We start from the raw sequence: 144,179 nt of genomic DNA on the forward strand, positions 1-144,179 counted from the left end.
GCTATAGACGCCAACACAGCATACAGGAGACTCGCTATAGACGCCAACACAACATACAGGAGACTCGCTATAGACGCCAACACAACATACAGGAGACTCGCTATAGACGCCATCACAACATACAGGAGACTCGCTATAGACGCCAACACAACATACAGGAGACTCGCTATAGACGCCAACACAATATACAGGAGACTCGCTATAGACGCCATCACAACATACAGGAGACTCGCTATAGACGCCATCACAACATACAGGAGACTCGCTATAGACGCCATCACAACATACAGGAGACTCGCTATAGACGCCATCACAACACATATGCAACTTGTGAGCGACTTCTTGGTGATTTGACCTTTGTTATTTTTTTTTCTCCCCATATTCACAGCTCTACATCAGTCGGTGACAGGCGAGCGGCACAGATGCGTTCAGCCTTGTGACACGAGAGGTCGCAGACTAATAATGTGCACGGTCGGCAAATAAAACCTCTCTGATCTGGATCCCCCTCTGCTCATAATGAGGCCCCCAAGCTCTGGATCACTGTCTGTCCGGTGCTGTGGAGGGTTAATGAGCGCCCCCGGAGCAGCGCGCACACAGCACACACCCGTGCACGCTCGCAGGTGGACGCGCCGGGACTCGCTGACTTCACCGTTCTGCAGCTGGGGGGAAACAATGGGCGGAGCTTTAGTCACCGGGAGAAAGCAGGAGGGGTGGGGCCTGTGAGGGGGCGTGGTTTGTTCCACCGGACTCCTCTCGTTCTCTTCATATCAGTCTTAGGCCCGCCCCTTTGATCGGCCTTTCTCCCCGCCCATGTCTCCGCCCACCTCCGACTCGCCAGCGCCACCAGCAGCCCGCAGAGGCGCAGTACAGGCGGCTCCCCATTCCCTCCTCCCCCTCCGCCTCCTCCTTCTTCTTTCTTCCGACTCTCAATGTTCGGCAGCCGGCCGGAGCCTGCTCGTTTTCCCCCCCCGGGCTCGGTGTCTCCAGGATTCCCCCCCCTTCCCCGGCACGGCATCCAGCGGGCGTGAGAGCAGGGAAGGGCAGATCTGTTGAGGTAAACGAGAAGCGGGGGAGGGATCCGGGGCAGAGCCGGAGCTTTGTTCTTGTTTTCAGCCCCGGAGAAGGCGACGAGGAGGAGGAGGAGGAGGGGGGGCTGGGACCGACTTCACGCATCACTTGGCACAGACACCGCGGAGTGCGCCTCTCAGCACCCCCGGCCGTACCTGCCGAACCCCCCTCCCCGCCAGTCAGAATGGTTCCCCCCAGCTCTGTCCTTACAGCGCCCCCCCCTGTCCTCGGTGGGCGCCCCCACTCTGCTCCTTACAGGGGGGGGGATCCCTTGTGGTCAGCAGCGCGTCCTGGGACTGGGACGCCTGATTGCGGCTCCCAGCAATGTCAGGAACCCCACTCCGGTTATCTCTGCTCCGTGGATCCCCACTCTCCCCCACCATCCACGGCCGGGAAGGGGTTAAACCGTCATCCTACATTCCTCCGCTGTGTAAATATTTACATCTGGGACTTGTCTTATTTACACACATGTCAGAAGTTCTTCACGTAGCCTGGAGTTCCCCCCCATACTTTACACTGCCAGTATTATTATTTTTGCAGCACATGTGATTGTTGTGGTTTTTTTTTTTTTTAATTTATTTAATAATTTTTCTAGGTATAAATCCTCATTATTTGTTCGGCGCAGTTCACACACATTCCGTTTGTGATCAGTTTTCAACGGATCCAGTAGGAAAAGAGAAATAGACATGTAAAGAAGATGCCAAAGTCTCCGGTTTTGGAAGCTTTGTTTTTCCTTTTTGATTTTTTTTTTTTTTTTTTCCTTACCTATGTCTCTAATGGTCGAGGCATGATCGGTTGTTATGATCAGTTTCCCATAGACAGTGATGCTAAAAAAATAAATAAGTAATTTTGGCGATGGATAAAAAAGAAAAAAATTCTGCAGGAGACGTAAAAGTCCATGAATGTGTCCCGTAATGCTGCGGTTCACAGGAACACGGCCTTAAAGCGTCGGCCCCTTGTAGCCATAGGGTCCCCATGGTCGGCCTGTGAGCCAGAATTTGCCACATAATAGCCAATTGTCTTTTAATGTGTGTATAACTATAAATGACTATTTCCCCCCCCCAAAAAAAAAAAGGTAAATATTGATAGAGGAGTGGGTAATTTTGGCACAGGATTTTATCTCTGTACTTATCCCCAGAGTATTCATTGTCACCAGGATCAAGGGTTTTGATATCACAATCTTGGAAAGTTACAAGAAACTTTTCTCACTAGTTCCATCTGGAATTTCCAAGAGTTCTGGAACTTTTTTTTTTTTTTGTTACTTTTTTAAAAATGAACTCATGTTCTCTACATCGCTGTCGGTTTCATCTATAAAATAATCCGAATTTTATGTCCACAGGATATCAATAAGGAATAAAGTCAATCTACCAAGATGTCCAGTGATCGGCAGAGGTCAGATGATGAGAGTCCTAGTACCAGCAGTGGAAGTTCAGACGCGGATCAAAGGGATCCCCCGGCCCCTGAACCCGAGGAGCAAGAGGAGAGGAAACCTTCAGCTGTCCAACAGAAGAAAAATACCAAGTTATCCAGTAAAACCACTGCAAAGCTGTCTACTAGTGCTAAGAGGTAAAATCACGGCCTGGACATAGAGTAAATAATATTACCATATTAAACAGTAGGAGTCCCGATTTATAAACAAAAAAAAAAGTCAGTTGTAATGGGATTTGATTTATTTGCTTGGCAATGAGATTTTGAATTTCTTTAATTTGCATTAAAGGGGTTGTCACCCAACTTTCCTGAACTTCGGACCGGCTTGTTATATTTGTAGCTATATAAGAGAAAGTTATTCTACTACGTAACTAGCCAGACAGATGTCATTCCAGAGCCTAGAGAAGGGTCTTTAATGGTGGCCATATTGGTAGTCATTCAGTTTTTACCAAGCAATATTTGACTAGGATTCTTAATGATTCTACAAAATACCGCTTTTAAGTATTTTTGGTGGAAACCATTAAAGGGGTTGTCCACGACTTTAACATTGATGGCTCATCCTTAGGATAGGTCGTCAATGTTTGATCGGTGGGGGTGCGACACCCAGCATCCTCGCTGATCAGCTGTTCCTTTCCCTGGCAGAAGCAACTGCTCAGTTATGGAGCTGCACAGCTCCGTCGTATAGTGGCCTGGTGCTGCACATCCATCCTCTATTGATTTGATTAGGGGCAGATGTACAGTTCCACCTGCGGCCACTATAGTCGATGTGGAGCTGTGCAGCTCCGTAACTGAGCAGTTTTGGATGACATCGGGAACAGCTGTATGGCGGGGTGTCCCCCCCCCCCCCCCCCCCCCGCAACCAGACATTGTCGACCTATTCTAAGGATAGGCCATCAGTGTTAAAGTCCCGAACAACCCCTTTAATTATGTGTTTAGATATTTGAATTGTTACCCACTTTTTCCAACTACGGACCCCATCTATGGAGCTTATATATGCATAAACATTGTATATTAAGCTTTTAACCTCCGGGATATTATTGCGTGCGATACCTTAGAGCCTTTGGGCTTTAGATGTACAGATAAAGGGGGTTGTCTTGCATTAAAGAAATACATCTCTCCCCCCCCCCCCCCCCCACAGAAACAGCACCACTCTTTTTCTATAGGCTCTTTCTGGTATTGCAACTGATCCTTATTAACCTGAATAGGGATGAGCTGCAGTACATGGACAAGAGTGGCACTGCTCCTGGGGGAGGGGGAAAAACACTTTAAAAATAAATAAACCTCCGCTTTAAGGGTACCGTTACATTTAGCGATGCACCAGCGCTCCTGACCACGATACGACCCGGTCAGGAGCGCTGGTGTATCGCTGAATGGTTGCTAGTGAGCTGCCACACAGGCAGATCTCACAGCGACGCAGCAGCGGTCGTTACTTACCTTTCAGACGCGGCGATCCTGACATCCTCCCGCCTGCGTCCACGTGTCGCTCGTCGGCGCCAGCAGGAAGCGCCCGACGCGGAATGGAGCTGCACAATCTCGCGCAATCAGTGACAGACAGCGGGGGAGCCGGTCGGAGGTAAGTATCACACATAGCGATATCGCTAGCAATATCGCTGCTGCGTCACCAAATCGATGATGCTTTAGCGATATCGCTGTGTAACGGGGGTTTAACATTCCACCTTCAGGATGACTGTAGTTGTAAGTTGTGTCACACATGAGATTTACCAGATTGCCAGCTTCATGCTTGATTCCAGAACTATTTTACAAAGACAAGTTTCTGACACAGACTCCATATTGTATCGGAGGGTTGTTAGTAGGGAGTTTTTATTTCTAATATTTCTGCTGATGTGTTATTACCTCTTGTGGATAGATATCCACTGAAAGTCTATTTACAAGCTAATCCATGTAGGATGAATCTACTAGAAACCCTTCCTCTTTCTATTGATTGGTCTGGGGATATTGATTGTGATAAGTAAGCAATACTTCACTATGGGGCTCTTGTTTGCACACTGTCACTTGCCTTATTGGCAGATTATGAGGTGGATGGCCCATGGGAAAGTTTGGGGCTTTTTATACCCAGGCTAGAATCCCTATCTATACCAGGGACTTTCTGATGTGTAGATGATTAGTTTACATTTGAGTCTTAAATGTAACATTAGCCGATGAGAAAGTCATTCATGTCTCTCTAGGAAATTCTGAAAATGGCACAGATAATAAAATAATGAAAATAATTAATTGCCCATTATAGTCTTGTGCTTTTTCTTCTGTGACTGTAGTCTGAATTGTCCATTGAAGTGCTGGTGTCAAATATAAGCACTTGAGGTTTAGGAGAGTAATTCTACACTGGTGGCAAAACCCATACCGTAAGTTTCTGTGCGGGCTGATCTTATAAGGGTCACTTTTAGATCTGACTGTAAAATTTGGCAATGTGAAATTTTCTGATACTGACTTAGTTTTGGAATAATGCCACAACTGGAACATGATATGACTTAATTAATTTTGGAAATCCACGTTCCATAGTTTAATCTATTCTCCTTCACATTGGAGATGTATGGACTGGAGAAGAATTGGGCATGCGGCTTGATCAGGAAGACCTCTTTTGAGGTTAGGCTTTCACAAAAGCTTGTATTGCCAATGTTTTTTGCGTCTTTAATGTTTTGAGTGAGACTCATTATCGTCTGCACATCAGTGTGAATGCATTAATCCATTTTTGCAGGCTGTAAGTGTAAACCAGGGAGACATCTTCAGCTCTGATCATGCATCATTTTAAGTTTTAATGCCATTTTCTGAACATGACGTATTCAACAGGGGATATGCAGCTAATATATGGGGAGGCTTGCTAAAAAAAAAAAAAAAAAAATTACATTTAGCCCGATAGAGAGAATATTGGGAAGTCTTATTAAAGGGAATCTGTCACCTCATTTTTGGCCTATGAGCTGTGGCCACCTCCATCAGGGGCTTATCTACAGCATTCTGTAATACTGTAGATAAGCCCCTGCTGTAACCTAAAAGAGAAGATAAACGAGTTAGGTTATACTCACCCGGGGGTCCGGTCCAGTCCGATGGGTGTCGCGGTCCGGTCCGGCGCCTCCCATCTTCTAGTGATGACGTCCTCCTTCTTACTTCTGCTGCAGCTCCTGCGCAAGCGTACTATATCTGCCCTGTTGAGGGCAGAGTAAAGTACTGCAGTGTGCGGGCGCCGGACCTTTCCTGCGCACTGCTGCTCTCTGGTCTGCCCTCAATAGGTCAGATATAGTACACCTGCACAGGAGCCGCAGCAGAAGTAAGAAGGAGGACGTCATCGCTAGAAGATGGGAGGCGCCGGACTGGACCGCGACACCCATCGGACCGGACCGACCTCCCCGGTGAGTATAATCTAATTTGTTTTTCTTATCTTTCAGGTTACATCAGGGGCTTATATACAGCATTACAGAATGCTGTAGATAAGCCCCTGATGGTGGTGGCCGCATCTCATAGGTCAAAAATGAGATGACAGATTCCCTTTAATACGGTATAGCTGCCCGTAGTAACTTATCAGTTTCTAGCTCTCCTCTTTCTTTCTGGATACCCTTTAAAAAATTGCATGTAGATGTCATGTAGTTTATCAGCAGAATTAAAATTTAGTTTCAAGAACGAGAATATATATCTAGGGACGCAACATTCATGTGTCTTTCATGTCCAAAAAGCAAATTGTACGTACATCTCTTTTCTTCTAAAATCATCAATTATAGACTGGATTATATATTGTTTTTTATTCTTCTGCGGTGTTATTAGAAAGTTACAGATTCTTGTTAATGTGCAGAGATATGTTGCATTATTATTCAATGTTTGTACTCCAATAAGATCTTATCTGTCAATAGTTCGCAAACTTTTTAATCAGACCTGTGGCTACTGGTATTGGCCGTGTCGTAGCTAGAAGTTTTCTTTTCTTTATGTTTATGGCTGAATAATGTGTAAAAATGATCATAGGCTGCAGCCTGTGCACCGTGTACATGGAGCCTCAGTCACAGCAATTGGTTTAAAGTCGTTGTCAAAAAAAATCGCTGGGGTTCACCCTTCCCTTCTCTGCCTCATTTGCATATTAGCTAGAAAGGGAATTCTCCCTGATAAAAAGTGTCTGGCACCAAAACATTTTCACTTTTCCAAGGACGTGGTGGGCGCTTCTGGCTTCCTGCAGGGTCTACATCCCGCATTTCTGTTTGGTTGCCCCTGGAATTGAGCTGCTAAGTTCCTGTGTTTCTAGGATTTGGGTTATGCCTCTGAGAACAAAGAGGAAGCAGCCATGTTAGCGTTACTGAAGGCAAAGCCAATGTTGCATTTAACAACATGATGGTAGAGGGCAGTGTATCCCCCTATTCATTCTGCAGAGTGTCTGAAACCTTCTCATTTCACTTACAGAATTCAGAAGGAGTTAGCAGAAATAACCCTTGATCCTCCTCCAAACTGCAGGTAGGTAACCATTCCTGTTTTGTAATTGCTTTGTTTCCACAAGAAATTAGCAATTTAATGGCCTCTTAGCTTAGCAGTAAAGGAGATGTTTGGGCTCCAAAACTGCTTTGATGTGCAAGGAGAATCATTGATAAAGGAGACGGTGCAGCAGTAATTCACACCTTGCATTCTTCATCTCCTGACTCCACTGAAGTTTTGTTTTTTGTTTCTTTTTGTTAAGTTTGAATTCGGTAGCGATGAGATCATTATTTTATGTTTATTTTTTTAATACGTGCAGTTAATTTGTACTGAACACCTGCGTCAGTGTACTCGTATCAAATGAAGCTTTATACGCTTTGTGTATCGTCTGCTTGCAAGGTCGAGTTCTGCTTGTTGCAAAAAGAGGATTTTCATTGCTAAAAAGTTCTTGAATACATGTAATAGAATGTAACGTCTTCAGGGTTACATGGTGAATAAGGGAAAGTTTTATTATTACTTTGGTTTCCTGTGTGTATCATGTTTACAAATAATATAAATAACCAGCAACTTGATACTGTGTTTCAGTAAATGTGTATTTTTTTTTATGATTGATCCTCTAAAATCTATCCATACTATTTATTTACTTTCTTTTCTTTGCAAGATTCTGCCACCTTCAACAACACAAAGGGAAGAATTCATTTCTATTTTCCTTTGCCAGAATCAATTTGCCATCGACATCTTAATAGCCAGTCAACGCAAAAGTTAATATGCAACACAAATGTGGCTTTCCTTTTCTTTTTCAATATATACACAGAAAAAAAAAAAATAAGCCCCAGCCAAATTTTCAAAACTTATTGATTACCTGTAAATACATATATGCACACGTGTGTGTGTATGTGTATGTGTATATATATATATATATATATATATATATATATATATAATCTATGCACACTTTTGGTCAGTCTCTAATAAAATAAATTGCGCACCCTAAATGAAATGTAGGAAATTACTACAAGTCTAGTGAGACAAAAGTTTTGATCACACAATTATCGGTATCTTGTCTCTGAGTTCAGTGGTCTTCAACCTATGGTTATCCAAGTGTTTTGAAACTACAACTTCCAGCATATACTAACCAGCTGCTGGGTGTTGAGGCTTGCTTGAGGTCATTTTTCAATTTAGATTATTTTTACTTTATCACAGTTCTTCTAAATTCTATTTTTGTGTGTCTTTTATGACAATATAATCACTGTCAGTTGTTAACTTTTCATTAGACGTGATTGGTATGTGTTGTGTATGTGGTGTTTCAGCTGCGTAGTGTAAGGCTAAGTGAATGATTTAAGATGTGAATTTGCTATGTACTATAATTTTGTTTTCACATGAGCAAGATTTTAGGGACTATAGTTTTGTATGTGTGTGTATGTATGTGTATATATATATATATATATATATATATATATATATATATATATATATATATATATATATATATATATATATATATACAGTGCCTACAAGTAGTATTCAACCCCCTGCAGATTTAGCAGGTTTGATAAGATGCAAATAAGTTAGAGCCTTCAAACTTCACACAAGAGCAGGATTTATTAACAGATGCATAAATCTTACAAACCAAAAAGTTATGTTGCTCAGTTAAATGTTAAAAAATTTTAAACATAAAAGTGTGGGTCAATTATTATTCAACCCCTAGGTTTAATATTTTGTGGAATAACCCTTGTTTGCAATTACAGCTAATAATCGCCTTTTATAAGACCTGATTAGGCCGGCACAGGTCTCTGGAGTTATCTTGGCCCACTCCTCCATGCAGATCTTCTCCAAGTTATCTAGGTTCTTTGGGTGTCTCATGTGGACTTTAATCTTGAGCTCCTTCCACAAGTTTTCAATTGGGTTAAGGTCAGGAGATTGACTAGGCCACTCCAACACCTTGATTTTTTGCCTCTTGAACCAGGCCTTGGTTTTCTTGGCTGTGTGCTTTGGGTCGTTGTCTTGTTGGAAGATGAAATGACGACCCATCTTAAGATCCTTGATGGAGGAGCGGAGGTTCTTAGCCAAAATCTCCAGGTAGGCCGTGCTATCCATCTTCCCATGGATGCGGACCAGATGGCCAGGCCCCTTGGCTGAGAAACAGCCCCACAGCATGATGCTGCCACCACCATGCTTGACTGTAGGGATGGTATTCTTGGGGTCGTATGCAGTGCCATCCAGTCTCCAAACGTCACGTGTGTGGTTGGCACCAAAGATCTCGATCTTGGTCTCATCAGACCAGAGAACCTTGAACCAGTCTGTCTCAGAGTCCTCCAAGTGATCATGAGCAAACTGTAGACGAGCCTTGACATGACGCTTTGAAAGTAAAGGTACCTTATGGGCTCATCTGGAACGGAGACCATTGCGGTGGAGTACGTTACTTATGGTATTGACTGAAACCAATGTCCCCACTGCCATGAGATCTTCCCGGAGCTCCTTTCTTGTTGTCCTTGGGTTAGCCTTGACTCTTCGGACAAGCCTGGCCTCGGCACGGGAGGAAACTTTCAAAGGCTGTCCAGGCCGTGGAAGGCTAACAGTAGTTCCATAAGCCTTCCACTTCCGGATGATGCTCCCAACAGTGGAGACAGGTAGGCCCAACTCCTTGGAAAGGGTTTTGTACCCCTTGCCAGCCTTGTGACCCTCCACGATCTTGTCTCTGATGGCCTTGGAATGCTCCTTTGTCTTTCCCATGTTGACCATGTATGAGTGCTGTTCACAAGTTTGGGGAGAGTCTTAAATAGTCAGAAAAGGCTGGAAAAAGAGATAATTAATCCAAACATGTGAAGCTCATTGTTCTTTGTGCCTGAAATACTTCTTAATACTTTAGGGGAACCAAACAGAATTCTGGTGGTTTGAGGGGTTGAATAATAAATGACCCTCTGAATAAACTTTTCACAATTTAAAAAAAAATTAAACAAAGAAATAACATTCTTTTTTGCTGCAGTGCATTTCACACTTCCAGGCTGATCTACAGTCCAAATGTCACAATGCCAAGTTAATTCCGAATGTGTAAACCTGCTAAATCTGCAGGGGGTTGAATACTACTTGTAGGCACTTGTAGGCAGGATGAAATGATGGTACATTATATTCTGCTGTCTTGAAGGTGGGATTTCATGGTGCGGATTAAAAAAATAAAAAAATAATTATATATATATATATATATATATATATATATATATATATATATATATATATATATATATAATTATTTTTTTATTTTTTTAATCCGCACCATGAAATCCCACCTTCAAGACAGCAGAATATAATGTACCATCATTTCATCCTGCCCTCTGCTGAGCCCGTGCTTTTTATTAATCATGATTTGTTGCATGATTTACCATATCAATTGTAAGGTGTGTTAAAGGAATTAATTCAAGTGAAACATGCTCGTTATTGGACATGACTAGGAAATTATTATTTTTTTTTTTCCAGTAGCATTGATGGCACCTCTGCTACTTTTTGGAAGGCCTGTGCATACTCTCGCAGTCCTGCTACTTCCATGGTTTCACAATACATTTACATTTCTCAGGGTTTAATGTTTTTGACTTTGAAAAGGTAAAAAGACAACCAAGCATGGAAAACAAAAAATTCAGTGCAAAATGCATCGTTTACATTTTTTGTAGATGTTTACGTCCACGTGCAAACTTTTGAATGGGGGTTTTCACTAATTGGAAAACGCCTTCAAAGTGGTTGGCTTGTCTCATAATTTTTTGCCCTGTAGAAATGAATCTACAAAATGTCATAATTTTTATTTCTAGAGGAGAACAGGGCTGTAGAGCTTGCATGTAATACACTACACTTCAGGCTGCTCAATCCCTCCCTGATGGCATTATCGACAGCCACTCTCTGACCCTCCCTAAAATTTAATCTTTTCAGAATCAAATCTAAACATGTTATATGCTTGTAACACAAATAGAGTTTGTGTTTAGATTTTAATAGAAGGGGCTGCTGAATATAATAGCACTACAAAAGCAAAGCATAATTTTGTAAAGGTCAGAGACTGGTTGTAGCCATTCTAGGAGAACCACTGAACTGGATCTAGCAGCTTGCCGCGTGGTATATAACAGGCAAGATTTACAAGCCACCTTCTATATGGCTTGCTCAGTACTTTGCCATTGATCACTACTAGTATATACTCTGATATTGTACACTAAGCGGTGTACTGAGCTGATAAAGGCTGGGTGGCTGGATACCTGCTAATCTAATATTGATGACTTATCTAAGGGCTGGTCATCCTGTAGAAGTGGAGATAGCTGTACACTTGTGTGGCCACCTCTATTCAATCCGTGGCTCAATATGGCTGCTGCCAACAACCACCTTACCCGTAGAGTCGCAATCAAACTTTTGAAATGGGGAACCCCTATCTTCGATGTCCTAGAATGTCCTCATGATACATCAGCTCTTCACTTTTTGCGGAATGGACCTCTAGCCCAGTAATTGTCGGATTCACAATTGAAACCATCAGCCATACGGTTAAATTCACAATAGTGGAATTAAAGAAGCTGACCGGTTTAAGAAAAAGAAAAAAAATAAGGGTCTTGGCTACTGCCCATAGGTTTTATGTACAGGGCAGCAGCAGGGCGGTCATCCTGGGAGTCACTGCTGACCTCTTTAAGTATCACTTACCTTACATTTATTACATTGTTTTCTTATCAGCAGAACATGTCAGATAAGGTTTTTTTTTTTTGTCTTTCTTCCCTCTTTCAGCACAAGTTATAATTGTAGTGAACACACACTCTGCCTGTTTACACTGCAGCCCTAATAATAATAGACGTGGGACATAGTGCAAATACTTACAGTGTATTATGGGTTTGGCAATGTGTCACCTGACTGAACTTGTAAAGAGATCAGAAATTGTGTCTGGGCTGGATTCTCACGTTGCTGCATGTGGAATATTGGGATTTATTTATTAATTTTATTGGGGAAGGGGGGGAATGTGCAGCAATGTTCCAAAAATTGAAACTTTTGGGCAGTAAATTTTAGAAAAATGAAACAAAACCTGCCCCTTGGCAATTACTGACATAACTGAATAGTTAATCTGCCCTTCTACAGCCTGAGAGACCCTTTTATGGGAGCCCTATTACAACTCCATGCAGTATGTATGAGCCAGTGGCCAATTTATGGGCTGGAAATGTAAGGATAAATCTATAAATTATCTTTGTGAATATATACTTTGTGTTTTATTAAAATAGATCACATCCTTTTATGTCTTTGCTCAGCTTGATAATACAGGCTTTGACAAGTCGTAAATGGAGCTGAGCGGCGATGCCAGATGCATCATATGGACGACAGTGGGGATGTTTCTTGGGAAGAGAAAAAGTGTTTTTTGTTTTTTTTCCTTATGTTTCTATGAAATAGATTTCCAGGCTTGGCTGCTTATTTAAAGAAAGCTTATTTTTTTTTTTTTTTTTTTTGCTTCTGTTTATGTGTAAATTACCATGTCTAAGGTTGTTTAAGTGGATTGATACAAAATTAAAAGAAATGCGTTTCCAGGTTTATTGCCATCTGAGAGCAGCATGATGCAGGGGATGAAACCCTTATTCCAATTATGTCACTTTTACTGAGCTGCTTGCTGTAGTTTTGAAAGAATCTATATTACGAGCTCTGTCAGCCATGCTCCCCCTTCCCTCCACCATTGATTAGATAATTTCTATGTATGCTGTGCATAGGCAGAAAGCTTTCAATAAATGTTGTTATACAGAACTCAGCATTCAAAGAACTGCTAGATCGGCAGAAGAAAAAATGTTTTTTTTATCACAACTACAGAAGGCAGTCAAGTGAGTGATACCGGAATCAGGGTCTCTGCCCCTTCATCATTCTGCTGATGCTTCATGATAAGGTAGCAAAATATTGTTTGTTTGTTTTTTGTACAGATTAACGATCTGCTGCTTTGTTCCATTCAGTAGAAAAAATGGTAACACCAATGTCTGTGCACTATAAACTTGGCTTTCGATGAAAGATGGTGGCGGTGTTGTGTCCCTCTTCACATGACCGCTTCCTTCTTTGCGACACTTGGGTAACATTGCTGCCTGCACAGCACTTGTAGTACTGGCTTCAGCCAAGGAAACGTGGATACGGCGTGTGCCTGCCGCCATCTGTTTAGCTGTGGTTGCCTTCAAAGCAGTTTATTTCCTCTGTGAAGGGCAGTGCCGAGCCATCGCTGTCGGATAGGCATTTTCAGAATCCGATTTAAATCCTTCATGCAGCAATAACAATTAGAAAAGGTATAGAGGGCTGGCACTAGCGCTGGCGGCTGGTCATGGGATAAATCCACTTGTCTCTGGCGCTTGTTTCTTATCTGTATATCTGATTTTCATGAGTTCAACCGCCAGAATGAAAAGCGTTTACCTAACGGGGTGGTGATCGCGCCCTTGTCGCATACAGTTTTTTGTAAGTGCAGTCCAACAGAAATATTATAATATGATTAATGACTTTTGTTCCACATTTCAATAACTTGGTTATAACTAATGCAGATGCTGTTGAGAGACTGCGTCAAGTACCCCGGAACTTAAAAATAAAAAAAATCCATCATTTATGGGATACAGACGGCTATCGTAAAAACCATAGTTTTTCATTCTTTACTGACTGCTTGGGTTTTTTATGTGTAACGAGTGAGTGTGGAGATCTACAACTCTGCGTGCATCCAAATCCTTCAGATTACATATACCGTACATCTTTTTCCATCTAATCTGAATTCTTAAAATGTTTGCCAATTCTCCTCTGACATTAAGCAGCGACTAGCTTTCCATCTTGCTACTTCCTAACATAGAATATCACATTTATAGATAAGTGTGGTCACCGGTGGAGGAAGCCATTGGAGAGAAGAAGGCATTAGACCCTACGCAAGAGAGGGGATTCGTGAAGCCCTTGCTGTAGCCTTTCACCGTGTCTTGATCATTCATTTGAGAAGATTGTCTACTGGAATGCATGGCTGTGGAGTCTGAGTTGGAATAGAGTCTGTATAAAATGGGCCAAACTCTTCTCCTAACATATATAATAAATTGGGTACAGTAGCACAATGCAGGATGTGCTGTAAATGTTTTCGTAAGAGTTTGGGAAAGTTATGAAATGTCCTATAAATGTCTGTTCTGTTCCTGATCTAAGGATCTTGGCTTTTAGTTGAGATGAATCTGTGCTGCACTTTATGTACATGCTCAGTAGTGACCGGTGCTGTGGGGTCGTAGTGGAGATGAATCTGTGCTGCACTTTATGTACATGCTCAGTAGTGACCAGTGCTGTGGAGTCGTAGAGGAGGTGAATCTCTGCTGCTCTTTATGTACATTCTCTGTAGTGACCGATGCTGTGGAGTCGTAGAGGAGATGAATCTGTGCTGCTCTTTATGTACATGCTCAGTAGTGATCAGTGCTGCGGAGTCGTAGAGGAGGTGAATCTCTGCTGCTCTTTATGTACATGCTCAGTAGTGACAAGTGCTGTGGAGTCGTAGTGGAGATGAATCTGTGCTGCACTTTATGTACATGCTCAGTAGTGACCGGTGCTGTGGAGTCGTAGTGGAGATGAATCTCTGCTGCTCTTTATGTACATGCTCAGTAGTGACCGGTGCTGTGGAGTCGTAGATGAGATGAGTCTGTGCTGCGCTTTATGTACATGCTCAGTAGTGACCGGTGCTGTGGAGTCGTAGTGGAGATGAATCTCTGCTGCTCTTTATGTACATGCTCAGTAGTGACCGGTGCTGTGGAGTCGTAGTGGAGATGAATCTCTGCTGCACTTTATGTACATGCTCAGTAGTGACCGGTGCTGTGGAGTCGTAGAAGAGATGAATCTGTGCTGCACTTTATGTACATGCTCAGTAGTGACCGGTGCTGTGGAGTCGTAGTGGAGATGAATCTGTGCTGCACTTTATGTACATGCTCAGTAGTGACCGGTGCTGTGGAGTCGTAGATGAGATGAGTCTGTGCTGCACTTTATGTACATGCTCAGTAGTGACCGGTGCTGTGGAGTCGTAGAGGAGATGAATCTGTGCTGCTCTTTATGTACATGCTCAGTAGTGACCGGTGCTGTGGAGTCGTAGATTAGATGAATCTGTGCTGCACTTTATGTACATGCTCAGTAGTGACCAGTGCTGTGGGGTCGTAGTGGAGATGAATCTGTGCTGCACTTTATGTACATGCTCAGTAGTGACCGGTGCTGTGGGGTCGTAGTTGAGATGAATCTGTGCTGCACTTTATGTACATGCTCAGTAGTGACCAGTGCTGTGGGGTCGTAGTGGAGATGAATCTGTGCTGCACTTTATGTACATGCTCAGTAGTGACCGGTGCTGTGGAGTCGTAGAGGAGATGAATCTGTGCTGCACTTTATGTACATGCTCAGTAGTGACCGATGCTGTGGGGTCGTAGTGGAGATGAATCTGTGCTGCTCTTTATGTACATGCTCAGTAGTGACCGGTGCTGTGGAGTCTGAGTCAGGGAAATTGAGGAGTCGGAGGTTTGGCTTACTGACTCTGCCGCCATGCTTGAATTTTCACAGAATAGGCGATAACTTGCTAACATGAGAATAACCCTCTCAAAGTTTGACCCTTTTTTTTCCCCCAATTTTGTTAAAGGGGTGGTTGTTTGTGCTTACTTTCAGATTAGTGGGGTTCCAACACCCTGCAGCCCCAACCAAATAGGTTTGTCAGCTCCAGCAGTGGTCGGATGTAGCAATGAGCAGAACCAGGACATCACAGTTCCTTCTACTGTGCAGTCACCGCTGCCAAAATCTGTTTTTCATCTTCGATAGAAATGAGTAGCAGCTGAGCCCTTCTTAAAACAGCTGATCAGTGTGGTGAGCTACGTGTTTGATTGCCTGTGAGCTGATATTGATTACCTATTCTAGCGTTGGGTCATCAATATCATCCACACTGTTACCAGATAGCAAAAATAGTGCCCAAAATTTGTTCTCAATTTATTCCTGCTGCTCCCCTGAGTATTGTTTTTTTAAAAAAAAAAAAATCGGCCACACTGTTTCAGAGATTTATGGGCCTTTATGGTGTTTACCAGGGATGGCGTTGCTCACAGGGTATTAATAGAGCCATGTAAAGACACGCCCAGGAGGATCCTGTAAGCTCCTCCCTATTGGAGACCATGAAAAGACGCGCTAAATAAATAGGTCCATAACTGGGGGAAAAAAGGAAAACTCAGGAGAACAGGAAGCATAAAATAAGAATAAAATCTGGCCACTTTTGACCTGGTGGGGCAGGGGCCCTTAAGGTGTGTTCCCTTGGCTTTTGGATATCGTTTTAGGAGGATCCCCAGCTCAGGACTGCTCCAGGGGTAATAAGAAGCCTGCAGGTCTGGAAATTTTTCCTGTGTCAAAGAGGTTGTCTATGCTGAGACCACTCTTTATTAATGTAACCAATTCTGTATAGGTACCGTATAAGTTGTGCCAAGCCTTGTGATGGGCAGCTCATCCCGAAGCCTTTACCTTGACTGTAAGTTCAGTCATTTCATTTATCGTTTGCTGCTGTGCCCCGTTCTCAGGCCATTGGTTATATGTTGTCCCATCCCATGCCGGCAGCTTGTGCGTATGCAGCTCACACGCTTTTACATTGTCTCACAGTGCACCAGTTGGCTCATAGACTTTGGCATTGGCTCCTAACTTTTATACGGCTGAATATTGGGTAAAATTAAATTTTCTCCTAATAGCTGGAGCAGACGATACGCTCTCTGCTTGGCTGGAAAGTAAGGAACTAATGACAGGCCAGCGATAGCGGAGCAAATTGAACGTTAACCTCAAGTGAATGCTCTCACCTAGTCCTTTCATCCTTTTGTCATTGTCACTGATAATGGATATTACTGAACGCTCTTCTCGCTAACAGTGAATGGCTGTGGGTTAACCTGAGAGAAATCACTGAATTGACATCAAATGGGTATTAATCTCAATTGTAAGTCCAGTCAATGGAGATTCAGAGGAATATATTTAATTAGAGCTGAAGATCCACAAATATTTCATAAGAAATGTGAAGATTAGGGAAAGCCGAGGTTTAGGGTGTTCACCATTGATACAGTAAATATTGGAATGTGAATAGTGTGGCTCTGCGGGTCAGATGGGGACATTGGTCATATCATGGTATAACCATAAACCATCCAGCGTCCTGAAAAATATTTGTCTCTGTTTTAACCTTTTTTTGATTGTGCAGCAATCTTTGTTTTGACCATTGGGGTGATTTTACACCTATTCTATAACAAGGTGACATGCATGTGCAAACCAGAAAAAAAATATGGATGAAACCCGGATGATTTATTATTTTTTTTACACTTGCTTGATCTTGGCCTTAGGGAGGATTTCAGACTCGCCAATAAATCATAAGTTAATGCTCTTTCCTTGCCAAGCACGAACTTAATTTATTTTGCTTGTTACCTAACGAGATACTGCTGCTAGGTAATATTATTGGTGCAGCCACACAGGGGCCCCAGGGGTAAGGGGGCCACATCCACCTCCAAAGCAATAGGGATTGTGCACAATGGTGAGCTTTTGCACTGTGAAGGGTCCATGTATTGTTCTTGCATCGGGGCCTCTTCTGTCTCTGGCCGCCATCGTGCTAGTGGGTGACTGCGCTGCCGCTCTGGGTTCTTGTGGCTATCGGTGTCGTCTACTTCTGGTTTGTTGGACGCTGTTTGCCAACTAGGTATCTATGATTATATCGTCCATAAAATAAATAAATGGCAAGAGTTGTATGCTATTACAGTAGACATGGGTTAGCTAGTAGGTCTGACTTTTTTTTTTTTTTTTTTGAGCTTCCACATGGTGAAGGGGTTGGGTGTTGGAAAGATGGAATCCTCATTTAACTTTTTAAAAAGGTCTGGTCACTGTTTTCTTCCAGATTTTTACTGTAATGTTGGAGGGGTTCTACATGTAGGCTATTAGTGCACACAAATGTCCTAAAGGAGGATCCTGAGGCGAAAAACAAGTTGGTTAATTTCCAGTGGACTTGAACCATTTTTGCATTACATGCTGGCCATTTTTCTTTTTGAATGGCTGACATAGGAAGTACGACATGCAGCAGCTCAGTGCTGCCCCGATGTGTGCGCGTCCTCCGATTATACGCTGCCCTGCCCTTCCCCACCGCCGCTGATTGACAGCTTGCTACTTATATCATGGATGGCAAAAAATAATTGTCAATCCAGAGCGGTTGAGCCTCATTGTAGGAAACAAGGAAATATTATGAAAAGGACCGAAATATAGCAAGGAACGTAACTCGGCACAATGATCATAGTCTTTGTCACTACTAACGCCGCCGTCAGGACATCATTAGCCCAGCGGCAGATTCCTGTTATGTAGACAGTGAAAATATAAAGACATAGGATGACAATTTGTTGGAGGACTGTGGCCAAGTTTTGAAGAGGCCCCTTGGAAGTCTAATGTCTAGTACTTATAAACCCTATTCTAAGCTCTCGTGCCCGGATTTAATAATGAATATGGGGTTATCCGACAGTCCCTCGACCACAGAGTAAACGTGAATGGTGAACATTACTGTAGATGTAATGGTAGCCAAGTATTCTTTCTAAATAGTTTTTATTAAAGGGTTTTTTTTTACGTAAAGGGGGATAATAAAGGAAGACAAAATGAAACAGTTGCTAAAGAATCAAGTAAAGACAATGTTTGTATTACAACAAGTCTTCCAGACTATCTAAAGGGGTTGTCCACTACTAGGACAACCCTTCCTTGATCAAAATGTTTGGACCCCATAAAATAATAAAGCCTATACTCGCCTCCTGTGCCGACGCTGTTCCAGCTGCGTCGACACTCACAATCCTGGGGCTCTCGTGTGGTGTTGTGACATGCGACGTCGGCGCCCAATCAGCGCTGGGGTCACTGTCCCCGTCTTCGGACAAATCGAACATGAAGAGTAAGTCTGGGCTGCAGCTGATTCTGAACTTCCTCTTCATGTTCGATTTGTCCGAAGACAGGGACAGTGACCCCAGCGCTGATTGAGTATCGGGGGTCACGCGTCACAACAGCACGAGAGCCCCGGGGAGAGCGACTGTCGACACCACGGGAATGGCACCGGTACGGAAGGTGGGTATAGACTTTATCCTTTATCTGGGCCAAGCGAGGGGTATGACAAGAGGTTGTGGACAACATCTTTAAGTTCACTGCTTGCCTACAGTTAAATGTGTGATTCCCAGATACCCACTCAGATCTGTGTAGTAAATGTCTCCTCTTCTTTTATCCAGATTCCAGTCTATGCATAGGACTAATAAAGTATGAAAAGAAAAAGTGCAAAGTACACCTAGACACTGCCTGCACAGCACTCTGCTCTGTTCACACTTTCATCCCTTGTACAAGTAGCAGTTTAATTGTATTCCCGTCCATATGAATGAGCGAGAATGGCCTAATGGCTTATTTGAAAGTGTTACATGGAAGGGCTGGAGCTCCGCGCAGACTGAATTCCATTAGGAATTGCATCATTTGCTCAGCGCGTAAACAATACTAATTCCATTTATAGTCTGGACATCTCCGAGAACACATTTTCTGTGTTGTACTTTAGGCCACAGTTTATAGATCTACTGTGCGTACAGATCTGGTTTTAATTTTTCTCTAATGTGAAAAAAAACATCAACATCTGGAAAAAATGTGAATTTACTCTGTGACAACATCTTTCTGTAAGGGGGGTAAAAAAAATGGATTGCCGGAGACCTGTGGCGTGTGTGGGGGCTGCCCGATGATCTTTTTCTCACTGGTACATATTATTTCTGGTCCTTGGTGTACTTGGAAAGCATCACTTTATGGAGAGGCTTTCTAGTAAGCTTTGAGCTCCCTACCAAGTCTGAGTAGTCATAGCTGCAGTGTAAAGTAAAGCGGACAGAGTAGAATGTATGTAGCAAAACATCCAAAGCAGTTACATGGGAACATGAAATTTCTTAACTATTAAAAAAATAAATGATTAAAAAAAGACTTCTTGCTTACTACTGTAATATCCTCTTCAATTTTTTCCTGAACCATGAATGGAATAACAGTCACCCTGTGAAATTCTGACGCTCGCTCTGCGTTTTGTTTTGGTCCATCATCACACGGCTTTGTGGATTTTCAGTATGCCGTCAATTACGAAAAAAAAAAGAAAGCTACACCCCCCCCCCCCCAGCCTTTTAAGCTGAGAAAAAGGAAATGGCTCAATTTGGTTATACTTATTGTGTGCACCCTTACTCACTTTTTGACCAGCTGTGGTCATTGGTAGCAATACCACTAATGTTTAGTTCTTGCAAACTGAAGAGGTTTATTAGATTTTCTTATTCATGCGTCCGAGGCTCATGAAGATGTTAGTTTCCGTATACCGTCTGTCATCTTTATGTAAAGGCTTTCTTTCCTTCATTCATTGTCTGGCGCTTATTCCCAATATTATTGGCTAGTAAATAGAAGATTGGCATTTTCATTCATCATTTATACGAGTGTTATCGAACTTGTGTCCTTTCTACCTTTTAAGGGGGTTTTACACATAGCGATATCGCTAACAATATCGATAAAGCATCACCGATTTGGTGACGCATCAGCGATATCGCTATGTGTGATACTTACCTCCGACCGGCTCCCCCGCTGTCTGTCGCTGATCGCGCAGCTCCATTTCTCGTCGGCTGCTGCGCCGACGAGCGATGCGCGGATGTGAGCGGGAGGACGTCAGGATTGCCGCGTCTGAGGCAGAGTTCACACGTGGTGTTTTTTTCACGTTTCCACGGCGGTTTTAACCGCGCGGTTTTGCCACGAAAACGCGAAAAATAAGCATCCCATGCATTCCTATGGGATTCCGCAATGCTGTGCTAATGCTGCGGTTTTTACCGTGGCAGAATCGCTTCGCGGTAAAAGCCGCAGCATGCTCATTAATTTTGCGGAATCGCGGCGATCCCGCACCCATAGGAATGCATTGTTCCGCTTACTTCCCGCATGTGGCTGTGCACACCATGCGGAAAGTAAGCAGAACAATTGCGGATGGTACCCACGGTCCGGAGGAGAGGAGGAGGCTGTCCTCCGGGCTCTGGGTACCATATCCCTGTAAAAAATAGAATTTTTAAAATAAAAAATATTGTTATTCTCACCTTCCGGCGTCCCACGCAGCCTTCCCACCTCTCCACGCTCCCGGTCCCAGTAAGCCTTTGCGTAAATGCCCGCGATGGCGTCCGTTCTCGCGGGATCACGAAGTCTTGCAGTCATTCGCGCGACGTCATCGCGAATCACCGCGAGACATCACAATCCCGCGAGAACGGACGTCATCGTGGGCATTTTCGCAAAGGCTTACTGGGAACGGCTGCGCGGGAAGTCGGAAGGTAAGAATAACACCATTTTTTATTTTTTTTTTTTACGTTCTTTTACTACTGATGCTGCATAGGCAGCCTCATGATGTAGTAAAAAGTTGGTCACACTTGTCAAACACTATGTTTGACGAGTGTGACCAACCTGTCAATCAGTTCTCCAAGCGATGCTACAGATCGCTTGGAAAACGCTAGCATTTTGCAAGCTAAATACGCTTGCTGCAAAATGCTAGTTTTTCCGCGGGAAAATTGCGGGAATTTAAAATGCGATTTTCCCGCGGAATGGAATTCCGGAATTCTCGCGGTAATTTCCGCGAGAGTTCCGGTAAGTGTGCACTTAGCCTGACAGGTTAGTAACGACCACTGTATCGCTGGTGCATCGCTGTGAGATCTGCCTGTGTGGCAGCTCACTAGCGACCATTTAGCGATGCACCAGCGATCCTGACCGGGTCGTATCTTGGTCGGGATCGCTGGTGCATCGCTAAATGTAAAGGGGCCTTTAGTCATACTTATACTGTCATTAGGCATTGTAATGATCTATGAGGACAGTGACGATTAGGCTGGATTCACAAGCAGTGGTTTTGCTGTGTTTTGTTTTTTTTTTTTGCCTGCAGCCAAAACCTGCTTTCTTAGCAGTAAAAGGCATGCTTTCAAAACACAGATTTTACAACTTTTTTTAGCTGCATTTTTTTGTGCAGATTATATTTTATTTATCTAATTTACGGTATTTAGTGCAATTAATTCCACAGCGCTTTACAGACATTATCATCACTGTCCCCGATGGGGCTCACAATCTAGATTCCCTATCCGCATGTCTTTGGAATGTGGGAGGAAACCGGAGAACCCAGAGGAAACCCACACAAACATGGGGAGAACATACTTGCAAAAGTTGTCCTTGGCGGGATTTGAAGCCAGGACCCCAGTGCTGCAAGGCCGCAGTGCTAACCACTGATTATATGTGTGACTTGTCTACACCACATGTTTAAAGTGATCCCCCCCCAAAAAAAAAAGCGCAAAAAAACGCACAAAACTACATTTGCAGCTTTTTTGCACGTTCTATGGTTGAAAATTGATTATGAATTAATACGCTGTCGATTTTTTTTTTTTAAAAAAAAAAAATTTACAGTTCTTCAGTTCAGTCAGGAAAAAAAGAAAACCTGCTTGTGCATGAGATTTCCGAAATCTCACAGCTCTTCTGATAGCGTAAAACGCAGCTTATTTGTATGAAAGACCCACTGGAGATGTGACCATAGCCTAATGGAGCTATTGGACGTTATGATCCATGGGAGGAAATATGCTAATCTAAATTAGGTCTTACCATTCGAATTAGCTCTTGGACAAGCTGAGAAAACGAAGGCTCATCTCTAACGGACCCTATTACAGAACTTGCCAAGAAAAAGGATGGGGGCTAAGAGTCCTCTATATATCCAGATACCCCATCTGATGAGTCTTTAGGCCGTAATCTTTGTACAAATCAATAGTCCGATGGGCGCGTTCTGGTGCTGTGCTGTACTTCTGTATCATACCCATCAGGTTGTTTTTTGCAAAGAAGGTTTATAGCTGTGATCTTATCTCGCTGTGACCCTGGAACTTCACCCAAGATATTTGGGAAAGGTAAAGACTTCACTGCCAAATTTAATTTAGTTGTAGCCTGTTTGTTATATTAATCATTTGGGAATTTAATTAAAGTATAACCCACGCTTAAAAAAAATCCTTCTGCTTAATTCAAGACATTTATTTTCTGGGAGCTGAAAAAAAATGATTCTATTAAGCAGCCTCTCTGACAGATCCCGGCTCTTGCATTTTTCATGGGAAGCCTCCTCTGGTCAGGGCCGCGTTGGTTATTTCTTGCTTGCATTACTTCCCCGAGGCAGGTGCTGCACAATCAATATCATGGCTCATTTTCCCACTAGACTGTTATTTTAGAGGCCGTATTCATTGATAAATGTGTATGCTATATATATATATGTGTGTGTGTGTGTGTGTGTATATATATACAGTGCCTACAAGTAGTATTCAACCCCCTGCAGATTTAGCAGGTTTACACATTCGGAATTAACTTGGCATTGTGACATTTGGACTGTAGATCAGCCTGGAAGTGTGAAATGCACTGCAGCAAAAAAGAATGTTATTTCTTTGTTTAATTTTTTTTTAAATTGTGAAAAGTTTATTCAGAGGGTCATTTATTATTCAACCCCTCAAACCACCAGAATTCTGTTTGGTTCCCCTAAAGTATTAAGAAGTATTTCAGGCACAAAGAACAATGAGCTTCACATGTTTGGATTAATTATCTCTTTTTCCAGCCTTTTCTGACTATTTAAGACCCTCCCCAAACTTGTGAACAGCACTCATACATGGTCAACATGGGAAAGACAAAGGAGCATTCCAAGGCCATCAGAGACAAGATCGTGGAGGGTCACAAGGCTGGCAAGGGGTACAAAACCCTTTCCAAGGAGTTGGGCCTACCTGTCTCCACTGTTGGGAGCATCATCCGGAAGTGGAAGGCTTATGGAACTACTGTTAGCCTTCCACGGCCTGGACAGCCTTTGAAAGTTTCCTCCCGTGCCGAGGCCAGGCTTGTCCGAAGAGTCAAGGCTAACTCAAGGACAACAAGGAAGGAGCTCCAGGAAGATCTCATGGCAGTGGGGACATTGGTTTCAGTCAATACCATAAGTAACGTACTCCACCACAATGGTCTCCGTTCCAGACGAGCCCATAATGTACCTTTTACTTTCAAAGCGTCATGTCAAGGCTCATCTACAGTTTGATCATGATCACTTGGAGGACTCTGAGACAGACTGGTTCAAGGTTCTCTGGTCTGATGAGACCAAGATCGAGATCTTTTGTGCCAACCACACACGTGACGTTTGGAGACTGGATGGCACTGCATACGACCCCAAGAATACCTTCCCTACAGTCAAGCATGGTGGTGGCAGCATCATGCTGTGGGGCTGTTTCTCAGCCAAGGGGCCTGGCCATCTGGTCCGCATCCATGGGAAGATGGATAGCACGGCCTACCTGGAGATTTTGGCCAAGAACCTCCGCTCCTCCATCAAGGATCTTAAGATGGGTCGTCATTTCATCTTCCAACAAGACAACGACCCAAAGCACACAGCCAAGAAAACCAAAGCCTGGTTCAAGAGGGAAAAAATCAAGGTGTTGCAGTGGCCTAGTCAGTCTCCTGACCTTAACCCAATTGAAAACTTGTGGAAGGAGCTCAAGATTAAAGTCCACATGAGACACCCAAAGAACCTAGATAACTTGGAGAAGATCTGCATGGAGGAGTGGGCCAAGATAACTCCAGAGACCTGTGCCGGCCTGATCAGGTCTTATAAAAGACGATTATTAGCTGTAATTGCAAACAAGAGTTATTCCACAAAATATTAAACCTAGGGGTTGAATAATAATTGATCCACACTTTTATGTTTAAAATTTATTAAAATTTAACTGAGCAACATAACTTTTTGGTTTGTAAGATTTATGCATCTGTTAATAAATCCTGCTCTTGTGTGAAGTTTGAAGGCTCTAACTTATTTGCATCTTATCAAACCTGCTAAATCTGCAGGGGGTTGAATACTACTTGTAGGCACTGTATGTATGTATGTATATATATATATATATATATATATATATATATATATATATATATATATATATATATATATATATATATATATATATATATATATATATATATATATATATACTTTTTTTTCCATTGTTGCTAGTTCAGAGTTCTTTGTGTTTTATTTTATATTTTTATTTTATAGAAAAATTATGTGCTAGGATTACCGAGCAGCTGTCAGCGAGACATAGTGACTGTCCGCAGCCTACCTGACAGCAATGGCTAAGTGCTAGGGATTTTGGCAGCTGGAGATGTGGCTTGCTTCAGGGAAGTGGTTGTCCTCTGTAAAGATGATCCATCCGTTCTAATATCAAGTCCATTTTAGAAAACTCTTGTATTTCCCACCAGATAACCATTCTGGAGCATCTTTTATTATTTTTCTCATAAGCCAAAGCATAGGAAGAAGTTGTCACTTCCTTGAGGAGTAACCCTTTTTGGCTGGTCTAAAAAGTTTTATACTAAATTGTTTTCTCCTCTTGTCAGCTTAATTTTTGACAACATTCCCAGAGCTCTGCTCCAAATTTTATGGACCCGAGATACTGTGTCTTCTCCCATACACTATGAAAAGAAGCGATCCCACTTCCCGGTCTTCCTGATGATAAATAAGAGAACACAGGTTACACGTAGCCTCCTCATATGTGCTGGAATTATATTGTGTCCTGGATAAAATGGAAATTATATATACCTGTAATCCAACTTCATGGCACCTTCTGATCACATCCCATCATGAATGATGGATTATAGGACCAGAAAGAACCAAAGCCTTCTCTACCTTCCTGGGAGGACACTGAATGAGTTCATAAGTAAAGAAGAAACAAGGCCGAGCTCCTTCATTATTACTGTTTATCACAAATTTGTGTATCCATCAGTAATAAGTGCCGGAGTCGACGTCTCCCCCTTGTAGAGAAGCCGTGTGGGCCGTATACGTGATTGCATTATTGAGGACGTTCTGGATCTGGTGTGACTGGCTCATATTCATCCAAATGTATTAATGGAGAGAAGACATCTCACTAGAGTTGGTGCTAGTCGATTTGCAGGATCCAGGTCGATCGGCCAGCTCAGTAATCTATAGCTGGCACACGGGAGCCCTGATTAGCCGATTTGGCACGACCTCATTGTTGCAGTGTGACTCGCAAGTGACGGTGCCGTAGGCAGGCTAATCAAACGAAAAGCCACGGATGCCGAAAGGTTAGAGGTGATTCTCAGGTTTCCCATTCAGTGGCCCCCAAAAAATGCCTTTTACCTGATGGAACATGTGCCATTGCACTAGGAGGCTAATCATAAAAGAGAGGTGTGGAGATTGAGAGGCGAATGGGTAGTACGGTGGCTCAGTGGTTAACGCTACAGCCTTGTAGCCCTGGGGTCCTGGGTTCAAATCCCACCAACATCTGCAAGGAGTTTGTATGTTCTCCCTGTGTTTGCGTGGTGCTATGTGCCTGCATTGTCTGTCTACCCCCTGACCGATGTAAGCCATTGTTGATGTACTGGATTGTGGCAGAATGCCTGCCTTGGTTTAGTGGCCGGGCAGTCTCTGGAGTATTTAGCTTTGATATCCAGTAAATTAGTGTCATTGGGGGGGCCCGTACCTGTACATGTATGTGGCGATAATCTGGTGTTCTGCAGTAATCGTGTAAAAAGCCGTGAAATAAAAAACAGAGCTGGCATTTCCGTAATGCATTTTGATAAGTGACTTGTCAGTATAATATGACGGCTTTTAATCTTTTGCCTTTTGCATGGTAAAGGCTGTAGCTTATTAGATTCTAAAACTGATTTTATGTATGCCAGGTTCTCTTTAAATTAACATCACTCCATTATCGAGTTCAGACTTGGCTGCCAAAATAGCCGTGTGCGCTGTCTAGCAGTGTGACATGGAAGGCCTGTCCCCCTCCTCTACCCTACTGGCACTTTACCAGCTCTTTTAATTGAAGTAATGTTTTCCGCATGTCACTCAAGCAGAGAAAAGACTTCAGCAGTTTACAGAAGTGAATTTCAATATGCTACCATTTTTAATAAGGGTAGATTGGGATTGTAAAAACACTACTGTGTTGTTAGTCCCCAGAAATGAGACATAGTCTATCCCGTGTGGACTCAAATTGGTGATGACGCTTTTTATTATAGTCTACTTTTTTTTTAGAAAGATCCCCTATCTGTTTTGCGGCTTTTACGTTAAAAATCAATTGGTGCCACACAGGGCACGTAATTGCACACTACAAGGCTATATACAGTATGTCGGACGAATTTCTTAGCGTATAGACGTAATGTAGTGAACTTATCTCGTGTAACGACTTTTCTGCATGTAAAATTACATTTGGGGTAAGTTCACACTAGTTTTTTTTTTTTTTCCGGCATTTCTTTGTTCAGCAAAACCTCATCTTTTGGCAGGAAAGAATCTGCAGAAAAAAAGCATGATTTCCTTGTTTTTTCTTCTGTTTTTTTTTTGCTGCCGTTTTGGCATGCTAGATTTGTCTGCTGTGCATGGTGATAACGTTTAGTGTTGGAAGAAAAAAAACAAGGTCCCATTCTATAGAATCAGGTTTTGGCACAAAAACGCAACGAAGTTTTTGGGTTTTTTTTTTTTTTGGTTTTTTATTTGTTTTCCCACCGGTCTTTCACCACCCATTTATTTCAATGGGTAAAAAACATTCCAAAAAATGGGTAAACTACTCCATTGTACAAAAAACCGCAAAATCCTGATGGCAAAAAAAACAATGAGTACAGGAGAGTTCTGAAATTTCATAGACTTTGCTGATTCTGTAAAACGCACCTGAAAAATTGCTTAAACAAAAGCTGCAAAAACGCCTAGTGTGAACTTGGCTTTAAAGTGTAGTTCCTTACCATTTTTTCAGTTTTCAGAGCTGAAATCTCGCAGTTATCCCTGCTGTGTTCTCTATTTATAACTCTGGATCGCTACAAGAAGGACATCATATGTATTTACAGTATTGAACATATGGCGTGAGGCAGCGCTCCGTCCCGTAGTGCCTTCCTCTCACTGGTTCCGGTACAGTTGACCTCAAGATCTGACGCGTTTCTCAAACATTGGTTTCTTTCTTCAGGGCTTGGAGGTAGAGCAGTACAATATCTGGAAACAAGGTGGCAATATCTTCCATTTGTTATACATTACAGCATAAGCCGTAAAGGCCCGTATACAGAGAGACCATCTCCATAGCAGATAAAGCTCCCTAATGGATCAGTCTGCTATAACCATATAGGTGGTTTTTTTTTTTTGGGTTTTTTTTTATAAGCGTATATAAACTTTTATTACAGGTTAAATTAAAGTTATAAAATGGATTAAGACATATATGTATGCGAAAAAGACAAACAGAACACCCAGTGTATAATAACCTGAATTTTAAAAAAGTTTTTATATTCCTATTGATATTCCAATTATCCACTGGCACATGCCATCAGGGCGATGAGGATAAACAAGGATATAAATTCTCCCTTATGGAAAAGAAAATAATTAAGTTCAAGCTATTTTGGGTCAAGTGTATCTAGGTTAAAAATCCACTTTTTAATCAAATCCAGGCTTTAATTTTTTTAATGAAATTCCCTAATAATTAATAATTATAATAATCTTTATATAGTTCTAACATATTCCGCAGCGCTTTACAGTTTTGCACAACTTATCGTCACTGTCCCCAATGGGGCTGACAATCTAAATTCCCTATCAGTATGTCTTTGGAATGTGGAAAGAAACCGGAGAACACTCACGCAAACACGGGGAGAACATACAAACTCCTTGCAGATTTTGTCCTTGGTGGGATTTGAACCCAGGACCCCAGCGCTGCAAGGCTGCAGTGCTAACCACTGAGTCCATTTTGCAGACAGGGATTTTTTCCAAATCAAAAACAGATTTGCCTTTTTAACCCCCCCACCTTGTGTTTTAAATATAATGAAACCAAGGAACTTTTTCACAACATTATTAAAATGTTCTTTAAATTGAATCTGTCAGTTGGATCAATCCTCTTAAGCTGTCTATATGGGCATGTAGGTCATAGACAGGTAAATACATTGATACCTTCATATCTGTAATCCGATGTCTTATTCCAGAGAAATCTAAGTTTTTCTTTTACATCTCCCTTAGAATCTGCCTCTAGAGATTATCATAATTGAAAGGGGGAATTGCCTGTGTGAGACATGTAATGACTGACAGTCTGCTCTCCTGATATACATGGCTCACACTGGGAATGCCTCCTTTCATTTAAAATAATCCCTCCGTGCACATTCTCAGGGAGAGCTATGTCCAGCCCATAGATACTAACAGCTCATTTACGTATTAAGAAAATGTGGATTTCTCTAGAATAAATCAAAGAATCAGATATGAAGGTATCATTATGTTCAACTTCCCATGATCTGCATGCCCATATACATGGCGAAGGGAGCAGTCAGAAGGCCGCATGAACTCAGGCAGAGATCGCAAAGCAATGATCATACTGGCTGGCGCCGGCGGGTCTCCTGAGCTTTTTTCTTTTTTGGGTACTTCTACAAAAATTTGGATAAGGGCAACAAATGGCATAGATGACCACCTTTTGTGTAAAGTGTAATGGTATCTTTTGATGGTGAAATAATACTTACAATCTATGGTATGTCCCTTGTAAAGACAATGTGATTTCTGAAAATGGTGTTAAATTTTGTGCTGATTTATAATATTTTCTTTTTTTCCCCAATTAACTAGTTTCTCTCGTAAAGTTGGTGCAATTAGCTTATCCACACTTTTAGCCTTTTTCAAAGCACAATTTGGTTTGTCAGTTTGTCTAATAATTATATTCTGCTTTAAAAAAAAGTACAATATTTGTTCCCTTTTTTTAGCATAAAATCTTCTGTACATTGTGAAATAAGAGGGATTATGAGCTGTTCACGCTCTCCATTGTCACCTTTTATGTGTTATATTACATATTACTTCCATAACCTTTTACAGTTCACTGTTATAACCTATATTTTGATAATAAATCTTATTCCTGCTGTTTCCTTCATATGTTACGCAATATTTTTAAAGTTGCGACTGGCTCCAATAAATAGCCCCTTTACAACATTAAGGAGCCAATTCGGGGGTGAAGACTGGATGCAAAAATACAGCTGCTCCCATCTCCTTTTCTCCTTTCTAGATGCTTAGTTAACATCTAGTAATGAGCGAGTATACTCCTTGCTCGGGTGTCTTCCGAGTATTTTGGCGTGCTTGGAGATTTAGTTATGATCGTCTCAGCTGCATGATTTGCGGCTGCTTTGACAGCCTGAATACATGTGAGGAAAGCCTGTTTGTTAGGGAATTCCCACATTTATTCAGGTTGTCCAGCAGCCATAAATCATGCAGCTACTTCGACAAAAACTAAATCTCCGAGCACGCCAAAATACTCGAAGATCACCAGAGCAGCGAGTATACTCGCTCATCACTAGTTCTCAGATATATAAATTATCAAGTCTAAAATATTCCCTGATGTCAAACTATATGATGGGTTGAAGGTCAACAAGAAATAATTTCTTGTTGACCCTTTGAATACCGGTAATTTCCCCAAGGAAGGACTCGAATAATTTCTGTCCTTTGCCAAATAAATATCACATCATCAAAAAAACCTTCTTCAGAACTGCTCCAAGGACGCCCCTAGGGAAGATGCCATCATGTTCCCAGTACCCCATATATAAATTTGTGTAACTTGATGTTAATCTGATCCCCATAGCAGTTCCTCTTGTCTACAGATAAAATTTGTCTCAATACAATGAACAATAATGTCTGCCTGTTTCGGGTAATAATTCTCATACTCTAGAAAAAAAATTCACTGCCTCAGAGCCTTTTATCCGTTCATATAGAGGGTGGTAACGTCTACGGTCATCATTCACTCTGAACTCCAATCTCTAAAATGTGTGATCTGTCCTTGAAGGCTGGCAAACCACTGATACATTTTTGTAGATGTAAGTCAATATATTTGGAGATATTTTCTCTTAGTTGCTCACTCTTTCTACCAATGTTAATAATGTTAGCTGATGACTTTAAAAATCTATCAGTGGGGTCACTACCCAGCTCTGGGTTTGTTTCTTGGTTTATCACTCGGAATCCGTATGGATTAATCATAACCTTTCTTGTATGAAATTACTATCACATCACCTTTGACAGCAATTCAGATTTTAATGTTATTTTTCTGTAAAACGATAATAGCATCTTGTTATGAGAAAATAAGATTATATTTTAGGGTATGTGCACACTAATTTGTTTTTGCTCAGTTTTTAGAGCAGGAACTGAACAGAATCTCCCATGTTTTTGAGGAGGATTTCGAAAGTTTCGACTTAGTTTTTGCCTCCAAAACTCAGCAAAAAGACTTGATGTTCACATAACCTTAAACTTAAAAACCTCGATGTTACTGATTTTTTTCATATATCAGCAATGACTAATTTCTAGAAGGTCTTAAATGCCCCGGAATATTCGTTCTGATGATTAAAGTTTGTTTTTTTTGTTGTTGTTGTTGCTAGAAATGCTTGAATATATTTATTTTGTTTTTTGTATTTTTTTTTTTTTTCAAATTTTCCATTTTTCTTTTGAAAGTATTTTTGCAAGGGTTCATACTCGCTTGTGAGAAACAGTCTCACTCGTCAATACCGGCACTGTCGCCGGCACTCGGGACCGGAGCATTCAGCTGCATAGAAATACATGCAGCTGAACGCTCCAATCCGAGTGCCGGCAGCAGTGCCGGCTATTGACGTGCGAGACTCGTGCGAGTTTCTCGCATGTGAGTATGAGCTCTAAGGCCGGGGTCACACTGGCGAGGAATACGGCCGAGTGAGAGGCGCTAAAAGCACGCATTAGACACGGACCAATGATTCTCTATGGGGTCCCTCGCACCAGCCGTATATTTCTCATCCGTATTCTACGGTCCGTGCCAATCGCAGCATGCTGCGATTGTCAGCGTACTACGCCCGTAGTACGCCAATGCAAGTCTATGGGTGCGCAAAAAATACGATTACATACGGACCACACATGTGACTTGCGAGAAATACGCACCCGGTGTCTTTTAGCAAAGCCAGCAATTCAGTGCCTATACATTAAACTCACACTGACAGGTTTAATAAAGAAACGAAAGAATAGATATATACACATAGAATAATAATATATATATATATATATACATACATACATACATACATACATACATACATACTAAAAAAAAAAAAATATATATATATAATACATTCTATGTGTCTATATCTAATCTTTGGTTTCTGTTAGAAACCCTGTCATAGGGCTCCATTATATGTCCATTTTGCAAGCCTGCGAGAAAATCTCGCCATACGGATGCTCACATGCGCAAAATACGCAACCACACCTTGCTTACGGATGACATATGGAGCACTATTTAGGGGTCATTCATCCGTATTTCGCCTGTAAACTACGGACCGTATTTTGCGCAGGTTAGTGTGACCCCGGCCTAAGGCTAAATTACGCATACATTTCTATATGTCCACAAACGGGTCAAATTCATTAAACCCTTAGGGACCTGGGTTTTTTCATATTTTGCAGGACGAGTTGTACTTTTGAATGACACCATCCTTTTTATTTGTGTGATGTACTGGTAAGTGGGAAAAAAATTCCTGTCGCCGCAAAAAAAGTGAAATTCCGCAGTTATTATTTTTTATTTCCAGCTTTAATTTTATTGTAAAAAAAAAAAAAAAATGACCCAAGCAATACGATTCTCAGGTCAGTACGACTGCGCAGACACCAAACATACAAATTTCTTGTTTTATTACTGTGATGGAAAAAATTCTGAAACATTAAAAAAAAGAAAAAAATCTCTTGTAATGCCATTTTTTGAGAGCCATAACATTTTAAATTTGGGGGATAGAAAGCTAATGAGGGCTTTTTTTTCTCCCAGAGACAATGTTTTACTAATATCATTTTTGCAAACATATGATATTTTGATCGCCTGTTGTTACATTTTTTTTCTGCTTTTACGACTGTCAAAAAACCCCAGTTCTTGGAAGGAGATACAGCATCCCAGTACTAAAGCGCCCAGGTTTAAACTTCAAAATATAGTGCCTCTTGTTAAGTCTAGTTGATATGAAATTTGTTGTTCCAGGTCTTCCATTTTTTTGAGTATTTGTGAATGTGATTGTTAATCGCAAATCTGCGTTCTAAATCGCTGTGTTGACCTATCTTGTCAAGTATGTCTGAAAACTTGGGAACCTCTGCTTTCTTCCACCATTGTGCTAACATGGTCTTGGTCACTAAGAGGATGTGTATGATAATGTGTCTTACCGAATCATCAAATTGTTCCATGTCTAAAGAAAGAAGTGCTCTTTCGGGTGTAATTATGAAGTCCTTAGCAATGAGGTTAATGTGCTGTGTGACTTGAAGCCAGAGGTTTTTGATTTTTGAACAACCCCAGAAAATATGGTAGAGGTTCCCTTGGTGTCCACAATCTCTCCAGCACAAGGAAGATAGCTCTGTGTTAAAATGCGATAACCTCGTCGGGGTATAGTACCATCTATTTAACAATTTGAAATAACTCTCATGAAGACCCATTGATATGTTGGAATTGTAAGTGTTTTTGATGGCATCGTTCCAGTTCTCGAGACGGATGTCAGCACCAAAATCGGACTCCCATCTCTTCATGTATATGTTTTTGTGGCTCGTTAGGTCTTTGACAACAGATCTATACAAATTACGCAGACTCCAGAGGTTCTTATTTTTAAGGTTGCACAGTAGTGAAGATAGCATTTCATAATTCAAAGTCTTCCCTTTTATGAATTTCCAAATTCTGTCTTTCAACATGGTGTAAAAGACTAGCTCAGATGACGGTAAATTATATTTAACCCTGATCTCACCGAATTTCAGGAACTCCACTAAAAACTTCCCCCACCCTTTTAATTCCAGATTTCCCCCAAACCTCTGGTATCAGGAGATCATCCATCAGTGCCAATGAAGATAGAGGCAACTTTAAGATTTGCTCTGCTTTTTTGATATTTTTAGTCGGCTTAATGAGATCCCTCCAGGCTGAGATTATCGGCCGGAATATAGGATGAGATGAGTTTGCACTGGGCTTTTGCAGAAGGAAGTGAAAGAAAAGTTTTTGAATGGAACCTCTATCACTAGCATCTCTCTCCAAGCCATACCATGCTGGATGCGTCATGTTTTCAGTAAACCAGTGCCAGCTCTGTTTAATGAGCGAGGCCTGATAATAAGCGTATATGTTGGGCAGTCCTGCGCCCCCATGTTTTTTATTTTTGTACATCAAGTCTGCAGATATTCTTGCTTTTTTACCTTTCCAAATAAATAGTCAGATGAGCTCTTGAGCTTTATCAATGGTTTGGCGCGGAAAGCTAACTGGTAAAGTCCTAAATATGTATAAAATTTTGGGAAGGATAAAAGTTTTGACTGCCAGAATCTTCCCAAAGATGGAAGTCTCTAGCTGAGCCAAAAAGGATAGATCGCCTGTAATAGTCTTTATAATGCTGTCTAAATTGGCCCTAACTGTGGCTTGGATTGATCCAGCTATTCTAATCCCTAGATAGACAATCTTTCTCCTCCCAAATGAACTGGGTTTTGTCTTTTTTATTTTTTTTTTTTTATGTTGTCATTCGATATGTTATTCTATGCCTGTTTGTGGGTTCTCTAGTTTTTAAATTTTTTTTCTGTACCTGTACAAGGTTGTTTATTCCCCACTCCCCTCCCTTCCTACCTTCCTCTTCCCTTCCCTACCCTGTTTATTTAAAAAAAAAACAATAAAATTATTTGAAAACATAAAACCCCAGTTCTGACGTATTGATTTTTTTTCTCTCATTATGCAGTTTACCAATCAGAATTTTATATTTTTTGTAGATGGTACGTTTTTACTTTTTATTTGGTGGCAATTTTTATGGTCTTTTACAAGGGGGCTTTTTTACGGGCCCATAGATTTGCATTGCCGATTTTTGATCTGACCCTTGGATCAATATCGGGCATGCCTCTGTGATTTACGCGGACTGGACAAAATCAAAGACTTGATCGTCCACATTCACTTATCATATGCCTGATTGCTGTCCATGAAAAACATGGGTAGCGCTTGTTCGTCAAAAAAACTGGTGTGAACAAGCCCTAACAATGCAGAGCAATCTAAAGGTACTGTCACACTTAGCTATGTACCAGCGATCCTAACCAGCGATATGACGCGGTCAGGATCGCTGGTACATCGCTAAGTGGTCGCTAGTGAGATGCCACACAGGCAGATCTCACCAGCGACATCGCTGGGGACGGGGGTCGCTACTTACCTGTCACACTAGGCGATCCTGACGTCCTCCCGCCCGGCTCCACGCTCGTCTCTCCACAGGAAGCTGACGACGAGAAGCGGTCCAGGACGTTCTCGCGCGATCAGCGATAACCAGCAGGCGAGCGGGTCGTAAGTAAGTATCACACACAGCGATGTCGCTAGCAATATCGCTATAACGTCACAAGTTATAGCGATATGGCTAGCGATATCGCTTAGTATGACAGTACCTTAAAGCTAGGTCTACAGAGACTCCTGTGAGCACCAACCGCTAGGTGTAAAGATTTTTAAAATCTGCACAAAATTAAAAGGCCCAGATCTCTGGAACAAAAGCTTGCCACTTTTGACCTTATGGCACGTCCTCTAAGATTCTCCTTCCTCTTTAGATCATCAATTCTGTCAAGTTTCTTGCTTTTTTTTTTTTGTTGTGTTGGCCTCCTCTTTCCTCATTCTTTGATTTTTTTTTTTTGGTTTTTTTTGTTTTTTTTTGTTTTCATGAAAATATCCTTATTCAGTCTGTTCTGCTTGGATCTAAGTTTCAGATTAGTGTTCGCTTTATTTCTAATAACCGTAGTTGCTCTCTTCTTTTGACCCTTCTGATCCCATCTATTTGCAGATTATCAGGTCCTGCTTGGTCCCTCATTTCAAAATTGTTGCTTCTTTTTTTTATGATCTAATATCTGTAATTGATCTCTAGAGGTTCAGATCTATGAATTGTCAGGAAACCTGGAGTCTGTGTTTGTCGGTATTCTCTATATTTATTCCTAATGTCTGTGTCTGCATGAGAGCCTCTATCATTATTCTTGCATCTAATCATACCCTCAGGAGTTAATGGGATGGCACGGGTTTTAGGTGAAAAGCTTTCAGGGGATTTTAAAATCTCCAATGTGATTGTATTTTCATGAGTTAAAATAAACAACTACGGTAATATCTCCACTTTTCTGGTGAGCGTCATCCACACACACAATATTTGTTGACATGACTAAATGTGTACGGGGCTTCATCCCATAAAAAGTTTATATTTCCTGTGATTTCACCCTCTTTGTTTTTTAGGCTACTCTGTAACAAAAATAAAATCAATACTGAGCCAACGGCGCTAAGCGCAAAAAATACGGTACAAAGCAGCAAGTATTAGGACTAAAACCACTTAGTTCGTCCAGTAAAGAAATAAAAAGCAAAACTGTGAAAACTCATGCTAATAAATATACCCAAAAGATAGAAGCTGCAAAACAGCAAGCAAAGAGCAGGGCTAGTAAAAAAAGCATCCCAATACAATACAGGACTAGGCAAGGAGAGAATTACCTTTCTGTAGTCAAAAGTAACATGAAAGGGTGGTAATCCCAAAGATGATTCCTTGTGAGCAAGATGGATGAAGGTCCTTCTCATTAGTAGTCCATGACCAAACAGTCCCTGGTGTCCAGGATAGAGGTAAGCAGGATTTCAATAAAAGACCTTGTCCCGGCCGGTTACAAACGTCTATCTGTAGCTCTCCAGCGGCTGCCGTGTGTGGTACAGACGCCGCATCAAGAGGAAAGCCTGCAAGGTGCAGAGACGCTGCAGGACCTTGTGTGACGTCACAGTCACGTGATGAGGGCAACTAATGGTGGAAATAGGTTCCAAAGAAATACTAAATATGAAAAGGACACTAGTGCCACAATTCCTAATTGATGCGAAGTGAAAAAAGAAATATAGGTGCAGCCTTGCTAACCTGCTAAACCGCACTGAAACGCCAGAAAACATCATTAAAAATGAGCTGCTGCAGTGTTAGAAATTCCACTGTCATCATAAAGGCTAGAAATGGGAGATAATGTAACAGCAATGTATTCCCAGTCTGATATGTATTTTAACAATAAAAACATATACACAGAGGCGCAAAGCGGTAAATCCCGATACCTACAGCTGCAAATATGGACAAAACCACCTCCTTTGTCCTATAATAAAGATCAGTTAATATGTAATAACTATTTGCGCTAGCAGGGTAAACCAGGGAAAAAAACTGCACATAAGAGTGTGTTTATATACTAAGTACACCCTCCCCTTCATATAAGAAGAAAAGTGCCATCCAGCAGTAGTTGGAAAAAGCAACAGTAAAATTAATCTTATATACCCACGGTGTCCTGCCTCTATATTCATACATTAAAAGCAAACAACTCAATCTCACTATTTAAGCCGTCGGGGACCAGTGTATTCATTTGAAATATCAATCTACTTTCTTCCCTCGACATTTGTTGAATAAAGTTCCCTTTCCTCTAATTTTTTTTAACCACTCTAATGCCGGTTATTTTAATGTTCTTAATAGAGCCACCATGATAATTAATGAAATGATGTGAAAGTGGGTGACCAGTAAATCTAGAAAATTAGGAAGGGGAAAGGGAAATTTGTGCTCACCAAAATAGTCCTATAAGCCGGTCGTGCCTAGGGATCAAATGGCTGACCACCATGTGTTACAAACATGAAGAGAGAAGGATGATCCGGCACTGGAGACTTGATAAAATCCACGATAAGTTTTATTCACATAATTTCATGATAAAACCGTAAGGGGGAAACAGACCCCCACGCCTGACGCGTTTCGAACCTTACACCAGGTTCTTCCTCTGAGGAAGAACCTGGTGTAAGGTTCGAAACGCGTCAGGCGTGGGGGTCTGTTTCCCCCTTACGGTTTTATCATGAAATTATGTGAATAAAACTTATCGTGGATTTTATCAAGTCTCCAGTGCCGGATCTTCCTTCTCTCTTCATGACCAGTAAATCTATTTCCAATGTTACGCAAATGTTCAGCTATCCGAACATGCATCGGGCGTATAGTGCGCCCAATACACAGTTTCCCACAGGGACATGTAATACCAGGTGGACGTCTGTCACCGGCCGGGACAGCGTCCAGTACTCACGGTTCTAACCTGCGCCTCCAGGACTTGAAAGTCGGCACTTTCATCATTTTTCCTCCGTCTGAACTGTTGCCTATACAAGGGGAACTGTGTTCCGAGGATTTGGAATCCGGCTTTTCTTCAACTGTTGCTGTCTGAACTGTTGCCTCTGCATTAGGACACTATTGGAATGCAGGTACCGCTATGTATGTTTTGAGATTAATTTTACTGTTGCTTTTTCCAACTACTGCTGGATGGCACTTTTCTTCTTATAAGAAGGGGAGGGTGTACTTTGTATATAAACATACTCTTGTGTGTAGTTTTTTCCCTGGTTTACCCTGCTAGCGCAAATAGTTATTACATATTAATTGATATGTATTTTATTTATATTTTTTAGCAGCAAAATGTGTCCTATAGTAAATAAACACTGGATGGCTGTAGAAAAAAGTAGCAAACAAACTTATCTAAACCTGATAAAGTATGCCTAAATCCATTCCTATGTTAATGTAGAAGCCCTCAATACCTGCATTCATATCCAGTGATGGCAGTTCTTGGTTCTTTGTGGATAATTACACAAGCTGATGTGGATCTTTCACTGCATGTGATTTACAGGTGCTTTTCACAAAATGAGAATATCAAAAAGTTAATTTATTTCAGTTCTTCAATACAAAAAGTGAAACTCATATATTGTATAGTCATTACACACAGAGTGATCGATTTCAAGTGTTTATTTCTGTTAATGTTGATGATTATGGCTTACAGCCAATGAAAACCCAAAAGTCATTATCTCAGTAAATTAGAATAATTAACAAAAAATACCTGCAAAGGCTTCCTAAGCATTTAAAAAGGTCCCTGAGTCTGTTTCAGTAGGCGCCACAATTATGGGGAAGACTGCTGACTTGACCAATGTCTAGAAGGCAGTCACTGACACACTCCACAAGGAGAGTAAGCCACAAAAGGTCATTGCTAAGGGCAGCATGGTGGCTCAGTGGTTAGCACTGCAGCTTTGCAGCGCTGGAGGCCTGGCTTCAAATCCCACCAAGGACAACATCTGCAAGGAGTTTGTATAGAATCATAGAATCGTAGAGTTGGAAGGGACCTCCTGGGCCTTCTGGTCCAACCCCCTGCTCAAAGCAGGATTCGCTAAATCATCCCAGTCAGATGTCTGTCCAGCCTCTGTTTGAAGACTTCCATTGAAGGAGAACTCACCACTTCTCGTGGCAGCTTGTTCCACTCATTGATCACTCTGTCAAAAAGTTTTTTCTAATATCTAATCTGTGTCTCCTCCCATTCAGTTTCATCCCATTGCTTCTAGTCTTTCCTTTTGCAAATGAGAATAAAGTTGATCCTTCTACAATGTGACAGCCCTTAAGATATTTGTAGACAGCTATTAAGTCTCCTCTCAGTCTTCTCTTTTGCAAACTAAACATTCCCAAATCCTGCAACCTTTCCTCATAAGACAGGGTTTGCAGACCGGTCACCATTCTGGTCGCTCTGTTGTGAGTTCATTTTCCCCTTCGTCACTGAGGTCTGGTGAACTCCCTATTCTGGTAAAGGAAGGTAATGAGCCTGATTATCAGGCACCTGAGCCTAATGATGATGACTGGCTGAGTGGAGTCACGGACTGGATATAAGGCTGCCGACGCCCTTCTGCCCTGCGGGTGATTTCTCTGTGGACTTCTAGGAGACCAGTCTGATTCCTGCTCCTCTAAAGCGAAGTTTTCTGCTTTGCCTTTTAGCATTTGTGTTTTGTTTTTGTTTGCCTTGCTTTTCTGGATTCTGCCATTCCCTGCTGGGGTGAGCTGATTCTCCTTTTGCCGGTTGCTGTCTTCAGAATATTCCTGAGTACTGACATAGTCTTTTTGAAGCCTAGCGTCTTCAGGGCCTTTTTCACTGTCAGTCTGTTGGCTCTTATTTTCATAGGGTTTTTCACGGATTGCAGACAGCAGCCTTCCTGTCCTTTCCTATCTAGTTAGCTTGGGCCCCGTCTTTGCTCAGTCTATCTTTCTGTCTGTGTTGTGTTCTTTCTTCTTCACCGTCATTATATGTGGGGGGCTGCCTTTTGCTTTGGGGTCTGCTCTGGGGCAGTTTAGATTTCCCTTTCTGTCTTTAGGCTATTTAGGCCTCTGGCTGTGATCGAGGGGTCTAGGGCATCGTAGGAACCCCCCACGGCTACTGCTAGTTGTGTTGATAGGTTCAGGGGTCTGAAATCTGATAGCTGCCAACCACTCTGGTTTTCTGGACTTAGCTAGCATTTCTGTTTTTGCCTCCTACGGTGACTCAATCATAACATCGCTCTTTTCTGAACTTGCTCCAGTTTGTTGATGTCTTTTTTAAAATGTGGTGCCCAAAACTGGACACAATATTCCAGATGAGGTCTGACCGAAGAGGAGTAGAGGGAAATAATGACTTCACGTGATCTAGACTGTATGCTTCTGTTAATACATCCTAGAATTGCATTTGCCTTTTTTGCTGCTGCATCACACTGTTGACTCATATTCAGTCTGTGATCTATTAGTATACCCAAGTCTTTTTCACATGTGCTGTTGCTTAGCCCTATTCCTCCCATTCTGTATATGCTTTTTTAATTTTTATTGCCCAGATGTAGTACTTTGCATTTTTCCCTGTTGAAAACCATTCTGTTAGTTGCTGCCCACTTCTCCAGTTTATTTATATCTTTTTGAATCCTCTCTCTCTCTTCTCTAGTATTAGCTATCCCTCCTAGCTTTGTGTCATCAGCAAATTTAATCAGTTTACCCTCAATTCCTTCATCTAAATCATTGATAAAGATGTTGAACAATGCAGGGCCCAGGACAGCCCTGTGGTACCCCACTTGAGACATTCTTCCAACTGGATGTGCAGCCATTTACGACCACTCTTTGGGTCCGATCACTAAGCCAGTTATGAATCCACCTAACAGTTGCCTTGTCCATTCCATACTTAGTCATTTTTTCAATAAGGATTGTATGAGATACTTTGTCAAAAGCTTTGCTGAAGTCAAGATATACTATATCTACAGCATTTCCTTGATCCACCCAATCAGTGATTCCATCATAGAAGGAAATTAAGTTAGTCTGACATGACTTATTAGTTACAAACCCATGCTGACTCTGTTTAATCACTTCATTCTTATCCAGGTACTGACATACATGTTGTTTAATAATTTGTTCAAAGATCTTTCCTGGTATAGAAGTCAGACTCACCGGCCTATAGTTGCCTGGGTCCACCTTCTTCCCCTTTTTGAAGATAGGAACAACATTTGCTCTTCTCCAGTCTTTGGGACTTCTCCTGTTCTCCAAGAATTTTCAAAGATTATGGAGAGGGGTTCAGAAATTTCTTCTGCTATCTCCTTCAGTACTCTGGGGTTTAATTCATCTGGACCTGGAGACTTGAATTAATTTAGGTTAGCTAAGTGTTTCCTCACTATCTTTCTGTTTATGGATATCCTGGATTCTTCTATTCCCTTAATAGGAATAGGACAAACATGTTCTCCCCATGTTTGCGTGGGTTTCCTCCCACATTCCAAAGCCATACTGATGGGGAATTTAGATTGTGAGCCTCAATGGGGACAGCGTTGATAATGAAACTGTAAAGCGTTGCAGAATGTTAGCGCTATATAAAATAAAGATTACTATTATTGCTAAAGAAGATGGCTGTTCAGAGTGCTGCATTCAAGCATATCAATGGAAAGTTGAGTATAAGGAAAAAGTGTGGTGGAAAAAGAAGCACAAGCAACCGGGATAACCACAGCCATGAAAGGATTGTTAAGAAAAGGCCATTCAAAAACCTGGGGGAGATTCACAAGGAGTGGACTGCTCCTGGAGTCATTGCTTCAAGACCCACCACACACACAGGAAATTTCAGAGCACTTCATGCTTCCCTCTGCCGACAAGCTTTTTGGAGATGGAAATTTAATTCTCCAGCAGGACTTGGCACCTGTCCACACTACCAAAAGTACCAATACCTGGTTTGAAAACAGTATCACTGTGCTTGATTGGCCAGCAAACTCGCCTGACCTTAACCCCATAGAGAATCTATGGGGTATTGTCAAGAGGAAGATGAGAAACGCCAGACCCAACAATGCAGACAAGCTGAAGGCTGCTATCAAAGCAACCTGGGCTTCCATAACACCTCAGCAGTGCCAAAGCCTGATCGCCTCCATGCCACGCTGCATTGATGCAGTAATTGATGCAAAAGGAGCCCCGACCAAGTATTGAGTGCATTTACTGAACATACATTTCATTAGGCCAACATTTCAGATTTTAAAATCATTTTTCAAGCTGGTGTTATAACGTTTTGTAATTTACTGAGATAATGACTTTTGGGTTTTCATTGGCTGTAAGCCATAATTATCAACATTAACAAACACTGGAAATAGATCACTCTGTCTGTAATGACTCTATACAGTTAGGTCCATATATATTTGGACAGAGACAACATTTTTCTAATTTTCGTTCTAGACATTACCACAATGAATTTTAAACAAAACAATTCAGATGCAGTTGAAGTTCAGACTTTCAGCTTTCATTTGAGGGTATCCACATTAAAATTGGATGAAGGGTTTAGGAGTTTCAGCTCCTTAACATGTGCCACACTGTTTTTAAAGGGACCAAAAGTAATTGGACAGATTAATTGTAAATCAAATGTTCATTTCTAGTACTTGATTGAAAACCCTTTGTTGGCAATGACTGCCAAATATATATGGACCTAACTGTATAAGGAGTTTCACTTTTTGTATCGAAGAACTTAAATTAACTTTTTGATATTCTAATTTTGTGACAAGCACCTGTAGATGAGATCACACCCCTGTCCCACCTCAGTTTCACTCACTTTTGGCAGCACTTGGAGCAACTGAAGTGAAAACGCCAAAAGTCGCTAAATTTTTCCGCAACTCCATGTTGTGCCAGTGTTTTGCAACTTTTCAAAGCAATTTACACCAGAATTCTGGTAAAATTGCTTTAATGAATCAGGGCCTGACTTTTCTGTTAAGAGAACAGTCTAAAAAAAGCCAAACCATCAGAAACCAACCAAGATTGGTTTGCCCCATTAGTAAACCACTAATCTATAGCTTTCTGATATAAAACACATATTTATGTCAGGGAATCTTATCTCTGGTGGTGCTCTTGCTTCACGATAATCCCATTTAGTCTTGCTGTTGAAATTGCTATTGATGTAATTTTTGTCTATTTTTAATATTCATGATGCATAGCTCCAAGAATAGTGATGTTTAGTAAGGTAAATGTTTTTGCATTATAAATTTGGTTGATGTACATCTGCCACTTGGAAGACACTGCTGCAGATTTCTTCCATGCACGTTTTTTTTTTAGATACCCAGTTCCCCAAAAATGTCCACCTCGGTTAGTTATTTTACTTCCATCATGCCTACTTCATACTTGACCAGCTTCACTTAGCTGTCCAATACTGATCCATATGATATGGCAATCAATCATTGAGATGGTAACAGACACACTAAAACTCAATCTTTCTGTAGCCATCTTTTGGACTGTTTTTTTTTTTTTTTTTTTTTTTTTTTTTTTTTTTTACCAATTGACCACCACCTCTCTTTTCTATGTTTTCTTGCGTTTTAGGAACTAGCTTTATAAGGCTGTGACACAAAGTACAAAAGCTACCAAACCAGCTGGTCTTTTTGAGACCTGGAGGTTGCAACAAGATTACATTTTACTTTTTCATTAATGTGTGTTGATAGCTTCATAAAGCCTCACTTGTGGGTTAATAAACAGAAAAAAAAATAAAATCTAAAAAATATATCCGCTTAAATAGTGCCATTAATTGCCTTAATGAAGCAGTATTGTGAATCTTTTTATCTTCTCTAAACATGTGTATGTAGTGTGAGTATTCTACTTGCCCACCACTGCTCTCTCCGGTGTTAAGCGCTGTTCTGCTCCTCTTCTCAGTGATGTCACCACTCTTTAGACTGTATGGCTCACACTACACATGAGCCGTAAGTCTCGTTGACATAAGTCTATGGTGCCTCGTTCTGACGTTCCATAGACTAAAGCCCCTGTTACACACTGCGATATCGCTGCAAAGTCACCGATTTTGTGACGTTGCAGCGATATTGCTAGCGATATCGCTGCATGTGATACTTACCTCCGACCGGCTCCCCCGCTGGTTATCGCTGATCGCGCGAGAAGCTCCTGGATCATTTCTCGTCGGTCACTTCCTGCTGGGCTTCCTGCTGTGACGACGAGCGACGCGTGGAGCCGGGCGGGAGGACGTCAGGATCGCCTCATGTGACAGGTAAGTAGCGATCCCCGTCCCCAGCGATGTCGCTGGTGAGATCTGCCTGAGTGGCAGCTCACTAGCGACCACCTAGCGATGCACCAGCGATCCTGACTGCGTCATATCGCTAGTCGGGATCGCTGGTGCATCGCTAGGTGTAACGGTACCCTTAAAGTGTAAAAACCACTTCTAGGTCACACAGAGAGCAGTGTGATTCTGAGAGTCTGAAGGTCGCTGACGTTTTAGAAAAGAAGCAGAACTGCACTGGATACCGGAGAGGCGGTAGGTGATTATATTAATACTCTGATACTACAGTATATACACAAGTTGAGGGGAAAAAAAAAGTTAATGAGAGGGCTTCTTTAGTTATTGGTCACGAAAATTAAATATTTCGCGCAAACATGGTGAAAGAATACAAACTCTTTGCAGATGTTATCCCAGGTGGTATTTGGCCCCAGAAGCCCAGTGCTAACCAATGAACCACCATGCTACCCTATATATTGAAGGTATACATCTTCTATATAAAGCTTTAATTCCAGGTACAGAACAGTATAATACCCAACATCCATTTTATTTTTTGACCATTTGGAAGTGGTTGTCGGACAATACGCGCCTTCTATAGGAGGTCAGGCCAATTTGTCGCCATTGGTAGAAGCCATTATCATGTTCGCTTGCTATAACATGTGCATTACATCAAAAGTGCAGATCGTTCAAAGCAACTGCCTGGTTAATTTTAATTAGAGGATTTCTCAAGATAGAAGCTTTGTCATAATAATGGGGATTAACTTTGAGTGTTTCAGATAGGAAGGCTATAAAACTCTCAGTGAATAGCAGGGGAATGATTGATACATTTTATTTTGGAGAAATTGCTTAAAGTAGGCAGCGAAGCATTAACATCACTAATCCTTTGTGATTTTTAGCGTAATAGAAACACATAGTTTCGTCTTGCTTTAAATAACTCAAAAGGAAAACTTGCTTTATCTGGAATGGTTTGCGGATTATTCCATCATAGGAATGAGCCCATATTTTACGTGGTAATGTGGTGCTCAGTAATATCCATAATGTCTGTATCATTCATCTTAATGAGTTACTTAATCACTTCGCACAAGCACTATGTCAAGGTCATTAGGAATCCCTTTCTCTCGGTGGTGGTGGTGGTATTATCTCTGATTAACAGAATACTAATAGTAAAATGTAAATGCCCTACAGAAATTGATGACTTTTTTTTTTTTTACTAACTGTACTCTCTTATTCCTCTGAGTGGTTTGATGCCCCAAGAGTCTTTTATTATTTTCAAGAGAAGTCCTGCTGCGATATGGCAACTTTCCCTGTATTTGGAAAATCAAATAAAAGAACAAATAATACCGCCTAATTAGAGGAAAGCCGTGCAAATAGACAGTTCAATAAGCACAGTTTCAATACAGGGAGTACATTTTATAAGTACTATGTTACGGGAGTCAAGTTACGTTTTTTTTCCCCCCAGTTTTAACGTTTTTAGTGGATAACAATTTGCTTGAGACATCTAGGCTGTTATTGTAATTTATATTTTAAAATTGTTGTAGTATTAATATATTAAAGATAATCTTCCAATTTTTTTTTTTTTTATTCAAGGAGAGGTTATGATTAGCAACTAGTGTAGGTACTTTCTATCTAGCCGGACTATTAAATGGATGCCTTCAGTGGATGCTACAGTGTGTGTGTGTGTGTGTGTGTGTGTGTGTATATGTATATGTGTATATGTGTGTGTGTGTATATATATATATATATATATATATATATATATATATATCTCTATATATCCGTATTTTTCGCTTTGTAAGACGCACTTTTTTCCCCCAAACCGCTGAAGCTGCTACTGTCTGGGGTGTCTGCCACTGCAGGGGGCTCTGTCGACAATTCATGAAAGGTCAGAGCCCCCCGACTCTTCCGTGGTTTCCTCCTGTGTGGTGGATCCGGGAATATGGCCGCCGGGGGGGCTGCACATGCGCAGATAGAGATCTCTGCATCAAGATCTCGGGAGATGAGATTTCAGCGCTAAGCTTTCATCTCCCGAGATCTTGGTGCCGAAATCTCCATCTGTGCATGCGCTGCCCCCGGTGGCCATATTCCCGGAATCCACCGTACAAACCATGGATCTGCGGGGGGCTCTGGCCCTTCACAAAATGTCGGCAGAGTCCCTCCGCCTGGCACCAGAGGACCCCTGCAACGGCACACTGCACATCGGCGCACACCCTCATCCCAGCCTGCGGCCTTCAGCATCACCACGCTCTTGCCTCCTCCTGCAGCGACCACGCTTCACCGTGGCCACCATACCCGGTAAGCAATAAGACGCATGGATTATAAGAAGCGCCACCATTTTATTAAAAAAAAAAAGTGTTTTTCTCCACAAAATTTGGGGTGCGTCTTATAATCCAGAGCGTCTGATAAAGCGAAAAATACGGTATGTGTATGTATGTAAAATATATATAACCGTTTTTTTCAAAGTTGTGCCTTTATTAAGCCATGTGGTTACGTTAATGTTTCAGTTCCTCTTGGAATCTTTTTCAAACCTATGTATCAAGCTTCCTCATTTACAAGGTTCTGTCTAAAGAAACACATGTATATGTATATGTGTAAAGGGAATCTGTCAGTAGGATCACCCCCTCCTAAGCCATCTATATGGGCATGTAGGTTATAGTAAGCTGAATAAAATAATACCTTGATATCTGCAATCTGATGTCTCATTTCAGAGAAATCCACGTTTTTTTTATATGTAAATGTGCTGTTAAGATCTATGGGCCAGACATAGATCTCACTGAGAATCTGCCTCCAGAGCTTTGTTTAAATTAATGTCTCTGTCTTGCTTCTATGCACGATGCAGTTTTTTTCTCTCTATAAACGCCTCCCGCCGATGTCAGGTTTGTGGGCATGGCATTTATTTTGTGGGCTGAACAGATGGTCATTTGCTATTTCCTTGTGGTAAATATTAATTGAAACTGGTGAGCACCAATCACTAGACTCAAGGACCCTGTATGTTAAAGAACTAGGTGCATACAACAGTACATAACTGATGTGATATTTCGCTTCGTTCTTCAACAAGCTGAGAATATTTTTGGATGACGAGCACTTTTTAAATCGTGACATGCGCCATGTAAGAAATCTGCTGGCAGTGCAGAGAACTAGAGGCTCATTATTTGTGTATTGTATAGTTATAAGGGTACGTTCCTACGAAAAAGCGCAGCTAAATCCACAGCCTTAAATTGTAAAGAGTGAAATTCTTGGTGATCTCATGTTTTTTATTCTAAAATTTACTTTTACAGTGTGTGATTGAGATTTTCTGAATTCTGTAGTATGCATCAGATTTTCTGCTCTCAATTGTTTTGGAGAAAATCCATTGGATATTTAACCCCTGGGAATGTACACTTAAAATCTAGGCTGCAGCTCACAAAAGTCACGGGTAGTTCAACACTCTGTATCTGTCCCCCCAAAAAATTATATATAATCTCCCTGTTTTGGGTTATCATTATGATTTAAAAAGAAAAAACACAGTTTGACAATAAATGGCTTCACCCAACCACTAACCATGAGTGGAGAAAACGTTTTGGTGTCATCATTCATATTCTGTGAAAAAAGGCCAAGAAAGCAAAAATTCTGCTGGGGTATGTAAACATTTGAGCACAACTGTATACAGAGCACATACATACACACCCACGCTTGCATGCACGGAGCACACATACAGAGACTTAGTATAACTGGCCTCCACATAGCCCTCCATATAATATAAAGACTCACTTAGCTCTCCATATAGTATAGTGGCCTCCATTTATCCCTCCATATAGTATAATGGCCTCCACTTAGCCCTCCATATAGTATAATGGCCCCCACTTAGCCCTCCATATAGTATAATGGCCCCCACTTAGCCCTCCATATAGTATAATGGCCCCCACTTAGCCCTCCATATAGTATAATGGCCCCCACTTAGCCCTCCATATAGTATAATGCACTCCTCATAGTCCTGGATGTCAATACAGTTGAATGTGCAATGCGGTGCCCGGAGCTGACACTATACCCTGTCAACTCGCTTGCCCCATAGCGGCTGTGTGGTCTGCAGCTTTTAGCGGCACGCCACTGGCTGGGGAATGGGGTCCCTGAGCAATAACTAATTCTTTCCCCTAATGCCGTCCCTGAACATAAGTCCAGAACAGAAGAAGTGCTTCTTTTATCATGGCTCCAAGGACCTCAACAGCCAGAATTAATCTGATATCCTGATGATCCTTGAGATCATGGCATATAATGGTGCGGCTTCACCTGTACGATTGACGTGAAGCTTTGTCATGTCGTTTTTGTTGCAATTGTGGCGAGATACAATAAATAATAAACCACATTCAACCCTCACACAAATCTGTAGTGGAAACTCCAGTCATTGAAATGTTGAATTTTAACTCCGGACCTTCCATTGCAAAATGTGATTTGGCAAATAAAATGATTTTGTATTACTTTGCGGTAATAAAATGATCTGGTCGGTGAACATGAATTTAGTTTTCTATTATTACCACATTTTGAATCACTGTGTTTGCCAGAGCATATTACTGGCTGGAACGCGGTTTTACAACATATTTACAAAAACAATAAAATGAGTTTAATGTGGATTTGTAGTCTGTGGAGACAAAAGTCCCCTGCACAAATGCATTATAAATTGGGTACATTTACGGCTAAATATATCATGCCTTGTTTTCTAAACAGTGAGGGATTTTCAGTCTTAATTTGCCTCTATTTCACTTTTCGATAACTAACTGTTTTTCAAATGGCTTAAGGTTGTAATCGAGCAACAATGTAAACCTCTTTATTTTTACAAGTAAACTGATGAGTTTTTCATCGGAGCTGGATCCCTTTTGACTGAGTGCTGTCCTTTTTTTTTTTTTTTTTTTTTTTCAATGACCCTTTGACTTTGAGTGGGGAAGAGTCGGCCAAGAATTGGGCCAAAGCAGTTCATGTTGCAGTTTTCTCAGATATTTATTTATTATGCTTAGCTTATCTACCGCCATCAGATTCCACAGCTCTTTACAGAGATTGGGAGTCCCAATGAGCTCAGTGATGACCTAAACTCCCTATCAGTATATCTTTGAAATGTGTGAGGAACCCGGAGGAAATCCACGCAAACATGGGGAGAAGATACAAACTCCTTGCAGATGTTGTCCTTGGTGGGATTTGACCTCAGGACCCCAGAGCTGCAGTGCTAACCACTGAGCCACCCTGCTGCCCACACACCTGATTTGGTCCATTTCCTAATAGGTTTTTGAAAATTTGTCGAACACAGATGAACGTCATTAGCGTCAGTGGGAGTAGAAATTACTGAATGTGTTCGGAACCGATCATAAGACAAACATTCAGCACGAATTGTGTTAGACTATGGCCCGAATATGTCAAAATCAGATTCGGGCACAAAAAACGAACAAATTCTCTCCAATGGTAGGTAGTTGTCTCTGGTTTCATACAGCCGGTGATGAAACTTACACCTTTTAATGACTGATCTTTGTGCACCTTGTGTTTGTCACCTTTTAGCTGAGCCGTAATACATATTTCTTTTCGTATTTTTATCATTTTGAAAGAGATGTCATTACTGATATTGCTTATTAAAGCAAAACTTGGCTCTCAACTCAAGAGAAATCCTTGTGGAAATTTTTATTCCAGTCTGTGTAACATGCAAAGACATTTCGGTCACACATAGACCTTCGTCAGTCTTCCGACTGCTTAAGAAGGTCTGCCTGCTTGAGCACCTTCACACTAGTGCCACGCTATATAATATTACTGATATTGCTGTCTGAATCTAATTCTAGAGCACTTCTAGGGATTTTCTGGCATGCCAGAATGTTTTATCCAAATTTGTAGTTTTGCTGGGAACCCAATAGGCATCCTGCATAGGGGTACTGGATGATTCCAGATCTGCTCAATCCAATGTATGGTAAATTGTTTTAGGGAAGTCTATAATTTAAATCTAAACCTGTCCAGCCGTTTACCCACCATTTATTCCTAAATAGTTGGAAATGGTGGTGCTTCATTCACTTTGCATTTTAATCATTTGTTTTTCATGTTTCTTTCCTGCAGCTTTTCTTCTGCACATCTTTATAATGTCGCATGAAAGTGAATGAGAACGAAAAATTGCTAAATTATAACATGAAATGAACATGGCTGTCTTCTTGCTGCATGATGGCTGTGTCATCAGTTGGTTAAAGTGATTGTTTTTGTCGATGAATTTTAAATCATTCATCCTAAGCCACTTTAGGCTAATGCATACAGCCACAGTGAGGGGTCTCATACACAAAGATAGTTGTCAGCTGAACGTTGGTTCACCCTATCGATCGGGCTGAAGCTGTCTCTCTCCAGCTCTCCATGCAGTGGAGCGCTCCTATGTTCTCTGCTAGAGAGTAGCAGCTAGACTCCTCTGATTAGTAGTGACTTATCTTGTGATAGCAAAATAATTAGCATTATGAAATCAGACATGCCGGATCCTTATTTCATCTGTCTGGTGAGAGTTGGGAATCCCTTATACACATGGTCAGGTAGACAGTCCAAAAACAGACCTTTTTTCAGTAGATTAAAAAAAAAAATAATAATTTCATGTAGGTAAATCCTCAAGATGAGGACCCTTGATGTGGGTTGCAAGCTTGTGTATTTTACCCAAAATATTAACCAATACCTCATGTATTATTTGCCTCCTTTTTGCATGTTTTCTTCTGCAGGGTGCAGGCTGGGTCCCTCCAGGTTGTGTCTGGGTAATATGGGGTGTCTGACCTGTGGCCTCACATAAGGTATTGGCAGCCCGCCTGATGTAATAGGAGGGGCGTTGGTAATAGGCTTTTTATATGGCTAGAGATGCATCTCGCGTAATTGTGTGAATGACACCCTATGCCACCTGTATGCAGTTAGAATACTAAGCAGCCTCCACATGGATATTTAGTGGGTTAGTAATGGTTTTTTCAGTATTTTGCACTTGTGATACCCCTACCTTTATCTTGGGGGTCCTGCTGAATACTGTTTGTGCATTTATGTCTGGACATGGTATTGCAAGTATGGCTGCTTTTTCTCTCTTTCAGTGATTTTGTTACATTATTCACACCAGTTTGATTCAGCTCCACCAAAATTGGTGGATCTGTGATGAATCCAGGATAGGGCACGGCCCCAGCCATCCAACTCAGAAGTTCTGGCCTGGAATTTTGTACTGCACAGATGCTACTCTAGTCCTAGACTGAAGTGTCATTTCTATCACAGAGGTGCATACCATTCTTTTATAATGTATTTTGCCAGTCAATATCAATACTGAGCAAATGGGAGAAATAAGTCCTGATTCACCAAGACCAACAATTTTTTTTTCTCTACAGTCTTGATGAAGAAGTGTACTAATCAGATGCTGCAGATTCATTAATGACGCACAACTCCCATCAAAACTTATATCCTTTTAATATATTGCAGTCATATACAGCACTGTGTGCTTACAATTGCTCCTTTTTCATTTCTACCCAATTAATTCTTCTAATTCTTCTTTTTTCCATTAGGTCTATGACATCATGTGATTAAAAACTGACTAGCTGAATCCTTCTAAGCTCTATGTAGAAATAGGATGTCAATTTTCCCTAAGGAGTCATAAGTCCTGGCAGGAGGAGGAGGAGGAGGGAGCTGCTGGGTCAGAAGTTGAAGAGGGGAATGATATATGCAGGGAAAAGAGACTTCCTGTTTCTACATAGAGCAGAGAAATGAAGCATGAGCTGCATAGAAAAGCAAATTGAGCAATTATAAGTTCACAGTGCTATATAATATGATGATTGCAATATATTACGAGGAATAAAAACTTTGATGGGAGGGCTTGCTTTAGGAGGTTCTTAATGAATCGGGAATGTCTGACGAGTGGCATATACCTATGTGCACCACGCCAGAAATCTTACACCATTCCATGACTGGCGTAAGAAATGCCACAGTTTGGTGTGAATTAGACCAGTGTGGCGTGACGCTCCAGTCCATACCTAGCTCTACCCAATTTGGTAGAGCTGCATAAAACTGGTGAGAAAACACCAAAAGTAGCCACATTTTTTTACACAACTTTGAGCTGCTCGAAAATTTTGCGAAATTCCAAGCAATTTTATACCGGAAATTGCTTTGAATAATCTGCAAACTCAGGAGACTAAGAGTAAAAACCTTTTTATCTGCCTTCAATTGTGGATCATAATAAATTCCTAAATATTTAGACTCTTCTCTCTAGCAGTTTGGATTGGATTATGCTTTTTTTAGGCAGAGTTTTGTTTTGATAATGGATCTGTTAGTCAATTTTTGTATTGGATGGATTGCTAATAACTGCATTATACTTTTGTACATGTAATAATGACTCTCTAAGTTGACTCCCAATCTGAGCGTGGTTCACGCGTGACCTTAATGTATCAGTAAGCTCCCGTAAATGTCATCTGTGCAACCTGCGCTAGAAATCCTTAGCTTGATTTATTAGACATAATGCACCTCCAGCCGTAAAAATAAGCACTTTACAGAAATAATCTCCCACTTATGAGGTTTTCCAGAGCAGATCTTCTCCAGTTGAGGGAGACAGTAAGGCTAAGTGCACACGTACCGGAACTCTCGCGGAAATTACCGCGAGAATTCCGGAATTCCAGTCCGCAAGAAAATCGCATTTTAAATTCCCGCGATTTTCCCGCGGAAAAACCTAGCATTTTGCAAGCGTATTTAGCTTGCAAAATGCTAGCGTTCTCCAAGCAATCTGTAGCATCGCTTGGAGAACTGATTGACAGGTTGGTCACACTCGTCATACATAGTGTTTGACAAGTGTGACCAACTTTTTTACTACTGAGGCTGCCTATGCGGCATCAGTAGTAAAAGATAGAATGTAAAAAAAAAATAAAAAATACTGTTATTCTTACCTTCCAACGTCCCGCGCAGCCGTTCCCAGTAATCCTTTGCGAAAATGCCCGCGATGACGTCAGTTCTCGCGGGATCACGACGTCTCGCGGTTATTCGCGATGACGTCGCGCGAATGACACTGGTCTGTCCTGTTGTATGCAAAGCTGTGGAGTCGGTAAGCCAAACCTGCGACTCCGACTCCTGAATTTCCCTTCCACCAACTCCGACTCCAACATATATTGCTTATATTTAAGTGAAAAATGTATTGTAGTACAATGTGAACATCAGACATTTAATCATTTTTATGATACAATAATCAAGACATTTAGATAGAACATAATATATATTTATTGGACTACAACTTTAGAACACAAAAAACTGTAATAAATTGTAAATATGTAATACACTGTATAATATCGTTTTTTTTTTTTATATATATAAAACACTATTTAATAAACTATTAAACTATGTAAGTGGTAAAAAACAGTTTTCAACAAAAACATACTAAATAACATTTGTGCAGTCTATGAATTTGTTCTAAGAAATAGAATTGCCTCCATCAGATCCTCCTTCATAGATGACCTCAAATCTGACCTAATAATTTTAAGGCTAGAGAACAACCTCTCTACACTAACTTGGGTTGGAGGCAAAGCCGTAACCACATGGGCAACATCTCTAACAATTTCCAAGTATAAAGGAATTGCCTCATGCACAGTCAGTTTTGATGAACGGTTGAATTTTTCTTTTTCTTTGAGAGCAAGTGAAACATTTTGCTGACATATGGTCAATCTGCTTGCTATAGGAGACGGAGTGAAATCTTTTTCCTTGCAGCAACGCTTTGCCTGCTCCATGTCATCCAAATACTTGTCAAAGTCAAACTCATCTGATGAGGATGAAGATATGGCAGCAGTAGCACTGTCAGGACCCAAGTCCTCTTGCGCCTGGCAGTCCTCCTGTAGGCCACTCATCCTAACTGCTACCTCAGTCAGAGCTTCTTTTCCTTTAGTAAGCTGTTGATCATCAAGCAATATACGATGACTTGGGTCCACATAAATAGCTGCCAGAAAAATTTTATTTTCCAATAACTGTCTCTCTCTCCGTTTCATTGAAGCAGAAATGCCATCTGCGATTAAATCTCCTCTTTGGGACAGGTAAAATAGCAAGTTCTTCCACTCCCTTATGAAAATGCCAGGAGTTAAATCAGCTTGCAATTTTTTAGTCACAGTAAATAGGTGATTAAGCAATTCCTTCAATTCAGCAACCTGTGTCCATTGACCTCATTTAGGGTTACCTGAGGGTTCGCCATATCTATAAGAAACGGTTTTAGCCAGGATCAAAACTGGGGGGGGGGGGCAGAACCTCATACTGTTCCGCAGAATCTCATACTGCACACCTCAGCTGCTGCAGAACTTTATACTGCACACCCCTACACTTGGAAATAAAGCCTGCACCTTAAGATGTGGTGAATGCAGTCTATTTATTCCAACTATCAATTGATGTTGATGTGTTACTGAAGACGAGCAATGCCTGTCCTGGGCGTCCTTTTGGGCAGCTATGAGTTGTACCTGAATGGTGCTAAAAAAAAAGGAGTGTTAGTCTGTGTACTTCCCGGTTTTCATTCTTTTTGGTACAGATACGATATGGATAGACAGATATGGATAAATGGATGGATAGAGCAGATTTCTAGTCTGCTTTTGCTATTGAAAACATTATCTATGAGCTCAAAAACCTTTCAGGTGATGCGGTTTTTCAAAAAGCTGATCTGCTTTTGCAGCTGAAAAACGTATCCTCAAAAAACGCAGCAAAAACGCTGTGTGTGAATGTAGCCTTAGATCAGGAATAGAACAGCCATTTATAGGACATTTCATAACTTTCCCAACTTCCTATGAAAAAATATTCAGCACATTCTGCATTGAACTACTGTACCCAATTTATTATATATTTTAGGAGTCGGACCATTTTATTCCGACTCCACCAAAATGAGCTCCGACTCCACGACTCCGACTCCACAGCCCTGGTTGTATGTATTGAGTAATTGTCAAAGTTTGTAATCTATTACCGTATTTTCCGCTTTGTAAGACGCACTTTTTTTCCCCAAAAATTGAGGGGGAAAAGGGGGTGCGTCTTACAAAGAGGATATACCATTGCGCTGCCGCTGAGGGTACTTGCCGTGGCACTCTTTGCCCTGATGCTGCTGCTGCGCTGTCTGCCGGTTCTTACCGCCACCGCCGCGCTCCTGTCCCCCCGTAGTTTCTTCCGCCGCCGCGCTGTGTCCCGTTCAGTGTGGGGGATCTCTGCCGCTCCATGCCTGCTTTCCTGTGTCTTTCTTCATGGAAAATGGCCGCCGAGCATGCGCTGATGGACATCTCGGCACTGAAATCTCGGGAGATGAGATTTCAGCGCTGAAATCTCATCTCCCGAGATTTCAGTGCCAATATGTCCATTTGCGCATGCGCGGGGGGTCATTTTCCAGAAAGAAAGACACAGGAAAGCAGGCATGGAGCGGCAGAGACCCCCCCCCACACGCTGAACGGGACAGAGTGCGGCGATGGCGGCAAACAACGGGGGACAGGAGCGTGGCGGTAAGAACCGAGGGACAGAGCGCGGCGGTGGCGGTAAGAACCGGGGGACAGAGCGCGGCAGTGGTGGCAAGCACTGGGGGACAGAGTGCGGCGGTGGTGGCAAGCAGGCACCGGGGGACAGAGAATGGCAGTGGTGGCAAGCATCGGGACAGAGGGCGGCGGCAGTATTAGACACCGGCAGCGGCACGCTGCACATCAAAACACCCCCTTATCCCAGCAGCAATGTTCCACTCCAGCCTCCTCCATCACCACCCCTAGTAAGCAATAAGACGCATGGATTATAGGATGCACCACCATTTTATTAAAAAAAAGTTTTTTTCCTATTTTTCTCCTCAAAATTTGGGGTGCGTCTTATAATCCGGAGCGTCTTATAAAGCGAAAAATGCGGTATATAAAGCTCAAGTGTGTGCGTGTGTGTGTGTGTGTATGTATGTCCGAGATTGGCATCCGCACCATCACAGCTACAGCCACAAAATTTGGCACAGTCACACGTCTGGACCCCGAGAGCGTCCTAGGCTATGTTGTGAAGCGAAATTTTAACCCCGCGTGTTCCAATTCACCAAGCAATTTTGCCCCTATCTACATAATGGGGAAAAAGTGTGTATCAAGCCCCGCCCCTCATTATGATGTCATAATGGTTGACTATGGGATGAAGGTTGTGTGATGGGTATATGGGCACTGGACTATGGGATGGAGGATAATTATAATGTGCTATAACTAACCACTGTTAGTTACTATGCCCGGGCAGCGGCGGGCTCTTCAGCTAGTGTTGATATATATTTTTTTAATGTCTGATTTCTTAATTTGCAGTTGGTTCTACTTCACTTACATTGCATTTTTAGTTTCCTGTATTTGATGGGAGATGCCTGCTTCTGCCATTATCATCATCTATATATTTATTACTAATCTCAAAATGTACTCTAATGATGAGATATGGCCAAATTACTGTATTGCTTTCTCAAAACTAAAGAAATGAGCCGCAACAATTGTTGGTATAAGTGCAGTGTGTAAGGTGCACATTCACACTGAGGTTCTGTCTGTTAAATGGCCAAAAATATAAACAAAACGAGCAAATACCCTGCACTAAGTTAAACGATGAATAGTAATAGTACATGTAAATAACATGGAGCACTTGGCTAACACCATTTTGATCAAAAAAGTGTAAAAGCCATCCCAACGTGACAAGGTGTACGTACGCAACTGGGACTGTCCCTAACTCTTGTGGTTCATCTCACTTTGTGTCAGCCGTAGTGATGAGCGAATAGCATCGTTGCTCGGATGTCCTCGAGGATGCTCGTGTGGTCTCCCGAGTATTTTGGCATGCTCGGAGATTTAGATTTTGTTGTCTCAGCTGCATGATTTGCGACTTGTAGACAGGCTGAACACATGTGGGAAGTCCCTAACAGGCATTCCACACATGTATTCAAGCTGTCTAGCAGTCACAAATCATAGAATACCAAAAAACACAGAGTGTACATCCTAAGTATATAAAAATATAATATTTTATTTATGAAATACAATATCACATGATGTCATAAATACATAATCATAAAGTTCATGAACAGAGGGGAAAGACCCCCCCAAGGAAGCCAACGCAAAACGCGCGTTGGGGCTGCGTGTTCCGGGACCCTGTGAAGGGGGACTATGGGTAAGAGTGGCTTTGCCATTATTTTTTATTACTTTGCACTTTTTTGGATATTTTTGCTCTCAGCGGCTCTATGTAGCCATTAGGGAACCCTTATAATTACCTAGCATTGGTCTTTTTTGACCTGGGTATTTAATCAAACGTTACTCTATTTGCACTTTATTACCTTCTTGTTTGAAACATCCATTGAGTGTACTTATGCATTTTCTTGCACTGTTTGGCGGTTACTATGATTCATTTTATAATTACAAGTTGCTACTCTCCCACCTCTATATATTTATAATGCCAGGCCTGGTGTAACATACCTATTTGTCTGTCTTTCAAACCTCTGTTCATGAACTTTATGATTATGTATTTATGACATCATGTGATATTGTATTGTATTTCATAAATAAAATATTGTATTTTTATATATTTAGGATGTACACTCTGTGTTTTTTGGTATTCTAGTACTTAATGAGTGTTCCTATCATAAGAAATTTTTTTCCTGGTCCTAGTGTATTTAACTCTGAGGATCTTATATGATGCAGACATAATGTATCTCGTTCTAATTTGTTTCACTCACAAATCATGCAGCTGAGACGACGAAAACTAAATCTCCGAGCATGCCAAAATACTCGGAGACCACCCGAGCATGCTCAGGGAAACCCAAGCAACGAGTATACTCGCTCATCACTAGTCAGCAGACCTCAATATAGATGGAGGCAGAGTAGGACCCAGACATGACTGTTCAGACACCTGCCCCTTGCAAGCTTCTGTATATTGACAAAATGCCCAGTCCAAAAAAAGTGAGTCATGCCCCTGTTTGTACAAAGTACTAAAAAACTAAAGCAAAACCAAACAAATAAGCCGCAACATAAGTTGGTATAGGTGCACATTCACACCATGGCCATTTAACAGACCGAAGCTAAGATAAAACCAAAATACCTATGCAAATACCATGCAGTAGGTAAATAAATAGTAATAGTACATGTAAATAACATGGAGTGCTTAGTTGACACTATTCTGTTCAAAAAAGCATAAAACCCATCCCACCGTGACAATGTGTACCCAATCAGGACAGACCCTTATCTCTGTTTAAGAGATAAGGTCCTATGTTATTTATATGTACTATTGTTATTATTCATTTATTTACTTTGCTGCAGGGTATTTGTTCATTGTGTTTTTATCTCGAGTTTCTTTGTCTCCAACAGCTCTGCCTTCAGGTGGACTTTACATTGTTTTATTCATTTTTTTTTTCTAACAGTTTCACAATTCTGTACTTGTAATTTAATATCAATTTATGGCTTCATGCTATATTTTTCTAATTTTTAATTTTTTTCTTTATGGTAATGCTCTATATAGGGCCTGAACAAGAATTGTACTTATAGAATACTATGGTATTGCAGTGTCGGGTTTGATCAGTAATTATAGGTTCAAGTCTCTCATGAGTTGCCCGAGGAATTGAAGAAAAAGACATAAAAATTTAAATCTGATCCATTAAAATATCCTAGTCTAAACAAAATACCTTTATTACTATTTTTCGGTCACAATGCAGCGAAATGTCATCAAAACATCGTATTTGTACCATAATAGTACTGATAAAAACAGCTCATTGTGCAAAAAGCCGCTCCACCAAAAAAGTTACTGGTCTCAGATAATGACTACTCAAAATTTGGTTGCACAAACAAAAATGTCACTGAAAGAGGAAAAGCACCCGTACTTGCAATACCATGTCCAGACACAAATACACAAATAGGATGTAGCAGGTCCCCCATGGTAAAGTTGAGGGCAGCACAGGTGTAAAATACTGAAAACAACCACTTACTAACTCACCAAACATCCATGGGGTGTCAGCCTAGTATTCGAATTGCACACAGGTGGCATAGGGTGTCATTCACACCACTACGCGAGATTCACCTCTATCTGTATAACAGCCTATTACCAACGCCCCTCCTATTACATGGCTGCCAATACCATATGTTCCACCCACAGGTCAGACACCCCACATTACTCAGCCACCACTAGAGGGACGCTACCTGCACCCTGCAGAAAAAATGCTCAAAAATATGTAAATAATCCATGAGATATTGGTTGATATTTTGGCAAAAAAACGCACAAGCTTGCAACCCACGTCAAGGGTCCTCATCTTTCGAGTACCTGCACTAAATTCAAAAACGATTCACTGAAAAAGGGAAAAACACAAATGGCTACACAAAAAAAAATAGTTTAGCATCACCATAATCATACTTGCATGGAAAATCATGTTGCAAGGTCATAACCCTATTATAGCATCAGATGGTATATATTATATCATGCATATTGCAGATGTGTAGTATGTACAGCTGAAAAATGGTTAAAGGCAGAATTACTCTTTAATATAGAACAGGCTAAAAAACATGTGGATGCTCTTTGATTTCCTGGAACTCTTGTCTGAAACGTTATTACTATATTTGACAACCGGAGAAGAAAATAATGATTTCTGTGGATGTTCTGTGCATGCATTTCATGAAACATTTCATCCGTTCTTCAGAGGGCAGCAGGAGGACTTATTAATGGTGAATGCCACTTATGTGGGTTACTTTCCCTAGAAGAGGAGCTGTGTTCCTGCCGGCACTCTGCCTATTACTGAGCGTATAGCACTGGTTCAGATTACTTGTTTATAGCAGTTCTTATCTATTACGTTTTTGAGTGATCGAGTTACGTCTTATAAAACTCCGGAATGTTGTCATCTGATTTTATTGCGGTTGTTAATTTTATTGAGCCGATTGGTGTTACTACTTGCTGCTGGTGTGGATAAAAAAAAGGCAAAAATCTCATTAATACATCAGTGGCCTGTGGCGTGACCAATCTGTAGCTGAATTTTCTCTCTTCTCGCCCAGAGCAATGCCGTATGGCGATGAGCTGAATGCGGACATGTTGGTTGTTGGGCTATGTTTCCCTATTAGGATGTCAGTCTTTACAATGGGATTAAAAATGGTAATATTGTGTACAGTTATTAAAGGGAATTTTCAGGAGAAAAAAAATGCTTTTGCTCAAGAGAAAACTACTTGCCTTGTTTTGATATAGCTGAGACCGTCTTCTGCTCCTCCGTCAGTGTGTTAAGAGGGCTTACTTACTGGTGTGTATTGGTAGAGACGTCAGCCACCTTCATGGTAGACTCCAAGAGAGGGTCAGTTTATTCAGTGAAGCAAGATTATCTGTTTGTTTTGTTTTTCAGTAGGCAGACTTATCAGTTAGTCTTTAATTATATAATTAATTTGATTGTAATGTAATTAAGTTCCATTTATACCGGCCTATTCAGGAATGGGCATATATAAAAAATGTGCTTTTCCCAATTCTCGACCTGTCCAAACAGACCGGCAACCACTTGACGTATGCCAAAACAATTGTTTGGAAGGTAAATTTTCATTCTTGAGACATTGCCGATGTGTAAACAAGGCGTACTGAGAATACGACCGTTCTGCGTGCGTAGATCATGTTAACGTTCCGTCTGTGCACAAGGATGTGCGGTTAGTCTAATAGGCCATTATACCATTTTTCATTGGCTCGCTTGGTGCCGATCAACTTTTGTTCAATGGTAGTTGTCTGCCAGTCTAAATGGACTCTAATTCCCTGGGCTTACAGTCTTTTTGGGCTACTTTAAAGTGGAATGAAATGGGTCTCTTAAAAGGGCCAGAGAGTGGGAGAATATGGAATTTGTCATGTTTATACAGAAGAACAAGTTTAGTTGTAGACGTGGACACAAGACATTTGATGACTTCAAGTCCAAAGGTGTCAGAGCACGTTAGAACAAAGTCTAGTAAACATACTGATTTTTTTTTTTTTGCAGGGCCAAATACATTTCTATTGTGTTCAGGGACATACTGACTTTACCCTAACAGATTGTGCCAGGGGTAAAAAGGACATGTTATGTTACATATAAAAATGTCCATAAAATTTGTTGTGCAATTTCCCCTGAGTATGCAGATTCCACATATGTGATGAAAACTACTGTTTTGGTGCACGAGCGTCATTTTGGTTGGAATAGATTGCGGATTCCATGGCACATTTGAAGAGCCCCTGACATGGCAAAACATCAGAAACCCCCCCACAAGTGACACCATTTTGGAAAGTACACTTCATGTGGAATTCATCTATGGGTGTAGTGAGCATTTTTTTAACCCCCAGACAGTTCTCAGAATTGTATAACATTAAGGGGAATAAATTACGAATTAAAATTTTTTTTTTTTTCCACAAAAATGTTGATTTGGCCCCAAGTTTTTAATTTTCAAAAGGGATAATAGAAGAAATTTATTTTGCGTGCCAATACCCTGTAAGTGGTTGAAAACTACTTTTGAGGCACAGTGCAAAGCTCAGAAGGGATGAAATAATAATAATAATCTTTAATAAGTGCCTTTAGTAATAAGATGAAGTGCCATATTTAACTGCAGATTTTACTGTTATGGTTTGTGCCAATGTGACCTTGCTCCCAGAACAGCAGGGCTCCCCATTTTACAAACTACACCTTTCAATTCATTAATCAAGGGGTGCAGTGATCATATTGACACCACAGATGTGTCATAGAATGTTATACCATTGGGTGGTGAAGAAAAAATAATTACATTTTTACAAAAAAAATTGTTTTAGCCCTAATTTTTACATTTTCTCAAGGGGAATTGGCTAAAAATGGCACAAAAATGTGTAGCATAATTTCTGCTGAACATGGCAATAACCCCATATGTGGCTGCGCAATACTGCTTAGCCATACGGCGAGACTCGGAGGGAAGGAGTGCTATTTGTCTCTCATAGTATACATTTTTGTATGGTAGTTTGTGCTCTCCATATACAGAGCTCCTATTGGCAAAAAGAGCAGAATCCCCCATCCCCCCAAGTGACCCCATTTTTTTAAATTACACCCCTCCGGAAATTCATTTACAGGTGTAGTGACTATAAACAATCAGTAGTGGATGTTGCGAAGTAAAAATTGCAAATCTGCCATTGTAGTGACCAGACCAGCTTGTGCTTCTGTAGCAATGAGAATGTGCTCTCATCGCTACAGAGATGCCAAACATGCGGGCGCAAAATGGGGTTTAGGCAGACACAGAGGCTCAGAAGAAAGGGGAACATTTGGATTTGGGAGTGCACATTTTGCAGGATTTTTTTTTTTTTTGTTCCATTTATCCAGTACTCTACACTGAGCACTTACATCTGGGTTTCCATTTAACTCTCTGAATGATGGGATTCAGGTAATACTGATCCATTTACTATAATAAGGCAGCAGAGTTGCTCTGGACTGTGGGTCAGGGCTGTGGGAGTGTTCTTCATGTGGTGCTCTTATTAGGTATTCATAATGGAACACTCAGCGCAGAGCGCAGGATAAATGTGAGCCGTGATATACTGCGACCTTTGGAAGGTTGAATGAACAAATCATCAGCAGGTCAGGAATTGGTTGTATTTTTTTTTTTTTTTTTACACCGTTCTTCGTGCAGTAGAAGTGATTAGATGACTTTATTCTTCAGATCAGTGAAATTACAATGATGTCAGATTTATATATTTTTTTCATGTTTGGCTACTGCCACACACTAAAACTGCTTTTTTTTTTTTTTTGCAAAAACTTTCATCATATTTTGAAAGCTATAATATAACATTTCTATATTTCTGCTGACTGTCATGTGACAGCTTGTTATTTGGGGATGACTTTTGTTTTAATTGTTACCATTTTTGGGCACATGACATTTTTTGATTGCTTTCTATTTCGATTTTTGTAGGGCTGAAAGAACTAAAAACAGCAATTCAGGATTTTCTTTTTGGGGGGAGGGCGGGGGGGTAGGGGAGTTATGCAGTTCAGTTTGGCAAAAGTGATAAGACAGCTTTATTCTTCAGGTCAGTACGTTAAGTGATACCACATTTTGTTTTTGTTTTTTTGTTTTGGTGCTTTTCCACAATAAAAACTATTTTATAAAAAGAGATGTTTTTGCATCACTTTATTGTGAGAGCTATGGGGTTTTTTTCTCAGCTGTTGAAGCTGTATGGCAGCTTTTTGTTGTGGGATAAGATGATTTCAGCAATAGCAGTTTTATTTACATTCAACTTTTTGATCGCGTTTTATTCCACTATTTTGAGCGGTATGATGAAAAAGCCTTTTTATTTAATTTTTTTTTTGCACGTTTTTAACTTTTTTTACGGAGTTTACTGGGTGGGTTAATTAATGTGACCGTTTTCTAGAACAGGTTGTTCTGGACTCGGTGAAATATGGAAATACGTATACTTTTTTTGTTTGCACAAAATTAGGTATTTACTGGCAACCCTCTGCTTTCCCTTAATCAACTCACAAGGTTGCACAGGGGTGAGAGAAGGAGCCCACTCTCACAATCCTCTAAATGCCACAAACGTTATTGATCGTGGCATCAAGAAGATAAAACAGGGCTAACCTTATCTGTATCTCAGCCAATCAGGTCTCGATGATGTCGCCAGTGAAGAGCTAGCATTCTACATCGGAATCCCAGTGCTTGGAGGTGTGTAAGGGTCCTGAGCGCTGCAAGATCGCCAACCGTAATCAATTGTTGGCACTGCACTAAGCTAAGCAAGCTTCAGTGTTTATTTCAGAGCTTCGGAGTTGTGGGGTCCAGTGTCCATTTTAGTGGAGTTGGTATAAAATGGAGCGACTAATAAAATTTATATAATAAATTGGGTACAGTAATACAATGCAGGATGTGCTGTAAATGGTTTCATAATAATTTGGGAAAGTTATGAAAAGTCCTATAAATGTCTGTCCTGTCCCTGATCTACGGATCTCAGCTTTTAGCTGAGATGAATCTGTGCTGCACTTTATGCACATGCTCAGTAGTGACCGGTGCTGTGGAGTTGTAGATGAGATGAATCTGTGCTGCACTTTATGTACATGCTCAGTAGTGACCGGTGCTGTGGAGTCGTAGATGAGATGAATCTGTGCTGCACTTTATGCACATGCTCAGTAGTGACCGGTGCTGTGGAGTCGTAGATGAGATGAATCTGTGCTGCACTTTATGCACATGCTCAGTAGTGACCGGTGCTGTGGAGTCGTAGTTGAGATGAATCTGTGCTGCACTTTATATACATGCTCAGTAGTGACCGGTGCTGTGGAGTCGCAGTGATTATGTACATGCTCATTAGTGACCAGTGCTGTGGAGTCACAGTGGAGATGAATCTGTGCTGCACTTTGTCCATGCTCAGTAGTGACCACTGCTGTGGAGTCGTAGATGAGATGAATCTGTGCTGCACTTTATGCACATGCTCAGTAGTGACCAGTGCTGTGGAGTCATAGTCATAGTGGAGATGAATCTGTGCTGCACTTTATGTACATGCTGAGTAGTGACCGGTGCTGTGGAGTCGCAGTGGAGATGAATCTGTGCTGCACATTATGTACATGCTCAGTAGTGACCAGTGCTGTGGAGTCGTAGATGAGATGAATCTGTGCTGCACTTTATGTACATGCTCTGTAGTGACCGGTGCTGTGGAGTCATAGTGGAGATGAATCTGTGCTGCACTTTATGTACATGCTCAGTAGTGACCGGTGCTGTGGAGTCGTAGATGAGATGAATCTGTGCTGCACTTTATGTACATGCTCAGTAGTGACCAGTGCTGTGGAGTCGTAGTGGAGATGAATCTGTGCTACACGTTATGTACATGCTTAGTAGTGACCGGTGCTGTGGAGATGAATCTAAGGCAAATTATGCACATGCTCAGTAGTAACCACGGCTCTGGAGTCAGAGTCTGGGAAATTGAGTTGGAGGTTTGGCTTACCGATACCAACTCCACAGCCCTGGTTTATTTACAGTCAGTGGCCGGGAAGCAGTTAACCTAAACAACTTTTGCGGTTTATTGACATGGTCCTTATGATTTCTAGCGACTTTAATTATTTTGCTGAACTTTTTTAACATATCAGGAAATATAACAATTGGTCAGGTATTCTTTTACTGGTCCACTTAAATTACATTTTAACATATCCAGTTTTTATCATTGTTTGTGGTGTTTATTAAATACCTTTATTTTCCTGTTTCTTAGTGCTGGCCCAAAGGGAGACAACATATATGAGTGGAGGTCGACTATTCTGGGACCACCTGGATCAGTTTATGAAGGAGGAGTATTTTTTTTGGATATCACTTTTTCATCCGATTATCCATTCAAGCCACCAAAGGTAAATCGAGCCCTTCAGAGAAACTCTGTCCATAATTTCTATAAAATCGAATTGCTCTAGTATTTCTGGAGACTGGTGTCATCTCTTGGAGCTTATGCTGTGCAGTGACACCGTTTTGGATGCCACCTCCTTTAATTAAAGCATGAGGCCATCTATCGCTGCGTTGCTTGTATTTGAGACGCTCATTTCAGTGACTTGGCCAGAAGTTTGACTAGCGTAGACTTCTGCACGTCCCAGCAGATCAGTATCGTGGAGGCGTGAGACTGTAACCGGACTATTGACTGCAATGCTAAATCTGACTCTGAGGAGACAAATATAAAATTGCAAGATACGAGCAGACGTTTTACATCTAGGACAGCCAGAAATAAAATACTCTACTTCTCTGTTTTTAAAGAAATGACTGCCATATGTGAGCTCAGACACATTCTATTAAGTCGTGCTCTCTTTTGGAAGGCTCACAAAAAGTATTATTATTTTATAAGGAGAAACCAGGGTTTAGGTCATGTTAATACTGAATTCTTATCCAATAGATATTTTGCCAGTATCTGCTCATAAAGCTTTAAATTGTGGTGTCCAAAATATCATCTAACAAGTGTTATAGACACATTACAGTATGTGGAGCCAAGGGACCTTTTTATTTTCCTTTCCAAAATATATGTTGGCTGAAATTATTCTTTTCCAGAAGTTAAATCAGAGAAATAGTATTACATGTTAACATTTTAATAGATGTGTTTCTGTTATATGCATACACAGCAATCGTTGGGTAAGGCTCATGTGGTTGGGGTCCATTTATAATGATTCTGTTTTGTTTTTAGTCTTGGGTCCAGCTTTTGAAAACCTAAGTGATCAGTTTTAGTCAGGGGAAATGTAGTATTGTATGGAAAATGTTCAGATAAGTAGACCTCCATGTAATGCTTGGACAGGCCCAATCTGGCTGAGGGAACTTAACCGGCGCTAAACTTTTAACTACTTAGTTACTGAGCCAATTTGGTGCTTCTTGACCAAGCCAATTTTTACAGTTCTGACCACTGTCAATTTATGAGGTTATAGCTCTGGAACACTTCAACGTATCCCACCGATTCTGAGATTGTTTTTTCATGACATATTGTACTTCATGTTAGTGGTAAAATTTCTTCGCTATAACTTGCGTTTATTTATGAAAAAAATGGAAATTTGGCAAAAATTTAGAAAATTTTGCAATTTTCAAACTTTTAATTTTCGTACCCTTAAATCAGAGAGTTGTGTCACACAAAATAGTTAATAACATTTCCCACATGTCTAATTTGCATCAGCACAATTTTGGAAACATAATTTTTTTCGTTGGGACATTTATAAGAGTTAAAAGTTGACCAGCGATTTCTCATTTTTCCAACAAAACTTACAAAAACCATTTTTTTGTTAGGGACCGCCTCACGTTTTGAAGTGAGTGTGGGGGTCAGTATAACAGAAAATATCCCAAAGTGACACCACTCTAAAAACTGCGGCATCAATAGTAAAAGATAGAATGTTAAAATGCTAAAAAAAAAATAAAAAAAAAAATCGGGGTATATTTACCTTCCGGCGTCCTGCGCTGTCATCCCGGGCCTCAGCGTTCCCAGTAATGCCTTGCGAGACCTGTGATGACGTTGGTCTCGCGTTACTATAGCGATCTTGCGAGACCGCTAGAGTAACGCGAGACTACGTCATCACAGGGCCTTGCCGCAAGGCATTACTGGGAACGCTTAGGCCGGGAATGCAGCGCGGGACGCCGGAAGGTAAATATACCCTGATTTTTTTTATTTTTTATTCTTTTTTTTACAGGGGTATGGTACCCAGGGCCTGGAGGACAGTCTCCTCTCCTCCACACCGTGGGTACCAACCGCACATGAGACGCTTAACTTCCCGCATGGTGGGCATAGCCACATGCGGGAAGTAAGTGATTCTCATGCATTCCTGTGGGTGCGGAATCGCGGCAATTCTTTGCGATTCCGCACAAAAGAATGAGCATGCTGCGATTTTTTTCCGCGATGCGATTCCGCCGTGGAAAAAAGTGCAGCATTAGCACAGCATGTGCGGAACGCCATAGGAATGCATGAGGGGCGTTCTGTACACGATTTTTAAACGTTTTCGCGCCGAAAATCGCTGCAAAAACGCTTAAAAATCGCTACGTGGGCACACAGCCTAAGTGTTCAGTTTTCCTGCAGCACGACCAGGGGAAGAATTAAGCATTACACAGTATTCAATTAAATCCATGGCTAATCCCTCTAGAGAGGAGTTTTTTGTAAACGTGGTCCACTCAGGACAAAAGTTAATTAGAAACCCTTTAATTCAACATTTTCTAATAGTATATTTGAAAGATATATCAAAGTGGACATTTCCATAAATATTTATGACCTGATAAGTTCATAGAACCCATTTCCACCTATTTCCAGGTTTTTTGTTGGGTTTTTTTTTTTCTCCAGCTGTCTCCCAATTCATAAAGACTTATTAATATTAACGTGTAGCTGTGACACACTTAACAGTAAAGTATGATGTCCTCAGCGTCTTATCAGTATATCCATCGTGCATACCCCTAATGCCCCTTTGTTTTTCTTGCATTTTAGGTCACTTTCAGAACCAGAATCTATCACTGTAATATCAACAGCCAAGGAGTCATCTGCTTGGATATTCTGAAAGATAACTGGAGTCCGGCACTGACTATATCAAAAGTTTTGCTATCTATTTGTTCCCTATTGACAGACTGCAACCCTGGTAAGAAGATATGTGAGGGGAATGGGGCGGATCAACAGATCGTAGGAGTAATCCAATAATACTTGCGTCAAAGGCTAGATGTATGATGGAAGTGGTTGCATGAAGTCATGTGGCCTCCGTAGAATAGACAAGTTAGCAGTGGTCTCCAGACAGTGGCAGCTTCACATCTACTGCAGGCTGACCGTGAACATTTCCACTAACGTCCTACCCCATAGCCTAGAAAAGGGAAGACATTGAACAGACAACACCCAGGAGGATGTAGCGTAATGTAACATCGGTTACAACTTCAATAAAATGTAGAGATTTCGAACATCTAAGCCAAAATACGCTGCGTGCACAATTATTAGGCAAATTGTATTTTTGGTGATTAATTTTATTATTGAAGAACTAAATAGCTGTCGGTCAATCCAAACGAATATTTAATAAAGTAAAAGTGAGCTTTTGATCTGTGGGCGATCAACTTTTTGGGGAGCACCAATCACAGCCCTTCTCAGACACTCATCAGAGAGGTGACCAATTTCCTTTCACCCTAAGGCCATGTTCACATGTTGTGTTTTTGCTGCATTTTTTTAATGCAAACTAAAAGCTGTGTTTTACAGTACCAGCAAAAGCTATGAGATTTCAGAAATCTATGAGATTTTTGATAACTGCAGCATGTCACTTCTTTCAGCGTTTTTGAAGCTTTTTTTCACCCATAAAGTAAAATGAGTAAGTGCAAAAACACTGCAAAAAGTGCAGGCATCCGGTTTTGCTATGTTTTTGGCGCAAAGAACTCGGCAAGTTGCATCATGTTCTTTTTTTTTTTTTTTGGAAGGAGGGGCACTAAACTTTATCAGCATGCACAAGAGACAAAAATGTACCTGCAAAAAAAAAAAAAAAACGCAGCAAAATCTCCTTTTGGTAAGCAGTTTCTTCACTGTCAAGAGAACAGGTTTCAGAAGAAAACGCATCAAAAATGCAACGTGTGAACATAGTTTTAGGCTACATCCACACGTTGCATTTTTGTTACTCTTTTTATGTAAACTTCTCAATAAGGTTTAGATCAGGTGAGGAAGGGGCCCATGTCATTACTCTTCTATCCTTAAGGCCTTTACCAGCTACCAAGTGGTGAACACTTTGATGTTGCATTGTTCTGCGTAAAATCATGGTTTTCTAGAAAGATGCAGACTTTCCTCTTCAATAAATTGAGGTAAAAAAACACCCCCCTAGTGCAATAACACAATTATCAAACTCTATACAATAATAACCTACGATAGCCCTACACTAGCCTGCTATCCGTTCCTGACAGTGGAGGTTGGCACCCGAAAAGATACGATTTGGCGCCCCACTCCGGGGCGGCTGTCCCAGGCTCGCCCTAAATGACCCTTATAAACTACAGGTGGGAAAACAATAAGCAAATAAGAGATGAAAGATAGTGCTTAATATACTACACAGGCTATTAATGTACAATATATAAAAGACAGGCTATTACATGTAAACATAGAGAAACCTCTTGTATAACCAATAGATAGCAGCAAGTCTTGTCTTTTTGGGTATTAATAGACCACAGAAAATATAGATTCCATAAGCTGCCAGTAGATAGTGGCAGTCTTGTCTTTTTGGGTATTAATAGACTACAGAAAACATAGATTCCCGCGCAGAGTTGGAAAATCTGCATAAAAATGATATGGTAAGATTACTCGTCTTTATAATTGTGCGCACAGTTTAGTTAGAAATATTAAATCATGGAGATAAACAATGTTTTCCTTATACTGTAATTTTGCTATAAGTTAGTTATTTCTTTGAAAAATGTGACATAAAACACAAGCACTTTCAGTTGTGATCTCTTCTGGAAGTGAAGCTTTGCTTCTTTGAATACACTTCCAAGTCTGAATTAAGTGTCGTCATGTCTGCTGTAAATTATGTCCTTACATTGGTAATTTCAGGGCAGAACAGATGGCGAAGGTTTAATGCAAAGTACTGTGTGTATTATAATCAATGTGCCGCATGGTGCTCATGGAGGAAAATTTATTTCAATGATGAGATATTTTGGGGGAGATCCTTTTCATAAAATTGGATTCGAGAAAGACCTTTCTTCGTAGAGTTGAGTAGTTGAAGGAAGCAGATGAGCGCTGTACTCTTGCAGTCTCCATCAGCTCTTGGACTTTGGGGAGGTCGGGGGCTTACTCGATCGTAAACCCACTCAAACCCATTCCACTTATGCTGTAAGGAGGAATGGGGACATCAGACCCTCATTGTAGTTAGGGTAATTGGCAGCCGGTGTACATACTTTATCACACAGCCTCAAACATAATTAAAAACAAATTTGAATATGGGGGTGAGGACAGTTAGGAAATATAGGGAATGGAAATGCATGCGTTGCGCGTGCTCCCAAATTCAGCTTCATCAGGGGTGAGGTCAGGTGGGGAGCTGGCTAGTTGGTCACACACATTGGCAGAGCTCTCCTTACAAGTTGACAATTATTAAATTCTGTAAGTCGAGTGCAGCCACATGAAGGGCGCTAGTTTAGCTCTGCGTGCAGATGCTACATGTCTGAAGTTCATCTTGAGGTTCTAGGAATCCTGCTTCAACTCTAGATCATGTCAATGTAATGGTACATACAATTCTTCATGGGTGAGCTGTGTAGAGTGTGTGTTGATTGGATGACTTCCCTCGCCTTTCGCTAGTGCTGGAAGTGACCCAAAATATTATTTCATGCTTTTTTTAAAAAAAAAAAAAAAAAGCTTAGAACTGAGATGAAGTTTAGTGACAAAGTATTATGTGGTTGTGTATCATGTGCGAGTTTCTGCTCACTCAAATAGCATAGTATAGTGACAGGTCTCTCTTGTATTAGCCATAACAGCACATAGAAATTGTAGTAAATGTTTAACGAATACCTCATACTCATGAGTCGGGTGTATTTATACAGAGATTGTTCCCACTGCCTCTTCCAGTAGCGGCTGCTTGCTCTGTATACACAGCAGCCCATCAGCTGCTATGAAATGGGGGGCTGACATTCCCCCCCATTTTGCTTATGTGCCTGACCTTTTTGATCTCTCTTAGAAATCAAACGCAATTAATATATAGGGTGACCCAAAAAAAAAAGTTATACACAATTCAAGATGAAAAATATCTGTATAAAAGCTTTATTACTAGATTTATCTAGACAACAAAGGGTAGCTGTATGACTTGTTTGACATCTGTAATCCCATTAATGCTCAAAGTGGGTCTCCATTTCCATCCAGACACTTCTGATTTCGGCAAACTACTGCACAAACAACTTTAGTTGCAGTGTTCTCAAGGATTGTTTTTCATGACACTTCCATCCTTCCCAGAGTGCAACCGGTGCCAAAGGTTTCAAATTTATCACAAATGAGTATGATTGTCAGACGTGTTGGTTGGTTTTATTCTAAACTTATGCCGCCATTGTTGTTGTACCTCACACACATTCCCAAATTTTCGGTACCACTTCACCTTGGTCTTACATTTCTTATGCACGCCTCTGAACTTTTATTTGATCCTCCTGATGGCCACATGGGGAATCTAGCAATCATGCAACTACATTCAGCTTTAGAGATAGTATAATACTACACATTGCTGCCATAATTAAAATCTCATATTTATAAGGGCATAAATACCCACTATTAAATTGTGTATACAGTTGAGCAAAAATATTTGCAGGACCCTGATCCAGGGTCCTCGTCGGTAGTCCACGGCAGCCAAGTCAGGAGACTGAATTTTCTTGGCAGGCGCTCAAATACCAGCAATCTGGTGGGCGCTTTTTGTGATACCTAGGCATCCACAGCTTAATTGGCTTCAATGATTCATATCAAATCTGACCTCAGAACGGTGACTGGGAAGTTGGCACCTGGCCTGTTAGATTTTATTTGTCTCAGCATACTGAAAAGGTGGCTATGAAACAGATTTGTAATTATATACTATGCTGAAGTGTGCAGTGTGGCTCCATTTAGTGAAAATGGTACAAAAAGAAATGTAAAATGACTAAGAGGAGAGACCAAAGAACACAACAGTCCAAAGTGGTCAGAAGGGGTACTCTCTCAACCGCTTCTCCCTTTAGTCCTAGTGATTAGTGGGCCACTGAGTGGTTTGGGGTCATGACTACTTAAGATTCATATCTATAATTCTGGTAAATTCCTCAAAAACTCTTATTTAGCACACTTTTTTCCTACTCTGGCTAAGGCTCCTTTCATATTGCGATTTTTGCCCAGTTTCCGTAGTCCCATCGGGGCTTGCATGCAAAACCACCTCCTACACTTAAAAAAAAAAAAATTGTGATTCGGGCATATATGCCAACAGGGCCATAGACTATAATGGTGCCAACAAAGTCAACGCATGATCTGACGTACATCAATTTCGGGCGTATCTGTTATATCTGAGTGTCCACCTCCGGAGGCATATATGCTTGAAACTGAGCACACCTCAGAGCACTCGTTGACTCGATTGGCACTATTATAGTCTATGGTCCCGTCTGTGCATATGCCGAATCCTGTTTTGCTGGGTTTATGGATGCGAGCCCCAATGGGGCCACGGAATATGGGCAACAACTCAATATGAAAGGAGCCTTACAGAGAGCAGGCCTATGCTTGAACTACACCACGGTTACTTAGGGCAGCTTGGTTTTATAAGAAATTTCTCTAAAGCCTATGTCGTCACTTCTTCCATATGGCTAAACACACATTGTATTTATAGGACACAAAACTGACTTGCATCTACAGCCCCTTCATGCTTTATCAGTGCATTTGAGGATGCTGCACTTGCTGGAGTTGTTTGCACACATTGCATATGTTATGGTGGAATATCTTGCCGATGTAACCTCTTTCTTTTCTTTGTAGCTGACCCCCTGGTTGGAAGCATAGCCACTCAGTATCTGACCAACAGAGCAGAGCATGACAGGATAGCCAGGCAGTGGACCAAGAGATACGCTACATAAACTGTACAGCGTGAAGAAGCACAAGGCATCTGTACAACATGCAAGGAATCTTTATAGCCTTTACAATACGGACTTCTGTGTATATGTTAAACTGATTCTACTCTCTGCTTTTATCCTATATGGTTATACTGCCCCAAACAAGGTAAATGCTATCAAGAGTAGAAGTTTGTAGCTGTAGATTAGTCATGTTAAAATGCCTACTTGCAAGTCTTGCTTCTTTGGGATATCAAAATGTATTTTGTGATGTACTAAGGATACCGTTCCAAACCAAATATTATAGTGCATTTTAGCCTAATTCATTATCTGTATGACGACGTTATTAAAGTTAGCTGTAGATTACTAGAAAATGTCATTTGTATTAAACCCAGAAATATTTCCAATTATGTGGTACACGCTGTTGTGAATACTGTTTAACCTTTGTCAGTTTGTACTGAAGAATTTCCTTTATCCCTTTGTAGCTCAGAGAGCACCCAATGTATTACCCCGAACACAATAAACTTGTTCCCTAAGGTGTACGTCTCTTTGCTCCCACGTGAGGAAATCAATGTTATTATTGAGCAACGCGCAACAGAGTTCTATTCGGATTTAACCCATCGATCTTTTTAATACATTTTCTGATAATCTCTGATTTTGATTCCTAATGAAATTTATGGCTGATCTTCTAAAAGGAATAATTACTCTTTGCTTCTTTTTGCCACGGAATTGAGATAAATAGACAGATATGTGTACACCATATGGAGAAAACTATTGGGACACATGTTTTAATGCCAGTCCCATTGCCACAGATGTATAACACCCGACCCTTCATCATACCCTCTGCTTTATCTACCATTTGTGGAACAATGGCTTGTTCTAAAGAGCTCACTGTCACCAGCGCGGTCATGCAGTGGGATGTCATCGTCGTAACAAATTGGGTCATGAAATTTCTTCCCTCCTTAATATTCCACTATTAACTGAGAGTGATATTACTGTAAAGCGGAAGGAACTGCAGCAACTCGGCCACGAAGTGTAGACCACACAAAGTTACAGAGCGGGGTCACTGCGTGACAAGGAGCAGAGGGCATAATTGTTGGCAACACTCTGCTGACTTCATACTGTTGTGGCCAAAACTATTGACACCCCTGCAATTCTGTCAGATAATACTCAGTTTCTTCCTGAAAATGATTGCAAACACAAATTCTTTGGTATTATCTTCATTTAATTTGTCTTAAATGAAAAAAACACAAAAGAGAATGAAGCAAAACATTGATCATTTCACACAAAACTCCAAAAATGGGCCAGACAAAAGTATTGGCACCCTCAGCCTAATACTTGGTTGCACAACCTTTAGCCAAAATAACTGCGACCAACCGCTTCCGGTAACCATCAATGAGTTTCTTACAATGCTCTGCTGGAATTTTAGACCATTCTTCTTTGGCAAACTGCTCCAGGTCCCTGATATTAGAAGGGTGCCTTCTCCAAACTGCCATTTTTAGATCTCTCCACAGGTGTTCTATGGGATTCAGGTCTGGACTCATTGCTGGCCACCTTAGAAGTCTCCAGTGCTTTCTCTCAAACCATTTTCTAGTGCTTTTTGAAGTGTGTTTTGGGTCATTGTCCTGCTGGAAGACCCATGACCTCTGAGGAAGACCCAGCTTTCTCACACTGGGCTCTACATTATGCTGCAAAATTTGTTGGTAGTCTTCAGACTTCATAATGCCATGCACACGGTCAAGCAATCCAGTGCCAGAGGCAGCAAAGCAACCCCAAAACATCAGGGAACCTCCGCCATGTTTGACTGTAGGGACCGTGTTCTTTTCTTTGAATGCCTCTTTTTTTCCTCCTGTAAACTCTGTTGATGCCTGTGCCCAAAAAGCTCTACTTTTGTCTCATCTGACCAGAGAACATTCTTCCAAAACGTTTTAGGCTTTTTCAGGTAAGTTTTGGCAAACTCCAGCCTGGCTTTTTTATGTCTCGGGGTAAGATGTGGGGTCTTCCTGGGTCTCCTACCATACAGTCCCTTTTCATTCAGACGCCAACGGATAGTACGGGTTGACACTGTTGTACCCTCGGACTGCAGGGCAGCTTGAACTTGTTTGGATGTTAGTCGAGGTTCTTTATCCAACATCTGCACAATCTTGCGTTGAAATCTCTTGTCAATTTTTCTTTTCCGTCCACATCTAGGGAGGTTAGCCACAGTGCCATGGGCTTTAAAGTTCTTGATGACACTGCGCACGGTAGACACAGGAACATTCAGGTCTTTGGAGATGGACTTGTAGCCTTGAGATTGCTCATGCTTCCTCACAATTTGGTTTCTCAAGTCCTCAGACAGTTCTTTGGTCTTCTTTCTTTTCTCCATGCTCAATGTGGTACACACAAGGACACAGGACAGAGGTTGAGTCAACTTTAATCCATGTCAACTGGCTGCAAGAGTGATTTAGTTATTGCCAACACCTGTTAGGTGCCACAGGTACGTTACAGGTGCTGTTAATTACACAAATTAGAGAAGCATCACATGATTTTTCGAACAGTGCCAATACTTTTGTCCATCCTCTTTTTTATGTTTGGTGTGGAATTATATCCAATTTGGCTTTAGGACAATTCTTTTTGTGTTTTTTCATTTAAGACAAATTAAATGAAGATAATAATACCAAAGAATTTGTGTTTTCAATCATTTTCAGGAAGAAACTGAGTATTACCTGACAGAATTGCAGGGGTGTCAATACTTTTGGCCACAACTGTAACTGCAGAATCCAAGCCATCTCTGGCATCAGTATCAGCACAGGCAAACCACTGCATATATAGTGACTTTAAGAGAGTCTTTAGACCTTCATCGGAACTAGACGTTCACAAAAAAATACATTTTATTCATAATTTCACATCCACCCCTGGAATTCCAAGTCTATAACTTTCACTATGTTTGGAACGGAATCCTACTTGAGAACCTAACTTAGAAGAGGGCCACGCAGCCTTCTATTAATATCAATATGGGCACAAACACTGCGCATCGGGAGCTTCATGGCCAAGCAGCTACTTGCAAGCCTTATATCACCAAGCATTATGCTAAGTATTGGATGGACTAGTGTAAAGCCTTTGGTACGAGACTCTGGAGGAAACGTATTCCGTGCAATGACTGATCACACTTCTGGCATGTGATGGATGAGTCTGGTGTGTGCCAGGAAAGCGTTACTTGCCTGACTGCATTTTTGCCAGCTGTAAAGTTTGGTGAAGGAGTCTGTGTTGCCTTGCTTATTGCATTATACCTCCTCTGCCAAACATTTTACAGTTGGCATATCACAGCCAGGCAGGAAATGTTTTTCAGGGTGCAACCTTGGCACCTTCATTCCAGTAAAGGGAAATCTTAATTCTTCCGTATACCAGCACAAGCAAATTCCTTAAATACATGTTTGTTTGGGAGTTTGGTGTAGAAGAACTTGACCGGCCTCAGAGTCTTGATCAACCCCATTCAACATCTTTGGGATGAACTAGACAAGATATTGTGAAAGAGATAAAAAAAATCAGCATCTGATCTCAGAAATGCTCTTCTGGATGACTGAGCAAAACTTTACACAGACCCCTTACAAAATCTTGTAGAAAGTCTTCCAAGAGGAATGAAAGCTGATTTAGGGCAACGTGGGACCAACTCCACATTGATGCCTCTGGATTTAGAATGGTAGGTCATAAAAGCTCCTGTAGGTTTAGCGTGCAGGATGCAAAGTACTTTTGTCCATGTAGTGTTCGTTGACAAAAAGTAGGGGGCACTGACCTCTGACACCTATGAAGAAAAAAAAAAATATTCTAGACATCTGCCCTTTAAATCAGTGATGGAAGTGGCAAACATTTGTGAAAGTGTTGCCTAAATTCATCACTGATAAATTTACTTCTAGCTTTGCTTTACCCTGAAGACCTCTTAATGCCGACCGTTTTATATTTCAGGGGTCGCAGTTATAGCATGGATATTGAGACTGATGTACTGTATATGTCCATATATCTTTGATTTAAGGTGCATTTACTTAAAATTTATTATTTCTATAGCGCCGACATATTCCGCAGCACTTTACATTTCAGAGGGGACTTGTACAGACAATAGACATTACAGCATAACAATAATCACATAGATCATAACAGATTACTTGACATAAAATAGACATATTTTCTATGGTGTTTCTGTACCTGTATGGTAAAAGTTGGGACTACACGTCTTAAGGGACTACTATTTTTCTTGCTTGTTCCCACTCTTGTCATTGAATCAGGGAGGCAGATCTCTTTTCCAATGCATGATGGCGATTGTTTAATACAGCCTGAGGCTATGTGAATGCTGCGTCAGATGCCAACACAGCTACCAAATTTACCTTGTCGAAGCCGCTTCGGCTGTGATCATTTTTCTGAGGTTGCTTCACCGTCGTTATTGCAGTGGCTTTCACACCATACTGTTAGTATAGAAAATGGACGGTTTTCAAATGGAAGCCGCGTAAAGAATGATCATGCTACGTCTTTTAGCCCACTCCAGGGCTTCCGAAGCCTATGATATGTAACAGAACATGTGCACAGCAATGTCGTTTTGACATTGCTGTGCATCATATACATTATAAGGAGCATTTTGTGACACATTTGCAGCGAGATTCCGTTTACGTACCCTGAATGGGGTATTTCTATCTCCGATCTCGAACATTTATGGCAAGATATATCTGTCAGACGACGATCCTAAACCAACTTAGTCGTTTTATCAGCCTCCTCTGTGTTGGTTAGACTTTGAAATAATTTTTGCTGTAGGCTTTTAAGTAACATCTGGCATTCATTTGCATTTGCCGAGCTGGAGAGTAAAAGTTCTTTTTAAATCATGGAAAAATTACTACGGCACATAAAAGACTTTGCTTTATTCTAACAGTCGGCATATGTATGGCTATAGTGGTTGTTTTTGACCTGACGGGTTCCCTTTCAACAAAATGCGTGTTACCGTTTAAGCGCTTGATTAAAATCAAGGGAGAATACTTTAACTCTGAATTACTCTGTTTTGTGTACTTGGAAGCTAAAATTACAGAAAGGACGCCTTGAATGGATAGAGAGAGGTTTGATTGCTTCATTCAAAGGTTTAAAAGGGAACATAAACATGTAAGTTTGTTTCCTGTACAGATTATTATTTGGAGAGGTTAGCGGTGAAGGAACAGTAAGTTTTCTGCATAATTTAAAGTGTTGAGACGTCACTATTACCGTGTATTGTAATTATCCTATGAAATTTGTCGAACCTGAAATTGTCCCAATTTGAAACCACGTGATTTTTTTTTTCTCTTACTATTCTGGTTGATATGGTATGCTTCAAAAGTACAATTGTTTAATATAAAACTCGGAGATAGACCTTTCAGGTGTTATAAAACAACGTATCTACCTAAATAAAATGCACTTTAATTTTCCTACGTCAGCAGGCTTACCTCTCCTTGGAAGTATACATTAGGCCTAAATGCCACCAGATGGCAATCTGCAGCTTGAACCTATACTGTATAATAAAAGTAGGAATTCAGCCGGATTTAACTCCTATAGAAGACAAATGGATAATCTTTTGCCCTCGATGGGTGGCTTGTGCCTATGCACCAAATGCATTCTCACAATGAGATGTGTACAGAGCCCTTGTTTCCAATCTCTTTTCCAGCCTGCACTAGTCTGACCTAAGTTTTGCTCATTTTACTAAACTACTTTATGTGCATCAGCATTAAGTGAGGAATAGGGAAGGGGAGGCAAAATATGGCCACATGGTGGACCCCCGTCACACAATAAAAACTTCTTGTTCTAGCTATCATTTTGCTTGAGTTTTTCAAATAACGTTAAAAGGGTTGTCCAAGATTAGAAAATAGTGATGAGCAAATGTGTTTGAATAAGGTCTTATCCGAGCATGCTCAGGTGCTAACCGAATGTCTTTGGCGTGCTCGAATAATATGTTCGAGATCCCTCTGCTGTATGTCTCGCGGCTGTCTTAGCAGCCACAACACATGCAGGGATTTCCTAATAGTTGCAAGACATGCAGCCACGGAGTCTCGAACAAACACTGCTCAAAAAATAAAGGGAACACCTAAACAACAGAATATAACTCTAAGTAAATCAAACTTCTGTGAGATCAAACTGTCCACTTAGGAAGCAATACTGATTGACAATCAATTTCACATGTTGTTGTGCAAATAGAATAGACAACAGATGGAAATTATTGGCAATTATCAAGACACACTCAATAAAGGAATGGTTCTGCAGGTGGGGACCACAGACCACATTTCAGTGCCAATGCTTTCTGGCTGATGTTTTGGTCACTTTTGAATGTTGGGTGTGCTTTCACACTCGTGGTAGCATGAGATAGACTCAACAACCCACACTAGTGGCTCAGGTAGTGCAGCTCATCCAGGATGGCACATCAATGTGAGCTGTGGCAAGAAGGTCTGCTGTGTCAGTGTAGTGTCCAGAGGCTGGGGGCACTACCAGGAGACATGGAGGGGGCCGTAGGAGGGCAACAACCCAGCAGCAGGACCGCTACCTCAGCCTTTGTGCAAGGAGGAGCACTGCCAAAGCCCTGCAAAATGACCTCCAGCAGGCCACAAATGTGCATGTGTCTGCACAAACGGTTAGAAACCGACTCCATGAGGATGGTCTGAATGCCCGTCGTCCACAGATGGGGGTAGTGCTCACAGCCCAATACCGTGCAGGACGCTTGGCATTTGCCACAGAACACCAGGATTGGCAAATTCGCCACTGGCGCCCTGTGCTCATCACAGATGAAAGCAGGTTCACACTGAGCATGTGACAGAGTCTGGAGATTCCATAGAGAGCGATCTGCTGCCTGCAACACCTTTAGCATGACCGGTTTGGCAGTGGGTCAGTAATGGTGTGGGGTGGCATTTGTTTGGAGGGCTGTACAGCCCTCCATGTGCTCGCCAGAGGTTGCCTGACTGCCATTAGGTACCGAGATGAGATCCTCAGACCCCTTGTGAGACCATATGCTGGTGCGGTTAGCCTTGGGTTCCTTCTAATGCAGGACAATGCCAGACCTCGTGGCTGGAGTGTGTCAACAGATCCTGCAAGATGAAGGCATTGAAGCTATGGACTGGCCCACCCGTTCCCCAGACCTGAATCCAATTGAACACATCTGGGACATCATGTCTCGCACCATCCACCAACATCACGTTGCACCACAGACTGTGCAGGTGTTGGCGGATACTTTAGTCCAGGCCTCGAAGGAGATCCCTCAGGAGACCATCCGCCGCCTCAGCAGGGGCATGCCCAGGTGTTGTAGGGATGTCATACAGGTATGTAGCGGCCAAACACAATACTGAGCATCATTTCCTTGTCTTGAGGCATTTCCACTGAAGTTGGATCAGCCTGTAATTTGATTTTCTACTTTGATTTTGAGCATCATTCCGCATGCAGATCTCCATGGGATATTAGTTTTGACTTACATTGATCATTTTTATGTTTTATGCTCAATGAATTCCATTATGTAATGAATAAATACTTGCAATTGGAATATTTAATTCAGTGATATCTAGGCTGTGGTATTTTAGTGTTCCCTTTATTTTTTTGAGCAGTGTATTATTCGAGCATGCCAAAGACACTCTGTTAGCACCCGAGCATGCTCTGATAACAACTTATTCAATCACGTTCGCTCATCACTTTCAGAAAATCATGGCTGCTTTTCAGAAACTGCACCACCCCTGACCATGGGTTGTGTCTGGTATTGCAACCTAGCCCAATTGAAAGGAATTTGACTGAGCTGAATCTGTAATCAGGCATGGCACTGTTTCTGGAAGAAAACTAAGTATTAATTGTCATTACAGATGAGCAAACCAGAACTTTTAAAAGTTTGGGGTTCGTACCGGACAGATGGGTACCAGAACCCCAACCTCCGTAGGTCTTCCCATTCCTAATTGCCGTATGTGCAGGAAGTCTGAAAAAGCTAACTTTAGAAAAAGCAGCAGGGCAATGAGTGATGTGGGAGAGAATGGATATTTTGTAATATCCTCATTTACAGTCCCATAACATGCATAATTAGTTATTTGCCTGTTCTACCTGGAGCCTATAGTGATCAGATCAGCATTGACGCTAAAGCCCCTGTCTCATAGCGAGATCGCTGTTGCCTCACCGTTTTGTGACACAACTGCGATCTCGCCTGTGAACTCGCTATGTGTGACACATAGCGGCGATCGGGCCCCTGCTGCAATGTCGCTGATCATGCTCGAATGTCCTAGGCCATTTTTTCATCGCTGTTGTTCCCCTGGCCAGCATGCATCGCTGTGTTTGACAGAGACAACGACGTACGGCCTCAATACTACAGGTCTGAGTGACAAGATCCCACCGACCTTCGTATTGTTCTGTATCGTTGCTGCGTCACTGTTGAGATCTGACTGTTTGACATCTCACCAGCGACCTCATAGCGATCCCTACCAGGTCGCATCGTTGTCGGGATCGTTGGTGCGTCGCCAAGTGTGACAGTACCCTTACATTTGCAGGACCAGACATCTCCCTGCTGGGAGCCTGCACATGCAGGAATGTCAGTCATGCTGCTGTGGGAATGATCCAAGTATAGCAGTGGTTCATAGAGATCGCTGATTAGTAGGCTATCCTCAGGCATAAACGAATGAAAGTAATTTTCAAGCACATGTAGGGTCTAGGTATAAAACCTGTATAGTTAAAAACTACTAGGCGGCCAATAAAGTCCTTCTAACACCTCCTTTAGTTAAATCTTCTTTGGTTGCCTTTAACTGCCCTGGCATATTAAATAATGCTGTCTACTTTACCAACAATGACAATATGTCGGCACCAAGAAACTGTTCACTAGGCGCTCGGCACCTTTCCCCCTACTTTTTTTTGCATTGATCTCGGGCATCCGGTTGAACAGTTTTTATTCCTGTGCCCTTCCATTCCAATATTATGCCCCTCTACCCCAATAAAAAAGATGCATCTTTTACCTTCAACCAACTGGGTGTATATTATTATTATTTATTTACTATTATAGTGCCATTTATTCCATAGCGCTTTACATGTGAAAAGTATACATAGTAAAAATGAGTACAGTAATCTTAAAAGTCACGACTGGTACTGGACGAGAGAGGACTTTGGCAATGAGGTCTTGCAGTCTACAAGATATTTAACAGAACTTCTCTGTGGGTACAGCCATGTTTTGATTTGTTAGTATCTGAGGAGAAACCACAACCACCCACAGAGAAGTTCTGTGGTATATGCCCAGTCTTTGGGAAAATTTGCATCTTTATTGCCAAAGGCAACAACTATGGCCTGGAGGGGCACAGAAGAAAAGGAAAAAATGTTCCAGGATCAGTAGCTCAGCGCACATTGGAGGGGATACTCAGATAAAGCAGAATTTTCACTGGATTTTTAAATTCTTAATAATGGACTATTACTCAAAGAGGAGATCCCAAGAGGAGAAAAAAAACACCAGATTCCCGCGCTGCTATATTTTGACCATCAAATAGAGGAAATCCAGTAGATTGTAGAAATTGGTTCCAATATCAGTACTTTATTTATGGTACATACAGAGACAACGCGTTTCGAGGTCCATTCAGTGACCTCTTTCTTCTATTTGATGGTTGAAATATAGCAGCGCGGGAATCTGGTGTTTTTTTCCCTCTTGGGATCTCCTCTTTGATTAATGGAAGCAGACGCTGTCTGTTTACACCATCCTGCTGCAGCTTCATTGCATGTGACTAGGCGCATACAGTAGTTGTGGCTTTACACAACTATTGAGGGTGAGTACCCTGCACTATTTAATTTATATTCATTATATCTGCACTGGTAAGGCCCTATGGGCGCGCTTTTGTGGTTTCTTTTATCTTAATAATGGACTATAGACTTTGTTGATAGAAAATATTGACAATCTCAAATATAAAAAATAAGTTTTTTTTCCCCTCAGGGCTTTTGTGCTATTCTTTAGAATAAAAAAAAAAATGTCAAATGAACACCGGTACTTAAATGCACTGCTGGTGAAAAGCTTGAACACGTCTGTTCATGCAATAGTTTTGCTTGTTCTTATTGAATTGTGCACATTGCAGATTCATACTAAAGGTAGTAAAACCACAAAAGAACAAATATGGAATCAAGGAGTAAAGAAACACCTGTGAAACAAACCAGACTAAGTGCTAAGCCATAGATTCGTCAAAGTATCCCCCTTTTACTCTAATTACAGCTTTGCATTTCCTTGGCCATCTCGCAAGCAGATTCATCGAATAGTCGCTAGTGATGAGCGAGTATTCTCGTTGCTCGGGTTTTTCCGAGCATGATCGGGTAACCACCAAGTATTTTGGCGTGCTCCGATATTTAGATTTCGTCGTCTCAGCTGCATGATTTGTGACTTGTAGACAGGCTGAATACATGTGGGAGCTCCCTAACAAACAGGCATTCCACACCTGTATTCAGGCTGTCCAGCAGCCGCAAATCATGCAGCTGAGACGACGAAAACTAAATCTCCGAGCATGCCAAAATACTCGGAGGACACCCGAACATGCTCAGGAAAACCCGAGCAACGAGTATACTCGCTCATCACTACTAGTCACCTAGAATGGCTTCCACTAAACAAGTTGTACCTCACGAAGAGTTCATTTCTGGAATCACAAGTTTTTATAAGTGTTTGTGGTCTTCAGGTGTGTTTTGTAAAAACGGTGTTGGTGCAAAGCTTCATAAAGGAACAACTCAACAAAGTAAAGAGAAACAATTGTCCATTACTTTAAGACATAAAGATTAGTCATTCTGTAAAATTGCCAGAAAATTGAAGGTATCCTCAAATGCGGTTCTAAAATCCATCAATCACTACGAGGAAACTAGCTCTGATGAGAACCCCCTCCAGGAAAGAAAGAGACCAATAATTACCTCTGCTGCAGAGGATATGTTCTTTAGAGTTATCAGCCTCAGAGCTGCAAATTGACAGCAGCTCAGATAACGGCCCTCATAACTGATGCACAGACATCAATTGGCAGACACATCTTAAAATCAACTGTACAGCGGAGACTGTGAGCAGACCTTTATGGTCAAACTGCCTCAAAGAAGCCACTAGGGAGGCCTACAAATAAGAAGAGACATGTTTGCGCCCAGGAATGCACATTAAATTAGTGGAAATCTGTACTGTGGGATAGTCAGCCAAAATGTTTGAGTTTTTGGAACAACCATGTCTTTGTGATATTCAGAGATTTTTTTTTTGCGTGTGGAGCTAACCATGAATCATGGAGGAGGAGGTGTGATGGTGTGGAGTCGGAGTCGGAGCTCATTTTGGTGGAGTCGGAGTTGGAGTCGGTATAAAATGGACCGACTCCAACTCCTAAAATATATAATAAATTGGGTACAGTAGTTCAATGCAGAATGTGCTGAATATTTTTTCATAGGAATTTGGGAAAGTTATGAAATGTCCTATAAATGACTGTTCTATTCCTGATCTAAGGCTACATTCACACACAGCGTTTTTCCTGCGTTTTTTGAGGATACGTTTTTCAGCTGCAAAAGCAGATCAGCTTTTTAAAAAACCGCATGACATGAAAGGTTTTTGAGCTCATAGATAATGTTTTCAATAGCAAAAGCAGATTAGAAATCTGCTCTATATATCCATATCTGTCTATCCATATCGTATCTGTACCAAAAAGAATGAAAGCCGGATAGCACACAGACTAACACTTTTTTTTTTTTTTTAGCACCAGTCAGGTACACCTCATAGCTGCCCAAAAGGACGCCCAGGACAGGCATTGCTCGTCTTCAGTAACATCAACATCAACTGATAGTTGGAATAAATAGACTGTATTCATCACCACATCTTCTTAAGGTGCAGGCTTTATTTTCAAGTGTAGAGGTGTGAAGTATGAGGTTCTGCAGCAGCTGAGGTGTGCAGTATGAAATTCTGCGGAACAGTATAAGATTCTGCCCCCCCTAGGTTTGATCCTGGCTACGCCCATAGTGTGAATGTAGCCTGAGGATCTAGGCTTTATCTTAGCTGAGATAAGTCATAGTGTGTGTGTATATATAATATATACACACACAGTACAGACCAAAAGTTTAGACACACCTTCTCAATCAAAGCGTTTTCATTGTTTACATGACTATGAAAATTGTAGATTCACTCTGAAGGCATCAAAACTATGAATTAACATGTGGAATTATATAATTAACAAAAAAGTGTGAAACAACTGAAAATACTGTATGTCTTATATTCTAGGCTCTTCAAAGTAGCCACATTTTGCTTTGATTTCTGCTTTGCACACTCTTGGCATTCTCTTGATGAGCTTCAAGGGGTAGTCACCGGAAATGGTTTTCACTTCACAGGTGTGCCCTGTCAGGCTTAATAAGTGGGATTTCTTGCCTTATAAATGAGGTTGGGACCATCAGTTGTGTTGTGCAGAAGTCTGGTGGATACACAGGTGACAGTCCTACTGAATAGACTGTTAGAATTTGTATTATGGCAAGAAAAAAGCAGCTGAGTAAAGAAAAACGAGTGGCCATCATTACTTTAAGAAATGAAGGTTAGTCAGTCTGAAAAATTGGGAAAACTTTGAAAGTGTCCCCAAGTGCATTGGCAAAAACCATCAAGCGCTACAAAGAAACTGGCTCACATGAGGACCGCCCCAGGAAAGGAAGACCAAGAGTCACCTCTGCTGCGGAGGATAAGTTCATCCTAGTCACCAGCCTCAGAAATCGCAGGTTAACAGCAGCTCAGAATAGAGACCAGGTCAATGCCACACAGAGTTCTAGCAGCAGACACATCTCTACAACAACTGTTAAGACTAGAGGAGACTTTGTGCAGCAGGCCTTCATGGTGAAATAGCTGCTAGGAAACCACTGCTAAGGACAGGCCACAAGCAGAAGAGACTTGTTTGGGCTAGAGAACACAAGGAATGGTCATTAGACCAGTGGAAATCTGTGCTTTGGTCTGATGAGTCCAAATTTGAGATCTTTGGTTCCAACCACCATGTCTTTGTGCAACGCAGAAAAGGTGAACGGATGGACTCTAAATGCCTGGTTCCCACCGTGAAGCATGGAGGAGGAGGTGTGATGGTGTGGGGGTGCTTTGCTGGTGACACTGTTGGGGATTTATTCAAAATTGAAGGCATACTGAACCAGCATGGCTACCACAGCATCTTGCAGCGGCATGCTATTCCATCCGGTTTGTGTTTAGTTGGACCATCATTTATTTTTCAACAGGACAATGGCCTCAAACACACCTCCAGGCTGTGTAAGGGCTATTTGACCAAGAAGGAGAGTGATGGGGTACTACGCCAGATGACCTGGCCTCCACAGTCACCAGACCTGAACCCAATCGAGATGGTTTGGGGTGAGCTGGACCGCAGAGTGAAGGCAAAAGGGCCAACAAGTGCTAAGCATCTCTGGGAACTCCTTCAAGACTGTTGGAAGACCATTTCTGGTGACTACCACTTGAAGCTTATCAAGAGAATGCCAAGAGTGTGCAAAGCAGTCATCAAAGCAAAAGGTGGCTACTTTGAAGAATCTAGAATATAAGACATATTTTCAGTTGTTTCACACTTTAATTATATAATTCCACATGTGTTAATTCATTGTTTTGATGCCTTCAGAATGAATCTACAATTTTCATAGTCATGAAAATAAAGAAAACTCTCTGAATGAGAAGGCGTGTCCAAACTTTGGTCTGTACCGTATACATGTACATATATACAGTGGATTACATATTTACAATTTATTACAGTTTTTTGTGTTCTAAAGTTGTATTCCAATAAATAGATATTATGATCTAAATATCTTAATTATTGGATCATAGAAATGATTAAATGTCTGATGTTCACATTGTACTACAATAAATTTTTCACTTAAATATAAGCAATATGTGTGGGAGTCGGAGTCGCAGGTTTAGCTTACCGACTCCACAGCCCTGCTTACCTAGCATGTCTTCCACCACATTCTGCAACAACATGCCATGCATCTGGTTTGCACTTAGTGGGACCTTTATTTGTGTTGGTACAGAGCAATGATCCAAAACACACCTTCAGGCTGTGTAGGGGCTATGTGATGAAGAAGGAGAGACATGGAGTGCTGCATCTGATGATATAACCTCCACAATCACCCAACCGTGAATCAATTTATATGGTTTTGGATGACTTGAAAATAGAGTGAAGGCAAAGCAGCCAACAAGTGCTCAGCACTAGTGATGAGCGAGTATACACATTGCTCAGGTTTTTCCGAGCATGCTCAGGTGTCCTCCGAGTATTTTGGCGTGCTCGGAGATTTAGTTTTCGCCGCCTCAGCTGCATGATTTGCGGCTGCTAGACAGATTGAATACATGTGTGGAATGCCTGTTTGTTAAGGAATTCCCACATGTAATCAGCCTGTGTACAATTCGCAAATCATGCAGTTGAGATAACGAAAACTAAATCTCCGAGCACGCCAGAATACTCGGAGATCATCCGAGCTACGATGCTTCTCGGCCATCATTACTCAGCACCTCTGGGAATTCCTTCAAGACTATTGGAAAGCCATTCCAGTTGGCTACCTGGTGAAGCTACTTAAGAGACCCTTTTGGCTTTACTTCTTATTTATTTGTATGTTCCTTTGTGGTTTTGCTGCCTGTAGTCTGAAACTAGAAGTTGCACATTCCAATAAGAACATGGAAAAGAATTGCATGAACGAACCACTGTGTCCAAGCTTTTTATGGTTACTTTAGTTGCCATATACATTTTTTTTATCTGTCCTACATTGTCAGACTCAATACTCCACAAGTGCTGCTTTCCTTATCTTGTGGATTATCTCTTTGGTGGATGATGTGGAGCAGGTCCATCTGAAGCTTTGCACTAATTTAGTTCTCTGCCTAGGCTTGTTATCCAAATTTTCTTTTCCTTGTCTCTTTGCTAAATAGTAGGACAGTGCTGTAGTACTTGCAAGTCATGGTGTCCTCACTGTTGGCATGACCAGTTTACTTTGAATGACATACTACTCGAGACATCAATCAAGGTCGAGCCCTCTGCTAACAGAACACCACGACAAGTCACCAATCGGACAACTGTTAGTGGTCTTCATAAGTTTCAGCAGTTTTATAAATTAATTTTCCACCTAATAGTAAAACTGAGGCTTTAAACGGTAGCATGATTAGAACTGGGTCTACCAGCTCTACAGCAGAATGAGTATAGTTTATTCACATTAGCTCTAGTCATAGGTTCCCTTTAATGTGTAATATCCAATGATACGTAACAATGGATAAAACATCACCGTGACCTGCTGTAATTAGATCATGCACTCATGTAATAAATTCAAAAGATGTAGTATTGGCGGCTGACCATTGCATTGGAGAAGACAGGATGGCAGTGACATTAGTTTGAAAAACATTACAGCAATGAAGCTCAGCGACCAACTCTTCTGATTGAGCGCCGTTCCATGTATTTATAGCTATAAAGACCTACAGCTTATTTCTCTTCAAAGGTTGCTTCTTGCCTTATAAGCCTTGTCTCCTTAACCTCTATGGGTTGTATCAGTTTTAGGTTTTACATCCAGCGTGCTTCTCTGTAAATCGTTACCTTGCACTTTCACATTGTGTTTGCAGTAATGGCAGCTATTCCTCTTGATCTAGGTAGGAATGTTCAACTGCTTTGAATCCAGCAGCAAATTTGACAGATTTGTGTGCTAGTCAATAGTCTTAACATGACTTTTCCTAGTCAATAATCATTAAAGTTATTCTATAAAACAGATGTCATGATTTCACTTCCAGATGTCTGCTAAGAAGCATTCCAAATAACAAATTGGCTTGTGTGTTTACATTGGGTTAAAAGTGATGGATGCCAGGGACCTGTCAAGAGAACTGACAAAGAGTGGAGACTTTCTGTAGAATGTAAGACTTGGCTTATCTTAAGGTCATCTAGAAAAAGAGTGTTGAAGAATAGCACGCATTGTCTAATAAACACAAAAACATTGTATCAGAATTCTTAAAATGTGATAACCTAATAGAACATGGAAGAATTTTTAGTACTTCATGAGAACAATATGGCTGGGTGGATATGCTCCCTTTTTCTAACCCCTTTATGACCTATGACGTATATGTACGTCATATGTTGTGTCCCTGCAACTCCGTGCAGGCTCCAGTGCTGAGCCTGCATGAAATCAGCTGACATGTGCCCCTAAAGGCCGAGGATGGAATAACGATCCTGGCGCTCATAGCAGATGAACATGTTAGCTACACATAGCAGGTGATCAAAAGAACATATCTACACCAAAATGGTACCAATAAAAATGTCAGCTCTGCGCGCAAAAAATCACCTCACCCAGCCCCCCGAAAAAAGCTCCTGGCCAAGGAGACTATTGCTTACAAGCTCATTCCAATAGAGCTTGTAAGCATTGCTCTGAATCTGGCTAGATCTCTAGATCCAGCCTGCTTCAATCCCAATTTGCTCCTCTAATACTGGATAGACAAAGCAGCATCAGAGAGTGCAATGATACTGCTGGCCCGAACTGTTAATTACAATAGCCCCAGAAGCAGATAGCTCCGGGAAGCTGTGCAGAAGTTGAGAAAACACATAACTGGTCAGAATGTAGGGCAGATTAGGAAGTTCCATCCTAACAGTACGTTATCCAAGGTGTCTATGTTTATTTATTTTACTCTTGTTTAGCACCAATAATTCCACAGCGCTTTACAGACATTACTGGCACTGTCCCCGATGGGTCTCACAATCTAAATTCCTTATCAGTAAGTCTTTGGAATGTGGGAGGAAACCGGAGAACCCAGAGGAAACCCACACAAACACGGGAAGAACATACAAATTCCTTACAGATGTTGTCCTTGGTGGGATTTGACCCCAGCGCTGCAATGCTAACCACTAAGCCAGCGTGCCGCTCAATCTATGTTAAGCTCAATTTCAATTGTACAGCTTGATGGAACTTGATATACATTTATAGGATCTATTGGATACCATTTGTGTCCATCATGCAACAGATTTGGTAATGCAAGGCACTATTTCTTGTAAACTGAAACCAGAAATCTGAACAGAACCTTAAAGGGAATCTGTCACCCCATTTTTCGAGTATCAGCTGCCGTCACCGCCATCAGGGACTTATCTACAGCATTCTGTAATGCTGTAGATAAGTCCCCAATGTAACCTGAAAGATAAGAAAAAAGAGTTATATTATTCTCACCCAGGCGCGGTCCGGGTCCGGTTTTGGTCCGATGGGTGTCGCGGACCAGTCCGGCGCCTCCCATCTTCTAACGACGACGTCCTCTTTTTTGCTGCCTGTCATGGCACCTGCGCAGGCGCACTGCTCTGCCCTGTTGAGGGCAGAGCAGAGTACTGCAGTGCGCAGGCAGCAGTGCGTTTTTGCAGCATTTTTTCACTTATAGAAAGCAATAAATGCAAAAACGCAGGTATCAGGTTTCGGTATATTTTTAGCGAAAAAAGCAGGTACAGCAGGATGTGAAACCCATTTATTTTTGTGATTTTCCCAAATTTAAACCATAATGTCTTGATCTCCTCACCTGAGAATGGCATTTAGGATTAGCACAGTTTAATTAAATTAGTGATATGTGTAAAATAAACATTGGCCGACCAAGGTGTGACATTGAACAGTAACTGATCAACTCAAGGGCCAACCAAAGTGTGAAAATAAACAGTCCAACAAACTCAATGCTCTGCCCATGTCCGAGGTAGACTATTCCCCACCAATTCAACTCCCCCCACTGTTACATCTGTAGTTGTATATTTTTCATGAAACTTTTTTTGCTCAGACAAAAAAATCTTTTTACACTAAATAATTTGGTCAAATTGCCCTTTTTTCCAAAATGATTTTATGGTTTCACATATGTTATACATTGGTGACCTGTGTTCATGCTTCTGTGGTGGAACCAAAGCTGAACTTTGGGATCCTGAAAAATGCAGCAAAAACCTTCTTTTTGTAGGCAGTTTCTTTACTGCCAAGAGAGCAGATTTTGCCTGCAGAAGAAATGTAGAAATGTAGCAAAAAAAACCGCAACGTGTGAGCATAGCCTTATTGCTACTTCTTGTACTGTAAAGGTAATGAATGCCGGCTGGCAACCATTATGGGACTGACCATAGACCCTAACTATTTTTGTTCCTAATTCCTGAAAAGTTTAAATGGTATCTGATACTATAGGTATTAGGTAGTTGACATCTGCAGCCAGGATTGCTGGGATCTGCAGACAAACAATTCTATGTTTTACTTTATAGTGTCTTTTGTTGTCACCCAGCTTTCAAAGCAACAATTGTTCTATGGGGTAAATCCAGATGGGATTGATGCATTACATTGTGTAATTTTTATTGTGGATTTTGTTTGCAGTTATGCTGTGAAATTTCTACTTGTTTCCCCTGCTACGTTGCAATGCAAAAAGTGAATTCCACAGCATAAAGCAAAATATACAGCATAAGGCCCCCTTCACACGTCAGTGTTTCCGGTAGGTGTATCTTCTGTTCTCACATGTACCAGAGACATTTATACATGCACAACCATTATAATCTATGGGGTTCTGCACATGTCCATTAATTCACACGGTCCATGTGTTTGACAAACACGTAGATGACGAGTGGTGGCAGCTATTTATTCTTGGGTTATTGGGAAGCTTGGCGTGAACGTACCGGAGTGTGTATATCTAATATGTAAAGCTCAGTGTGGGTGTGTATGTGTGTCCGGGATTGGCATCCGCACCGTCTCAGCTACAGCCATAAAATTTGGCAGTCACATGTCTGGACCCCGAGAGCGTCATAGGCTATGTCATGAGGCGAAATTTTAACCCTGCGCATTCCAATTCACCAAACAATTTTGCCCCTATCTACATAATGGGGAAAAAGTGAAAGGAAAAGTGTTGGGGGCAAATTGACAGCTGCCAGATGTGAACAAGGGGGACTTAAAGAATGAGAGCGATGGCGCCAAAGAGTATATACCGTACAGTTGCTAAGGTGGGGCCCTGACTTGGGATACTCACCACACACGGGGATATGAATACACACACAAAATGCGCCACACACTACCACGTGCTTCAACACATATACCACCCTCAGCACACATTTCACCACACATACACCAACCTCGCCACATAAAAGTCGAAACACAAAAGTCGCCACTCAAAACTCGCCACGCTGTCCCAGAGCTGTTTAAAAGATGAAAAATGAGCTGTGATTGGTTCCTATCAGCAACAGTTTTCTTTTTAGACAGTTGTGGTAACTGAGGCCTATTATTCTTATCATTCTTATCATAGTGTTATCGTCCTTCTGTAAAGCTGGAAATAACACATTACCGTGCCAACACAGACCACCCTCTGACACAGACTGCAAGGGGAGCTCAGTATCACACAAGATAGGATTAGATACACGGCTCAGCAGTCAGTATCACATAGGAGAGGATTAGATACACGGCTCAGCAGTCAGTATCACACAGGATAGGATTAGATACACGGCTCAGCAGTCAGTATCACACAGGATAGGATTAGATACACGGCTCAGCACACAGTATCACACAGGAGAGGATTAGATATGCAGCTCAGCAGTCAGTATCACACAGGATAGGATTAGATGCACGGTTTTTATGTGCAATATAATCATTATAATTTATTATAACTAACCACAGTTGGTTACTATGCCCAGGCAACGCCGGGCTCTTCAGCTAGTATATACTGTATATATATATATATATATTCCATGCGCTGGCATCAGATGTGTATATGCCATACATTTGCTGTGAACTCCCTAATATCCTTACCAGTAGTGAAAGCAGCCACAGCCTCGTCCATCAATCGTCAGCCAATTGCATAATTGTCTTGATGATTGGAGATGGCGGAGTTCTGGGTCGTAAACATGGGGCACTGGCAAGGCGATATCTGCGGGATCTCTCTGCTGTTCCGCTGGCATACTCGTTTAGTCTTTTTATTAATACTATAAAAATGGGGAAAAATATATTTTTTCTATCCATATACGGCACAATTCTGCATTTTCTGACTGCATTTTACAGACCAATAGATAATTTAAAGCAATTTAGGGGGGGACATCTTATGCCATTCGTTATGCCAATGCCGTCATTGAGAGGTTGGGGCATGACACAAAGAAAGAGAACCATAGAGAGATTCCCTGCGTGACGCATCCTTAAGCCGTGGTCAGACTTGCGAGTGTGATGCGAGAAACTAGAGCATAATTACCCAGCACTGCCACCAGCACTCGGACCAGAGCGTGCGGCTGCATGCATTTCTATGCAGCCGCACACTCCGGTCCTGAGTGCCGGCGGCAGTGCCAGGTATTGATGCGAGAGACTAGCGTGAGTTTCTCGCATCGCACTCGCAAGTCTGACCCCCGCCTTAGGCATAATACTACATCAGTTTTGCACAAAGTCCCTTCTAAGCTAACGTGGCTTGTATTAAGGTCTATTAAGTTGTATTAAGTGTTAATCAATGAAGGGTGAGAAAAAAAAATAATCTGACTTCCCGAATGACAAAATAATTATATTGTCCTAATACTCTTTGCGCCAGAAGACATTTTAACTCATTGTCTCTCTATTTGATTTTTATATTCTCTACACATCATCCAGTGACATGATTGAAGTTGGTTAAAAAATGATTTCTCACATTCTTGGCTTTTACAATTCCACTTATTCTTCCTGCCAAAAATGTTTCACTTCAAAAGTGCTGACGGCATTAAATCATACTTAATATATATCATTATGTTAAAATACCATAGAGCATTCTTATTACACTTCATGACAGAGCCACAAAAAAGAAACGATACAATTACTTTAAATGTAAACACACAGTTCGTCTCCTGTACGTTCGTTGCATAATCCTGACGGTGGAGCAGATACATATTTGTCATTGTATTTATAGCATTAGTGTCAAATAAGGCAGAAAACAAAACAATAAACTGTGCCTCATAAAACCATCACCGGGAGGTGAGATAAAGACTCATCACAATGTTATTTGTTTCTGCTGCTGGAAATAATGAGACTGGTTTTAAGACATTCTATCAATTTGTTATACGGCTCAAGCAAACTCAAAAAAGACCTGTGAAGCAGTTTTTATGCTATGAATTTATTTAGACACTCAGTTATACTGTTCTGTAACCAAGAAAAAAAGTATTTTGGTCTGGTAGGCCATCATCTCTTTTCAAATCATGAAATCCTCGTTTGTTTTTTGTCAAGGGACCTCTCATTCAGCCAAATTAGATCTCATGCTTTGCACTAAGGAGAGGCAACATCTCAAAACATGTGTCTGCAGATTTAGATTCTGGTTTGACTTTGATTCTAAATCATGTGGCAAGGCTGGTTAAAGGGTCGATATTGACATATAGGATTGCTGAATCCAATATGTATCTCTGAAGAGACAATTTTCATATTGATTTTTTGCTGGAATTTTTCCTTTTTTTAGATTTATGTCTAGTCCTTACACAAAGATATTTGTTGCATTATCTTGACATTGCAGTGTCACAATGCAACATTGCATCAAATGATTTCCTATGGTGTCGAATTGAGACATTCTGAGACACAGAATCACAAATGTTTTTGAAATTTGTTGGCTTTTCTGTCGCCAGTTAACAGCCACTTGCCGTAGACTTCAATGCAAGTCGCTTGAAACTTGTCGCAACGTGTCTGTTTTACTTGACAGCAGTATCAAAGCTCTAAAATATTTACGTGAGAATAGCTGTTGTGCCACAAATGCCTCCATGTAGCACCAGCCTTAGGTTGGTTTTACACTTGCCGTGTTTTTGCTGGCCGTTTGTGTGGCCCCAATGCATTTCTATGGGGCCACAAAAATGGGCCGCAAAAATTAGTAGGAGGGCCGTGCTCCGTATGGCCGTGAGGGCCGTATTTGCGTCCGTGAAAAAATATCGAGCTTGCTCGATATGTTTCACAGCTAACAGACACGGCCCCAATGCATTTCAATGGTACCGCAAAAACGTTAGCTTGCTTTTGCGATACACGTTATTTGCGGATCGCCATTTTTTTCCCTGCTATATGTTATAATAGGGAAAAACGGCTATCCGAGAAGGTTTTCTGCAGCCCGTTTTTTCGGAAGAACGTGGAAATTATGGCCATATGGCCCAAAAAAAAGGACCGCAAAAACGAACCACAAAAAACACCACAAGTGTAAAAACAGCCTAACGGATCGTTTGCACGTCCGGATAATAGTTGAAGCATTGAGTGATGCAATTGTAAGGCTGGGTTCACATTACGTTTAACCAGCCCATTCAATGCATAGCGTTGACGGGCTGGTTAAACGGTATAGTATAACGCAATCGTGTTATGCTATACTCGCTAGCGCTGATGAATCATCTGTGCTAGCGGTGACGGAGCCTCAGACGCTGCAGCCCGCGTCCGATAAAATGTTTGCTACTCAATTTAACGGTTTTATATGAACAGCAGCATTTGCAATAACAACGTTGAACTCAAGAACGTACTTGTTCTAATATTCCAACTGCTACTGAACAATCACCTTGGAAACATGATCAACCAGCAGGACTAATTGTTGAGTGAGCCAATAATCTCCATTTACATTATACAATTTTGGAAAGGTGAGCAAGAATTTTTTTATCTCTCTTAAATGATTTCATGCGCAATGACCGAGCATTTTTGGACACATCGTTCTGCTGGTCAACTCTTTCACATTGCACAACTGGACAGCACCACACTCCATTTTAAAGCTCCCATCTTGCTTCTGATAGCAGTAAGATAGAGTTTACTCTTCTTCAGGTTTTACTGCTGCTTCTCAGCCGCTGTATTGTCCTTGGTTTCTTGTTCTGAGCTCTGCCCATTTACTGACTATTCTTCTGTCCTATGGTTGTGTACCTTGTCTTCCCTCCTAGCTCTGAACTAGCTAGCTGACTATTCTTGCCAGCCTGCCCAGCAGGCCAGCATATAACTCTGTTGTCCGAATCCAGGGGTCCCTGTGTAAGTCCAGGTACTTGTATAGGAGTTAAAGGGTGAAGACTAGGACAACCCCTAGTGTTTAGTGAATGGCGTGGCTAGCATTAAACCAGCTCTAAAGCTGCAAAGTGACCAGTGACAGAGCTGCTTTGTTACTAGTGATGAGCAAACGTGATTGGACAAGGTGTTATCAGAGCATGCTCGTGCGATAACTGAGTGTCTTTGGCGTACTCGAATAATATGTTCGAGTCCCCACGCGAGCATATCTCGTGGCTGTACGACAGCCTCAACATATGTAGAGATTGCCTGTTTGTTAGGCTATCCCTGCATATGTTGCGGCTGTCGAATAGCCATAAATCATGCAGCAGCGGGGACTCGAACATATTATTTGAGTACGCCAAAGACACTCAGCACATGAGCATGCTCGAATAAAGCCTTATCCGAGCTCGTTCACTCATCACCACTCCTTATCCACGGTTATTCAGTTATGTTCAAACTCATCAAACATATCTGCCTATACAATTCCAGCACAGCATTCATCGCTATGGCAGCATAGCATTCCACTTCTGCTTACTCATGGTTAGCAATTGCCCTTCAGCTTACTCAGTAATGGCATCTTGGGTAGATGTTTCATGTTTCAGCTAATCACTTCCAATCCAATGTCATTTACTACAGGTAGATTCGTTTAATTTCCTCCTCCCTTTCCACACAATCCACCATGACTAGCCTTCTGCATGGATGCAAACGTGCACATGTAGCATTTTTTAATTGATGTGCTGCTTTTTATTGTCCCACAACAGTTTGCAGAGTATGTATTTATATTATCCAATATTATAAGCTGCGCTTAATGTTCTCGTTATCACAACGTATATCGGAGTATCACTACCAGAGAGTAGAATTTCAATATTTGCAGATGACATTAAACTCTGCAGGGCAATCAATACAGAGCAGGACAATTTTATATTACAGGAGGATTTATGTAAACTAGAAGCTTGGGCTGATAAATGGCAAATGAGCTTTATTGGGGATAAATATAAGGTCATGTACTTGGGTAGAACGAACAAGATGTATAATTATGTGCTTAATTGTAAAACACTGGGCAAAACTGTCACTGAAAAAGACCTGGGTGTATGGGTGGATGACAAACTCACATTTAGTGGCCAGTGTCAGGCAGCTGCTGCAAAGGCAAATACAATAATGGGATGCATTAAAAGAGGCATAGATGCTCATGAGGAGAACATAATTTTACCTCTATATAAGTCACTAGTGCGACCACACTTAGAATACTGCGTACAGTTCTGGTGTCCGGTGTATAAGAAAGACATAGCTGAACTGGAGCGGGTGCAGAGAAGAGCGACCAAGGTTATTAGGGAACTGGGGGGTCTGCAATACCAAGACAGGTTATTACACTTGGGGTTATTTAGTCTGGAAAATTGAAGGCTTAGGGGTGATCTTATTACAATGTATAACTATATGCGGGGACAGTACAAAGAACTTTCTAATGATCTTTTTACTCTTAGACCTGTGACGGGAACAAGGGGGGATCCTCTACGTCTGGAGGAAAGAAGGTTTAAGCATACTCACAGACGTGGATTCTTTACTGTAAGAGCAGTGAGACTATGGAACTCTCTGCCATATGATGTTGTAATGAGTGATTCCCTACTAAAATTTAAGAAGGGACTGGATGCCTTTCTTTCAAAGTATAATATTACAGGTTATATACACTAGTTTCCTTAATATTGCGTTGATCCAGGGAGCTAGTCTGATTGCCGTATGTGGAGTCGGGAAGGAATTTTTTTCCCCAATGTGAAGCTTACTGTTTGCCACATGGGTTTTTTTTTTGCCTTTCTCTGGATCAACATGTTAGGCCAGGTTAGGATAGGATATGGGGTGAACTAGATGGACTTAAAGTCTTCCTTCAACCTTAATAACTATGTTACTCCATTGCTTTTTGAATGACATAAACCGAGACCAAATCTAATTTTTGTATCTCTACAAAAAGCAAACAAGCACACTTTGTGTGCCAAGATATTTGAAAACATTAAATATAAGAATTTTAAAGTGAATTTCTGCCATATAGACTATACTTATAAAATTGAGGTCCTTCCTTAGTACACTAATTGGCCAATGCATGTGTGTCCTGTGAGGCTAGTCACTACTCAAGGACAGGCCATGAGGCAGAAGAGTCAGACGTTCCAGGGGTCAATACCAAGAGAGTACGTAGATAACCAAGGGAAAAGACTAATGTGTAAGTCAGGTAGCAGTCCAGGGTCAATAACAGGAGATAGCAGAGCAAAAGCCGAAGAACAAGACAAAGGGGGAAGTCAGAACACGGTCCAAAGGGTAAGGCAGCAGAAGATCAGAACTCAGAACAATAGAATCAAGCTAACACTCACCAGTAAGCACAAACTATGTCTGGCAGGGATCAGGGGCAAACAGCTCAGTTAAATAGGTATGCGATTTCCAGAACACTGAACACCTGCTGAAAGTCCCGCACGTCCAAGTCACAGATTGGACAGCAGAGCGGTCAATCAAAGCACCAAAAGCCCAGCAAGCCCCTCTCAGTATTGGACAACCAAACTGTCAATCAAGGAAAGAGAAGTACGGCTGATTAGGGTGCTCAGACCAAGACAGACACTTGTTTTGGATGGAAAAGAAGCTTCTTCATCCAAAGAAACTTCTTCATCAGGTGTTTACCTGATGAAGGCGGATTCACCGCCAAAAAGCTTTGTGAGGACATAATGACCAATTAAAGAAGTTTCTTTTCCATCCAAAACAAGTGTCTGTCTGGGTCTGAGTGCTATAATCCGCCGTACTTCTCTTTCCTTGTATTTTACACCATTCTGGGTGAGCAGCTTGGTGCAGCACGGACCCAGCAGGCTTCCAACCATCCTGCAAGAACTGAAAGACGGAGTACCTGTGGTGACATCAGCATCACATGACGCCGCTTGTGACCAGCTAACCTTGGAACCTGGCGAATGGTGCACAATAAGCACTGCAGGTTCTGCAAGCGTGGTTATGCTGGCAGCATAACCACGGTAGGTTAGTGTACTTTGTTCCTAACCTACTCTATTGGATCACCGGTTATCACACCAGGAGCGCCCCCTCCTCTCTCTTATTTTGTTTAAACTGTCAATCAAGACACAGACAACTCAGCAAGTGAGTTTGCATAGAACAGCATAGCAATCATTCACTGAGCGGAGGAGTCGTGACATGTCCATCCTCCTTTCTTTAATGGGACCCTAACCATATTTTGTAGACTTATCTCTTCTTGTCCAAAGTTTTCAAACTGAAAGGGCAGGTAAGATTAATAACAACTTTAGATTTAATTGGGATGAGTGCTCTGCCAAATACAGTGGTAGTCAGTACCTCTAAATTGATGCTACAAGAAGCTAAAGGGCCTGTCACACTAAGCGATATCGCTAGCAATATCGCTATAACTTGTGACGTTATAGCGATATTGCTAGCGATATCGCTGTGTCTGATACTTCCGACCGCTCCCCCGCTGGTTATCGCTGATCGCGCGAGAACGTCCTGGACGGCGCTTCCTGTGGAGAGGCGAGCGACGAGCGTGGAGCCGGGCGGGAGGACGTCAGGATCGCCTAGTGTGACAGGTAAGTAGCAAACCCCGTCCCCAGCGATGTCGCTGGTGAGATCTGCCTGTGTGGCAGCTCACTAGCGACCACTTAGCGATGTACCAGTGATCCTGACCGCGTCATATCGCTGGTCGGGATCCCTGGTGCATCGCTAAGTGTGACAGTACCTTAAGAAAGGACACCTTTTCCCTTCATCTGGTCAGGCATGAATTGGCCAACTTGTGTGCTAAATACTTCCATTTTATAAGTATAGTTTGTGTGGCAGTAATGAGGTTTAAAATTCATATATTCAGTGTTTGAAGATATCCTGGCAATACTCTCTGATATGTAATTAATGCGCTCACAATAGTTTGCACTAGTTCACACTTGTTTTTTTTTCTGTTAGTGAGTGCTGATCAGATTTGTTTTTTTTGGAATCTCTGGATTCCCTTCTTCTAGCCTCATAGCCGATGGAGCCAGCCTTTATATACAATCCTTGATCAATAGACATCTTTGCAGGCTGGAGACACTTTGGTCAATAAGTTGTAGCAAATGTAGTAAAATAATGCGTGCACGTTATGTTCTTCTCCCAACTCAGCAGTCTGTCTGAATACCTAATAAAACATTATTCAGAAGTTCCCCTGACATAGCCATTGACTTAAAATGAGGCAAACGGAGTCTATAATAAAAAAACCGGACTTCATTTCACTTTCTTTCAGGCAGTGTCTGTCCTCAATACTGAAGTCTATGACATTGTGTTGAAAAGGAAGTCAAATAGAGTTCAAAGTTTTATATTTTAGACTTAGCTTTATGCAAATAAATTACTTTATTGGGGGGATGTTAGAAAGAGAATATGGTGTGAACCTTATTCGAAAGAAAAAAACTGACATTCCGTGGGACCCATTAATGTATTTCATGGCTGAACCTTTGCATGAGATTAATAATGACTCTTGTAGGAGTTGCTCGGGGGGAAATGTATGGCCAGTGGTGGTAGTTCTGCACCAAATTTTCCTGGTGACTTTGATTTTAATGATCAATCCCTGTAAATGTTCCTGTATTTGTGCTTTTCCAGTATTTTATCATTTACTTCCCCTCCATTCTCCCTATTTTGCTATTCCCTATATGTTTCTTTTTAACTTTACTTCTTGTGATGTTTCGTTTGAAGGGAAATTGGGTGTCACAGGAGGATGGCCCTGCACTAACTTCATCGCAGCTTCTATCACTCTTCTGAAACAGTACATCATCAGAGTACAACGCTGCGGTCACTTACCACTTGTGTCACCACCACACCCTGGTGATGTCGTGTTTCAGTAGCGGTGATGGAGAAGTGACAGCAGCTTTTTCCCCCCCGCCTCTCGCATCGTCAGTCGCCATCACCAGAGTCAATGCTTCTATTCACTGAAAAAAGACATCATCAAGGAGCGGTGATTAAGCAGGGTGAGTGATAACAGTGCACCCACACACATTTTGTTACCTAAAGTGAATCATCAAATGTGAGCGACAGTGGTAGAATCTGTGATCACTTCTCCATTACTGTAACAGGATGTTTTCAGGGGCAGTAGCTGTAGTGTGTGACGGAAGCGCCACCTCCTGATGATGTCCTGTTTCAGGGAGAGTGATAGAAGCTGTAGATAGGTGCCTGCAGGGCCATACTCCTGTGATGCATAATTTTAAACTCCCCTCAATGGAAACCTCATAGGATATAAATATAAAAAAACAGATAAAGGGATTAGCAGGAAAGGGAGAATAATAGGGAATCTTTATAGGTATTTAGAAAGGGCATTATAAGTATCAGACAACCCCTCTAAGCATCTATAATGTAAGCCAGTGAAGATTCTGTTCACTTTGGTATTGTGGTTTCTAATAGAAAAATAAACTTCAAGGCAGTGGTAGACACGTTGTGCCCTGGACACCAGTGGCAACCAATGGACCCTATTGACACATAAAGGGGTTGATCAGGTTCCACCAAGGTGTCTCTGGTTTTATGGCAATGTACATAGCTAAGGTCTTGTAAATCTGAAAAATGTGTAATTCAAATTCAAGAATGTTGTAGTTTTGCCACATTTTCCACAGTGGCTCAGTGGCTAGCACTGTTTCTTTGCAGTGCTGGGATCCTGGGTTCAAATCCCAAGGACAATATCTGCAAGGAGTTTGTATGTTCTCCCTTTGTTTGCATGGGTTTTCTCCCACAATCCAAAGACATACTGATAGGGAATTTAGATTGTGAGCCCCAATGGGGACAGTGATGATGATGTCTGTAAAGTGCTGCAGAATATGATGGCGCTGTATATCAAACACAATAAATAAATAAGCATTGCCATATGAATTCCTCTTCATTTATATTTCCAAACTTTTAATTTTAATAATTTCAAATTTGAAAAACACAAAAAAATACAGATATTGCAAACATGAATCGTTTACAGCGAACCTGTCAGGAGGATTTTGCTAAGTAAACTACAGACACTGTCAAGTTGGCAGTGTTAAACAGATTAAAATGATACCTGGGGTGAAGAAATTCTTGTTGTAGTTCTTGTGTGATCAGTGTTAGAAGTTTTCAGTTAAACATTTCAATAACGGAAAACTTCTAACACTGATTACACAAGAACTACAAGAAGAATTTCTTCACCCCAGGTATCATTTTAATCAGTTTAACAACGCCAACCTGACATTGTCTGTAGTTTACTTAGCAAAATCCTGCTGACAGGTTCATTTAAACATAAAGAAGAATATGATATTTGGTCTATAGTAGAATCCTTTTTTGTTAGGTCACTTAGTTTTCAGAAGTACATTGGTCCAGTTCTATGGATGGTATATAATTATATAAACATGATACAAGAATTGTGTCTTTCACTCTGACTTTCTTACTTTCTCAAACATTTTTCAATATCTAATTCCTCGTTTATAAAGACAATTATTCTGGAAAATAAAAGGCAATTCACAAACCCGTCTAAATTGTATTCACAAGGCCCTTTCACATTTAACAATGCACCAGCGATCCGACCAGTGATCTGACCCGGTCAGGATCGCTGGTGCATCGCTAAATGATCGCTAGTGAGCTTTCATACAGAAAGATCTCACAGCGTTTCAGCAGCGACGCAGCGCACGATACTCACCTTTCACACACAGCGATCCTGCGTCCTCCCGCCCGCGTCCAGCGTCGCTCGTCGTCACAGCAGGAAGCCCAGCAGGAAGCAGACGACGAGAAATGGAACCGGACATTCTCGCGCGATCAGCGATGGACAGCGGGGGAGCCGGTCGGAGGTAAGTATCACACATAGCGATATCGCTAGCAATATCACTATAACGTCACAAAACCAGTGACGTTTTAGCGATATTGCTAGCGATATCGCTTAGTGTAAAACCCCCTTTATTCTATGAGATAAATTAAAAAGCCTTTATCAGTGAGTACATAACCTTTGAGTAACTAATCTTCCTTTATCTGACTGTTTGCTCTTTCTTTACTTATGAGCTGCAAACTGCTTCCTCTTCCATAGTTCTGCTGTCTGCAGGCCAAGTGCTAAGGTTAGATTCCGACAGAAATCTTCATATTTATAGCCACTCCATAAATACGGTACATTTCTGGCTATTGGACAAGAATAGAGTAATGCTTACAGTCCGACATGTCTTAAAGTATTGACAACCAGTTTCGGACTGGAGTGCCAAGGGCCCATCAGTAACCACTTTTCAGTTATATACAAATGTGACATTATCCTCAATCACAAAATTACATAACAATGAACTGGGTAGATTGTTAAAAGAATAAGATGCTGCCTCTGTCTGTACATAGTGATTCAAGTTTATAGTGCCTAATACTGCTCATATAAGAGGGTGGTGGCCCACACTTGCAGAGGGGCCCAACGGAGGATTCTCCTGTTCTTCTGCTGGCCAGTCCAAGCCCGTCGACAACATAAAATTGTAGGTTGTAGAATTCCATCAACAGCAACTCCCTAATATCTATCATTGGACAGTTTTGTTTATGAGAAAAAGGGATCTGATGTTAGATTTGGCTAAAGGGGCATCATTATTGTGAGGGAGACACTAAAGGAAATCATTACTTTGCATGGGACATAATACTGCCTCCTTGTTGTGTGGGGAGCTCATCAAAGGTATCTTGTGTGATTGGCACTAAGGGAGCATCATCAGTGTGGGGCACTAGTATGGTCCACATTAAAAGGCTCAAAGAGTCACGACTTGGGCACTATTACTGTGTGGGTCACTAAGATGGGAATGTTAAGGCATGAGGCACTATCTGTTGTTTTTAAGGATGATGTTAGTATGGCAATATTATTTAGTGCACTATTGTAGCAGCACTAGGACCCTGTAAAAGGAGGGAACAGGATAGGGAGTTTCAGTAAATGGTCTGATGCTGGTAAACAGCAAAAATCGACCTGACAGATTGACATATCATTGCTTCACTGTTTGTTACAATATTCCTGTACTTGTAAAAGTAAACTTTTTTAATTCTTGAGTGGGGAATTTTGTTCAATTATTTGACATGGGACATAGCATTTTCTAGATACTCCCTTTATTAACAGATTGCCTAAAAGTGTTTTTTTATCCCTCAAGTACTCCCAAAGAATAGGTTCCTGCATGCTAGCATCATTAGAAAACATTATCTATTTTGCATCTATCTTGGAGAATACCTCAAGTAAAATTCTCCATGTATGGAACATGCCATGTCCCCAATCGCTATTAATTTGCAGATATAGAGTTAATCGTTACAATGTTCTTTGGCCGCCTTAGTGAAAATGTGGCTAATGAGAGGAAATTAACTTTATTCCTCCCTGGAGATGCCGGCTTTCAGTCATACAGGTGTACCATAGCTGCTTCATCCACTGCTCAGCACACGGTAGGTGGCGGTTGTAAACACTTTCATTGACAACTCACTCTGTACAGATGAACTGTAGTGCGGGTTGTCAATCAAAGTTTTGGGGTGTGCTTACAGCCAACACTTGCTGTGCACTGAGCAGTGACTGAAACCACTCTGGCACACTGCTGTAAATGAAAGCTGGTGGCTCCTAGTAAGAATAAAGTTCATTTTCTGCCGGTAGCCAAACTTTCAGTAAATCAGCTGGAGAGCATTGTATGTTGCTGATTGAATGATTAATGAAAAATTGTAATGCCAACACAGGGATACACATTTTAGTCCATAGTCTATATTCAGAGTCGTTTGACCTGGCCATACGTGTTCAAGCATTTGGGGTAACGAATGAGCAATGGTTTTGTCAACATTCTTTTAACAAAAAATTGTTTGTGAGTGAATGAGCTTTAGTTGAACAAAAATCTTTATGAAATTTTCAACCAAAAAAATCAAACATGGCTGACCTAATTTCAATCAATAATGGTCTGTGATTAGTAAAGATGGACAAACCCAAACAGCAAAGTTCGGCGTCCATACCGAACACCTACTGTTCACCAGGAAGTCTGTGTTACTGTTCGAGTTTGGCCCCCTGAACACAGGGTGTTTGTCATTCTATCATGTGCATGACAGCGCAGCAAACACTGCTGCTGATCGGCGGTGAAATCATCCGCTCCGGTCAGAGAGCCGCGGTTCCCATGCTGTCAAAAGACAGCATGAGCGCTCAGCCTTGATCGGAGGTATAAAGTTTACCTCTGGTCACTGGTGTCAGCTGATGGGACAACTGCTTCCATCATCCCACACCTGCTGCCGCTAATAACAGTAAGAGCAGGAGCGGCTGATGGGGGTATTCATTAAATAGCTCCTGCGCTGTAAATAAAATAAAAAAAAACAAAATGGCATGGGTCCCCTTGTATTTTGGTTAATAAGCCAGACAAAATTCACAGCTGGGGGCTGCAACCCTCAACTGTCAGCTTCAACAAGGCTGGTTATTAAGAATAGAGGGGTCCCCACGTTTTTTTTTTAAATTATTTAAAACGTTGTGGGGTCCTCCCCATTTTTGACAACCAGCCTTGCTAAAGCTCACAGCTGGGGTCTGGTATTCCCAGGCTGGTAAAGGACCATGGATATAGGCCCCCCAGCCTAAAAAATTGCAGCCTGCAGCTGCCCAAAAAAGGCACATCTATTAGATGCGCCAATTCTGGCACTTTGCCCGACTCTTACCACTTGCCCTGTAGCGGTGGCAAGTGGGGTTCATATTGGTGAGGTTGATGTCACCTTTGTATTGTCAAGTGACATCAAGCCCACGGGTTAGTAATGGAGAGGCGTCAATACAATGCCCCCATTACTAACCTCATAGTCACATTGGGAGCAATATCCATGGCCCCTTACCAGCCTGAGAAAACCAGCCCCCCAGCTGTGAGCTTTAGCAAGGCTGGTTGTCAAAAATGGGGAGGTCCCCACGCAGTCTGCTGTGAGGATTCTCTGACTCCAGGAACAGAGTGTTTGTGACCACACATATGTGATTTGCAGACATGTGGTCACGTGCCAACTAGATGTGCGCGACCTCTCTCAATTCAAGTGAATTAAGCGAGGACGTACATGTGTATCGGAATATGCCATGAAGTATGCAAATTGTATACTTGTGGTCACATGACTCTCCGCTTCCGGCACCAGTGCATAGGGTGAATGCAGATTTGTATCCTCCTAAGGCTAGACAACCCCTTTATCTTTAATATGCATGGGGTACTGAAGAAAAGAAAGTCAGAAGTAATAATTCAAGTAATATAAATATAGGAAGTTGTCTTCAAAGTGTGAGTTTAGTTTAAAGGACAGCTTCTTGGACTTCGAGGCAGGCAGACAGGAATACTTTACATCATAGCATTGCAATGGCAATCCAACTAATCGCTTATCTAACATCCATACTTATAAAACAAGTGATGATCACAAGCTGTACTTGAAAGAACACATTTTCAGGTCTCAGTCGTTGCCGTAATATCTTACTGCCCCAGATGTTCTCTGCCTCTAAGGAACAGTGAGAGAAAATAAATGACCTCTTGCGAGGCCTGTAATTTCAGGATCTCTTTTGGGATGTTGGACTTTCTAGGAGAATTGTGAAACACTCATTGACCTTTCTAATCTTCATCGCTTTCCCCAGACTCCTAATAATGTTTCAAAATAAGGTAAAATCACTTTGATCTGCTGGGTTGAAAAGATGTGAGATTTCATTATTAGAAATGTATTTAGGAAGTAATTATAGTTTGCGAGAAATGTTCTTCATTTTATCAGGTATCAGACAAAATTAGACAAGTCAATAGAACATATTTGTCACAGCTGCTGAGGTCTTGTTAAAGAAGCAGGATATCAATTAATAATGTGATATTTCTGTTATAGAAAGACAAAGTTCAGAAGATGTGATTACCATAAATGGTCTAAATTCCTTAATGACACATGTTTAAAGGAGTTGTCCAGTGAAAATAAGTTATCGCCTATCCTTAGGATAGTTTATAACTTTCTGACAGGTGGATTTCCCAGTACAAGAACCCACATTGATTGGCAGATGTAGGAAATATTTTCACAGATGTGGAACTTTTGTCTCATTACAAAATAGAACAACAGTTCAGACCCCTGCCAGTCTTCCATTCATTCTTTATGGGGCTGCCGGAAAAAGCCAGGCACAGTGCTTGGCAGTTCTGTAGGGAATGACTATAGGATGTGCACTGCCCTCCATTCCAACAGGGATAAAAGTTTCCTGTTCTTCCAATCGGTGTGGGTCCTAATGGTCGCCCCGCCCCCTGACGAACACCTGTGAATAGGTGATAATTTGTTTTCACCACACAAGCCAGTGCTCCAAATGGTCAATGGTTTAGTGGTTAAAATCTTTGTGTTGCCCTGAACACAGTTCACATGGGTGGATCAAGCTAAAAGTAAGGGACTCAAAATGTGTCCTCTATAACGCCAATCCCTGAAGTTATGGTTAGATCACCAGAAATTAATTAGCGTGACGCTACCCTTAATATGTTACCATTAATGCTTTTATTTAAAATCCATAGTTCCTATGTTTTATACATTATTAGTACATACCTGCTCAGAGTTATTGGTTTAATAATATATAAATGTTGTCCTCTTATTGGTTACGTTACGTGACACGGTGTTGCCCAGGGCTAATTAGCCCAAGGAAGCTGCACGGGGGCCCTGTCCCCAACTGACTTCTATAAGGAAGTCCTTACTACCTTATCCACCATGCCCCTCCTAATTTAACTATATACTATTCCTCCAGTAAAATGTATCAGCATCTTGTGGCCAAACCTGGGTACTACACTCACCCTATCCTTATCATGACATTACACATAAATATTTAAATTACATAGATATACAACATTTCTCAGAATACTCGATACATAACTATGTACACGGGATAATCAAAACCTTCTTAAAGGGGAAGGAACATATACAGTGGGGAAAAAAGTATTTAGTCAGTCAGCAATAGTGCAAGTTCCACCACTTAAAAAGATGAGAGGCGTCTGTAATTTACATCATAGGTAGACCTCAACTATGGGAGACAAACTGAGGAAAAAAAATCCAGAAAATCACATTGTCTGTTTTTTTTTCATTTTATTTGCATATTATGGTGGAAAATAAGTATTTGGTCAGAAACAAAATTTCGTCTCAATACTTTGTGATATATCCTTTGTTGGCAATGACAGAGGTCAAACGTTTTCTGTAAGTCTTCACAAGGTTGCCACACACTGTTGTTGGTATGTTGGCCCATTCCTCCATGCAGATCTCCTCTAGAGCAGTGATGTTTTTGGCTTTTCGCTTGGCAACACGGACTTTCAACTCCCTCCAAAGGTTTTCTATAGGGATGAGATCTGGAGACTGGCTAGGCCACTCCAGGACCTTGAAATGCTTCTTACGAAGCCACTCCTTCATTGCCCTGGCGGTGTGCTTTGGATCATTGTCATGTTGAAAGACCCAGCCACGTTTCATCTTCAATGCCCTTGCTGATGGAAGGAGGTTTGCACTCAAAATCTCACGATACATGGCCCCATTCATTCTTTCATGTACCCGGATCAGTCGTCCTGGCCCCTTTGCAGAGAAATAGCCCCAAAGCATGATGTTTCCACCACCATGCTTTACAGTAGGTATGGTGTTTGATGGATGCAACTCAGTATTCTTTTTCATCCAAACACGACAAGTTGTGTTTCTACCAAACAGTTCCAGTTTGGTTTCATCAGACCATAGGACATTCTCCCAAAACTCCTCTGGATCATCCAAATGCTCTCTAGCAAACTTCAGACGGGCCCGGACATGTACAGGCTTAAGCAGTGGGACACGTCTGGCACTGCAGGATCTGAGTCCATGGTGGCGTAGTGTGTTACTTATGGTAGGCCTTGTTACATTGGTCCCAGCTCTCTGCAGTTCATTCACTAGGTCCCCCCGCGTGGTTCTGGGATTTTTGCTCACCGTTCTTGTGATCATTCTGACCCCACGGGGTGGGATTTTGCGTGGAGCACCAGATCGAGGGAGATTATCAGTGGTCTTGTATGTCTTCCATTTTCTAATTATAGCTCCCACAGTTGATTTCTTCACTCCAAGCTGGTTGGCTATTGCAGATTCAGTCTTCCCAGCCTGGTGCAGGGCTACAATTTTGTTTCTGGTGTCCTTTGACAGCTCTTTGGTCTTCACCAGAGTGGAGTTTGGAGTCAGACTGTTTGAGGGTGTGCACAGGTGTCTTTTTATACTGATAACAAGTTTAAACAGGTGCCATTACTACAAGTAATGAGTGGAGGAAAGAGGAGACTCTTAAAGAAGAAGTTACAGGTCTGTGAGAGCCAGAAATCTTGATTGCTTGTTTCTGACCAAATACTTATTTTCCACCATAATATGCAAATAAAATGAAAAAAAAACAGACAATGTGATTTTCTGGATTTTTTTTTCTCAGTTTGTCTCCCATAGTTGAGGTCTACCTATGATGTAAATTACAGACGCCTCTCATCTTTTTAAGTGGTGGAACTTGCACTATTGCTGACTGACTAAATACTTTTTTTCCCCACTGTATATACAGTTACTGGGACGTAACTTAAGGGGGTTAACAAGACTTTACAACCCCTTACACATGTATGCGCATTCATCACATGACTTTACATAGGTGATTTGCATACTGCCAATTAACAACTTTTACTGCTTTTACTACAAATATGTGAGTGTATATAACCCCCAAATATAGGATAATAAATAGAAATGCAAAAAGTGTAGCTGACGTAATATGGCATATATATATATATATATATATATATATATACAGTATATATGCACATATATATACAGTATATATATACACTGCTCAAAATAATAAAAGGAACACTTAAACAACAGAATATAACTCCAAAAATAAATTGAACATTTAAACAACAGACTATAACTCCAAGTAAATCAAACATCTGTGAAATGAAACTGCCCACTTAGGAAACAACACTGATTGACAATCAATTTCACATGCTGTTGTGCAAATGGAGTAGACAACAGATGGAAATTATTGGCAATTATCAAGACACCCTCAATAAAGGAGTGGTTCCGCAGGTGGGGACCACAGACCACATCTCAGTACCAATGCTTTCTGGCTGATGTTTTGGTCACTTTTGAATGTTGGATGTGTTTTCACACTCAGGGTAGCATGAGATGGAGTCTATAACCCACACAAGTGGCTCAGGTAGTGCAGCTCATCCAGAATGGCACATCAATGCGAGCTGTGGCAAGAATGTTTGCTGTGTCTGTCAGCGTAGTGTCCAGAGGCTGAAGGTGCTACCAGGAGACAGGACAGTACACCAGGAGATGTGGAGGAGGCCGTAGGAGGGCAACAACCCAGCATCAAGACCGCTACCTCAGCCTTTGTGCAAGGAGAAACAGGAGGAGCACTGCCAGAGCCCTGCAAAATGACCTCCAGCAGGCCACAAATGTGCATGTGTCTGCACAAATGGTTTGAAACCGATTCCATGAGGATAGTCAGAGTGCCCGACGTCCACAGATGGGGGTTGTGCTCACAGCCCAACACCGTGCAGGATGCTTGGCATTTGCCACAGAACACCAGGATTGGCAAATTCGCCACTGGTGCACTGTGCTCTTCACAGATGAAAGCCGGTTCACACTGAGCACATGTGACAGACGTGACAGAGTCTGGAGATGCCGTTGAGAGGGATCTGCTGCCTGCAACATCCTTCAGCATTACCGGTTTGGCAGTGGGTCAGTAATGGTGTGGGGTGGCATTTCTTTGGAGGGCTGCACAGCCCTCCATGTGCTTGCCAGAGGTAGCCTGACTGCCATTAGGTACCGAGATGAGATTCTCAGACCCCTTGTGAGACCATATGCTGGTGCGGTTGGCTCTGGGTTCCTCCTAATGCAGGACAATGTCAGACCTCATGTGGCTGGAGTATATCAGCAGTTCCTGCAAGATGAAGGCATTGAAGCTATGGACTGGCCTGACCGTTTCCCAGACCTGAATCCGACTGAGCGCATCTGGGACATCATGTCTCGCTCCATCCACCAACGTCACGTTGCACCACAGACTGTCCAGGAGTTGGCAGATGCTTTAGTCCAGGTCTGGGAGGAGATCCCTCAGGAGACCATCCGCCGCCTCATCAGGAGCATGCCCAGGTGTTGTAGGGAGGTCATACAGGTATGTGGAGGCCAAACACAATACTGAGCATCATTTTGACTTGTTTTAAGGACATTACATTCCACTTTAATTTTGTGTGGGACTCCAAATCCAGGCCTCCATTGGTTAATGAATTTGATTTCCATTGATGATTTTTGTGATTTTCTTGTCAGCACATTCAGCTTTGTACAGAACAAAGTATTCAATGAGAATATTTCATTCATTCAGATCTAGGATGCGTTATTTGAGTGTTCCCTTTATTTTTTTGAGCAGTGTATATATATATATATATATATTTATATATAGCAATGTATGACTATGTATGGAAAAGTAACAAGGTAAATAATGAATTAGGTATGAAGAATATAAATAAATTAATAATTTAAATAGAGCAGATGATAATTACATTAATTATTCAAGGTAAATCACAGCGACAAATAGATACATGGATGCAAATAAATAAAAAAGTCAAAAATGACAGAGCCAAAAGCTAATACATCAGTATAAAATATTGCATGTGCAAAGGCATAATGGAAATACAACTTTATATGATCAGGGACGGATAAAGTGCCTGGTGGAAGGAACCCAACTTTTATCACCACCATTGTTGCTTCATCAGGGTGACGTACGCAGTATCAAGTATGCACTTTTCATAGCCTGGAATGGCCTCCGAAAGCTATTTTCTTGCCTACTTACTTTAAACAATTCCACCTGGAAAAGCACAGAAAAAGTGCCTCATAGAATGAACATAGTACCCAGTAATATCAAACCACATTGTTGTGCACATGTTTCATCTTTTATCACTTCTTTTAATCACTTCAGGGTTCATAAACCCTGAAAAAGTTAAAAGAAGTGACATGCTCATTCTTCTAGTGAATTCACAGTACAGAGTAAAAGCCACCGCCATCAGAGCTGCTGCAAGAACAACAGCAAAAGGATAAGGCTACTTTCACACATCAGGTTTTCGGCGTCAGGCGCGATCCGGCGTCGTGCCGGAACGCCGGATCCGGCAAATGTTTAGTAAAACCGGATGTGACGGATCCGGTTTTCTGCCGGATCCGTCTTTTTCTTGACAGACAAAACCGGATCCGTCTCATCCGGTTCATCTGTTTTTCTATCCGTTTTTCGACGGATTACGCCGGATCCGGTTTTTAAAATTGACCCTTGTGGCCTTCCGAACGGGATTGGCTACTGGAAAACTATATATAGCATGTTCCTACAGCCCTTCTTTGACAGGTTGTAGAGGAGAAAGTGCAGGTTGGAGAGAAGAGCAAGTTTACTGGCGAAGATGGATGTTGTCATTGGAAATATTTTGAAGAATTTGGCGGATTTTACAGCGGAGGCGAATCGTTTGAGGGTGATTGTTCTGGAGAAGGAGAGAGCGAGACAGCAGCGCATCAGGCATCGTAGACGACGTTTGTGGATCCACCCCATCACAGCCAAGAGAATGACGCGTGGGGTCTATTCTACACTATGCATGGACCTTCGACGAAACCCGGATAAATTTTTTGGATATGTTAGGATGAAAATGGAGAATTTTGATTACTTGGTGGAGCGCATTGCACACCTCATAAGAAAAGCGGACACCTATTGCCGCTTCTCCGTTTCACCCGCAGAGCGTCTGATGGTGACTTTAAGGTAAGCCACATTTATTGGATATGATCGCATCAGAGCACACTTTCACTGCAATCTTGTTGGTGGTAATTTGTATCTCCAAGTGTTAGGTCAGTTTTGGTATAATGCTGTGATTTAAAACTAATTTATTGTTTGTTAATTCCCCACAGATTTCTTGCAACTGGAGAATCACTTTCGTCACTGCATTTCCAGTACAGACTCGGGATTTCCACCATATCTGGAATTGTGAAGTACACATGCCGTGCACTGTGGGACTCCTTAGCTGAAGAGTTTTTACCAGAGCCCACAACAGAGAGGTGGATTGAAATTGCTGACAAGTTTCAACAGATATGTCAGTTTCCAAACTGCTTGGGCGCTGTGGACGGGAAACATATCCGCATTGTAAAGCCAGCTGGATCTGGATCGGAATATTTCAATTACAAGAAATATTTTTCAATTGTCCTCATGGCCATCGCTGACGCGGAATACAAATTTATTGCGGTTGATATTGGGGCCTATGGCCGCTCCAATGACTCTCAAGTTTTGAAACTGTCTGCCATGGGGCGTAAACTGTATGGAAACACCTTCCAGTTCCCACCACCTAGACCGCTGCCGCAAACATCTGGTCCACCTATGCCATTTGTCTGTGTAGGGGATGAAGCCTTCTAGCTGTCAGAACACCTTTTGAAACCGTACTCTAGCAGAGGATTGACAAGACCAAAACGCATTTTTAATTACCGCCTCACAAGAGCAAGAAGAATGGTTGAATGTACCTTTGGTATTCTGACAGCCAAATGGCGGGTCCTATTGACTGCGATCAACCTCAAGACAGAAACTGTGGACGAGGTGATCAAAGCGTGCGTGGTACTCCACAATTTTGTTATATGCAAGGAACCCATTTCCATTGAGGACACCTCTGAAGAAACCACCTTGCAAGATTACCATGACATTACCACTAGAAGTTCTGTGACGGTTTCAGTAATGAGGGACAATTTTGCACTATACTTTATGTCACCTCAAGGCAGAGTACACTGGCAGGATGACAGAGTGTGAAAGATTTGTGCCCCAAACTTGTGTACCTTCTGTACCAACAGTATATACCTTTGCCAACCAAAGTTGGCTATCTTGTCATGGTCTCTATTTTTAGCTTTAGGCCACAGGTGTGTACCTGGTTGTGTTTTATGCAAAGTATTTCACCTTTTAACAAAAGTTGTGTACATTGTTAGGAAATCACCAACAATAAACACAACTTTTTAGGTGAAATACTTTGCTTCAAACACAACCAGGAACACAACTGTGGCAAAAAGCTAAAATTTACCCACAGTTATATACCTAGTTTTGAATACCATTTCACCTTTTAAATACCCTGTATTTAACCTTTTTCGCCGCAGAAAGAAATGACAGACAACCAGTGTAAAATAATTTAACTTTTATTGAAAAATGTTTTTTTTAGTAAACTTTTTTAAAATTTTAATAAACATGTTTAATAAAAATTTGAAACTATAAAACTGAAACCATAAAACTGGTCATTTTTATTTAAAAACACACATTATAATTCTGTGTAGTGTGTGGTGGAAATACTGCTGTAGGGGCTGCGGGACACTTCGACACTGGGAGTGTGGAGAGAGGACTGGGATCGTTGTGGGGAAGGAACAGTTAGAGGTGAAGGTGTGGAAAAAACTACAGAATGGGTGGACATGTGGGAAGCAGAAGAGGTGGTGGGTGGTGGAGTGGAGGGTTGGGCAGGGACTGTAGGAGCAGATGATGTTGATGGCAAGTTGTATGGGGAAGGAGTTTGGTACGGGGCAGGTTGCTGGAAGTGGGGAGATGTCTGGTACGGGGCAGGTTGCTGGAAGTGGGGAGATGTCTGGTACGAGGCAGGTTGCTGGAAGTGGGGAGATGTCTGGTACGGGGCAGGTTGCTGGAAGTGGGGAGATGTCTGGTACGGGGCAGGTTGCTGGAAGTGGGGAGATGTCTGGTACTGGGGAGGTTGCTGGTACTGGGGAGTTTGCAGGTACTGTGGAGGTTGCTGGTACTGGTGAGGTTGCTGGTGCTGGGGAGGTGGCTGGTACTGGGGAGGTGGCTGGTGCTGGGGAGGTGGCTGGTGCTGGGGAGGTGGCTGGTGCTGGGGAGGTGGATGGTGCTGGGGAGGTGGATGGTGCTGGGGAGGTGGATGGTATGTAATAGGAGGGGGAGGATGGAAAGTGGCTGGAGGTGGATGGTATGTAATAGGAGGGGGAGGATGGAAAGTGGCTGGAGGGGGTGTAGATGTAATAGGAGGGGGAGGATGGAAAGTGGCTGGAGGGGGTGTAGATGTAATAGGAGGGGGAGGATGGAAAGTGGCTGGAGGGGGTGCAGGTGGAGGAACTACTGTGGTGGGAGGAGGAGGAGGAGGTTGGGAGGTAACTTGCTGGAGAGCAGCGTGGCATGAATGCATTACATGCATCTGCTGGGCAGGAGAGAGCGTTTCCATGCGCTCCACAACAGACCTGAAAAAGGTGTGGTTTGGCGAAGATCTTGCTTCTGAATGCATGGTTTGCAGAAGTGTCTTCACCTCCAGAATGCTGGAGTTGATCTGCTGATAGCCTGCGGAGATTTGCTCTGACAAGACTTTTAGACAGTTCTGGAAAGATGCATTCAGATGCAAGAACTCTGGCGCATAAGTCTTTTCCTGACCCCTCTGCCGCTGCCGCCCAGTACCCGCAGGTGTACTAGAGGTGGCAGGGGCAGAAGGGTGGGGTAAAGGGAAAGCGATCTCCTCACCAGCAGCTTCATGTAATGTAGGCGGCCACGATGCTCCTGTGCTGGTGGATGGGACAGATGGGTCGAATGTGTGGGAAGGCTGGGAAGGTGCAGATGTACCGGGGCGGTCGAAGTGTCCCTCGGTGCCGGTCTCCTCAGGGATCGCCTCAGAAGGGTCCAATCGTGCAGGCTCCCGAGTGCTGCTCACCGTGCTGTGGAATAAAGAGAAAAAAAAACAATTAAAATACTGACATGGTATGGCCCTGGCTGAAAAAAAAATTTACATCTAACATTTTTTTTCACATGTGGTGTGTAATATTTACCTTCTGGTGACCATTGTTTCACGGAGGAACGACAGGGCTTCTGCGTACTTGTACTTGCTCCTGCGTCCTCCAGATCCACTCGGGGCCCGCATCTCTTTATTGAACTCCTTCTTGAAACGATCCCTCACAGACCGCCACCGATTCACAATTCTGTTCCCTGAAACGAGAAAGGAGTGGTTAGTATACAACATCAGTGTTTCCCAAACTCCAGTCCTCATGGTCCCCAGGGGTCATGTTTTCAGGATTTCCATAGTAAATAGAAATCCTGAACACATGATCCGTGGGGACCACGAGGACTGGAGTTCGGGAAACACTGGTTTACATCAAGCAACCGGTACTGTATATACTTACGCTCTGTAATCTGGGCCCGAACATCGAGGTCCTCCCAGCGGCCCACAAGGAGCGAACAGATTTCCTCCCAGAGTCGTCGGGTAACGATCAGGTCAGCGTGGCAGCGGTCAGCCATATTCCAGAGCGGCTCCCTTTCTCTGACAAGATCGATGAGGCGGTCCATATCAATCCCTCCATCCTCAACGTCAGAGTCGGGAGCACGTTGTGAAGGCTGTTAAAGAAAAAGACAAAAATAACATAATTAGCCTCCACAAAAGAAATGAAATAAAAAGTGCAAAAAAACAAAGCAAAAATATTTATACTTACACGCTGGTGACCGCCGCGTTGCTGTTGCCGACGACCCTGGGAGGCACTGCGAGCACCTCTTGGCCAAGCACCAGATTGGGAAGACTAGAGAAGAAAACAAAAAAAGTTATGTCTTTGGATGTAGGCATTTGTTTGCTGTGTGTGGTCTGCAGAACATTGTTTTCTATGTGTTGTGTGTAGTGTGATGTTGTGTTTCTGCGTTTGATGCAAAAAACTTACCAATTGTGAGCCCACTCCAGGTGTCTGTCCACCCCTTCCTTCTTCTTCTGGGAGCTCCTCTTCATCTTGTGATTCCTGTTTTGAAATAAAAGGCCATGAATAGACATATATTACAGAGAAGATGGATTTTGGAAATAAAAACTTACCGTCAAACGCTGACGATGCGAGGGAGGGCTCCCAGAAGATGATGTGCTGTCTTCCTGGTGGCCATACTCCATGCCTGTGGGTGGTGTTGAAGCTGCTGCCATTGCTGCTGCTGCTGCTGCTGCATCTATTGGGCGGCTGTTGAATAAAGAGAAACAAAGGGCCAATGAATATCTTGATATTCAATAGCCCTAGTTTGGAGGAATGGGTTATTTGATAATTACCGTCTCTCCTCTGCTGCTGGCCTCCCCTCCTCAGCATGTTCTATTTGCTGCTCCATTTGGGGTGGTGGTGGTGCGGATGGTGCTGCAGTGGTCTCCTGCCTTCTCCTGCGCCTGGTTGCTGTCTTGGGTGTGGCTGTGGGTCCCACTGTCTTGCTTTTATATATGTCTTGTGGGCAGAGCTACTGAGCATGCTCAGACCAAAAAACCGGATCCGGCCGCCGGATCAGGCTTTCGCCGGATCCGGCGCATTGCGGCGCTCATAGGCTTTCATTGTGTGAAAAAGCCGGACGCGCCGGATCCGGCGTGTCCGGCTTTTTCGCCGGAGACAAAAAACGTTACAGTAGACGTTTTTTCCAGACGCCGGATCGCGACACATTGCGACACATTGCCGGATCCGGCGATAACCGGATGAAACGCATGGCCATCCGGCGCGATCCGGCGCAAATGCAAGTCAATGGGGGGGAAACCGGATCCGGCATTGCATTTCGCCGGATCCGGTTTCTGTCTAAAGCGCCTGATCGCGCCTGACGGCGAAAACCTGATGTGTGAAAGAGGCCTAAGCCGCCTCAAAAAGTGACTTCCAGCATTTTACTGAAGCGGTTTTGCATGGGGAAACTCATGGGCTGGACAGGCATTTGACGCCATGTATACATTGCTTAATCTTATTGCGCCAGAGCCTGTTTTTGCCTTAGTTGCTAGGCTAATTTTTTCAAATCTGACCAGTGTCACTTTATGAGGTCATAATTCTGGAAGGTTTCAACGGATCCTAGTGATTCTGATAATGTTTTTTGTGACATATTGTACTTAATGATCAAGGGAAAACTTGTTCGATATTAATTGAGTTTATTTCTGAAAATATTGGAAATTTGGCAAAATTTTTGATAGTTTCAAACTTTTAATTTTTATGCCCTTAAACCAGAGAATTATGGCACACAAAATAGTTAATAAATAACATTTCCCACATGTCTACTTTACAACATCACAATTTTGAAACTTTTTTTTTAGTTATGAAGTTAGAAGGGTTAAAGGTTAATCAATAATTTCACATTTTTCCAAAATTGACTAAACCAATTTTTTAGAGACAATTTCACATTTGTCACATTTGAAGTGACTTTGAGAGGCTTATATGACAGAAAATACCCAAAAGTGAAACCATTCTATAAACTGCACTCCTTAAGCTGCTCAAAACCACATTCAAGAAGTTTATTAGTCCTTCAGGTGCTTCACAGGAACTAAAGTAATGTGGAAGTAGAAAGTGAAAGTTTTACTTTTTCCCACAAAAATGTTACTTTAGCCTCAAATTTTGCATTTTCACAAGGAAAACAAGGAAAAAAGGAACCATAAAATTTGTTGTGCAATTTTTCCTGATTACGCCAATGCCCCATATATGGTGGAAAACTACTGTTTGGGTGCACGGCAGGACTCAGAAGAGAAGGAGCAACATTTGACTTCTGAAATGCAAAATTGGCTGGAGTGGACACCATGTCGCCTTTGGTGTGCTCCTGAGGTGCCTAAACAGTGGAGCACCATATTACAGTCAGATTTTCTGTTATGGTTTGTGGGTGTCATGTCACATTGGCAAAGCCCCTGGGGTCCCAGAAAAGCAGAATCCCCATTTTACAAACTACATTTATCAATGAATTCATCTAGGGGTGTAGTGATCATATTGACACCACATGTGTGCCACATAATTTTATAAAATTGGGCGGTGAAGAAAAAATAATTACATATTTACTAGAGATGAGCGACTTTTCCTTTTTTAGGGTCGAGTCGGGTTTCATGAAACCCGACTTTCTTAAAAGTCGGGTCGAACGAAATCGGCAGACTATAGGAAAAAGTCAGGGTCCGACTGAAACACGAAACCCAATGCAAGTTAATGGGGAAGCAAAGTTGGCAGGGAGTAGAGGACAGTAAACACACCTACAGTGCCCATTTCAATGCCAACAACATCAATTCTTATTACTTAAGCTGGGCAACCTTAATTTACCTTATAATAATAATTACGCATTGAAAACTGGGAGTTATTTGGCTCAAGTTGTGGGAGGGTAGGGCTGGTGGCAGGATTTCGTGTGCCCTAGGCCAAAGAGTGGCAGTGCGCCCTTTTAACACATATCACAATTCAGAATGCTCCGATACAGCACAGAAATATAAGTATAGTACAATGACAAATGCTTCACTGCTTACATGACATGACTGCTATCTATTTTAAATTCTACAATAGCTCAAAAAATGGACAGTATATTACTCCATACAGTATTATGGCCACCACCTAGTGCGCCATAAAGAATAATGAGTCCCATATATTTCTCCATACAGAATAATTGGTCCCATATAATGTTCCATACAGTATATGATGAGCTCCATATAATGCTACAGTATATGTTGGTCCCCATGGATGATGCTCCACTGTCTTATGGGCCCAATTAATGCTCCATAGAGTCCATATATAATGGGCCCCATTTCTAAGGCTCCAGTGTACAATGGGCCCTGTAAATGCTGCTCCAGTGTCTGTAGAGGGCATACGGACGTGACATCATCGCGCTCTGTAACCTGAATGTCACTGTCAGGAAAGGCGGAAGGCGTCATGGTGGTGGAGCAGGGAGAGGTAAGTATTGCAAGTGCTGTGGCCCTGAGCAAGCATGGGGGGCCCACTTGTGGGCGACGGTACTGACACAGTGCCCCTCATAGTACGACGGTATGTCTTACGGCGAGTGGGCCCTCCCACCGGCAGAGACACTTTTGCGTACTATGAGGGGCCCTGTGCCACTGCCGTCGCCCATGAGTAGGACCCCCCACCTGCTCATGGAACCAGCACTTTCATCTGCACCTTCCTCTGTCACCGTATAAGGTGGTATAGTATGCGGGAAGGGGCACCTGAGTTTCATCAGTGTCACATTCTGGCTCTGTAGAGTGCGAGGGGAATGTAGTGCTGTGGGTCAATGTACCAGCAGAATCATCTAGCAGTGGCTGTGCATCAGTGCACTCAATCTCCAATTCATGTTGGACTGGGGAATTCAGAATTTCACCTGATAACACAGGCATGGCCTGTGAAAAGAGCTCCATGGAGTAATCTGAAGTGTGGGCTGCCGCATCCTTCACTTTTAGTGGGGTCAAGGAGACACGGAAAGGGGTGGCTCCTGACCAGAAGCCTGCACTGGCGACTCAGTGCTTGCATTTTTTTAAACTTCAGAAGAGGAGGCGATAGAGCTGGAGGCTTTTTCGCAATGTAAGGCAAAACCAGTTCCTGATGCTCCGGCTTTAAAAGCAGTTTACCTACTCCCAGAAAAGGGAGCCTAAAAGGCCTTCTTGTGCCAGCTGATGACGCATGCTCAACACCTCCAGCCTTAGCTGCTATTGTGCTTTTGGCATTACCAGCAGATGCACCACCACCACCACCATCAGTACCAGCTGGCCCCCCACACCCACGTCCGCGGCCTCTTCCACTATACGTAATAATTTTTGTGAAAATGGACTCAAAATACCAGCAGATATATGATACTGTTTCAGAAGCGGACAGCTCTATACAGTCTAGGGATAATTGTAAATCTCTGTATATATTTCATGAGTCAGACACAGATGGTCATATGCTGAGTATGGATTAGACAATAATATAAAAATTTCCAAAAGGGTACAGTATCACTAGATACAAGGTATATATAGTATAGTTTAAACATACTGAATCTCCGTATACATTTCAGGAGGCAAACACAGACGCTCTCAGGCCCAGTATGGATCCGACAACAATATAGAACGTTGACAAAGGGTACTATGGCGCCACTGAGGGTACTGCACCTCATCCAAAGGTGTGGTATCCCACCCCCAGGTAAGGAGGGATCACCACTCAGGACTCCTAACCTGGCACTCAGCACACACACTAGTTAGTCAGTGCTTTCTGGGTGTACCCGGCGGGAGGATGGCCTCATCCCAGACTGACTAGGAAAGGTTGTTTGGGGTTAGTGTGGAATGTAGGTACAATGGGAGGAGTTTAGGTAGTGGAGTGATTGTGGGCATCCAATCAGAGAGAGCAAGCTGACAGTTGATGGGTGGAGCTAGTCTGAGGTAAATGGATATTTCTAGAGAGTTGTCAGTCGGTGACAGGACAGAGTAAGAGCAGAATTGCTGTGAGAGGGCTAAGGGTCAGAGAAGAGAGGAGAGAAAAATCTTGTCCAAGCTCCTAGACTGGAAGGAAGTGGTCCTTGGGGCATGGGAAGTGCAATAAGCTACCTGTGAAGCCTGTTTCTGGAGAAGGAAGGACCAGGCCTTGTTGGGGAAGGTGGCTCCTGAAGGTAGTGGAGAAATACAGGGCTCAGCTAGAAAGACGGAGGCTGAGGTAACTTTAAGTGCCTCAGTCACAGCTGCATTCAATACTGAAAAAGGCAGCAGTTGGAATAAAGGACCCCGGAGCCTGACCCACGTTGCCCGGTGTGATCCGTGGCTGCCAGCTTGGGACACTGTTTGCGAAGGTGCACAGCAAGAAGGAAGGGAGAGATCAGCGCAGAGACACGGCCTAAAAAGGATACACAAGGAGGAGTCTTCAACAGGTGTTCCTGATCTACCTTGGAGTTTGCCGGACCCCTCCCTTGGATGACACAGTACCAATCGGGTCATCTGGTGCACCAAACTTTTGAGGAAAAACTCAGAAAATGCACCAAAGTGTGGCCTTGGTGTCTTTTACACCTCGCCTGCTACACATGCTACACTCACCATCACCGTCAACGGCTCACAAACACCATCTCAACTGCCCTGGGATATAGCTCTGCCCGTGGAGAGCTTCATCATCTTGGCTGCTTTAATACCGGCCCAGAGGATCTGCATTGCAGCGTCGGCTACCCTAGCCGAGTACCATGGGTGGCGTCACGATCCCCCTTTTCCAAATTAACTATCATACCAACGTCCCCCTCATCTGAACTGTCATCTTCTTTATTGGACACCCAGGGTCACGGACCGGGTCCCAATCACCACCGTGACATACTTCCCCCTTAAAAGAGCCTGAAAGGCCCGGTACTGAGTAACCCCCGGCCCTGCATGGCGTATCATTTTAACACCAGATAACAGGGATATATTGTATAGTTTCAACATTATAAATCTATGTATATATTTGAGGAGGCAGACACAGATGCTGTCATGGCCAGTATGGATTCGACAATAATCTAAAAAGTAGAAAAAGGGTACAGTATCACCATACAAAGGTATATATAGTATAGTTTCAACATTCAAAATCTCCGTATTTATTTCAGGAGGCAGACACAGACACTCTGAGGCCCAGTATGGATCACACAACAATATAAAAGGTAGTAAAAGGGGAATGGATCCCAAGTGTACTGCTGTATACAGTGTTGTGGTCATTTGGCGATCTACATATATATTTCAAGAGTAACACACAGCCTCTCACAGGCTCAGTATGGATCACACCATAATATAAAAAGAAGATCCGCAAGAAATAATCACACATGTGGGCCAATGTTCCAGGTGTCAGTGATGCACTTTGAGTGGTGGGTGGAGGATGAGTTTTGGGCACAAAGGGTACTGGATCAACAGATGCAAGGTATATACAATATAGTATACTTAAAATACACAAATATCTCCGTATGTATTTCAGGAGGCAGACACATATGCTCACACACTCAGTATGGATTTGACAATAATGTAACAAGTTGCAAAAGGATACAGTATGACCAGATGCAAGGTATACAGTGGGGCAAAAAAGTATTTAGTCAGTCAGCAATAGTGCAAGTTCCACCACTTAAAAAGATGAGAGGCGTCTGTAATTTACATCATAGGTAGACCTCAACTATGGGAGACAAACTGAGAAAAAAAAATCCAGAAAATCACATTGTCTGTTTTTTTTTCATTTTATTTGCATATTATGGTGGAAAATAAGTATTTGGTCAGAAACAAGCAATCAAGATTTCTGGCTCTCACAGACCTGTAACTTCTTCTTTAAGAGTCTCCTCTTTCATCCACTCATTACCTGTAGTAATGGCACCTGTTTAAACTTGTTATCAGTATAAAAAGACACCTGTGCACACCCTCAAACAGTCTGAATCCAAACTCCACTATGGTGAAGACCAAAGAGCTGTCAAAGGACACCAGAAACAAAATTGTAGCCCTGCACCAGGCTGGGAAGACTGAATCTGCAATAGCCAAACAGCTTGGAGTGAAGAAATCAACTGTGGGAGCAATAATTAGAAAATGGAAGACATACAAGACCACTGATAATCTCCCTCGATCTGGTGCTCCACCTAAAATCCCACCCCGTGGGGTCAGAATGATCACAAGAACAGTGAGCAAAAATCCCAGAACCACGCGGGGGGACCTAGTGAATGAACTGCAGAGAGCTGGGACCAATGTAACAAGGCCTACCATAAGTAACACACTACGCCACCATGGACTCAGATCCTGCAGTGCCAGACGTGTGCGTACCGACCCGAAGAATAAAACCGCTTTATCAATTTTATCGCACGTGGAACGGTGTAAACGCACCCCCCCGAAAGAAATTCATGAAACGCTGGTTTTTGTTCATTCTGCGTCCCAAAAATCAGAATAAAAAGCGATCAAAAGATGTCACGTGCCCGAAAATGGTACCAATAAAAACGTCAACTCGTCCTGCAAAAAATAAGACCTCACATGACTCGGTGGGTCAAAATAAGGAAAAATTATAGCTCTCAATATGTGGTGATGCAAAAACTATTTTTACAATAAAAAGCGTCTTTTAGCGTGTGACAGCTGCCAAACATAAAAACCCGCCATAAATAGTAAATCAACCCCCCCGTTATCACCCCCTTAGTTAGGGAAAAATAATAAAATTGAAAGAAAATGTATTTATTTCCATTTTCCCATTAGGGTTAGGGATAGGGTTAGGGCCAGGGCTAGGGTTAGGGCTAGGATAAGGGTTAGGGGTGTGTTGGGGTTAGGGTTGGAGTTAGAATTGGGGGTTTCCACTGTTTGGGCACATCAGGTGCTCTCCAAATGCAACATGGCGTCTGATCTCAATTCCAGCCAATTCTGAGTTGAAAAAGTCAAATGGTGGTCCTTCCCTTCCAAGCTCTGCCATGCGCCCCAACAGTGTTTTACCCCCACATATGGGGTATCAGCCTACTCAGGACAAATTGCAAAATAACTTTTGGGGTCCAATTTCTCCTGTTACCCTTAGGAAAATAAAAAATTGGGGGCAAAAATATCATTTTTGTGGAAAAAAATGATTTTTTTATTTTCACGCCCGGGCGTTATAAACTTCTGTGAAGCACTTGGGGGTTCAAAGTGCTCACCACACATCTAGATAAATTCCTTAGGGGGTCTAGTTTCCAAAATGGGGTCACTTGTGGGGAGTTTCAATAGTTTAGGCACATCAGAGGCTCTCCAAACGCACATGACACCCGCAGACCATTCCATCAAAGTCTGCATTCCAAAACGTCACTATGTCCCTTCCGAGACCCAACATGTGCCCATACAGTAGTTTTCTCCCACATATCGGGTGTCAGCGTACTCAGGACAAATTGGACAACAACTTTTGGGGTCCAATTTCTCCTGTTACCCTTGGGAAAATAAAAAAAATGGGGACTAAAAGATCATGTTTGTGGAAAAAATACGATTTTTCTATTTTCACACCTGGACGTTATAAACTTCTGTGAAGCACTGGGGGGTTCAAAGTGCTCACCACACAACTAGATAAGTTCCTTAGGGGGTCTAGTTTCCAAAATGGGGTCACTTGGGGGGGTTTCCACTGTTTAGGTACATCAGGGGCTCTCTAAAAGCAACATGACACCCGCAGACCATTCCATCACAGTCTGCATTCCAAAACGTCACTACTTCCCTTCCGAGCCCCGACGTGTGCCCATACAGTAGTTTTCTCCCACATATGGGGTATCAGCGTACTCAGGACAAATTGGACAACAACTTTTCGGGTCCAATTTCTCCTGGTACCCTTGGGAAAATAAAAAAATTGGTGACTTAATGATCATGTTTGTGGAAAAAATACGATTTTTTTATTTTCACGCCCGGGCGTTATAAACTTCTATGAAGCACTGGAGGGGTCAAAGTGCTCACCACACAACTAGATAAGTTCCTTGGGGGGGTCTAGTTTCCAAAATGGTGTCATTTGGGGGGGTTTACACTGTTTTGGTACATCAGGGGCTCTCCAAACGCGACATGGTGTCCGATCTCAATTCCAGCCAAAAACGTCAAATGGCGCTGCTTCCCTTCCGAGCTCTGCCATGCGCCCAAATAGTGGTCTACCCCCACATATCGGGTATCAGCATACTCAGGACAAATTGCACAATAACTTTTAGGGTCTTGTTACCCTTGGAAGAATAAGAATTGAGGGTGAAAAGATCATTTTTGTGGAAAAAATATGATTTTTTAATTGTACGACTGTATGTTATAAACTTCTGTGAAGCCCTTGTGGGTTCAAAGTTCTCACCACATCCTTGGGGGGTCCAGTTTCCAAAATGGGGTCACTTGTGGGGGGTTTCCACTGTTTAGGTACATCAGGGGCTCTCCAAACGTGACATGGCGTCCGATCTGAATTCCAGCCAATTTTGCATTGAAAAAGTCAAACGGCGCTCCTTCCCTTCTGAGCTCAGTCATGCGCCGAAACAGTGGTTCCTCCCACATATCAGGTATCAGCATACTCAGGACAAATTGCACAATAAAATTTGCAGTCCAATTTCTCCTGTTACCCTTGGTAAAATAAAAAAAATTGAACCTGAAGTATTTTTTTTGCGAAAAAAAGTTAAATGTTCATTTTTTTTTAAATATTCAAAAAATTCCTGTGACGCACCTAAAGGGTTAATAAACTTCTTGAATGTGGTTATGAGCACCTTAAGGGGTGCAGTTTTTAGAATGGTGTCACTTTTGGGTATTTTCTATCATATAGACCCCTCAAAATGGCTTCAAATGTGATGTGGTCCGTAAAAATAAAATGGTGTTGCAAAAATGAGAAATCGCTGGTCAATTTTTAACCCTTATAACTTCCTAACAAAAAAAAATTTTGGTTCCAAAATTGTGCTGATGTAAAGTAGACATGTGGGAAATGTTACTTATCAAGTTTTTTGTGTGCCATATCTCTGATTTAAGGGCATAAAAATTCAAAGTTGGAAAATTGCGAAATTTTCAAAATTTTCGCCAAATTTCCATTTTTTTCACAAATAAACGTTATTTGAATGAAATTTTACCACTAACATGAAGTACAATATGTCACGAGAAAACAATGTCAGAATCACCGGGATCCATGGAAGCGTTTCAGAGTTATTACCTCATAAATGGACAGTGGTCAGAATTGTAAAAATTGGCCCGGTCATGAATGTGCAAACCACCCTTGGGGCTTAAGGGGTTAAAAGGCAGCCTAATCACCAACAGAGCTGCTGCACAAAAAAGTGTGAAAAAATGAGGGATTGGTAACTGTGCAGAAAAAAGGAGTAAAAATATTTTTGCTTTAAAAAAGCAGTCTGCACCGCAGTGTTCAAACAGCAATGCAGCTATCAGGGACCCTTATAAGGCAGCCTAATAACCAACAGAGCTGCTGCACACAAATATATCCTCCCCTATCACTGCACACTATATTGTTGTGTTGTACAGTGACATTCGCTATCAGCAGAAGCTATTTTTTTTGCTTTTTGGCCTGCCTAAACACTCTCCCTATTGAGAACGAGCAGCAGCAACCTCTCCCAATGCTAAGATCGGCAGAAGTAAGATGGCGGTCACGGCCTTTTATACGCACTGTGACGCCACACAAAGCCAGCCAATCACTTCAATGCCCTTCTCTAACATGGTGGGGCCCGCTGCCTATGTAATCATGTTGCCCACAGTGTGCGTCTGTAGGTAACAGCAGGTTCGCAGGATGCAGTGACGAGACACGAGACTGAGTGTTGTTTTGGAAAATAATGTTTATGAACTGGAGCCGCTAGGGCTATACTGAGCAACCAAAAAGGGGTAACACTAATTGTCCTCGCAGGGACTCAACAACAATAACAACACTTTTCTTTAACAAGAATGTGACTGACCCAGCAAGGCCAGCTATTATGGGGCCACGAAGCGGCCAACTACGGGTCCTTATTTCCTAAAGTTAACTTATCCTTCCTGACGTCCCTCGGTGTCGCTGGTGTGGCTGCTTTGGTGTCGCTGATGTGGCTGCTTTGATGTCGCTGATGTGGCTGCTTTGACGTCGCAGCCGCTGGGCCCAGCTGTTGAGGAACTGTTGTAGTCTTCAGGTGTCCAGCACCCAGGAGAAGTTGGGGCACAACAGGCCCTAAGGTAAGGGAGTATTTTGTTGCGGTAACCCCCTGTAGCCACAGCAGGGTCCCGTTCGTTAGCGAGTCCACGGGGACTCCAGTCCCCCCAAGCAGGGTAGTGACGTAGTCTGGAAGAGTGGCGGTCGGTAGGCCACGCGCACGGACTGGGCCTGTGCAAAGAGTCTCTCCGTAGGCGAGGAGCAGGCCCCAACTGCCAACTGTAGCGTGGTAATGGCAGCCCTGGGCGGTGATGCACAGGCCGCAATTGTGAACTGTAGTGGGGCGGCAGCGGGCAGGCCACCGCTGCGGGCAGGATTGAAGCAGCAGTGGCCACGGGAGACAGTGGACAGTCCGCAACGGGCTGGAGCACAGCGGTACCAGCTGCGGACGACCGTGGGCAGGTCGTGTCCCCGACTTGGCGGGGGGTGACAGTCTCTGGTCGGTAAGATCGGTACCTCCTCTTTGACAGGCACTGATAATCTCCTCTCTGCTACCGTTCTCCCCTCTGGTCACCGTCGACCGCTCTAGCTCTCTCACAGGCCCACAGCCTCTTGTTCAGTGTCTGGCGTGCCACCAACTGTCTCCCCTGCGTGCCCCCTGCTCCTTTTATACTCGCCCCTCCCCTTGCTGCCCAGTCACGCTCAGTCATCTGCTCTCCTCCTTTGTTCCCCGGGTACGGTTTCCCTAGGAACCCTGATGGCAGTTCCCTTGGTTCCGGCCCAGGCAACCTATGGGGGTCCTCCTCCCTACATGTCCTTGATGATTGGATGAGAAAAGGCGCTGGAAGCATTGTGGGTAATGCGACTTTGGTGCTCAAGTCGGCTACCTCATGGCCGACCTCACACTTTGGACGGGTTTCGATCGGCGAAACCCGACTTTAGCAAAAGTCAGCTAATTCTGAATTTGGCCAACCCGTTTCGTTCAACTCTAATATTTACTGCAAAAAAAATAGTTTTAGCCCCAGATTTTACATTTTCTCAAGGGAAAGGGGTAAAAATGACACAAAAATATGTCACACAATTTCTGCTGAATGTGGCAATACTCCATATGTGGCTACACTGTACTGCTTAGCCACATGGTGAGACTCGGGAGGGAAAGAGTGCTATTTGACTCTTGGAGAACAAATTATTGTAGAATAGTTTGCGAACTCCATATACAGAGCCCCTAAGTGCCAGAAGAGCAGAATCCCCAATCAAGTGACCCCATTTTGAATATTATATTCCTCTGGGAAGTTATCTACAGGTGCAGTGATGATTTTGGCTCCATGGGTTTTTCCAGAAAAAAGCAGCAATGGATGTTGCCGAGTGATTGGATTTGGGAGAGCAAAATTTGCTGAATTTCTTTTCAGGGGCGTGGAGCCATTTACTTTTTCCAAAGCCTCTGTGCTACCAGTAAACTGGAGACCGCCTATATTTCTGCTAACAGATGATGGGCCTGAGTGGCAACTTGCTTTTTTGTGGATTGATTTTAAGCTTTTGTTGGGAAAATTTTACCTAACGTTTCGGATCACGCTTATACGGCATTATATACTGAGCACTTGCATGGGGGTTTTCAACTAAATCTAATAACGTGACTCTGATGAAACCCCCGAGAGATTCATTCACTATAATGAGGCAGCAGAATTACTCTGGACTCTGTCTGGTCTCTGTTCAGCAGTGTCCTTTTTCATAAGTGCACAAAACAGTGGTCGACAACACTTATGCACGCTTCAAAAGACTAACACCGCCAAATCACAGGCCAAACGATGTCCACAGTGCCTCCATCATTCTCATTATAGGGAATCTTCCGCCAGGGCTTCTATCTGAATCATTTTGTAGATTTACACGGAAACCCTGGTGTAAGTGCTTAGCGCATAGCGCAGGATAAATGTGGGCCGAGCCTTACCCGGTCCTGAGTGCCGGCAGCAGTGCCGGGTATCGATGCAAGAGACTTGCGCGAGTTTCTCTCATCACACTTGCAAGTGTGATCTCGGCCATAAGATGAATTACAAAGTTTCTCCTTTTCACCTCTATAATTAATTTATGGGATAAAATTAAAATGATGGTTACTCTTTAAATTTAAACTGTCCACTTATTTTTGCTTTAATTTTACTTGAATTGAGTTATATTTAAATTTAGCATTGTAAGTGATAAATGTCATTAAGAAGATTTTTTTAATATTTATAATTACACTTGAGTGCTATCCTTATTTATGTACTTGTGTTCCATCCATATAATTGCTTGGAAAGAATTGGTGCATCAGAAAATAACAGATCCACATCTAAATTTACAGGGTACTGTTATGTTGTTTGACAAGGTAATATTTCAGTGTGTACACCTGCAGTCAATGCCTGATGAAGAGACCTGAGTAGTCTCGAAAGCTTGCAATGTGTTACCATCTTTTCAGTTAGCCATTAAAAGGTATCAACCACTGAGGACTCTCAATTCTGAATATTTTTCTATCTACTGGCTAACACGGTACAAAGATATACATCTTTCCTACACCAGCAGATGTCAGTGTTCTCTGTAAGTTACACAATTGACTTGACCTTCAGTTAAATGTAGATTCAAATAGGGATATTCAGGAGGATTGTATTCAGTTAGTAATGTAAAGTAATGTAAAATACATGAAAATCACTAAGATTTGTCTGTTTTTAATCTTAAAGGTTCACATATTTTTCTGTACTAGCTACTCATACTGCATCAGCCTGGAGACTTAACAGTATAAGGGGAAAACTTGCTTGTAAGGTCACCAAGAATAAAATGTCCTTGTTTCAACTTCTGAGCCAAGGGATTAAATGTTCTTGTATGGATAAATCTCTGCTGAGAATATGAGCGGTACAAGTAATGGCCTGTTTATTATAGACAATGATATTATATAATTATATACACTCCTCCTCATTGCAACACCAAGAAGGAAAAATGACAGAATTATTGAAATTACAGGATGGATAGACATGGCAATGATCTGCAAATAATGAAAAATGGAAACAAATTTTTCAAAACATCTCAATTTACTATTGAGTACGAGTGCCATTAGCCGAAATCTCCCCACTTACTTGACTGCTATCAATGAGGTTATTAATGGTTGTCTGGTGAATGTTCTGCCCCTCTAAATGCACTTGGGCAAAACATCAAGATCCGCTACTGGCAGCTCTCTTGCAATTACCTATTAATGATGTCCCAGATGTGCATGATAGAAGACTAGTCCACAGACACTGCAGGACATGTGTCACGATTCCTCCACTCAGTGTGGTGGGTGGCAGCTCAGCCCTCCATTCTTAGGCAGGAGTATGCTGAGCTGTCAGTGTTGTGAGTGGCAGTCCAGTAACCCAATCAGGGCTGGGTTTCCTGCAGGTGTCTCCTGTTCTTAGTTATTCCCTGGCTATTTAGCTAGCTGTCTGCCTCTGATTACTGCCAGTTGTAGCTTAGCTCAAGTAGTGTGTGTTTGCTTTGTGCTTGCAGATCTTGTATTCTGATCTTTGTTGCCTGACCTTGGATTTGTCTTTGATCTTCCTCTTTATCAAGATAAAGAGGAAGGTCAAAGACAAATCCAAGGTCAGGCACCAAAGATCAGAATACAAGATCCGCAAGCACAGAGCAAGATAAAGATCCACTACCTTCCTGGAATTTCTGACCTCGGACCATGACCTATGTCTTTTTCTTTCTGTTAAGGTTTCGCTAGGCAAGGCAGGATTCCAGGAGTGGACCCTCTGGACCGTGGCACCGAGGGGCCCCGGGTGAGCAACCTGGTGTGGCCGACCCCTATACAGGGACCGTTAGGAGCAGGTCCGGGGGTTCGAAAGCCACGGCAGCCGGTACCAAGAGGGGTGGCTCGGAATATACTAGAACGAGACAGAGAACCAGGTACCACGAGCTCAGAGTAGGCGTAGAGCTCGGGTGGAGAGACTGGAGTAGGACAGCTGGAGACAAAGGGGAACAGGTGGACGGAGCAAGAACACACATGACCGGAGTAGGACAGCAGGCGTAAGACACGGGCAGGCAGGACGGGAGTAGGACAGCAGGAATAAGACATGGGCAGGCAGGACGGAGCAGGAACACACAGGACCGGAGTAGGACTGTAGGAGTAAGGCACGGGCAGACAGGACGGAGCAGGAACACACAGGACCGGAGTATGACTGCAATGGAAGCAGAGGAAAAATGTGAGAACCGGCGCAGTGCACGGGGCAAGGCACGGGGAGCTAATGTGCGGGGGAAACAACCATGATCAGGCACCTCCATTACAGGAGGGCGGCCTGAAATACCCAGGATGCAGCCCCCATTGGTCCGGCGGTGCTTCCGGTTCAAGGCATCGCCGGAGCATAAGAACCGAGAGAGGGACGCGGCCGTGGCCTACGGCACATGCGCAGAGCATGCAAGGATGCCTCAGGCCGCGGGCCGGTCACAAGATGCCGCAACCTCCGGGAGAGACCAGGCTGCGGCGCGGGACCGGACTGGTAAGTATCGGGGGCGGTAATACTTTCTCCTTAGTTTACGATGGGCTCTCTTGGTAGCTAACCCTGGACCTCTTGAGTACCCTGCCTGACTGATTGTCTGTAAGTAGCATCACACTGTGGTAGCACGTTTAGGCCGCACAGGCTGCTAGTGCATTACCTAAATATGTTAACATGGCCTGCACTGTCTCTAGACCGTCAAGCACATCTAGGCCATCATTGATCAGCAATTGCAAGGGAGCTGCCAACAGCGGATCTTGATGAATTACCCAAAGGCATTCAATATGGCAGAAGATTCCTCAGACAACCATTATTAACCTCATTGATAGCAGCCAAGACACATAAGAAAGGAATGGTACTGGCATTTCTCCAAAATGTCCAAGGTGTGACACTCACCCGCTTTACTCATGGGCCAATCAGATGATGTCCTTTTTCAGTCAACTAACAGCTGCAGCCAATCACAGGTATCAGTGATTAGGTGACAACAAATGAGACATCATTGCTTTCTGTCTTGCTGGATACCACTGGAGAGTCACATCCACGAAGATTAAACTAAGACGCACAGAGTCGAATACAAGAATTAATGTGCTATTCTGAGCTTATCAATCTATCTATTGGTCTGAAGAAGCAATTGCTGCATATAACGTAATGATAACAACTTTATTTTAATGTAAGAATGCGATTCACACTTTTATCCGCCCACACATCATCTTATATACTAATTACCAGCCATATCCATGCATCTTCTTGATTATAAATTCACACCAGATCACGTATGATAGTTAATTTATAGCTGTTGCTACTGTCATTGCATGTTTTTCAGAAGCAAAAACTTATTGCACTCGTTTCTTTGTTTCTCCTTTGAGACGTCTTGTAACTGGAGACAGCAAAATAAAATATTACTGAATCTACTACAGACTTATTAAAGTAAAGCGTCTGCCCAGAATTCATTTATCATTATTTTCCAAAGTACAGTTTTCAGTAGAGTTGAGCGAAACGGGTCGAAAAAAATTCAAAAGTCGCCGACTTTCGCCAAAGTCGGGTTTCTTGAAACGAAACCCGACCTTAACGTGAGGTCGGCCACGAGGTCGGCGACTTTAGCGCCAAAGTCGCATTTCAAAAGATGCTTTAGCGCCTTTTTTCAGCCAATCAGGAAGAACGGACACTGTGGGCAACGTGATGACATAGGCAGCGGTCACCACCATCTTGGAGAAGGGCATGCAAGTGATTGGCTTGCTTTTTGTGGTGTCACAGGGGGTATAAAAGGACGGGGACGCCGACCGCCATGTTACTCATGCTGATCTCAGAATAGGGAGAGCTGCTGCAGCTGCTGATTCTGTAGGGAGAGCGTTAGGAAGGCAAAAAAAAACTGCTTCTGCTGCTAGCGCTTTTCACTGTAGTTACTGTGCAGTGAAAGGTGAAGATTTTTGCTTTTGTGCAGCAGCGCTGGTGGTGATTAGCCTGCCTTTTAAGGCTAGTTGCATTGCTGTGTGCACACTGGTGTTCAAACTGCTTTTTTAAAAGCAATCCAAATTGTATTGTTTTGTCCTGGTGAGGTAATGAGCGTTCATTTTTTCACACACCGTACAGCGGTGTACGCTCCTCGCACAGTACCGTGTAACGGCTGTTATCACGGCCAAATTGAAGCTAAGTGTGTGACTCTGTAAGGAAAAGCCGAGGAGTTTGTCCATTCTTACAGACCTACACCTTATAGTTTTGTCCGTTTTTCAAACAGTTTAGTATATTTGCTGTTTGATTACATTCAAAACTAGAGAGAGACAGCGTGTGTCAGTCCGTATACAAAAACACAGAGCTTGACAATTTTACATACACCGTACAGCGGTGTACGTGCACGCTCCTCTCTCAGTACCGTGTAACGGCTGTTATCAAGGCCAAATTGAAGCTATCTACGTGTGTGACTCTGTAAGGAAAAGTCGAGGAGTTTGTCCATTTTTACAGACCTACAACTTATAGTTTTGTCCGTTTTTCAAACAGTTTAGTATATTTGCTGTTTGATTACATTCAAAAGTAGAGAGAGACAGCGTGTGTCAGTCCGTATACAAAAACACGGAGCTTGACAATTTTACATACACCGTACAACGGTGTACGTGCACGCTCCTCTCTCAGTACCGTGTAACGGCTGTTATCACGGCCAAATTGAAGCTATCTACGTGTGTGACTCTGTAAGGAACAGTCGAGGAGTTTGTCCGTTCTTACAGACCTACACCTAATAGTTTTGTCCGTTTTTCAAACAGTTTAGTATATTTGCTGTTTGATTAGATTCAAAACTAGAGAGAGACAGCATGTTTCAGTCCTTATACAAAAACACACAGCTTAACAATTTTACATACACCGTACAGTGGTGTACGTGCACACTCCTCTCTCAGTACCATGTAACGGCTGTTATCAAGGCCAAATTGAAGCTAAGTGTGTGACTCTGTAAGGAAAAGCCGAGGAGTTTGTCCGTTCTTACAGACCTACACTCTAGGGAGATTCCAATTCTGCCCAATTCTATATACACCTTGTAGTTTGTCATACACTAGGCAATTTCTGCCGGTCACATTGCGGTGTTATAGACACAGGGCCTGAAAGAATCCAACTGTGTCCTGAAGTGTAGAGAGATTCCGATTCTCCACAGTCCTCTATCCACCTTTCCAACATCCAGAATCTGCCTGTCACATTGCGGTGTAAAATAAACAGGGCCTGACAGAATCCAACTGTGTCCTGAAGTCTACAGAGATCCAATTCTCCACAGTCCTCTATCCACCTTTATTACACCATCCAGAATCTGCCTGTCACATTGAGGTGTAAAATAAACAGGGCCTGACAGAATCCAACTGTGTCCTGAAGTCTACAGAGATTCCAATTCTCCCCACTACTATATACACCTTGTACCTTGTTTTACAGTACCATATAGTTGTTGTTTTTTTGGGTACATTTTCCCCAAAAATGAGGAAGTGTGGTGGAAGAATCCGTGGAAGTGGGAGGGAGTTGGCAGCTGGTAATGATGGTGTTGGTGGTGGTGGTGGATCTGCTGGTAGTGGCAAAAGCAAAATAGCACATAATGCAGGAGGTGTTGAGCCTGCGTCATCATCTGGCTCCACAAGGCCTCGAAGGCTCCCTTTTCTGGGAGTAGGTAAACCGCTTTTAAAGCCGGAGCTTCAAGAACAAGTTTTGGCTTACATTGCTGACTCAGCCTCCAGCTCTATCGCCTCCTCTTCTGAAGTTTTAAAAAAATAAAAGCACTGAGTCATCATTGGAGGCTCATGTTCATGAACCACACCTTTCCTTGTGTCCTTCACCCAAACCAAAATTGAAGGATGCGGCAGGCCACACTACAGATTACTTCATGGAGCTGTTTTCACATACCATGCCTGGGTTATCAAGTTAAATCATGAATTACCCAGGCAAAGATGAATCTGACATGGAGTGTACTGATGCACAGCCACTGATAGATGATTCTGCTGGTACATTCACTCAGAGCACTACATTGTCCTCGCAGTGTACTGAGCCAGAATCTGACCCAGATGAAACTCAGGTGCCCCTTCCCGCATACTATACCACCATACACGGTGACACAGAGGAAGGTGCACATGACATTGAAGAGGAGGTGATGGATGACCCAGTTGACCCAGATTGGCATCCATTGGGAGTAGAGGGTGCCGTTGCCAATAGCTCAGAAGAGGAGGAGGAGCATCCGCAGCGGGCATCGACATCGCAACAGCTGTTATCTGGCAGGCCCGGAGCAGTCCAAAAACGGGTTACAAAAACAAAAAGAGTTGCAGGACAGTTTGGCCAGACGGTCAAAATAGCACAGCGTGCAAGGCCTCAAAATGTCTTCCATAGTAGGAAGAGTGCAGTGTGGCACTTTTTTTAACAAAATCCTAATGATCAGGCAAAGGTTATCTGTAAGAAGTGCGCAAAGACCTTTTGCCGAAGGAAAAATCTGAGAAATTTGAATACCAGTTGCATGCTAAGACATTTAACCACCATGCACTTGCAAGCATGGACGGACTACCAAAACTCACGTACCACATGTGCTACTGCTTCCAAAGAAGGTAGTCAGCAAAGCTACATTGTTTCCCCCACTGTAAGTCCACCGGTTAGCACACCACCAGCAGCAAATGTTGAGTTGTCGTCGCAAGGGCAAATCAGTCAGGGAATCACACTGTTATCGCAACGAAAGACTGAATCTAGGCCATCAGAAAGAACACCAACTCCATCACCATCATCAACCCTCTCTCAGTTCGCCATGTCCACCGCTAGTTTCACCATATGCAGCTCTCAAGTTCAGCTCACCCTACCAGAGACTATGAGTAGGACAAGAAAATACTCATCCTCTCATCAGCGTAAACTGGGTTTGAACGCCCACATTGCCAAACTAATCTCGTTGGAGATGATGCCCTATCAGTTGGTTGAAAGCGTAGCTTTCCGCGAACTCATGGCCTACGCAGTACCACGCTATAACCTACCCAGTCGCCACTTCATTTCTCACAAAGCCATCCCAGCCCTCCACCTTCATGTGGAAGACCGCTTTGGTCATGCACTCAAGCAATCAGTGAGTGGAAAGGTGCACCTTACAACTGATGCATGGTCCAGTAGGCATGGCCAGGGCCGTTACATGTCCATCACTGCGCACTGGGTTAATGTGGTGGATGCAGGGTCCACAGGGGACAGCGGTGGTGGGACAGTGCTGCCTAGACCACGGTATAGGAAACAGTTGGCTGTAGGTGTTCGGCCCTCCTCCTCCTCCAGAAGCGAAAGATGGTCCACAGAGCGCAGTCGCATGAGCACTGCATCCGCAGCTGACAGTGGTGCACATGATGTATCCCACTATCGATCAGCTAGTGGAAAGCGTCCGCAGGCTGTGTTGCAGATGATGTGTTTGGGCGACAGACACACGGCGGAGGTACTGGCCGACTACTTTCAGTGACAAACTGAGTCCTGGCTTGGCAGTCTACATCTTGAGGCAGGCAAGGTAGTTAGTGATAAGGGACGGAATTTTGTGGCAACCATAGCCCTTTCAAAACTCAGACACATACCTTGCTTGGCTCACACCTTGAACCTGGTGGTGCAGTGCTTCCTCACTAATTATCCGGAGTTAACAGGCCTGCTCCATAAGGTTCGAAGACTGTGCTCGCACATCCGCCGGTCGCCGGTACACTCCAGTCATATGCAGAAGCTGCAGTGATTACTCCACCTTCCCAAGCACCGCCTAATTATCGACATTGCAACAAGGTGGAACTCCACCCTGCACATGACTGAGCGGCTGTGCGAACAGAGGCAGGCCATAATGCATTTGTGGGAGGATACACGGGCAGGCACTTTGAGGGCAGACATGGAGTTGACAAGTGTGCAGTGGTCGAAGCTGAAAGACCTCTGTAAAGTCCTTCAATGTTTTGAGGAATGCACACGGCTGGTAAGTGCAGACGGCGCCATCATAAGCATCCCACTTATGCGTCTGCTCATGCAAACTTTGACAGACATCAAGGAGCAGGCATCTGCAGCCGAGGATGATGAGGAAGAGGAGGAGGGAAGCCTTGATGACAGTCAGCTATTGTCTGTTCAGGGAACTGTCGTGGACGAGGTGGAGGAAGAAGAGGAGGAGGAGGATGGTGATGGGGATGATTATTTAGGGGAGGAGGATGCTTCTCGTGGGGCAAGAGAAAATGTTGGAGGGCAAGGTCTGGTACTGGGTTTGTGCGTGACTGGAGGGATGTGGATTTGCCTGAAAGTGTTCCTCCACCCAGCACTCGCAGTGCATCATTGACACCGGGAACATTGGCCCACTTGTCAGATTAAGCCTTGCAGATCCTAAAAAGGGACCCCCACATTGCCAAAATGATGAACGATGATGACTACAGGTTGGCCAGCATCCTGGATCCACGCTATAAAGGCAAATTCCAAAACATCATGCCACAGGAGAACCTAATATTTGCTAAGAAACAAGCAACTCTGGTAAACCGGTTGGTTGAGGCATTCCCAGCACACAGCAGCGGTGATGGTTGTCACACAAGCCGTAGGGGCCGGGGGCAACTTGGAAGAGGTGTTGGTGGTGCACACATCAGAAGTGGCGTTGGAGACAGGGGTTTCATGACAATGTTGTGGACTGATTCTTCAAGTCCCACTCACACGACTGGTAATACTGCATCAATTGAAAGTGACAGGAGACAGCACTTGTCAACTATGGTTACAAACTACTTTTCCTCCCATATCGATGTTCTCCCTCACAGGTCATTCCCATTTGACTATTGTGCAGCTAAACTGGACACCTGGCCTGAATTGGCACAATATGCCTTACAGGAGCTCGCTTGCCCAGCTGAAAGTGTGCTATCGGAAAGAGTCTTCAGTGCAGCTGGATCAATCCTGACAGAAAAAAGGACCCGTCTGTCAACCCAAAATGTGGATGATCTAACCTTCATTAAAATGAACCATGCATGGGTTTCCAAGGATTTTGTCACACCTTACCCTGATGACACCTAGGTTTCCAGAAAAATGGCTTTCTTTGGTCCGCCTCTTTCTGGACCTTGACCAATTTCGCCTTTAGCAGCAGGTGAATGTCCCACATCAACATATGCCATTTTGTAAGCCTCCCTAACTGGGCTGCCTCCTCCCCCCATGGCCGGGGTCACCACCTAGCGCACGCAACCGTGCGAGTGCCGTTGCCCTGGACAGGTGGGTGGGCCGACTCTTGGGCGCGGGCACTGGCACAGGGTCCCTCATAGTGCAATCAAGTGTCTCTGACGGTGGGGGTGCACACCCGCCGTCAGACACACCGCCGTACTATGAGGGGCCCAGTGCCAGTACCGACGCCCATGAGTGGGCCCCCCTTGCTTGGGCAGGGCCCCAGCATTTGCAATGTTTACCTCTCCCTGCTCCTCTGCTGTGTAGTCTGGGCTGTCAAATCCTTCACTGGGACTGCCACTACAAATTTGGTGAACTGATAGAAGATGATGGTTAAGACGTAGCTATGCCCTGTCCCGCTGGCCAGGCTCTAGCTTCAGATGATCAATGGCTTCCATTTCTTATGGACGTCGACTCACAATGAGATTCAGTGTTTGTTTCTCATCAGCATTCACAGTTTTCCTACCCACAGAAGTGTGACATTCCAGCGCACATTTTTAAATGTGCCCTCTCATGCCAATCCAAATGAATCGCCTACGGCCTGTGGCTTCTGTTTTTTGCACTCCAAAGTTACGTGACAGAGCATGATAGGCAGTGAGCACCATGTTTACATCTCTCCCTGTGATCAAAATTATATGGATATGAGTAATGGTGATGGGATCAACGGTACTGTGATACAGCAACACTTTCTTCACAAAGAAAGGTTTTCGCTGTCTCCACACACTAATTAATTGAGGGTCTGCATCGCCTCTGAGAATTGTGACGGAAGTTTATCCCATGAATAGGAATTCCTAGATTTCTGCAATCACTAGAATTTACGTCAGTAATTGTATGCATCTCATTTGCTATTGCGGAGAGTCTGGACTGTCTTACTGAGACAGAAATATATATGAAGATTTAAAAATACCACCAAAAGTGTATACTGGTGTACGCATCAAATACATTTCCTTTTTTCTACTTTTTAGATTGTTGTCTAATCCATACAGAGAACATGGAGATTTTAAATATTTAAACTATGCTATATACTTTATACCTGCTATCCAGCAATAATGAACCCTTTCTCAACTTTGTACAAGCTGGTCAAATCCATACTGGGCCTGAGACCGTCTGAGCCTGCCTCCTGATCTATAGACATAGGTTTTTAATGTGTAAACTATGCTATACATACCTGCTATCTAGTGATACGGTACCCTTTCTCACCTTTATCCAATCACGTCTAATCCATACTGTACTGGGTCTGAGACCGTCTGAGCCTGCCTCCTGATATATAGACATAGGTTTTTAATGTGTAAACTATGCTACATATATACGTGTTACCCGGTGAAACTGTACCCTTTATCAACTTTCTAGAATCTTGTCGAATCCATACTGGGCCGGAGAATGGCTGCCGAGCTGTTAAGCAAGCTACAGCAACTGTGGTTTGGACACGTAATTTTTTGCATTTTCTCAGGAATAACGGTTAGGCCTAATTCAGGAATTGCGGTTGACCTGCACTTACTGGGAAATCATCGCTCGCGGGGAATAATTGGAATCACAGATCCCCATCACTAAAGGTGTTCTGCTGGTTATCTGCACCTGTAAGCAACAAAAGCTGGTCCTTTCAGTGTAGCGCGCATGCAGCCCCGGACATGTAACGCCATGATAGACCATCATAGTGCCAGAGCCTCGCGTATCCCTCTAGTAAGCTTGACGCGTACCGCGGGGGCATGCCGGAGTCTCATTCGTTAACGGAATAAAGCTGACAAATTGCTAGCACAACTACAAACGGACATACCACACCACACACACAATCGACAAAGCTTTCAATATGTGCATCTTTTCTTGAGGTGGCATGGTTGTGGTTTCCCGGGTGGAGTCCAATTAAGCTGCAGTCTCCACTCCTGGTGGTGCCCTTTTGGACATTCCTTTAAGGTTCAGTTTTGCAATCATACTGCCCCCGGAAAGCAAACACTTTGCCTTCATGGACGCTGTTTGGAGGTTCGTGGGAATAACGCCGCCCGATCGCCAGTTGGCATAATTTATTGGTGGGAAGTCCGACGGTATATGATCGTGTTCGATTTTAGAATTTTTTTTTTGGTTGGTATTTTACATTTTTATTCCAGCCTTACTTGACTTCATAAGGGAATGACAAGCCTATATCTGTGTCTCCTCCACTTCCTCCTTTTTCTCTTCCACCCCTTTTCTAAATGTAGTTGCCCTTTTCCATATGTAATTTTTGTCTTCTGAGCATTTTCTCTGCTTTGAGACACCTTTTAAGGTGTTTTGTAATTGTTTTCTATGTGTTTGTATGTGTTTGCCTGCCATTGTTTTCACTGGGGTTCGATGAACATTCGACGAACTTGACTCCTGTGTCACAAACCAAAACACTAGCGTGGTGGCTCAACACTACTCCTGATATATAGACGTACATTGTTAATGGTTAAACTATGCTATATATACCTGCTATCTGATGATACTGTACACTTTGTCTACTTTTTATATTCTTGTCTAATCCATACTGAGCCTGTGAGCGTCTCTAGGTGACTGATGGAATATATATGGAGATTGACAATTATCCTTTGACTGAACAGAGCTGTACATTTCTGATACAGTGCCATATATCTGATGTTATTTTGTGTCTATTTTGTGCAAAATTTTGAAGTTTGGTGGAAGAGGCCTCGAACGTGGGCGCGGGGGGCAGCTGGTGATGATGGTGGTGGTGAATGGTAGTGGCAAAAGCACAATAGCAGCTAAGGCAGGAGGTGTTGAGCCTGCGTCATGGTCTGGCTCCGGAACGCCTGGAATGATACCTTTTCTGGGAGTAGGTTAACCGTTTTTAAAGGCGGAGCAAGAGGAACTGGTTTTGGCTTACATTGCCGAAACAGACTCCATCAAATATGCCCGCCTCTTCTGAAGTTTCAAAAAATGCAAGCACTGAGTGGTCAAGTGCTGGCTCCTGGTCAGGAAGAACCCCTTTCCTTGTGTCCTGCACCCCCACCCAAACTGAATGAGGAAGCAGGCAACACTTCACATTAGTCCATGTAGCTCTTTCTATCATACCATGCCTAGGTTATCAAGTCAAATCGTGAATTCCCCAGTCCAAGATGAATCTGACATGGAGTGTGGGTGGCCAGCCAGGGCAGTGGGGTTAATCGGTACCGGGCCGGTGTCTTACAGGGATGTGTCACGGTGGTGGTGACCCGTTCTGTGGCCCTGGGCGTCCATGCAAAGGGGTAAATTACGTTTATAGGTGAATGATACGTGACACCACCTCTGGTTTCTGACTAGATTGACCAGCGCTGTAGTGTCGCTTCTGTGGGACAGATGTTGTGGTGCAGCTAAGATGTAGAAGACCTGCACAGGTAGGGCCGTAGTCGCAGGGCAGATGAAAGAGTTGGGAGATGGTGTGCAGTGCAGGATGTAGCTGAGTCGTGCGCCAGGCGCGGGAGAAAGGTGACAGACACAGTCGTGCAGTTCCTTTACCTGTACTTGGTAGGTGCTGTCCAGGACCCAGAGTACAGATGGAGAAGGAGTTGGTCAGCCTGCAAGCCAATTTGGATTTCTCTCTCTGCAAATAGGTAGTGTGGCCACCGTTCTAGCGCTTATCTGAGGTACTCGAAGTGCTGAGTTCAATGAAGTTCCCCCTGTTGACTCTCTTTTGGAACTTTCTCGTATGGCTGGCAGCCATAGCCTTTTCTTTCTGGCTTACACACGTCGATGCTGGGGCCTCTGAGCCTCAGTTGGGTACAGAGCATTTACAGCTGCTACTTCCTCCGGATTCTGCTGCAGGAACGTCAGTGTCCCTACAAACTCGGAGACCGGAATCCAGACCATGCGCTCCAGCTAGGAGTGAGCCTTAACTCTGCTCATCCTCCAGCTCCCCTTCTCACGTCCACACATTTCCCCTGCCCTGCACAGAATGGCCTAACTTACCTCCTCCCGACCACAGAGAGCTGCTCCTCAGCAGTCATGTTCAGAGGTTTCCCTGCTGGCGTGGAGTGGGAAATGTGTTGTGTGTTGGTTTAACTGCTAGATAGATCCTTCGTTGCTCCCAAGCATGACATCACACTCCCTAGGAGGAAGGTAATGCCACTGTGGCGACCGTACTCCTGGGGACGCCACAAGTGCACTGATGCCCAGCCACTGCTAGATGATTCTGCTGGTATATTGACCCAGACCACTACATTCCCCTCACATTATACACGTCCAGAATCTGACCCAGAGGAAACTCAGGTTCCCCTTCCAGCATACTATACCACCTTACACGGTGACAAAGAGGAAGGTGCAAATGAAAGTGCAGGTTCCTTGAGCTGGTGGGGGGGCATACTCATGGGTGACGGCACTGGCACAGGGCCCCTCATAGTACGCAAAAGTGTCTCTGCCGGTGGGAGGGCCACCCCCACCCGCCGTCAGACACACTGCCGCACACCGCCATACTATTAGAGGGGCCCTGTGCCACTGCCGTCGCCAACGAGTGGGCCGCCCCTGCTTGCTCAGGATCACAGCACTTGCATAGTTGAAATACTTACCTCTCCCTGCTCCACCGCCATGATGTCTTCCGCGTTTCCTGACAGTGATAGTTTGATCAGAGAGCGCAATGACATCACGTCTGTACGCCCTCTACCTAAACAGCCAAGTGCAGTGAGATGGACGATGGGGACGACGAGGAGTCCAGACTAGTACAGGGATTCCATAGCGAGGAGACTTATTTAATTGTTTTCAATGTTGGGACAGCAATTTTTGGGGAGCACTATACTCTGTAGAATGATATATGAGGCCCACCATATACTGGAGCATTCCAAAGGTGGACATCAGACACTGGAGCAGCATTTACAGGGCACATTATACACTAGAGCATTAGAAATGGGGCCCATTATGTATGGAGCATTATTTGGGCCCATAAAACAGTGGAGCTTCATCCATGGGGACCAACATATACTGTAGCATTATGTGGAGCTCATCATATACTGTTTCAAACATTATATGGGACCAATGATTCTGTATGGAGAAATATATGGGCCTAATTACTCTGTATAGTGCACTATGCGGTGGCCATAATACTGTATGGAGTAATATACTGTCCGTTTTTGGAGCTATTAAAAATGGATATCAGTCATGAGATGTAAAAAGTGAAGTATCTTTCATTGCACAATGCCGCTATTTCTCTGCGGTATCGTAGCATCATGAGTTGTGGTATGTGTTAAAGGGGCGCTCTTTGGCCCAGGGCCCATGAAAACCTGGAGCCAGCCCTACCCCCCCACAAATTTAGCCAAATAACCCCCATTTTTCAGTGCGTAACTAGTATTATGAAGTAAATTAAAGTTGAAAAGCTTCAGTAATCAGAATTGATGTTTTTGGCATTCAAAAGGGCACTGTAGGTGTGTTTCCTGTCCTCCACTCCCTGCCGACTTTGCTTCCCCATTGACTTGCATTGTGTTTCGTGTTTCAGTCGGCCTTCGACTTTTCACGATAATCGGCCAATTTCGTTCGACCCGACTTTTGCGAAAGTCGGGTTTCATGAAACCCGACTCGACCAGAAAAAAGGCAAAGTCGCTCATCTCTAGTTTTCAGTATTTGATTATTTACTGCTTTTTGTATTTTCTAAATATCTCAGTAGTGCTGCCCACATAGTTGTGCCCTGCATGATACAGTAATAGCTTCATCACAGTCAAGATTTATTAACAAATCTCCACCAAACATAAAGCTTCTATTTTAATTCAAGCCTAGTTCAACTGATGAATGGGATTGTCGATTTAAAGCACTACTTCAGCGGTTTTTTTTACTGCAGCACTGGAGTGGTGCTACTAAGCTCAGTTCCCTGTCCCTAGTCTTATACTTACCAGTTGCCATCTTCAGCTCTTCCCAGAGCCACTCTGGTCGGTGACCAATAGTTTGTAACTTACCAGATTGCTCCAGTGTTTCCTGGAGCAAGAAGGAAATCACAACCCAGAACGAGGCTTGCAGAGTCTTGCATTCATAGCTTGACTTCCAGTCAATAAAAAGTTACGGTGACAAGATGGTGACTTGGGACTGGAGCGGTAC

The 144,179-nt window shown here is 42.5% G+C and overlaps 1 protein-coding gene across 2 annotated transcripts; it reads left to right on the top strand.

The window, feature by feature from the left end:
- Positions 1-866: 866 nt before the first annotated feature.
- Positions 867-73,556, top strand: UBE2E3 (ubiquitin conjugating enzyme E2 E3). 2 transcript variants are annotated; one of them, XM_073577486.1, is made up of 6 exons: positions 872-1,054; positions 2,408-2,634; positions 6,892-6,942; positions 65,255-65,387; positions 67,970-68,117; positions 72,950-73,556. In XM_073577486.1, exons 2-6 carry the CDS (start codon positions 2,441-2,443, stop codon positions 73,045-73,047), a joined length of 624 nt encoding a protein of 207 aa, XP_073433587.1. In that variant the 5' UTR covers positions 872-1,054; positions 2,408-2,440; the 3' UTR covers positions 73,048-73,556. The 2 variants fall into 2 exon arrangements, with proteins under 2 accessions (XP_073433588.1, XP_073433587.1); XM_073577487.1 differs by lacking the exon at positions 6,892-6,942 and having other exon boundaries at positions 867-1,054.
- The last annotated feature ends 70,623 nt before the right edge of the window (positions 73,557-144,179 follow it).

This window comes from Dendrobates tinctorius, unplaced genomic scaffold (genome assembly GCF_039654945.1).
Source record: "Dendrobates tinctorius isolate UK_male_01 unplaced genomic scaffold, ASM3965494v1 ptg000056l, whole genome shotgun sequence".
NCBI lineage: Eukaryota > Metazoa > Chordata > Amphibia > Anura > Dendrobatidae > Dendrobates > Dendrobates tinctorius.

Bases quoted from the DNA above. Each gene is read 5' to 3' on its own strand.
- UBE2E3 (XM_073577486.1), top strand. From the start codon at position 2,441: ATGTCCAGTGATCGGCAGAGGTCAGATGATGAGAGTCCTAGTACCAGC. The intron at 2,635-6,891 runs GTAAAATCACGG...TTTCACTTACAG, and splicing joins CTGTCTACTAGTGCTAAGAG to AATTCAGAAGGAGTTAGCAG. The intron at 68,118-72,949 runs GTAAGAAGATAT...TTTTCTTTGTAG, and splicing joins ATTGACAGACTGCAACCCTG to CTGACCCCCTGGTTGGAAGC.